Genomic DNA, 127,839 nt, shown 5'->3' with positions numbered 1-127,839 from the left:
CAGGGATCAGTGCTGTCTTTCGTGTCTATTCGTGAGAAGCCCCTCATGGAGGCCGTGGAGGAACACCTCTCAGGCGGCGTCAAAGATAAAAAAGTTCTACAGTGAGTATTATTCCGCATTATTAAGTCTGCATTTATAATGAAAGCAAACCTGTAAATTGTGTGTTGTTTTGATTTGATTACAATGTTAAAGAACAAAATATAGAAAAATATGATAAAGCATTGAGTTACATTACAGTTAATAAGATTTAAAATTTAATTGATCTATAAATATTTAGATTTTCTAGTTTATACAAGTTATAGTTTACACAATACGCGTATTTATTCATTCATTATCTTTATGATATGATTGTGTAAATTAGTCTTAAAATCTAGATATGTAAAGTTTGACCAGAAATATATGACTGTTGTCAAGAGCGCGGTGTTATTTTTATTCTTATGTATCGTGACAGTTCCGTATAGTATGGAGAAAATAATTCTGGTCGGGCTTATGGTTTATTTAGTTTTTCTTATATGTACTTAAGTAAATTTGTACAAGTTTTAAAATGTTTACATAATGTTCATTTTGGCAGGGTTAACCTATCGGAAATGAAGTTATGGCAGTGTTTTCCAATCGTCAGTAAGCTAACCAACACTCTCTTTACAGAAAATACGAGTTCGCCTTGGAGGAGGTGGAGGGGTTCCGCTACCGCTCCAGAGACGCGTGGCGCGCCGTCACGCGCATCGCCGTACGTGAAGCGAGGCTGAAGGAGATCAAGCAAGAGCTCATCAACTGCAAGAAGCTGCAGGTCAGACTCTATACAGTAAAACAGTTTATTGAGAATTCTTATATCCGCAATGAAACCTTCGTAAGGTGAAGACTTGCCATCAGCTACAAGCTTCGTCTAAAACCGAAACAAGTAGAAGTCAATTTGTGACTTGCCTTAAGAGAATGAGTTGTGGAACGCCAACACGATAATACTCTTTATTGTACTGTGACGCCACTTTTGCTCTCATTTATTTATTTATTTATTCCCAGTTTACAATTGTACCTTAACAGCTAAGGCCACAGCGGCACAGATTGGTATCGATAATACTTATACATCATGTATAAAAGTATATTTTACAAAATGAGCTTAATTAATAGTGATACTACTTACAGGCATCTCTCTCTCAATCACCTTCTTTCATTCAATCATCGATCGTCCTCATGCAAAAGTATGACTGTGTTGATGTATTTATGTAGAACGTAAAAAAAAAATACAGAGTATGACATACAGGTTTTATTTTATATAAATGTAGCGACATATCTTCGCTATAAATCACAGGATGACACCTATAACAACATAATCAATTTGATGAATGACTAATCTTCTCTCTGACTCCCCACCCCCTTACCCCCCACAAACAAATATCCCACATCCACTAACGTTCCTTATGTCACAGGGTTACTTCGCGGACAACCCGAACGAGCTGGCAGCCCTGAAGCGCGACCGGGCTCTACACACCGTGCGACAACAGCCACAACTAGCGCATGTACCAGATTACTTACTGCCGGCGGCACTGCGGCCCGAGCCTGAAGCAGAGGCCGACCAGGCTGACAAAGAGACAGCAGCTCCGCCCGCCAAGAAGAAGAGGAACTTTGGCAGCGCCAAGAGGCTTAAACACCAGGTGAGGACTTTATATTAGACTAGCGGCTCATTGGCTGTGGCTCATGTACTGATGAGCTGGCAACCCTGAACCGGGTTCTACATACCGTGCGACAACAACCACAACTGGCGCATATACCAGATTACTTACTGCGGGCGACACAGCGGCCTGCGCCTGAAGCGGAGGCCGACCAGGCTGATAGAAAAGCGGCGCGGAGCCCGCCAAGAAGAGGTACTTTGGCAAGAGACTCTTGGCGCCAAAGCACATCTCGGACACTGGTGATCAAATATATGAAAGAGGCGCGTTCCTAGCACACATTATAAGCTCGTTTAGGTGAACGCGTACCATGCTTGTATAAGTGAGATATGACAGATCGACTGGTCGCGTTTTTGACAGGTGGTAACTGTGAGGTAACCGAGAGGGGGTGGGCGGCACTTTCAGCGGGTAGCGGGAGTAGCCATACTTTACCATAGTACTCTTTATTATACTGTGCCAAGAGACTTAAACACGAGGTGATAATTTACTAGCGGCCCAGCTGGCTCACGTCACCATATTTAAGGTTTTATGGATACACGTATTTGAATTAGAAAAAAACTTAACATTTTTTTTAAATTAAATTAAACTAATTAAATTAAAAGCAATTTTCTAGACAAAATTTCATTTTACGAATACTGTATTGTCCACAGGCCCGCCAAAGCAACCCCCTCCGCAGCTTCGCCGTCAAGAACATGAAGAGAACTCCCGCCGCCGGCGACACGTAACGCTACTCGCATAGCTCAGTGTCTACCTACTGTATTGTAATGTTTAAGTGTAATGTGAGGCCTGGAGGACGCTCGGCCCGGCGCGTTCTGCGGGGCAGGCGAGCGTGCATACTCTCTACCGGCTCAGCCACGACATTAGTCTAAGCGCGACAGCGTTGAGCGGCGGCCATACATTGGAGCGAGACAAAGCGATGGGACTTTTCATTCGCACGTATGGCTGCCGCTCACCGCTGTCGCGCTTAGACCAATGTCGTGGCTGAGCCGTACGCAGCGTTGACTCAGGACACTTGTATGAGCTTCTACTGTTGGATATGCGCGCCGCACGCCCCGCCCACAACGCCCAATATGAGCGTGCACGACAGCCATACTAAGGCTGATAATCCACTATTATACGTTTATCATAGAAATATCATCATAGGCAACATGACGTCCTTTTTCTTCACGTTGAAGAAAAAGGGAGGCATACAGACCTATGGTCATATTTCTATGATAAACATATGATAGTGTAGTTTCGGCCTAAGATTACTATTTTAAATACGTTGTACCGTGATGAAAGAATGTGTTTCTGTGAGCTGTTAGTTTTGACAAAGATTAAATACGTTAAGTTGCATTACGTGGTTTTATTTCATAATTGGAACAAGCTACCAGAGGAAGTCGGCTGCCCTATGCAGTAATCAAGTATCTGCTTTTTGCCAAATTTTACAGTAGAGCGAAAAAACGATTTTGTTTTATTTTTCCTGATTATATGCTTATTAATAAATTGATAGCCTTTTAAACAGACGAACTTTATTATACTAGATATCATTAATAGTGTACTATAATTTTTTCTTCAAAATGATTAGCACAATTGTGATGTTCTGCCTGCGCAGGACTCACATATCCTCCGTGCCTGATGGGCCTGGGAGGTTTTACCGAGCTAGTCTCAGATGTGGGAGAAAGGGGGTGCAAGGCGAATAGAGAGAAACACCGGTTTCACTTAACTAATCGGGCTTTTATGCCGTTTATTCACACACACAAAATAACCTTAATACTATCGCGGTAACGCGGCTTATCCTATGCTATATCTAACCTTCCCCGGCCGGCCGGGGTTAAACGGAATCAATCTAGGGTGCGCCGGAAGGGCCTACAACTACAGGGACCTATCGAGGGTCAGGAGGTAGGAAACCGTAACCCGGCCTAGGCGCGAAATGGTCACCCCGGCCCTGATCACGGGGGAGATAAAATAAGGTAGGAGGGTTTCAGAGGGTAGGAATCGTAACCCGGCCTAGGCGCGAAATGGTCACCCCGGCCCTGATCACGGGAGAGGTAGGATATATAGGTAACCCGGCCTAGGCGCGAAATGGTCACCCCGGCCCTGGTTTGGGAATTCGCTGGTAATCGGATATCAACCCGGCCTAGGCGCGAAATGGTCACCCCGGCCTTGGTTGTTGGAGGATAAGTGGATGGGAGCGTCGCCGTGAAGCGACGGGGACGGAAAAGGCTGCTGCACTGGCTGCGCGCACTTAAATATGGTCGGCCGGCGATCCCCTCCACTGCGCCGTGCGCTGCCGGTGGGCTCGATTCCGCGCGGGGCGCGCCGCTGTGATGACATGGCGCGCTGGTGACATAGCTATGTCACACAATCATTTTAAAATACAAAAAAAGCTTTCTGCGTAGAATGCGATAAGAAAATTTTAAAGCTTTTCTACAAGAAAGCAAGTATCTTGAACTGTTTTCATTTAGCTTTGGTAGGCTTGTTATTTTTAACTGTATCTAAAACAAAAACTACAGAACGGATCTTCATGCGGTTTTCACCAATAAATAAAATGATTCTGCGGAAAGGTTTTGGTATATAATTTGTTGAGATCTTGTTTGAATTGGTTGAAATGTGTCAATTTTTGCTAATCAAGTCGGACAAAATTCTGCTGGCTGAGAGCTTTAATCGAAAACGCTGCCCAAACTGTTTGAGCTGTATCAAAACAATGTATTGCGAAATTGTGTATCTTTCATAGACATACAAAAAAGTCAGTAATAGCATATGTCTATCTTTTAAGGATAAATTACTATAACCATTTTTATGATAGCCCCGTGCAGCCGGGGCGGTCCGCTAGTAGATAGGTATATGTCATAGAGGAATAAGTAAGGGAAGAGTTGTAACTCCATACATCAGTAAATGCGAGTTATTTGTAGTGACATCTATCGTCATTCACTCGTCAATCACGCGCCAACTAGCGTAAATTATCAGTACTGCTACTTGTCAATAGACGTCACGACGAACAAAAAATCTATTGCTCAACAATTTTTAGCTAATATTACAATAGTATTAATCAGTACTTTGCTTTCAATTACTTCAGCTTAAAATATAAGGTGTAAACTGTTTTAATATTACATTTTTGGCAGACGCAATAGTGTCGGCACCTAGTGTCGAGTAGCCGTACTGATAATTTACGCTAGTTGGCGCGTGATTGACGAGTGAATGACGATAGATGTCACTACAAATAACTCGCATTTACTGATGTATGGAGTTACAACTCTTCCCTTACTTATTCCTCTATGGTATATGTATACAATGTATACATTTTAGATAGATGCCTTTAATGTAGTGTATGTCATGCTTGTGTAAATTAGGTTTTAATATAAATGCAATATTGGAGTAATATACGGAAAAGAAGCTCTGGTTGTGTTTGAATGCAAGTTGTCTTAAGATTATAGGTTTAAGAGGTTTATCTGTCACGAAGAGTTCAAAAATACTCCTGAAACTTAATCAAGTACTTACGTTGTAGGAGACTATTTAAATAATAAAAAAAACCTCGAAAGCGATTTCCCGTGGAACGCACAATATTAATCAAGTACAGTAGGTAGGTGCCTAAATACTCGAAGACAGAAAAAAATAATGAAAGTTATAGTCTTCCTTAATTATAATAACAGGGAACTTGACTGTAGTTAAAATAAAATATTTTATACCATGCACAAAATAAAGCATCAGAATTATGAGATAAACATGGACATCAGTTATTATTAAATCCAATTTCTATTTAATAAGCCAGGTAGAAATATATGTATAAAGTTACTGAGGTGACCGTGACGTCACTCAATTCAATGTAATATAAATTCCATATTAGCAAGTCTTTCAAATTCGTTTTGACAGTTCTTAAAAAGAAGCTGATTTGACTACGAGGCTAGTAACCTATTTATCAACTAACCAACATGCAATAATTATGTAAACGTATGTTCGTTATATGTATTTTCGTATTTTGTATAAAAGAAGTTACATATTAAATAAGACAAGTTCCTTATGCTTTTACTGTTAACATCTGGTTGTTTTTTAATACTAAGACAATTTCTACCCGAAACCCAAATTAATACATGTATTAGTAATTACAAGATTTTGACATAACAAAATGATAGACGCCGAAGTCAAGTAACTTCGCAATGAATATCAATAGTTCTACGCTGAAGTCAAGTAACTTCGCAATAAATATCAATATTTCAACTCTGGTCAAGTAACTTAGCCATCTAATATGAATTGCAAGTATCTTTCGCAAGATACTCGATTTCAAGATAGAAATAGGGTAGATACTTGACTTTAGCGTAGAATACCCCGTTAAAAAAAGATACTTGAATTTTTTAAAGTTCTGTATTTTGAAAAATATACATTATAAAAATTAAAAAAAAAAAACTAAAATATGTATTTTGAAAAAATGAATCGAATGATGTAAAAAACCATTTTTTGGAAAATTTTGAGATACTTGATTTCTGCGTAGGGCAGCCGAAGTAGTCTCAGCACCCAACATCAACAGTTTTTAGAACAAATTAGACAAACATAATAATACGAGATAAACCTAGAAGAAGATATCAGGATACAGGCGATATCAGGGTACGTAGCTGAATGGCACAAACGCTCACGAAACGAAACGCTCGTAGATATCTATCCCTATCGCTCTTGCGTATTGGCGCTACAGAGCCAGACTAAATACCTTTCGCGGCGTTTCGTTTTCGTTTCGCGTCGCAGAAATGCCATTCGGCTACGGCACCAGTTATTTTCAACTGCCTGTCTGAATTAGATCAATAAATAATTATTTATCCATAAAAACTAGTCATATCATAGGTGAAATAATGAGAGAAGCAGTATTTCGTACAAATTATATTCAGATATATACACTTGGTGTTATGGTGCAACGCAAGGGCGATAGGCTGGTTTTAGTGTCACGCGGAGCGACCGCACGGAGCGATCCGCACGACTTGTTTGTATGAAATTTAACTCTAAAACACTTCCTGAATTTAATACATTTTAGTCCGGTGCGGATCGCCCCGCGCGGTCGTTCCGCGTGACCGGCGTGACATTGAATCTTACCATAGTCAGGTGCATAAATATGTGATGATTTCTATACCTTGTCGCATTAACGTCTTCAGGGAGAATAGAGGTAGTCTTGTTTGAAATGCCATACGAAATTGTCAAACTTTTAAAACCGACTAGGTACAGAAACCATCACTTATTTATGCCGGTGACTGTACTGATACTCTTTGTTGTGCTTGCTTATGCTAAGTTGGTAATTGTAGGGTCCATCGTGTGAGCAGGGTTGTAATATTCATATAGATTTGGAGTGCTTGGTCGAATGGTCGTGTCGTATTGCTGAGTAAGCAGCGGCACGGAGCAGGCTCGGCTATAGAAGCTATTCTTGTGCTGCCCTTTAGAATTCTTGTATGTAATAGGAGGAGAGGAGGTACACTCAAAGGTTATGACAGATGGCGCCACCTTATTAGTCCATTGCACAGATAAAGAATTTCATACGTGAGAGCGAGAAGATGATATGTTTTCTCTCTGTCTCACATATGAATGACAGAGACATGCCTAGACACTTGCACAGGCGCCGCCTGGCGGGATAACATGTCAGTGTGCCTCCTCATTGATGGTTCTACCATGAGAGTAGCGTCTTGTAAAAGTCAATTCACAAAAGCTGGCACGAATGATTGAATGAAAATATGCATGTGAGTGACAGATTAACCAATAAAAGTTCTTGAAGTAATGCATGAAATCAACGTTTTGTTCATTCCATTCGTATTATCTTTCTTGAACCGATCTGGATGCCGATTTTTGAATGTCGACCATTTCGTGAATTTCATTGAGTAATATCTCCACTACTAGCGATTTAAATTCTACTTACAAAATCGAAATAAGTGGACATTACCACTAGATTGAAAATTAATTGCCGTCCTTTTTCTAAAATAACATGACGTCGTTTTCCACAGACTTTCGAACGGCGAATTCGTGCGTGCGAAATTCAAAAATCGGTCCCCTGTACACAGTATATTCGCATGGACTTGGGCTTGGTTATGATCATGATAGCAGCGCGGAAAAGACTCGGCGCGGCGTGAGGGCCCGGGAGGCTACCGCTGCACGGCTGCAAGTACTATAAACCCGTGATTGTGCAGCCCTTAAGCAGCTAATTGAAGGGTCCATTAAAATAGTAACAGTGTTGTAATATTTAGATAGACTTGGAGTGCTTGGTGGAGTCGTGTGGGCGCGCCAGCAGCGGCGCGGAGAAGGCGCGGCGCGGGGGCCGGGGCGCCGGCGGCGGCGGCGCGGCGGGCGGCGGCCGCTGCAGGTAGTAGCCGTGCGGGCCCAGCTCGCGGCGTTGCCATGGCGACGTCGTGATCCTGGTGGACGACTATTTGTTAGATAGAAATCAAAGACATATGTACCTCGCCGTATAGACGGATGAAGTCTAAGAAAAAAACGTACCTCAAAGCCCTAGAGAAAAAGATATCGTGGCCTAGATGGCGTTACACCTTTGGGGAACGCTCGGCTAGATGGCGCTAATATTAATATTTGACATTTTAACACATACACGTTAAACTTCCGTGATGTCTCACGGATTATTCAAATAATTAATCACTCTACACAACAACTACAGCAGCAGACTGCTCTGCGCCCCCCTCCCCCGTCCTATCAGCGCGCGCGCAGCGGGCGGAACGGCGAGCGGCGCGTTCAGTTTGCGGAGTCTAGCCGTCGCGTGAACTCCTATACGCCTGAAGAGGGGCCTCCGAATTGGCCCGAAACATGTCGCAGCAATAGCGATATAATAACGTGAGTACAACCGTATCTCAATTAATTATTTTAACACATATCAAGCTAACAATATGGGCCAAATTGTCAAAACATTGAGGCACTCTGTTCGGTCCTTGTTTGTTTATTTTCTTTCTGCCTCTTGGAGACCTTATACATCTCCAAGGAATAAAGTAGATTAAGTATATATATATGTTTTTTTTTTCTTTAGAGTCTTTTACAACTCTAAAGTTATTTTAGTTATCTTTTATTTGTATCAGTTTTTTTTTTCTATTAGCTTTGTACTTTATATAATTTCTTGAAATTAATTTCCATAGAGTGTTAATTGATATTTTAATGAATATTTTTGCTTATTAAATTGTATCTTGGTTTTTAATGCATGTTCATTATAAGATGTAATGTTTTGAAAAGAAGTGGCCCGCCGAGTTTCTTGACGGTCCCATAGTGGATACCCCCCTCCAACTGAGGGGGGACTGAAATCTTCTCGAGGCTGAGGCGTAGGGTTAGAGCCGGCGTAGTTTTATTTGACGTTCATAAGCGCATTGTAATATGCCTACTTGGAAAATAAATATTTCATATTTCAAAACTGAGGTTTAAAAGTTTTAAGCTTGTGTCGAGAGATGGCAGTCTATGCACTGTGTTTACACATTTTACTTTGACAGTAACACTCTATAATATAATACTCGATCTTCTTTGATAGAAAATCCATCATAGGCCACGTCTTTGGTTAGTCTGTGGCCAAGAGTACCTAAGCACATTTGTAACAAGAGATCATGAGTGGCGGCGGGCGCGGGCGGCGGCGGCCGCGCACGCAGGCAGCGAGCGGCACCGCACTCACGCACCACACGGCGCACTGCTTTACTACCGTGTATACACACACACACACAGACGCACCAGATCATGAGCGGCGGCGGGCGCGGGCGGCGGCGGCCGCGCACGCAGGCGGCGAGCGGCACCGCGCTCACGCACTACACGGCGCACTGCTCTACTACCGTGTACACACACACACACGCACCAGATCATGAGCGGCGGCGGGCGCGGGCGGCGGCGGCCGCGCACGCAGGCGGCGAGCGGCACCGCACTCACGCACCACACGGCGCACTGCTCCAGCATGTACTTGTTACGGGGGCACTGGAGGTGCTCCGGCTCATACAGAGCTGTCAACGTCTGGAAATAATAGTAGGGTCAATTCGCGGCAAGAGTAACATGGTCACGATTTTATGGCATGTTCCATTTATTCAAGATGCAAGGTCAAGTGATAATCTATCTCTAAAGAAGTGTTACTTTCCAGATATATGCATAGATTCTTTCATTTGCAGCTGTAGTTCAAATAAACATTCCGGGAAGTCGTGACTCACGTAACTGCTACGTGGATTTACTCAGTATATAGATTGTGTTAGCAGTATGTGTCACATGGTAGCAAAATTATATCCACCTTGAGCGTTAACACTTGAATCCCTCACTACGGTCTGGATTCTATTTCCGAATCCCTGTTACGTCAGGATTCAATTATAGAATCTTTCGCTTCGTTCAGGATTCAATTTACGCTGTAAATATGATTTTTTCCCTTGTTAGAGCGTTTTGACATTATCCGATCCGATATCCGATGTCGGACCCTAATCCCATATATTTTTTCATTTGAAATCCTTCCTACATCCAATATCATAAATCGTATAATGTGAAAACGCACGTACACATACTGCTTTTCATATCAGCTATGAGAATATCCCAACATTAATTATCGCTCTTGTAAAAATATTACGCTCTTAATCGCCACAATTATTTTATAGATTATATTAAGTATGTGAAAACTCTTTTCGTTGAGTTATTGTTTAAAACCGGCAAAATAAATTCCTCGAACAGAAAATTGCCGTTTTGCTTCCTCCTAAACAGGGATTCTTCCCTGTCCGAATGGGTTGTGTGACACGAAAACATCAACAGCTTACCTCATCGTAAGCCACGTCCACCAACAGCTTGAGCAGCCGCACCAGCACCACCCAGAAGTGCACGCTGTAGATCACCATCCACACAAACAGCAGGTGCTGAAACAACAGCATTTTACTGGAACCGTCATGTCTAAAGGGCATACTTGAATGCTTAACGTGCGGAGATGAGACCGGACCGGAGTCGCGTCGTAGCTTGGGAGGGTATGGTAAAACACGACGAGCTTCGTTTGGACCAACTCAAGAAAAAGCGTCTCCGTAGAGCTGCTGGACCACCCCAGGAGTCAAGGTACATTTGTGATCGATGCGGCAGGAAATGCCGATCCGCCATTGGCTTGTATAACCATCACAACCGATGTAGGCTGTAGACTACCTACTCTGAATTCCTATCTCTTTACTTAGTCGTTGCAAGTGCTGCAATTACGAGTATCAACTGGAAAAATGATGTGGCCAATGATCGACTTTAATGCTACGGCTCACACCGAAGCCGAATATTCGCGAGCACTTCGCCCGAAGATGAAGCCCCTTCGTCTCGCTGTCGGTAATTTGCGCACATCAAAAGCGCATCTGAGTGCCCTGCTCTGCGGCATTACAGTGTGGCTCATGCACATTTGCTGTAGGCCAAAGACAAGATTTAAGTTTTAAGTATCATGATTATTTTATTGCGATGTGTGTAACCGTAGCACGGTTGGGAAATCGTTTACAATAGCTACCTAGTCCGGAGGGGAGCTACCCAACAATAGATTTTTCCCCTCACTAGCTCGGAAACACGTGTTTTGTCCTTTAATACCAGCGGGTAAAAACGCATTTTATCCACTAGTGGGTAAAGTAATTTGACCTTGAATAAAGTCAAATTAACTGCTTTAAAATTGATAAAAGTAGGTGAATCTAGTAATAAAGATGATTTACCACCTGTGGAACTACTGGAAGTAGTGATAAACGCATTTTTTGCGTTGTAGTTTCCTCGCTATAGTGAGGGGAAAAGTTTTGTGTTACACTCGGGTGCAAATGTATTTTACTTCTCGTGTGTTAAAAAACTCGCAAGTTCAGGATTCTATTCTCGAACCACTCGCTTCGCTCGTGGTTCAACTATAGAATCCTTTTACTTGCTCGTTTTTCAATTCCACGCTCGGCGTTAAAATACAACTTTGCCCCCTTGTATAACAAATAACTATAAGTTTATTTTAGTGCATTCCGTAAATAAACAATGTTTCGCTTGATTAGACTCGCTTGACTAGGAGTTAATGGCATGAATTTCAGCCATACCGTTTACAAGGCTCCAGTTCATTCAATTGTTAACTGACGATTCGTCGGAATAGGAGCAGCACAAACCGCCGAGACGGGGCCGCAGCACCCACCATCCACGGCACGGTGGGCAGCCATGTCAGCACAAACCTACAGCGCCAGCTCCCAGTACGGCGCGCGGCGGAACATGCTACGTCGGAACAACACCAGCAGCAGCCGCCGGGACAGCGCCGTAGCCCTCACAGCACGCTGGAGCTGTGTCACACGCACCTGCAGCGCCAGCTCCCAGTACGGCGCGCGGCGGAACATGCTACGTCGGAACAGCACGAGCAGCAGCCGCCGGGACAGCGCCGCAGCCCCCACAGCACGCTGGAGCTGTGTCACACGCACCTGAAGCGCCAGCTCCCAGTACGGCGCGCGGCGGAACATGCTACGCCGAAACAACACCAGCAGCAACCGCCGGGACAGCGCCGCAGCCCCCACCGCCCACAGGAGAGTGGGGAACGCTGACACCGTGTCCGAGCCGCACTTGCACCAATCCAGCAACTGCAGACACATGAGTTGAGAAATCTTAATTCAGAGACGTTGTGTGGAGCTAGCATTATATTATTATTTTTATGATCTTTAGGAAGATAGATTTTTGTAGCTGTGTCACCTACAAGCCGATATACCTACATTCTTCGAATCTTCGCTTTCCGCACAGAGTCTATGCTAAAGTAATCATGATCTGTACGGGCGCTTTTTAAGAATTTCAGGTGCCGTAGCCGAATGGCTTTTCTGCGACGCGAAACGAAAACGAAACGCCGCGAAAGGTACTCTGTCGCGCCAATACGCACGAGCGATACAGATAGATATCTACGAGCGTTTCGTTTCGTGAGCGTTTGTGCCATTCGGCTACGTACGCTGAGGTATATCCTGCGTCAGGTCAGGGTGGCTAGCCGAATGGCACAATCGCTCACGAAACGCTCACGAAACGAAGCGCTAGTAGATATCTATCTCTATCGCGCTTGCGTATTGGCGCGACAGAGCCAGCGGCGTATCGCTTTCGTTTGGCGTCGGAGAAATGCCATTCGGCTACGGGGCCTGGGCGGGCGTTAGTTATTGTTTCCCAACGAAAATGGAACTCTCATTCTTCAGTTGCAAGATTCTTTACCATTCTGCACCGCACCTTCAGCGTATCACAAGCGTCGTACAAAATAGTGCCCTCTCAACCGTCACTCTCGGTTTAAAATGTGCAGTTTTGCTTTTTCAGGGATAGTACCTACTATGAATGGTTAAACAACAACTTAGCTTCTTGTATATTTAATGTATAGAGGTACCTAACTATTTCTGTAGCTTTCTATTGCTTTAGGCGAAGAAAGAAAAAGAAGTAGTACAAGTTATAAATTTTACTTTACTTGCTTTATTGAAAACACTCAGAACAGTCAGTGACTGAATACTTACCTCGTCTATAATCATTTTTGATGCACTCACACAGGCTTTTTAGAAACTTTACAGAGTCTGAGAGATACCATACTTGTTTGTCATCTATTATCATTTATATTTACTGATGTACACTCATTTTTGTTAATAATTAAAAGATACAAATATTTCCTTTTATGTCACCATTTTTGGCGTTTGGATGACATCGACATGTAAATGACCTGACATAAGTATGTCGGAGGTTTCATGAAAAAAGCTTATTACTATGGATTTATATCTACTTCCGATACGTTAAGCTACTCTTTATCATACCCTACATTTCAGTAATAACAGCGAATCCTAGTTTAGAACCCCTTTAAAATTTGGTTAAAATATTTCTCTGACAATTCCCACTGTATCAAATACGAATTTTAAAACTTTTACTTTTCAAAAACGAACTCCTAAATTGCCCGCTAGATGTCACTGTACCTGAAATTAAATGGCGCTGTTAAGATTTTTTCGCGATCATATATAAGGGCTGGCGGAGCTGCGACGCCATACTAACCTTGCGCAGGGTGTACCGTGATCAAGAAGGCGGTTGCCCCAGGTCGGGGCCGGCCATTGCACTGCGGCGGGAAGAGCTCGGCCTGTGACTATCCCTCGTGGGTATGTCGTGCGTGTAATTTTTGGTAGTTGGACTCGCGCGATGCGCAGTCCTTGAACTTTGGGAAAAAAATGGGAATAATAGTAAAATGTCATCATGCTGGACGACGAACCAACTGACCTGATGCAGGAAGTACTTTAGCAATTCTTAAAAAGTTTGTACATTAGGAAGACGTCTTCGATATTGATAAAAAATTGATAGGCTGGTAGAGTACATACGTAGTAGATATCCCATAATATCCCAGGAAGTTTGTATGAAATTTTGCTGTATTGTTACCAGATTCTATACATTTTCGGAAACGCCATTGTATCAGGAGAAATACTAGGGACGGGATTAATTATTAAAACTAGGTCTGTTATGAAAATAACGGCGCGTATTAGGCGTAGCGATAGCTAATCTCGGCAACGCTCATGTGATACCTACACAAGCGATCCAAGGCTACGGTGACTTCTTACCATCAAACGGATTGCATGCCTCGTTTGCCGAGAATTAAAACCATAAACATACTTTACTAACCTACATAAACGACGAACCAACTAGATCGACGTTGACATAACCTCAACAGCCTGTCAAGTGTCACATAGTTAAAATGTCAAAATTGTAAAAACATGGAAATATTGGGAAATGGTAAATTGTGAGTGATGTCGAGTGTCCAGCACCGCCGGCTCAGCGGCTGACGCATGGCGAAGTCTGTCAGCTTCAATGCCAACTGTGTGAGTATCTTCTGCTACTGTTGTACGCTTTATTTGACGGCCGGTATAGCGGTCTGGGTATGTATCCAGCCGGCGTATCATGCTGCCAATTTTATCACTTATCCACGTGGATAAAGCATCCGTCACGCTTTAGCAAGTATGTCAGTGTGAGAGTGACAGATGTCTTATCCACGTGGATAAGTGATAAAATTGGCAGCATGATACGCCGGCTGGCTACGTAGCCGAATGGCACAAACGCTCACGAAACGAAACGCTCGTAGATAAGTATCTATCTCTATCGCTCTTATATATCTGTAATTATTATTATGTAAATTATTATGAATCAATAGTTTAACTTTAATGAATGGTATAAATATGTAATATAATGTAAATAGCTTTAATTAATAACATTTGCATGCCTACTAGTATAAGGTATTGACATTATCTGGACATAACACTAATGATATTACCAACTTATCTGTACATAATGTTAAGCAAATAAATGCATTTCATTTCATTTCATTTCTTGCGTATTGGCGCTACAGAGCCAGACTACCTTGCGCGTCGCAGAAATGCCATTCGGCTACGGCACCTGGTCACCCCTGCCTGTCTGGTTTGGTGTAGTCGGTAGTGACCCTGCCTGGTAAGGTGGTAAGCCGACGGTCCAGGGTTCGAACCCCGGTAAGGGCATTTATTTGTGTGATGAACACTGATATTTTATTTCTGAATCATGGGTGTCTTATATGTATTCGTGCTTTTCCACCAGAGGTGTGCTACTTGGATGTGTTTGGTAACTTTGGTAGTTTGGTACTACTTAGCTTAATTGAACCCGTTCTCACCTGTGACGAAGTATGTGGACAAATAATATCAAAACTTCCACAGTTCACATTTCTGGCGAAACGGTAGGCGATAAGAGTGATATGTTCTATTATATGATTCAGGATCCCCCTATGATTTCCCTTTACGTCCATATCAGGTGCCGTAGCCGAATGGCATTTCTCCGACGCGAAACGAAAACGAAACGCCGCGAAAGGAAGTCTGGCTCGTCGCGCCAATACGCAAGCACGATAGAGATAGATATACCTACGAGCGTTTCGTTTCGTGAGCGTTTGTGCCATTCGGTTACGTACCCTGAAACTTTTAACTATCGTACCGATCGTACGTCTATTGTCTACACACTGTCACGAAAACAATTCTTTTATCTGGGGAGATAATTATAACCGTCATCATTTTACATGATTAAATAGCTAGGGGTATGTAAAGTGATGATATTTCCGTGACCCGTGACTCCCTAATGGTGTGGTTACTCACGTGTTATGTCAAAATGCTCGACGTATTTCGATCCATTTCCTAGATCTTTTTCAAGGAGTAGCAACCCCGACTTCACTCGTCGAATGTACGCACCGCGCATTAATACGTGATTAACTTACCTGTTAAATACGACTTAAGGAGATTTTAAACTGGACCACATATTTCATAGTAATGCAAATTGTCAACAAGTATCTCATGATTGACACAGTCAAACGCCTTACTCAGATCCCAGAAAATCCCAGCGCGTTTATGATTTTGATTCAAACCATTCATTATTTCTGTGAAAGTCAGAAACTTTCGTAACATAATTAAATATGATGGCGGTTATCGCAGAACTTGAGTGATTCGTACTTGGAAGAGGCCGCCAAATGGCTGAGTTGCAACGGCGAGGTGTGGGGCGTGGGGCCCACGCTGCTGTTCGCGGCGGCCGCCGCGCTGTTCCTGCATCAGGAGCTGCAGGCCTCGCTCTTCGGCCCTGGCGACCACCCCAATGTCACCATGCTGGAGCATATCCTCGTGGTGAGCAGTCTACATGCTGTAGGAGCTGAATGGTAAGGTGTGGAGCTGTTTCTGCATCAGGAGCTGCAGGCCTCACTCTTCGGCCCTGGGGACCACCCCAATGTCACCATGCTGGAGCATATCCTCGTGGTGAGCTGTCTACATGCTGTAGGAGCTAAGAGGTGAGGTGTGGAGCTGTTCCTGCATCAAGAGCTGCAGGCCTCGCTCTTCGGCCCTGGCGACCACCCCAATGTCACTATGCTGGAGCATATCCTCGTGGTGAGCTCTCTTGTTGTTTTTAAGGTGATTGCGTTACAAAGGTCTGAATGGCGTTCGAGCAGCGGTTGGAAACCTTGGATGCTAAGCGCCATATCCGAAAGACGCGACCTAAGCCCTCCGACACGTAACCCGCAACTCGTATCTTAGACAGCTCCACTGTGTGACCTGTGATCGCATCTTAAAGAATTTTGGCATTCCATTATCCGGACAATAATTATTGATGGAGTAATCTTTGTCGGATACGACAAGTAAGGAGTACTTAGTAGTAGTAGATGGCGAAGGGCCTGAGTGGTAAGGCGTGAAGCTGTTCCTGCACCAAAAGCTGCAGGCCTGGCTCAGCGATGCTGGAACACGTCCTCGTGGTGAGCTGTATTGGAGCACATATTGTTTCGTCTCCAATATATAATGAATTATAATGCTTTTTGGAGAAAATATGGCCCTCCAAAACTGATTAATAATTTCTCTGGCATCAGGGACGAATTATTTAACTACATGGTGCTGTCAACCATCTTGCACCAACTTGCTTGACATATGTAAAGGGTTTCATGGTGATGTCAACTATCTTCAGGCACTGATCCCACCAAAACCGAGTAAGCTATGACCTATCATGGGCAATGGTAACGAACAAAAGAGAGTCGCCTCCGTGTAAATAAAAGATACACAATGATAGTCGTCGCCGAGCAATGAACCTGACCCTTGCTGATGTCCTTTTTGCTGTGTACTTAACACAGCAAAAGGGAATGTACAAGTTTCTAATGGGGTGGCAACGCGCATGTGACACTGTTTGAGTTGCAGGCGTCCATAGGTTACGGTGACCGCTTTACATCAGGCGGGCCGTATACTTGTTTGCCACCGACGTAGTATAAAAAAAATAAAAATGAACTATCTAATCCTTCGCTCTCTCTTTTATTTAGATGGGAGTGAGTATAGTTTGTTCCTCTCTATCGCCGATAGCTCATAGCTTCCTCGTTTTTGGCAGTACCAGTGCCTCATCTATACACTAAGCTGCTTATTCTGTCTACAGACTGCCATGATAGTGGGGACGCTTGCGCTGATGGTGCACATCTGGGTGTGTCTGATGCGGTTCTTCCAGTACTACCTCGACACCCTCATCAGAGATGTGAGTACAATCCCTGAATATTTAGATGCTCAAAAAATCTCAGACTTTTGACCAACGCGAGACAACAATTTCTACGACGTGACACTGCGATGTTGACAAGTTACTATTGATCCACCTGAGGTTATGATTTTCATGCACCGGCAGCAAGGATACACGTAAATAAATACTTATATAAAGACGGTTGCACCAATGCAACATGGAGATTTCTCCTTACAAAAAAATACATGTACGTCCGCTATGTCTTGTATGTTTCAGAGCCTGAACGTCCTCCTGGAAATGACCATGAAAACTGGCATTTTTGCAGCAATGGCAGCCTTAGACTCAACCATGTCATTCTTTCAGAGCCCGAACGTCCTACTAGAGATGACGACAGCTGGTCTCCTTGGCTCATCCCAGAAAGAGCTGGCTGCTCTCGGGCCACTCACCCGATTCCTCCGGCAGCAGCAGCCACAGATCCACATCACGCTGTGCTGGCTGCTGGCGCTGTGCTACGCCGACTATATCAGGAAACACTACTGCACCAGATTCAACCTGCCGTATTTGGAACAGTGGTTGGTGTGCATCTCTCCTGGATTTGTAATCAGTCTCGGTTTATTCTCTTATGATTTTTTTATAGAAATTACTACTTTAGTGAGTCATAGGCTCTTAGATACGTACTAGTATTAATAACAATACCTATACAATAATTGAAAAAACCACTCGTCCACTCTTTTGACTAAACTGTTTTTATGAGTCCAGCTGATGCATTGCCCTTAATCTTTTTGAAGCTACAAATTGTCATAGTTGTATTCTAAACCATAATAACGGCTTATGTAGCCACAATGATTATTCATGGACTAATAATGTCAGTAAGACCCGAGAAATTAGTTATTTTTTTATTATTATAAATCGGCTTGTGAGCTCGCCCAGAAGATGCCTGTTAACTGTTACCTAGCTAGATATTGTCAGGAATTCTTTCATTAATTTCTTCGTCATAAGGAGAAGTGTGTCTGGTCTTCACAATAGGCCTGTTTAAAAAATGATCAGAGTTAATTGAGTGTTCAATTCATTTACCACTGATCGTGAGCAATTAGCAAAAAATATCTGGGCAACCGAGCTTCGCTCGGTTCTGTTTCGTATCCTTGACATGTGTCGCCATCTAGTTCAAAAATGAATAGTACCTACATCGAGCGAAAGAATTCTCAGCCTTAACAACACAACTACTCCACACGAGATGGCGCGCATTTCGCCACAAAAACTCAAATAGTGTATTTTCTATTCGTTTTAGCCTTGACCTGTGTCGCCATCTAGTGTTTGCAATAAATAGTACTTACATCGACCGAAAGAATTCTGTCTTAACAGTACAACTACTGCACACGAGATGGCGCGCGAAGAAAAACGCATGAAAACTCGAAAATTCGCGTTTTCCGGGACCTAAGGATAAGTTAGACCGATTTTTCACCCCCAAAAACCCCCACATAACAAATTTCTGCGAAATCGTTAGAGCGGTTTCCGAGATCGTCAGTGTAAATAAATATATATATAAATAAATAAATATACAAGAATTGCTCGTTTAAAAGTATAAGATATGAACTCGCAAAACCCTCTGTGACAATGAACGGCCATATGTAAAGTTCAGACACTCTTCGCCTTATGATAGATTTACTCGTATATTGACCTTAGTTGAATGGTTTGAAGGCAAGAGGAGCTTCACGCGATGGCGGGACGGCGCGCTCACGACGCTCTGTCGGCAGCGCACAGTTTCGCAGCGGTAGTGCGATCACGCCTCCGCAGCCTTGCCCCGCAGCCGCCGACTAACGAGGCTCATACGTAAGGACCACCCCTCAGTACTAGGGAATAGGCTAGTTTAGTTTCCTATACTTAAAATAAAATATTTTATGCAGTGCACGAAATAAAGCACCACATAATTAGAAGAATAATATGTACAGTAGTTATTTTGAAACATAATTTCTATTTAATAAGTCAAAGAGAAAGATATAAAGTAAATTAATTGATCGCAACGTCACTCCTCAGTACTTCATAGTAATTCCATATTAGCAAATCATTCTGACAGTTCATAAAAAGAAGCCGATTTCATGATTTGACTAGTAGGAAATTAGCCTATTAGGTTAAGGCTGAGTTTCGATGAAATGGACATGACTTTGTAACTTCACCGAAGGATTAAGCTACGAATGTTACAAGTATGTCAGGGTTTAAATGCTCTGCTATAGGCGTTACGTTTTCTACTAGAGTGTCACGGACAAGGGCTCCCGGACTGCCCTCAGCGGCTGCAGCTCGACGCTGGCGGGCCGCTGCCGAGCCAGCGAGGTGGAGATGTGCGTGCATGACGCCAGGGCAGTCTTCGCCGGTGACGAATTGCAGAAGCTTCGAGCGTACATCAAGGTACTTGCACAGTATAACAAAGAGTACTATCGTACAGTATGGCCAAATGAGCCTACTTGGGAAGACCGAATGGACGCCGTCCTGCTGGTCACCCAAAATATCGTTGGGCGGGTAGAGTGGAGGTTGACCTCCGTGAGCTCGGCGTCGGCGAAAGCTGGCGCGATACCGCTCAAGACCGAGCAAAGTGGCGTGTTGGAGGCCAAAACTCATTTTGGGTCATCGCGCCAGCCAAGTAAGTAAGTAAGTACAGTATGGCCACTCCCGCTCCCCGCTGAATGTGCCGTCCACCCGCTCTGTTACCTCAAAGTTACCGCCTATCGAGAACGCGACCAGTCGATCTGTCATATCGTCACTACTTTTAAAAAACATCGTATCTCACGCTGTTCCTCAACGTTAAAACGCAGTAACTCTATATGCATTCCATACATACTTACTACAATTTTCTTTTCATTGACAGACGAAGATACAAGTTTTTTTTAAAGTAGTGACGATATCTCACTCTTACAAGCATGGCACGCGTTCGCCTACACGAGCTTAGACTGTGTGCGTAGGAACGCGCTTCTTTCATATATTTGATCGCCATTGTCCGAAGTGTGGTACTCGTCGGGAAGCCGCTGCCGAGCCAGCAAGGCAGAATGTAGTTCACGAACACGGGGACTTGCAGAAACTTAATGCGTTTTCACATTATCCGATCCGATATCGGATGTCGGAAGGATTTTAATAGAAAAAATCCAAGATGGCGCCTGTAATGTATGGGATATCGGTACTACATCCGATATCGGATCGGATAATGTGAAAACGCACTTACGGTGTATATCAAGTAGATACAGGATGAATATCAAATACTTGAGATCGTAGCAAGACAGATCTGTCCTTTGATAAGTCGCCAAGTTTCGGACAAGGAAATCTTAACTTTTATAGAAGCTTACTTTCCGCTAGAAATTATACTTAATCTGTAGTAGTCGTACTTACATAGTTAATTCTTTTATTTGCCTGGTACATAAGTAAAGATCTGGAACGGTGAGTAACGTAGACAATAGGGTCAAGATAGGATTTGATACGTGCATTAGAAAGTGTAAGCAATTTTTGCAATCGAAACTGAACACACACAGATCGGCTTTAGGCTCTCTATCACAACTCGCATTCTCGCGTAACGAACTCGCGTGTGAGAGCTCAAGTTGTGCTAAGACAGCAAATGTGGTCATGTAAAAACATATACTGTTCGAGCCGTCTGTTACACAAATTTCCTAAGAGATGTCGCTGTCCCAGACGCAAACTGGATAACGATATGTTTATGTAAAACCTATGTATGAAACTGTCATATCGTCACTACTTTTAAAAAATCTCGTATCTCTCGCTGTTCCTCAAAGTTAAAACGCAGTAAGTCTATATGCATTCCATACATACTTACAACAATTTTCTTTTCATTGACGAAGATACAAGTTTTTTTAAAAGTAGTGACGATATGCAAGAAATTTGCTTTTGGTGTTGTATGGATCAAACGTATATCTTTTAATGTGGTCCTTCGAACCGGATATCTTATAAACATAGGACCTGCTTGTTTGCAGGCGACGCGTTGTTCGTGCGCCGGCGCCGTTAGCAGCACTCGATGCTCTGTCACTCCGGTGCCCACGCCACCCGGGGCCGCGTCCGAAACGCAGTCGTGCACAGGTGTACGGTCCGCCACAACTATCTCCTTCGCAGAAGAGTCTCTTATACGTAGGCGGAGCAACACGTGGTAACATGCACGCCAGAACGAAAGTATATGAACATAATCAACCACGCCGGTGCTTACATAACTTACGTTCTGACGTTTGTTACATGGAACAAAAGTCTCTCAAGCAGCGACGGAACAACATAATTATAATAACAAAAGTGTGTCCGATATACTTGCAGCCACGCCGTTTCTGCAGTATATACAGGACAGAAATAGTGGCAAGGGTATATCAAGGATTTACTGGTGAAACCCGATAAATCGAGATAATTAAATTTTTCTTTGAAATAAGAAAACATTGTGGAAATTGCACTTAGTTCCAATTTCAAAAACCTGTTTGCTCAACTTATCGGGTTTCACCAATAAACTCTCGATATACAGGACAGAAATTCGTACCTAATGAACTGCCAACATTTTCATTGCAAAGCAGCTCTTGTAAATTAACCTATAAGAATAGTAGACTATTACAATGGTCTACATTGCTGCTAATGTTACAGAATGAAAGGATTTTGTTTTTCTGGAGCCAGGGATGAATAATTTGGACTTTACACAAGAATTTAATGATTAAATTTTGTAGGGCATCTTATAAATAGTAATTCTTTGCAGTCATAAAACCATTAAAAAGTTACTCCCACGGCAACATAATCAATAATATCGTAATCAATCTCGTAATAAGAAGTGTATTTTAGTAGTTTGATAGAGATCAATCTGTGTTTGGGAATAACTATTAAATTAATAAATGATTGTACAGGATATCACAGATTTTTTTAATCTATAGAATAACGATCTACCTACGTTGAGTCAGTTGCCGGATTTTGCACCGTCAGCAACGTCAGCATCTCCGAGGATACCTCGTAGAGAGGCGAAACACGTCGAGTTTTGTACTTTTAACCTTTTGCGTGGGGACGCAAAAACGACGGAGTGTTATAAGTTTGACGTGTCTGTCTATCTGTCTGTCTGTATGTGTTTGTGTCTGTCTGTGGCATCGCAGCTCCCGAACAGATAAACCGATTTAGATTTAGTTTTTTTGTTTGAAAGCTGAGTTAGTCGGGAGTGTTCTTAGCCATGTTTCATGAAAATCGGTCCACTATCGCGGTCGGGGTTTTTTTTCAAATTTTTAATTTTTTTGTGGTTAGGTTATTGGTGGTGGGTTGTTAGGTATATTTATTTGCGTACCTATTTATTTGTATATGAACATTAATTGCATGTACAAAATACGCAAGTAAGTATAACAGGTTAGCTGACTGACCTTATTATTATAGATGAACTGATTGACTAGCACGTTATCTATTCTTTTCGAATTTTCTAGATTTTGATGAGCATACACTTGCCAGTCTTTTATTCTGATATGACAGTTGACTAGCTGTAATTATTATTCCCCTGGCGACTTATTCCCGGTCTGTTATTGGCGATAATGGCCGCGAGGGGTGAATTATTCAATTAATTTTCAATTGGCGATGGTCACCTTATGTATGTACCTCGTTGAACAGTGAACCATCATCTTACTAATGCTGACTAACATGATAACTACTTTTGAAATATCCTGATTAAATTATTAACCTGTTATTTTTATTCACCCGACAGTTGTTAAGAGGATACGGTAGCGAAAATGCTAAAATGGAAAGGAGCCCCCCCTTTCAACTTGGGAATTTTAGTTAAATATACAAGTGTTATTAAACTAGATTTATCAAAAAAAAATTGTCCATTAAGAACAACTCAGTCAAAAGATATTTAAATGCTATTTGCGCTCAGTGCAATGTTGGCGGTTTCTTGTTTTGGTTATAATATGTATAATTAATAGAATACCTACATAATTATATGATTGTTGTATTGTATAACATCTACCGCGGAATGGAATAGGTATCGAGACAAACCTTATTGGTTTAACGATACTATGTAAACTAATTAGAGATTTATGTTTGTAATTACCTAAATAAATAAAAATAAAAAAAATTCTAAAAAAAAACTAAAATCGAGGTTCCGCTCTCGACTCTTTCCTCCTTCAAAACTTACTTAATCAATCGGAACGAAATTTGAGAATCTGAATAACAATGAAATAATCTATGTCGGACCGTTTAGCTTTTTTGGTTAATTGTTACCAAACTTGAGTATCACATCTTTTTTTGCGGCACAATGAAAAAGGCCGTTTTTGGAAATTTTTGATTGATTCTAGTCTTTAAAAAGCAGAATATCAAAACGGTCCGACACAGATAAAAATAATAACAATCTGTGTTGAAATAATCATTGCTTTATCTTCAAAAACCAGGGGGGAAATAGTCGAGATCGTTTGTATGGAGAATTGACCCCTACCTTATCGTCTTAAACAATAAGCCAAGTTGACTAAAAGCAAAGTAGGTTACTTCTGGTCAGCCGACCTAGCCGAATGGCAATCGTCGACAGAAATTCAGTCTAGCTCTGTCGCGCCAATACGTAAGAGCGATAGAGATAGATAGCTACGAAACAGATACTATCGTGAAAGTTTATGCATTTGGTTACGTACCCAGGCTTTATTTAATTTAGGTAGGTACTCATTGATATCGCTATACACTACGACGTGCTACGTCGTAGAACAGTTACGCGCCTCAGCGGTACTTAATACCTATAGCTTACTAAGAGCATTTCTATACGGAGTTACATGTCTTTGATACTACATATACTTAACTGTCACCACACCACATCATATATTTCTGGTCAGGATTTATACGGGTTCGAATAAGGAACAAAATAAAACACAATATTTTAGAACAAATGTCAGACTAGCTTGCAATGGCTGATGCAAGACGAGTCTACGCATTTGCGTGTATTACCTACCACGACACGACACGCGACACGACAACGAGACGAACTATGAACACACTACTATACTTATCCAACACTTATAACAAAACATACAAATAATCCTCAAAATATACTCCGTGGGTATATGAACATTTTCATATTTTTTTATAAAAACACTTAACACATCTATAACTACTCTATGTATATTTGTTATTACTTGTGAACACGCTACGTCATTCGATACTATATTATATTTATATATGAAATCACAACGCTACCGATATTAAGTACTTGAAATGTAAGAGATAATTCTATGTTTACATCAAAATGGAACGATTCACCTAACAAGCAAAGATACTATCAACAATATATATGTCAAGTATTCATTAGGCTATATATCTACTTCATAAAGTTTATGTATATGAGTATGTATTCATCGTTATATGTAACTATAGAAGGTTTCATAAGAAGCTTTTGAGCGCTATTTTCTATTTTAAAAATTTATGTTTTCCATTAAAAAGTTAAATATAATTTAACATTGCTATAGTCATATTTAAACTAGTTTATTAAAAAGTTATGTTATATTACTAAAATCTTAAACGTTGTCTGGCACACGACTATGTTGACTAGACTTGTTAGCTATGTTTGTGATCCCATTACACTTGTCGTCATTATTACACATGTAACATATAATCTACACACATACATCCATTATTTGGTCTACATTACACTACGCTACAGCATCTCCATATTCATTGCCCTAGAATACAGAAATGCACGTAGATATATTATTACATTATATATTTTATGTATAGGTATGTACAAGGGGTTTGCTTATTATATGTCGCGTAAAGCATTCTTCAAAGATAATATTGCACAATTCAGTTATAGTCTTCCCAGCATAATATGATATTTACACAACATACATTTTATTATCCTACGCTTACATCTACCAAATGTTATACATTTTTGTGACATCTTTGAAAAAGATTATTATACGGCTATGACATATTTGTTTTTAAAACACTTGCTAAGTATATACAGACGTCCCGTCAGATGAGTAAAATGTTTATAAAATAATAATTCTTTACCTTATTCCCTTGTGTCAATAAAGTCAGAAGCGAGTAAACATCAACTCGCTGATTATCTTACAGCTATGTTTGGCTTTCCTTAAATTCGACTTTTTCTAAAGAAAGCAATACATTTTTACAAAGTTATTTTAAATACTTATTATCTTTGGTTCGTTATATGTATAGTTGCTAACAATGTTAATATTATATCTAGAGATTAACGTCTTAAAACTTGTCAAATTAAGATCTAAATCTGAGATCGTTCAATAAGTCAATTTAAAAAGCTAAATGTGAATAGGAAGTAAAAATCGATCATCTCGATAATTCCAAACCAGCCATGCTAAAAGTTAAACAAATAACAGTTTTTGAAGAACTTTTAGTGAACTTTTACAGGCATCTTCTGGGCGAGCTCACTCCATCGTAGGCCACGTCTTTGCCTTTGGCTAGTCTGTGGTCAAGAGTAAGCCCATTTTTAATAATAATAAAAAAAAATGTTTATTTGCTTTTATATTAGTAAGAATACATTCCGTAACAAACATAAGTACTATAGTTAAATAATGTTGGCCATCAGCTAAAAAAAATTGTTCTTTAGCTATTAACTGCCACGTTGTAAAGCAGCAGGTGTGTGCGCCTCACTTTGAGAAAGAGTTTAGCTGGTTTGGCATCCATCGAGATAAAAAAAGTGGTGGCAGCATCCAGCTAAAAAGGTTGTTTCAGTAACTGCCACGTTGTGAACCAGCAATGGTTGTTAGTGTGGCTCAGACCAGCCACTCTGTGGGCGGCTTGGCGTAAAGCGGCGGCGCCGGGGCTGGTCACAGGCTGCAGAGAGACGCGTCTGCTGGGGGTATTGTCGTCACCTCTGGGTTCATGATCGTCTTGATGCGCTGTCAATAAGACATGATGTTGAAGACTTTACGGAAAGATTGAAGAGACTGATCTTTGCTTTTTCTTTTATTGTGAAAAGTGAATTAGAGAACTGAAACCAATACTGCTGATGTGCTGATACAGACGGGTCTATTGAGCTACTGAACTAAACTGAACTAGTGAACTAAAAGAGTGAAGTATTTCACACGAAGTGCTTTGCTTCTTCTTTTTTATGCGCACCGCCAAAGAGTGGAATTCCTTGCCGGCGTCTATATTTCCTAGGTCGTATAACCCAGGAACTTTCAAGTCAAGGGTGAACAGGCACCTTCTGGGTGAGTTCGCTCCACCGTAGGCCACGTCTTTGTCTCAGCCAGTTTCTGGCCATTATGCCGTAAGTAAAGGATCGTAGAAGGATGGAAGGATGGCTGCCGTGCCCCCGATAATTAAAAAAAAACACGTGAACCAATCGTATCATTAGGTTTTATCAATCCAGGTGGTTACTTTATTTTTTGCAGCAGTCTAAGATGCACAAAAACGTTGGACTGGACCAAAAAAAGCACCTTGCTACCAGGAGTAACCAGCCAGGATCTCTTAATGCTGCAGGGAATGGACCAGGTGTACAGGAGGATGGCGGAGATGGTCGTCCCGGTCAGCAACCATCCCGGATGAACCAGCCCTGGTACCCCTGGGTATGCAGAGTACTCACGTTGTAGAAGTTGCCCGGGGTGATGAGGAACTTGTAGACGATGTAGAGGGGGATGGCGGAGACGGTTGTCCCGGTCAGCAGCCAGCCCACCTGGATGGACCAGGCGGGGTACACGTACTCGCCGCCCAGCATTTCCTCGTGCGCCAGGAGCGAGAACACGAACAGCACTAGCAGGAACACGGGACTAGGAACACAGAGAAAAAAAATCGAAATGTGACAAAGTTTGATATAGGGATAAACGCTATAACGTCTATATGTAAGTGCAATAGGGACCGCTTTGATAAAGTTTATCCAACTAGTGTGTTACGCCCGCAAGATCCTCAGCATTGAAGGAACGACTAAAGAAGAAGCACACACCTGATGTAGGACCAGCAGGCGCGCCAGAACCAGCCCGGTTCGTGGCCCAGCATAGTCTTGACGTCCTGCGAGAAGCGATCAACGCCGTATACCCAGCAGACGCCGGCCGCCTCTGCAAACACCACGAACAGGATGGCCAGCCCCGGCCCGTACACGTTCAGCAGGTCCACTAGGTACACGCCGCCCTGCACACACAAACACAAAGTTAAAAGAATTTTCTTAAAAAAAAATTTGAAGAACTTTCTAAGAAGTATTTTGAGAACTTAATTATAACAAGATTTGTGTAAGGCCAGCGAGGCAGGGTCGCCCGCGTCCTCCCTATCACAGTATAAGAAAGAGTATTATCGTACAGTATGGACACTCCCGCTCCCCGTTGAAAGTGCCACCCACCCCCTCTCGGTTACCTCACAGTTACCGCCTGTCAAAAACGCGAACAGTCTACCTGTCATATCTCACTCATACAAGCATGGTACGCGTTCACTTACACGAGCTTAGAATGTGCTAGGAGCGCGCCTCTTTCATATATTTGATCGCCAGTGTCCGAGATGTGTCCCTATGGAGCGTCGACTCAGGACACTTGTATGAGTTTCAATTGTTTGATATGCACAATATGAGTATGCACTCAGGCCTTACACTGTGTAGTGAACAGATCTAGAGTTTTAATTTACCAGTATGGAAATGTTATGGCCCCCCAATTTTTAATGTTCACTCCAGGCGCATAAGCATGGTCGCGTGATAAATGATAAAACACCTGGGGCCCGTTTCTCGAAAGGTACAAGCCTTGTATTACGAGTGTGTTTCTATGACAACCCATACGATTTGACAGTTCGCGCACTTGTAATACAAGCCTTGTACCTTTCGAGAAACGGGCCACTGGCCGTCCCTGTCGCACTTACAAATAGTGCGATAGGGACGGCCTGATGTTTTATCATTTATCGCGCGACCATGCTTGCCTGCCAGATTGTGTTTTGAGACGTCTCCCGGAACTTTCAATTTGATAAACTATGTAAGGAAGTAAAAATGGTGCTAATAAAAATATGAATAAACATTGTTGGAAAATTCTGGAATAGCTTAACCAAATTAACAATTTAGCAGTAGCAGTTAGTACCTGTGGTACCTAATCAACTAAGGTACAGCGGGGCAAATCTCGACTAGGGGCAAAATAAATGTAACTGGTCCATTTGTTCCATTTTTTTACAATGTTTGCATTATTAAATAGAACCACTGGTTATATAGGGTAGGCGTGCTCAGTGGATACATGTAGAACTCAACATCATTGTGTAATAATGGAGAAAATGGATCAGTTACAATCTTACAATTGCCCCCCAGTCGAGATTTGCCCCGCTGTACCTTAATGCATAAAGATGCGAAACTGTTAAATTTAGAGTGCATTTTTTGTAATAGAATCGAAATCAAGCACGCTAAACACAAGAGTAAGGTAAACACCGCATTCATAAACGCCACTCCGCCTAATAGAAACCCCAGGATTCGTGAAACAGCGTCTCATCCATCTCCTCACTTGCTATCAGCGCATTACAATAACTAAATAATTCATTTGGCCGCGGCCGCGATTGTGGCCGGTGGCCTGCGAGCTGATAAATTACTGGGAAGACCCGGAGGAGCCTAAACTGTGCGCATTGGTTTGCTAATATCAAAGAAGGATAGAGTATTATAGAGATAGTTACTGTCAAAGTAAAATCAGTAATCACAGTGCATAGACTGCCATCTTTCCACACAGGCTTGAAACTTTTAAACTTCAGTTTTGACAATTTGGCCCATATTTTTAGCTTGATAAGTGTTAAAATGTCAAATATTAATATTAGCGCCATCTAGCCGAGCGTTCCCCAAAGGTGTAACGCCATCTAGGCCACCGTACCTTTTTCTCTAGGGCTTTGAGGTACGTTTTTTTCTTAGACTTTATCCGTCTATACGAAGTTACATAATGTCTTTGCTGATATATATTTTCTGTAATCATCTGTAAAAGTTTTGAGCTGGTAGCCTAGCGGTAAGTACGTGCGACTTTCGTTCCGGAGGTCGCGGGTTCGAACCCCGGCTCGCACCAATGAGTTTTTCGGAATTTATGTGCGAAAATGTTATTTGATATTTGCCAGTCGTTTCGGTGAAGGAAATCATCGTGAGGAAACCGGATTTATTCAAATAAGGTCTAGTTTACTCTTCGGGTTGGAAGGTCAGATGGCAGTCGCTTTCGTAAAAACTAGTGCCTACGCCAAATCTTGGAATTCGTTGTCAAAGCAAGCCGTGGCAAACGCCAGGATAACGCAAGGAAGATGATCTGTAAAAGGCTAAATGGGGGGGGGGGGGGGGGGGGAGTAGTGGCGACGACGGACTAAACAGTTTAGACCTACCGTTTAAAACTAAAGGTTCTGTTTTTATAGCGCTTTCATCAAATAAAATAGTATTTATTTCCAACAAAAATCCATAATTTGTTAGGAACATATTAATGCTAAGATCTAGATATTCTAGGGTTAGGGCCGTTGTATAATTTTTATACAAATTGTCACTACCAGTGAGTTCCTGTAATTGGCTTCCTGTGTCTACTGTGTTTTATATACTTATGTCATAGCTGTTGGATCTCCAAATAAATAAATATAAATAACGAGAGCCGCCGATGGATTAAAAGGCACAGGGAACCCACTTGTTTAGAACTCAAGCCATCTATTCCGATGCAACGATTTGTGGGCGTGAAATATGACCCCGGGATTCGCGGGTCAGCTTCCTGACCCCATGTGTGGTTATTGAATGTAACAAATTGTGTGAAATATGAATCCGCACATCTGACTAGAGATATAGCCAAGCCTAGATGTATAGCCAAGTTCACACCAAAATAAAAAGCCCAGCAGGCCTCAGCGAAGCATTTGCCGTGGAGGTAGGGGTGCACCAAGGCTCTGCACTTAGTCCGCTTCTATTCAACTTGGTGATGGATTTGATCACGAAAGGAATCCAAGCTCCACTTCCCATGAATCTCCTGTATGCGGACGACATAGTGCTGATTGCTACACAGCAACTGAACTGCAAGGTTCCTTACATCGCTGGGTCAATGCTTTGGAAGAATCGGGCCTCAAAGTCAGTCGATCCAAAACGGAATACCTGCATTGTAGATTCAGCAAGAACAGCCAGCCATCCACTATTTGCTACTCTGACTTGAAACCAGTACCAAAGGTGAGGCAGTTTAAATATCTGGGATCACTTATCTCTGAGGATGGGAATATAGAAAAGGATGTAGCACATAGAGTAAATGTGGGTTGGCAAAAGTGGCGATCGTTGACCGGAGTCCTATGCGACGCTCACATGCCGGTTCGTACCAAAGGAAAAGTCTACAGGATGGCGGTAAGACCAGCGCTACTCTACGGATCGGAATGTTGGCCTGTGAACGTAGATAACGTGCAAAAACTTCACACGACGGAGATGAAGATGCTTAGATGGTCGGGAGGAGTCACGCGTCTAGACAGAGTCCGAAACGAGTACGTTCGTGGCAGCTTTAAGGTGGCTCCAATACCCGAAAAGCTTACAGAAAACCGTCTAAGGTGGTTTGGGCACGTGATGCGTAGGGATGATGAGTATGTCGTCAAAAGAGCTCTCGACCTGCCGGAGAAAAAGAGAGGCAGAGGACGCCCTCCGTCAACATGGTGGACCAGCATGGCCAAGTTCCTTAAAACCAATAATTTACCTGACCCGACAACCCTCGACAGAATGTCGTGGCGCACAGTAATTAGGAGAGCCGACCCCACTTAAAGTGGGAAAGAGCAAGGAAGAAGAAGAAGACATCTGACTAGAGATCCAAAATGGGGTCATTAATTGATGGACAGAAGGACAGAAAAAGATACCCTAAATAGTAGCTGCACGTGTCGTTAAAATGTGGATAACGTTTACCAAAAAATTCTAAAATTACCATCCTTAACTCATTAATCAGGACCTTATATTAAAATATCCAATCCCAATATAATGAATTAAAAGCAGAAAAAAGTGTGTTTTTAAAAGGGCTTATTTGTCAACGAAATCCATACAGAAATATGTCTTTTTAACTGACAGAGCTCAGTTAATGAGAAATGAGAGTTCATTAAATCGGTGCGGAGGTGAAGCACTCATCTTGTCATCTTACGCGGTTTCGATATTACGAAGCGGAAAAGAAACGTAGAAGGAAACGCAGGTGACTTTCACAATGTCGTATATATTTCCGAACCGAACACTCCGTGACTCAAATTAACTTTGTACCCACTTGAATAGAACAAATCTCCGTGCACGGAGTCTAGCCGCCGCGAGCACTCATGTCTGATGACGGGTTTCCAAATGACTCGAAACATGTCGGCGTTTCGAAAGTCATATTTTTGTAGAACTTTAATGTTCTTATTGAAACTGTCCAGCGTGCGTAGCCGAATGCACAAACGCTCAAGAAACGCTCACGAAATGAAATCGCTCTATCTATCTAATCTATCGCTCTCGCGTATTGGCGCGAGATAGCTATACTACCTTTCGCGGCGTTTCGTTTACGTTTCGCGTCGTAGTAATGCCATTCAGCTACGGGGCCAGTCTTTAATGCTTACAAGTGCATTCCAAGCTAGATTTGATGATTTGACATTGCAAATTAACAATAGGCACTGTACCTACAACGTGTATTGTAGGTAGGTACTAAACGTTTTTCCGTACGTATGGCGCTTTGAAGTTTCGACTTAGGCACATAAATCACTACTTTGCACGCTACTGCGATACTACTTAATAAATAAAATAACGCCGTATGTGTCATACCGTTGTTTCACAGTCACGGCTCACTAGCAAGTTAGTATTATTTTTCAAATAGTTGGAATAAATCAGAGAAACAATAAGTATCATGTTTCCATAGAGGGGACGAAAAAACGCAAAATGCGCAAAAACAAATTGGAACCATAATGCGACGTTGGTTTTCATGCGTAGCGTGTGCCCTCTAATATTAGGATGATAACGTTTATTCATGCTTGACAGAGTTATTTCTTCATTGGGGTGGGCTGCCTTCAATAATAAAGGTAAAATAATAATATGCATATGAAGTCATGCATGATATATTATTGTTGATATTTAATCAGCTCAGCAATCAGAATTAATAAAAAAATATCGAAAGATTTCAGTTCATGAGCAAATTAAATTATAAATCCGTTTTCTTCCTAAAACGGTATTTCCAATTTTTTTTTAATGGGATATGAGGCAAACGAGCAGACAGGTCGCCTGATGGTAAGCGATCACCGCCGCCTATGGACACCCGAAACACCAGAGGTGTTGGATGTACGCTCTTTTCTTGAACATTTGAAGGTCGTATCGGTCCGGAAATACCGCAGGCGACAATTCATTCCACAGTTTAGTTTAGTTATTTCCGAACAATCCGAACGCTCTTATATTATATGTACATACGTTGATTACAGTATCTTCTCAGTTAAAGTACCTAAATTTAATTTCTTGCTTCAAGTTAGATTCTACTGAAAGTCAGATAAAGAGGCTCAGAGAGTCCGCTCGCACTGGAGAGGCTGTGCACATAGGCTTACGAAATTCGTTTTTAAAATTCCCAGACTTTTCCTTGGTTAACTGTAGACTGCAAGGGCTAGTTCATATACATTTCTATTAAATTATTAGACAATTATAAACTGTAATAGATACCATTACACGAAAGAAAAAGCGACCAAGCCCACTGGTGGCGAGTGGCGAAGCTGGGAATCGAACTTGGGTCTCCAGCTATCGGGGCTGACGTTACACCACCCCGACCGCCGTGGTAAATACCCGTCGAAAATTCTATAATGTATGTTATCTTATCTTTGAAGGCGAGGCGCCTTTCACCAACTCGCGAGCATTGTGTGCTTGCCCCTCGTATATGACTATTTTGCAGGATTACGTTATAGCGAGAGAGATGGTGCTGCCATGGACACATCATACAGAGTTAGTACAAAGCTAGTGGGATACTTACGAAGGTGGTAGTGGGCAGCGCGCAGATGTAAATGAGGCTCAGCAGGACAGCCACGAAGATCTCCCTGTGTCGGCCCAACGCTCGCGGATACTCGTCGCAGAGGGCCGTCGTCACCGCCTCCAAACCTGCACAGGACACAGAAACTCTTCAATATCTCCCTCAGGATAATAGAAGTACGAGCTTATTCCACCGTCCCCATTCTACCATCGGACTTTTAGACGCACGGTCGGTTTCCACCTTCATTTGATAGATATTCCACTAATTCGCACGAAGCGCTTTACTTCTTCTTTCCACTGTCAAGGAGTGGAACTCCTTGCCAGCGTCTACATACATTTCCCAGCTCATATAACCCAGTAACCTCCAATAGGGTGAACAGGCACCTTCTGGGATCCATCGTAGGCCACATCTTCTCTTGGGCTAGTCTGTGGCCATGAGTATGCCATTTTATTATTTAAAATAAAATTGAGTGCATATCATGGTGGGCATACTAAAAAGGGGATGGTGGGATGACCTGGACGCAGTCTACCCAAAATGGTGGAAAAACGCTGACAACAGGGTCGACTGGAAAAAACGAGGGCCTTTGCCCAGCAGTGGAAACATAAATGATGGTTGCAATAGCCAAGGTTCACCTCGTCTTGTAGTTACCTCCGAAGGTGCTGTCCAGACCCAGCGTGATCAGCATCAGGAAGAAGATGATGGCCCAGAAGACGGAGCCGGTCATGGTAGCAATGGCCTCGGGGTATACTATGAACACCAGCCCCGGGCCTTCCAGCCCCACCTCCTCTATGCTCTTGTTTTGCACGTGAGCCATATACCTGCACAGAAAAAAAATTAGGTGAACATCGGTGCACCATGGTAGAAATTCATATATACCATAGATCAAGCAAACGTATCTACTTAGCGTGTCAAATGAACTCAGTGAAATCCACTGAGTTGTCCGTCTTTACTCGCAGCTTGCAGCTTTCGGGCGTCAATTTTTGTACCTTGAAGTCAACCAAAACATAAAAAATGCCTCGTTACGTGATATTCAATTGCAACAACACAAAAATTATGAACAATCAAGAGCCTGAGACATATTTAAAATTACAGGCAAGAATCAACTTCAGTACAAAATTTGACACGCTCGGCCCCTGTACAAATATATGAATTTGTTTCTTCTATCTGTAGAAATAAAGGATGTGTTTTCTAGGTAGATGATCAATTAAGCTTTATCTTACCTATGATCTTACTGTTATTCAGCTGGCTTTGGACATATATATTCCTTTAGCGCGAAAATGCTGCACCAAAATTGCTGGAAATGTTACGATGTCTTCTGATCACTATGTTGGATGAGTTACGCGGAACTTCGAAAAACCTTGCATGCATCATTGCATTTTATATTTACGATTTTATATTTTTACTGTGTACTTCTTCTATCTCTGTTTAATAACATCTGCAATGAGTCAATGACTCACAAACTGCAATAAAATTTTGTTTTGGTACCTACCGAAACCTTGTGGTCTTTACGGAAACAGTTGAAAGTTTTAAAGAAAAACCCTTACCCTAGAACGGAGAATATGACAAATCCCGCGAGGAAGCTGGTGAGACAGTTGATGGAGGAGGTGACAAGCGCATCGCGATAGCAGTTGTTGTTGAATTTGTTGTAGGAGGACAGCGCCAGCAGCGTGCCGAACCCCGGACCCAGGGAGAAGAAGATCTGCGATGCTGCGTCGATCCACACCTGAGAACACAATCGTTGATGCTTAAAGGGAAGAGTCGTAGAATGCAGCAATTTAGAATAGAATAGAAATGGTTTATTAGCACAATAAAAGAAAACACAAGCAACAAGACACAATCAAAAGCAGAAGGTGCCACGAAATGGTATTGCTGACAACTCAACGAGGGTGCGGTGTGCTGGTGACGGAAGGATCTACATAACTAATTTGTTCTGTCTACTGTCCTTTGAGTCGTCGGCAACCGGAACCCTCCTTAGAAGAGTCGAGTCCTCCTGTGTTAAGTACACAGCAAAAGAGTGTACAAGTTTCTAATGGGTTGCCAACGCGCGTGTGACACTCCTTGAGTTGCAATTGTCCATAAGTACGGTAACCGCTTTCCATCAGGCGGACCGTATGCTTGTTTACCACCGACGTAGTATAAAAACATCCAGCGCTGATCTTCCGATTAGACCATTCGGTGAAAAACGACATAAACACATACTTCTTTTCGCACATACTCTTTATAAGGTGAAATAAGTTTTTTTGCAAAAGTTTCGTTTTTGGCACAAGCTTTTATCGCCGACTGTACCTTTCTTTCAACAGTCATCTACTGCTCTCCGAGACGTTTCTAAAAACCCCTTACTCGATGGGGATACGACGTGTCATAACAGAGTTCATATGACCACCTTTCTGCTCCATCACCAGATCAGCTCCATGATACCATAATATTGCATAGTCACGGGAAGTGGGTCTTTAGCTTCTACGTTTTGACGCACACTAACATACTAACAAGGCAAGTTGAAAAAAGCTTGTAAGAAAAAGGTATGAAGTACCTACCTTAGAGTTCTTTAGCTTGTGCCACTCGGGAGTGAGATAGTAGCGGATGCCCTCGGTGGCGCCGGGCAGGGTCACGCCCCGCGCCAGCAGGATCAGCAGCACTACGTACGGGGCCAGCGCTGTCACCCACACCACCTGACAAGACATTCCAATTATAATCTTACCACAAAAATAAACTTGAAAAAATGCCCTGGCTGAAAAAGCTGGATTCAAACCGGCGCCTACAGGACCCGTTTACCGGACGGATGCCTAAACCGCTCGGCCATCGGGTCACGAAGGCTAGGGTTGAAAATTCCAAGTACATATATGACAATTTCCGAAGGCTCGAGGCGCCTTCTGCCATGCCTGAGGTAGAATAGTATGTTCTTAGAGTACCACAAAAATGTTAAAACGAATAATTCCTTTTAACATTCGTTTTTGGAAAAATTAAAATGATAGAATGTCTTGGGATTGAAAGATGATTATGGTGTTGGGACAGGCAAATTTAGAGATCATTTTTTAATTCATAGCTGATTAAGGAAGCCTACCTTGCCAGCACTGCGCACTCCTTTCCAAAGCGAGAAGTAGACGAGCACAAAGACGCCAAACACGCAAAGAGCCAGCGATGGTTTGATGGGGCCCATGTCGTCCAGCCCGTTGGATCGCTGCTGCTCCAGCACGTTGCGTCTGCGCACAATGTAATTAACAGCATAATCATCAATAACTGTTGTTAGGTCTAGAAGAAGAAGATTCAAACGTTTATCTTCTATCTTGCAATCGAGTTTCTCATTCCAGGTAGATCTAGAAATATCTAGAGAATCATGAAAGCAGATATAGCATATAAAGCAGTTTTTGGGTAGTCTGCTGCGCGAAGAGAGTGTCAAGGGCTTACTTAGCAGGTCTAGGATATTTTGGAATTGGTAAAAGTACTCACTCGATGAACTCCTTGGCAGGGGTTGGTCTGTTGCGCGGTGATGGGCGAGCAGAGTGGGATGTTTCAGGGGTTGTCACAGCTAGTCCAAGACAGTTCGGAGTTGATGGAAGCCAGGGGATACTCACTCGAAAAACTCCTTGGCAGGGGTGGAAGCGTTGGGGTTGGTTTGTTGCGCGGTGACAGGCGAGCAGAGGGGTGTGTTCCAAGGGTTGTCACAGCTAGTCCAAGACAGTTCGGAGTTAATGGAAGCCAGGGGATACTCACTCGAAAAACTCCTTGGCAGGGGTGGAAGCGTTGGGGTTGGTCTGTTGCGCGGTGACAGGCGAGCAGAGGGGGGTGTTCCAAGGGTTGTCACAGCTGGTCCAAGGCAGTTCGGAGTTGATGGAAGCCAGGGAAGCCACCAGATAGTAGACCGCCCAGCCGATGATGGTGTTATAGTACATGCCCATGTAGATGTCGATCATGCAGATGGCGTAACCGACTCCTGATAGCATGAACAGAAATATTATTTTTGTAAATTTATTTGTACTTAAGTGAACATGCAACAAAATGATTATAGATGTGATACATCAGAACCAATGAGAATAGAGTCTATAACGAAGTTATATGTATAGGTCTTTGGCCAGAACCCTTTTGGTCAAAGAGGATCGAGTATTATAGAGAGTCACTGTCAAAGTAAAATGTGTAATCACAGTGCATAGACAGCCATCTCTCGACACAAGCTTAAAACTTTTGAACCTCAGTTTTGACAATTTGGCCAATATTGTTAGCTTGATATGTGTTAAAATGTCAACTATTAATAGTAGCGCCATCTAGCCGAGCGTTCCCCAAAGGTGTAACGCCATCTAGGTCACTTATGTATGGTACTTACGTATGTTGGATTAAGATTTTGAAAGTTTTACGATCAAGAACGTAGTTAAGTATAGATGTAGTGTGAGAAGTATTTCCGTCGTATTATTATGAAAACTCAACGCTATTTCAGTCAGGCTCAGTAGTCTCAGTACAGTCGAGTTCATATGTATATGAGAAAATCCAAGGCATCAAAAATAAAAAAATAAAAAAAATATATTTTACAAGAGGTAGTAGTCACGTTAACGGAGCGCGACAAATACGGCTGTATCCGAGAAAATACGAAGGAAAACTATTATGCACTATTTCAATAGACAGTATGATATGAATAACACACCCAACACATGCTACCAAAATAGTAGCTACTCCTTGTCCTAGGAGTAGGTAATTTTAGGGGACATAATATCATCTAGACACAGTAGGATTAATAGATTCAGAGTACAGTGGTTGGCAGCTACGCCCGAAGCCCGCACAAAGACGCACAAAAAGCAGGCGACGAGTGCCTTTGAATGGCTTGTCGTGGCTTCATACATTTTTATTACCTACCCATTCTGTAATGCAACAAACTAATGGAAGAAATTATACATTTTTCGGACATCCGATGACTCCGATGAGTGATATTTGAAGTTAATGAGGAGGCACACTCAAAGGTTATGACAGATGGCGCCACCCTATTAGTCCATTGCACAGATAAAGAATTTCATACGTGAGAGCGAGATGATATGTGTTTTCTCTCTCTCACATATGAATGACAGTGACATGCCTAGGCACTTGCACAGGCGCCGCCTGGCGGGATAATATGTCAGTGTGCCTCCTTATTTGAAACTAAGGAAATTAAATAATAAACACGATATACTACAGCGCACCGGAATCGAAATAAGTATACAAATAAGTATGAGGTTTTTCATTCTATATTTCTATTTAGAAAAAAAAATCCGATTCGACGTTTTGCAATAGATTTACTAGTATCTTGCCAATTTAGATACTTTCCTAATCATCTTCTTCTTCTTCTCAGCATATTTGCGTCCACTGCTGAACCTCTATCATGGATTTCCATTCTGTTCCTAATCATATTCAAATCTAATACACTAATACCATAGATAAAACGTTGTCCTTATTCCGTATATCCCCGCTGCCTGCTGTCGTTGTAAAATAGAAATATGGCTCAGCAATCAAACGAGTTAAACCGACAAGACACTAAATTGTCACAAATCCGATCATCGCTCACAAAACGAATTCAACGGCGCAACTAATAACAAATCCACACCGATTCAATTAGGGCGCGCAAACTTGGCGGCAACTTGCGACGCCATCTTGGATTCAGCGCCATCTGTCGGCAATCAAATGATGCAGCCGGTAATTAGTTTATGAGTGCGATAACAGATCGGGAAATCTAATAATGTCGCTACGAGTGTGAGATTCAATTTGCTTACCCTAGTAAGATTCAGGCCGATTTTTCTGACTTCGGATTTGAAATTTTCTTTTTTTTTCTGTAGTTCAAAACTCGAATATAATTTGTACTTGTACAAGTACACCGGGACTTACGGGGTTAGGTATACGGTGGTTTACATGCGATGTCAGATACTTTTGATGGCTTATTTCATCACACCATTGTTATACTACACAGCTTGCAAAATACAAAATAAATACATATCATTTATTTAGCAAATATGGCACAGGGGTACTTTTACACGTCAACAGCGTACAATATTAGATTGAAAATAGATATGAAATTAATTACCGTGAAAATGACAATTGATATTGTTAATAATTGTAACTTAAGGTTTGTAAACTAATCCAAATTCAACTCAAATTCAATCTCTTTAATGTGAAACCTTAAATTCTTATACAGTAAAGAAAATATAAAATCAGTTATCACATAGAATGTGTTGATTTCAGGGAGTTAGGAAAGCATCAGTCAGCGCTGATTGTGCATCGATAGGCGGCGCGCCGATAGCGTTTACGACCGCTTTTTATGATGATCGTGTTCCAACTGCTACTGAACAGTGTAGGTGCGTATTTTCTTATTTCTATGTACCCGCAATCGCGAACCCTCATAATTTTAGGTCACTCAATATGTAATAATTAAAAAAAACCTGAACCACCCTGAACTACTAAATAACTAATATGGCTCTGCGATCCAAAGAGAATCCTGGCCTCCAAAACAAGAGCACGCCACTTATCCCGATCCTGCGCAGCTTCCTGCTAGTTATCGGCTTGTAGCTACACAGCCATCACATTGTCTTCCCAGCGGTATCTGGGCCGACCCGCCGGGCGGCCACCCTGAACGGTGGTTCAAAATGGTCACCCACACCAAACCACGACCCACAGAACACCGTAGAGGGTGCAGGCCGGGGTTCAGGCAAACCGAAAAAGAGATGGCGGGATGACTTGGACTCATTCTACCCGGGATGGCAGGGTTACATAAATAACAGGGTTGAGTGGAAGAAGCGAGATGAGGCCCTTGCCCAGCAGTGGGATACTAAACCAGGTTGGCAAAAAAATCATTCATACAGTTCTGATATAACATGAAATTGACATCAACACATATCAAATTAAATAATATATCAATGTGGTACTAACATTTTTTGATGCTAGAAAATGTAATTCAAGGAAATTACTTAGGAAATATCCCAAAAAAATAATGAACATCAATTTTATCATCTCAGATAGGCCCTGTTATACTGGATCCCCTAATAACAAACGGGAGCACAGAGAACTTATCGAAGGCATCGCAGGAATTTATAGGCTTTCGGGGACCACCGAATATGGACCGGCTAATGTATGGTGATCTGTAATTTGCAGAAAATGTATGTTGAAACTGTTGAAAGTGAAATAATACTGTGTTAAGTGTAAACAAACTTATGTTTTATCTTGCAGAAACGTTTGAGAGCGATACTACATGCGAAATGAATTTTCTTCGTATTTTGACGGAAACGTACGACCATGTCATGCTATTTCAGTCAATCTCAATACGAGACGTACGAACACTGTCTGAACACTCTGAGCTAGCATGACAAATACGAACGTTTCCGGAAAAATACGAAGGAAAAGCTTTTCACACTACATCAGCACGGGAAGCATGGTCGCGCGATAGACGATAAAATATCAGGCCGTCCCTATCGCACTTACAAATAGTGCGATAGGGACGGCCTGCTATTTTATCGTCTATCGCGCGACCATGCTTCCCGTGCTGTACTTACATATTTTTTTTCCCCTCACTAGCTCGGAAACACGTGTTTTGTCCTTTAATACCAGCGGGTAAAAACGCATTTTATCCACTAGTGGGTAAAGTAATTTGACCTTGAATAAAGTCAAATTAACTGCTTTAAAATTGATAAAAGTAGGTGAATCTAGTAATAAAGATAATTTACCACCTGTGGAACTACTGGAAGCAGTGGTAATAGTTATTTGTTATACAAGGGGGCAAAGTTGTATTTTAACGCCGAGTGTGGAATTGAAAAACGAGCAAGTGCAAGGATTCTATAGTTGAACCACGAGCGAAGCGAGTGGTTCGAGAATAGAATCCTGAACTTGCGAGTTTTTTAACACACGAGAAGTAAAATACATTTGCACCCGAGTGTAACACAAAACTTTTCCCCTCACTATAGCGAGGAAAGTATAACGCAAAAAATGCGTTTATCATTGCTTCCAATAGTTCCACAGATAGGTAAATCATCTATATTACAGATTCACCTACTTTTATCAATTTTAAAGCAGTTAATTTGACTTTATTCAAGGTCAAATTACTTTACCCACTAGTGGATAAAATGCGTTTTTACCCGCTGGTATTAAAGGACAAAACACGTGTTTCCGGGCTAGTGAGGGGAAAACGCATTTTTTGCGTTGTAGTTTCCTCGCTATAGTGAGGGGAAAAGTTTTGTGTTACACTCGGGTGCAAATGTATTTTACTTCTCGTGTGTTAAAAAACTCGCAAGTTCAGGATTCTATTCTCAACCACTCGCTTCGCTCGTGGTTCAACTATAGAATCCTTTCACTTGCTCGTTTTTCAATTCCACACTCGGCGTTAAAATACAACTTTGCCCCCTTGTATAACAAATAACTATTAAAGGCTCACCTATGGTGGAAAAACATGGGCCACATGGCACATGCCGGGGTAAAGATGATGATGATGGTTGAAAAATCACACCTTCTGCATTGCCGGTGCAGCCGCTATGACTAACATGCTCATTTCTCAAAACTGAAAGTTACAAGTTACAAGCGGAAGTCTCTTTCCAACTTGTCATATTAGACATTGATTACCACTTGTAAATTGTAACTTGTAGCTTCAAGAAATGGGTCCCTGGCCTCCGTGGCTACAAATGATAGTTTCTCTCAACTCAATGAATGGGCTAAACCAAAAAGATTAGTCAAGTGAAGGGTCTTCTAAACGAATTAAATAGAATAAAATTATCGCTCTGATTGACATAATCCATACTTCCATACTAATATTATAAATGGGAAAGTGTGTGTGTCTGTTTGTTTGTCCGTCTTTCACAGCAAAACGGAACGACGAATTGACGTGATTTTTTAAATGGAGATAGTTGAAGGGATGGAAAGTGACATAGCTTACATTTTGTCTCTTTCTAACGCGAGTGAAGCCGCGGGCAAAAGCTAGTTATAGTTTAGTATATATAATTTCGCATGAAAATTCTTTTAAAAGCTGTAACAAAGGCTAAAGAAATGTTTCGTATTAGAAAAGAAGTTTCCCAGCTAGGGAAGGAACCTGTGATTGGTCAAATTACGAGGTCGGTCGCCGACGACGCCCCTTGGCCCCCACGGCCGCCGGCCTAGCCAAAATGACAATCGCTGACGCTGTAGTCCGTTCTAGGGTTCCGTACCAAAAAGATACAGTCAACCAATTGGAACCCTAGGCCACTGTAGAACTATGTCATAGTGACGTTATAAATCAGATTGTACGAATTCTCTTACTCTTACTGGTTCTAATTGGTTGACTGTACAAAAGGAACTCTTATGGCGTCCCTCTGTCCGTCTCTCTGTTTGACCGCCTGCCATATTACTAAATATCTCTTATAAAGATTGTGAACCTCTACAAATTGATAGTATTTTTTTTAAGATAGAGTAATAATGGTCAATTTTACATAAGTTTCATTAATATTTCAGCCATTTCTAGAAAATATAAATAAGATGACTGGGAAATAAGTTCGTCATGTTATGGTTAAAAAATACCAGTCAAATATGTTATATGATAGTTTTTAAATTATTTTCATAAAAATAACACGACTTTTCAAATCCTAAAAAACAGATTAGGTACTTATAGACGCCGATAAAAACGCAGTCTGGCTCTATCGCGCCAATACGGAAGAGCGATAGAGATAGCTAGTCACGAAAACGATATTATCGTAAGCTTTGTGCATTTGGCTACGTACCCTGTGTTCTCGGGGTTCCGAGACACCGCTAATAGAGCACGGTGATTCTATTCTTATACACTTCTTACTTTTGTAAGTTTTCGGGATGATTTTTGTATAGAGACTCGATTTTAATAGTCTGAATTTAGGAAAAAACACGTAGGTATTGTCAAAGATGTTGTTTATTTTTCTTACAGGTCTGGTGACAAGACTGACATGCCAAAGCCCATAGCACAGTATAATAAAGAGTACTATCGTACAGTATGGCCACTCCAGCTCCCTGCTGAAAGTGCCGCCCACCCGCTCTCGGTTACCTCACAGTTACCGCCTGTCAAAAACGCGAACAGTCGATCTGTCATATCTCACTCATACAAGCATGATACGCGTTCACCTACACGAGCTTAGAATGTGTGCTAGGAACGCACCTCTTTCATATATTTGATCGCCGGTGTCCGAGATGTGCCCATAGTATTACTTACACAATTAAATAAAAAATAATAAAAAAAAAAACAATTACAACAACTAGAGGGAGTGTTTAAAATCGACACGAGTTACGAATTCCCTCTTCACTCGTGTATCGTAACCCTTTGAAGTTTCGACCACAAGAAATGTACTAGGGTGCATTGGGGTAGTTTCGAAAGTCGTCTAAATTCGAAAGTCACTTAAAAATCATAATTATTTGCATCATATCAAGATTCCCCTTTCGAAATTATCTGAGCATTTCTGTGCTTCGAAATTACCCCAATACATGCTTTGCGAACTAGTGAGCGAAAAAAACATCATTATGTACTGAAACTACTGAAATAGTTATTTGTTATACAAGGGGGTAAACTTGTATTTTAACGCCGAGTGTGGAATTGAAAAACGAGCAAGTGAAAGGATTAGAATCGAGAATAGAATCCTGAACTTAGCGAGTTTTTCAATATACGAGAAGTAAAATACATGTGCACCTATGTGTAACACAAAACTTTACTTCTCACTATAGCGAGGAAACTACAACGCAAAAAATGTGTTTATCACTGCTATCAGTAATTCCACGGGTGGTAAATCATCTTCATTACTAGATTCACCTACTTTTATAAATTTTAAAGCAGTTAATTTGACTATATTCAAGGTCAAATTACTTTACCCATTAGTGGATAAAATGCGTTTTTACCCGCTGGTATTAAAGGACAAAACACGTGTTTCCGAGCTAGTGAGGGGAAAAATATTTCTCAAGCATGCATTGTCGTACTCGTAGATGAGGTCCGCAGCCTTAGGAGTGCGTGCAGTCTGGAGCGGCCTGCTAATATTTGCGCGCCGGATCGAGGAATGTCGAGGGCGGCGTATATAGTAACACATCCCTATAATATATGTAGCCTATTTTACAAAAATATACTTCTGGGACCCATTTCTGAAAACTGAAAGTTACAAGTTACAAGCGGAAGTCTCTTTCCAACTTGTCATATTAGACATTGACAACCACTTGTAAATTGTAACTTGTAGCTTCGAGAAATGGGCCGCAGGTAGCTAGGAATATAAAAAAAAAACAAATAAGGTACAGCGTGGCAAATCTCGACTGGGGGGCCAATGTAACTGGTCCATTATTTCCATGTTTTACAATGTTTGCATTGTTAAATAGAGTGTCCATCGGTTATATATGGTAGGCGTGTTCAGTGGATACATGTAGAACTCAAGATCATAGTGTAATAATGGAAAAAATGTATTAATTAGTTACAATTGTCCCCCAGTCGAGTTTTGTCCCGCTGTACCTTATGGAGTTTTAAATTCTCGCTTTTTGTATTCATTTATAAGTTACTTCCGGGTGGAACGCGATAAAATTACATTATACTTCCGACTTTTCGGTCAGGTTGCACTGGTCGTGGTCGCGGAAACGGGAAAACAGACTTCCAAAAATAAAAATGTTGCAGTACTTGAATGTTTTTTTGGATTTACAACAAAATTTAAATTTTGAAAAAACCCCCGACCGCGACATAGTAGACAGATTTTTTTCGAACACTCCCGACTTACTCAGCTTTCAGACAAAAAAAACTAAATCCAAATCGGTTCATCCGTTCGGGAACTACGATGCCACAGACAGACACACACACAGACAGACAGACAAACAGACAGACAGACAGACACACACATAGACAGACACGTCAAACTTATAACACCCCGTCGTTCTTGTGTCAGGGATTAACAAAATAATCTAACACGTTTTTTAAAATCCCAACTATGCATAACTATCAGGCAGTATGTTTGTTTTCTAGTGTGTCAACTTAGGATTCTAAATGTTTTCGTATTCTTGTAAGGTACAGCGGGGCAAATCTCTATTGGGGGACAATAATAGTAACTAATCCATTTTTTTCCATTATTACACTATGATGTTGAGTTCTACATGTATCCACTGAACATGCCTACCATATATAAACCGGTGGACACTCTATTTTATAATGCAAACATTGTAAAACATGGAAAAAATGGACCACTTACATTTGTCCCCCAGACGAGATTTGCCCCGCTGTAGCTTATACTCTCTTATTCGCAAATCTGCAGTCTACATGCCATAGCACTAGTGAAATGGACACTCGGACAAGACAAAGCCGATTGCTCGTAAAGGCCCCCTATAAATATACAGCAGGCAATGCTTTTAACGCGCTGCTTAAAATGTATGAACGCCGACAGCGGTCACATTTGTTTGGCGAGAACTTAGCGCGGAGGGGCGAGGACCACTAGCGAAAGTAGCTAAGATATTGGGACTTACAAGTGCTTATTCCAAGTTTACAGTACCTATTTTATAGTTGGTAGTTTATATTTGTCTGAAGCGAAGCGACCATGTTATAACTCGAGCAAAAGCCCAAACCCTCCTACATTTACAACTCTTCTGGTCAGCTCTACTGTGTTCTGTGCTGTGGGAATTTCAAAACCAAATTCGGATTTGCAAGTCACGCTCGTGCTCATGCATGTAACAATTTAGTTTCATAAATCTAAATATATAAAAGAAGAAACTGACTGACTGACTGACTGACATATCAACGCACAGCCGAAACCGCTGGTCCTAGAGATTTCAAATTTGGCACGTAAAGAAAGAAAGAACATACATTTATTGCCACAACACCGAGTGAGTACAAAGAAAACATTAAACAAGTTACCTACTTAACCTATAAACTTAATACCTATTACTTAATCTAAATCTTAGACTACTGTAACTTAACATCTAAACATTTGTTGTTGTGACAAATGGTTTGAGCGTCAGCATGATGCTGAACAGCGTCGACACAACGTGAGTGACACTGCAGCGCTGTTTTTCAGCCCAGACCATAATAAAAACTAAATTTTCGAGTTAAATACGTAGGTTCCTCATAAGGTGTCGAGGAGCACTAACAAAGGATTTTTCAAAATTCACCTCCTAAGGGGGTGAAATGGAGGTCCAAAGTTCGCATGGAAAAACAAAATTACGTACGTGGGCGAAGCCGCGGGAAAAAACTAGTAGTTATTATTTGTTTGAAGCGAAGCGAGGGCTACGTTATAACTCAAGCAATTAGCTTTTGCACTTAGCTTAAAGTTATTATTTTGGATATGACGAAGCCTGCTCCGGATATCATCATTGGTTTGTTTGACGAAGCATGTTGTTGATTTGGATTTGTGGCCACCTGACGAAGCATGCGTTGCGGATGAATTTTCAAATGGGAATAGTGTTAAGTACTGTTTTTTTTTTCATAACTCTTTATTTACATGAACATATTTACATAATTATATAAGAAACTAAGACTAAACTTAAAAGCTAGCTGATGTCTAAAATAGGCCTTTGAGGCATTGTACCAAGGATACTGGCGACATTTCCTCGCTGTATTGCAATGCTGATACGTTGTGCGAGGAAGTCGCCAGCTCTTCGGTCACCAGTTACCCCAACCAGACGCTGTACTGTTTTTATTTTTTATTTTTTTAATGTTAGAATTGTAATTTTTGTACATTGTTATTTAGGTGTCCGTGCCTTCGCTTGAACCACTAATGAGATTAACACCTTCATAACTCGGCCCTAATCGAGTGAATTCCTCGACTAGTAGCGCCATCTGGCGCGCCAGTCAAGTACTAGTGTCGCCCTGTTACCAGCGCTCGGCTGCTTTTTCCTCAGTACGCTTTTGTAACTCGGCCGAGCAACACGTTTACAAAAGCAAGTCTTAAAAAGTTCGAAAAATTTAAAACATCGAAAAGATTATGATTACTTCTAACTTCGTGATATTCCGCTCGGTGCCTTTGGCCCAGCGACGAGACGCAGTGACCTCCTGTAGGCACCGTCATAAATACGCGGATACATATGACTCACTCACGTGAGACTGACAAGGCGTCGTCCCGTGAGACGACAGACGTCGTCGCGTGAGACGACAGACGTCGTCCTGTGAGACGACAGACGTCGTCCCATGAGACGACAGACGTCGTCCTGTGAGACGACAGACGTCGTCCCGTGAGACGAAAGATGTCGTCCCGTAAGACGATAGACGTTGTCCTGTGAGACGACAGACGTCATCCTGTGAGACGACAGATGTCGTCCCGTGAGACAACAGATGTCGTCCCGTGAGACGAAAGACGTCGTCCCGTGAGACGACAGGCGTCGTCCCGTGAGACGACATGACGTCGTCCAGTGAGATGACATAGCGTAGTCCCGTGAGACGACAGATGTCGTCCTGTTAGACGACATGGCGTCGTGCGGTGACATGACAGGCGTCGTCCAATGAGACGACATTGCATTGTCCCACAAGACGACAGGGTTGTTCCTGTGTGGTGGCATGGAGACGATGAAGAAAATTGACAGCGATGGGACGCAGTGTAATCCTATGCACCGTCATAAAGAATATAAGGGACAAATGCCACGCTCACGTAAGACGAGACAGAGCGACGTCCCGTGAGACGACATAGGTTCGTCCCTTGAAAAGTCATAGCTTCGCCTCGTGAGGTGACAGGACACAAGAGATGTTTTGAAACGACAGATGAGGTCCCATTAGACAACCTGGCCTATGAAAAGATAGGGCCCACGATCCGGTAGGGTATCGCCTCGTGATATGACAAAGGAGATCATTCATTGTGCAGACATGATTCGTCATTAGAGACAACATGAGTAAAGTTGTGCTGTGCGAAAAAGTACACTGTCATATAAATTGACAAGCGTCGCCCCGTAAAAGATTAAACTTTGCAGCGACTTGAAATTTGGATTTCGTTGCCCTATGCGATGATTTACGACATCCTGTGAGAACCCATTGGGTTATTACATGCTATGCACTAATTCACCTTTCGTGTCATGAGACGAGCGTTATGATCGCGAGGCAAAATGTTGTATTTGTACTCGAATCTCAATGAGATTATGTCGCTTTAACATCTACTTTGCGGTAATTAGCACAACTCTTAACTAAACATACTTTGTATAAGGTATTTCTAAACATATGTTCTTCGTAGAAGGTCTTTCGAATCAGAACCACAGCGTACGTGTTAACCTGAGACATACACAATTACACAGTTTAGTCATTGTCTTATTAGACAATAATCATCACGTGATGGGTTCTCATAAGTGGGGTCGTTTTATACAGGTAAAGTGAACGACATCGGCGTCGTCTCAATTGCCTAATTAGCTAATACATAATCAGCGTGGTCACCTGACCAACAGATGAATGATTGTGAGGAATGTCCAAATTTATCTCACTCGTGAATATCTGAACGGCCATAATGATGACGAATGTGTGATCCAATTACTGTAAAGCAACGCCGTTATTGCCAACCTAATTTGTCATGTCAACTTTTAGAATGCTCGTCATGATAGAGGTTTATTAGCAGGTTTGACGTTGTGAAAATCCACTTCCACATCTAAAAACGTGTGGGTGGAGCTTCGGTAGCAATTAACTAGCACTTTGTTGTCAGATACTAAGCGAATTAAGAAATATACATAATAGTGATGCTAAACAGAATGAAAAACCACTTTATATTACAAAGCCCTTCTTGCCCAATCAGAAAGGGAGAGGGGGCGGCGAAGAGATACCAATGGGAAAAAGAAAATCCATTAATTTATGCCACTGTTTTACGCTATTCCTAGAGTGCAGATTCTTTTAAATGAATGATTAGAGCTCTAGTCTCATCAACTCACGGGCGTCAATAATTGACGCATGGTCTTGGGTCTTGATACGGACTTTAGAAATGCAGAAGAACCACTCAGGTACTTAGCAAATGTTGACTATTAGCTACAAAATAACTTACCGCAAAGGAAAATTCTTGTACTAGGCTCATTACTCTGTGAAACCTGGATATTCGTCTGTATTTCAGCAAACTTATAGCTGTCCGGCTGAAACATCCAGTCGGACTAATGGCGGATAATGTTCCAGTATATGTTGTTCAGTATACCGAACTGACAAACGTATTACTTCTGTAACAATCGACCCAGTAGAGACTTCTGAACCAATTCATTTAGAAATAAAAAGCTACAGCTCGGAAAGTTTTCTAAGTACGATATATACATATATGTACTACAAATTGACCTCAAACTGCCGTTAATCGACCAACGGTTAGAATACTCAATCATGCATTATTACTAACGTTATCTAGACCAAGGTTACAGACAATCCTTGAAGAGGTTAATTACAAAGACAACAAACTCGTACCGGAAATCTGACTCCCAAATATATACGATATTTTGTGGATAGTTTGGCAAAATGACTTAAAGGATATGTTATTTAGTACAATAGCATTTTAGTATGCCTTATTGCATTGTTACTCAGGACGGACTCTCGTCGTAAAAGGATCTGTCGGTTGCCCAGTTCGATGGCGTAATGTTACGAATCCTATGTTTCTATAAATAACTAACGAATTAGATTAAAGAGACGACCGAACAATATTCTCAAACTACTTACAGCGAAGAACTATGGCTTACATCTCTTGACCGAAGTAAATGAAGTTGGTCCTAAACTTAAACAACTACACAAAACAAAGCAAGAAACCGTGTAGGTAAATTGTATTCAAAGTGCTTATTTGTTGTATGAGTATGATATATCGAAAACACTTTAAGCTCATTAAAACCAATAGGGCAATACATTTTCCGAGAGCAGCCGATTTTCACAATTTGCTAAGGCACTCTTATGGATAAAATGTTGAAAGGTAGTCACTGAATGTGGACGCCTGTTTCTGAAATAATAAATTAAACGGAAATTGAAGGATGAATCTCTTTCGATTTTAGAACACAGTTTCCTCTTACAAATAAAGAGGCGCTCGCATCCTAAAATTATCGCCCGCTACTGCAGTATTACTAACAGAAAGTTCCCGTTTATTTCATTTGACAAATATTTTCTGAATAGGTTTCTGGGGCCTAGAGAGATTAACAGAAGTTGTATATTTACAATTAACTTTTGGAACTCCATTAGCGCGTTGTAGGATCGATACACATTTCCGCAGTTGCTTACTAAACGCCATTTATTAGAATTTTGCGGCGCGACTATTTGTCAGTAACAGAGTAGACGCCACAACTTATTCAAAAACGGTTCGTAAGGTCAGAGGACGAGTCCCAGTCCCAATTGAATTTAGTGTAAGGAACTAGAAATATGATATTTATAACATTACTGTGCTTATGACTTAATTTAGAAGACTTCGGACTCCTAATATACCTGACATACAAGAATTTGTTAGGACACTCATAAAAGGTAGCGCAGATTCTAGGCAAAATGGGTTTCTAGTGGTAACAAAAAACTTAAAATTATTGCCGTTTAAATAGATATTGATGAACTATATTTATCAGAAGTAAGAAAGCGCTTAAGGTACGCAGTACTTATAGCTACGATATTTTGACCTATTGGTCTCGGATGACAGGCAAGTGTAAATACCATTGTCATCGTCCGTGGCGCTATATGCTACAGCCGTGCGCACATACGACTTTTAAGAAAAATTCTAATTATATGCCATATGATAAATAAATAATTGTCATCTCGATATAATTGTAGAATCAGGTATTACCCTACATAACAGTTGCATCTTGTTTGTGGGAAGTCCCGCTGCATATGGATTTTGGGAAATAAGCAAGAATACAGTAAATATTAACCCGTATGTTTATGTGTATACATCAGTTTATAAAGAACGTGAGACATTTATATTATTCGCACAAAAGAGCAATATAGAATATATTGCTTTGCAATTTGGTGATAAATTACGAAAGTTCTGAAAAGAAAACTATGTATTTACTATCTTAAGCTGATGACTGAATTTTCATTATAAATGGGTAATCGTACATCATTAACCCTTATTTGAAGAGTTATCTGTCGTCTTACATTCTTATTAGAATATCGAAATGGACTTAAGAGCTATAAGTCTTAATGTTTTAGAATTACTAGCTCACGAATCGTACAATTTTGCCTTTATAATTTCGGCTAGTCAGCACATAAGTCATAAAAATGATAAGCCTAAAAATATATGCATCACATATTCATAATTATTCAAACACAAATTAAATATCGAAAAAAGCATACTAGCTAGACATAGTAAAAGACTAAATAAAGTTGACACGTACAGTGTAGAGAGGATTCCCGCATTAACATTCATGTATATTCATGGAAGTATCAAAGTCAATTTAATTAGAAATAATTGCCTTCATTTGATCTTCGCCTAAGTATGTGTGAATCATTAGATCATTGATTCGTTTCAATCGCTTGTATCCCAAAGTTTTTTTGCTCAGTTGACCCATTTTAATTTAATAGGAAAAATTTGCATAGTTTCCGTTCTCGTAAAGACTTTGAGTAGGAGCTTACCTTTTATTATATGGATCCTTAGCTAACCATGGCCATGGTATTGTCAATTCAGTCAGAAGCCGAAAATGTATTATCATCTTATTTGCAGTTTTGCTACTAGTCCAGCAGTAACGCATACATTATCGTGATGTGGGTATACATTACAAATTAACATATGATAGCGTGCAATTTCTTCCAACTCAAGCGTTCATTTCAATTGTTTTGGCAAATGTATATTTCATATACAGAATTCATAACACATTATGCTATGGGAAATGTTGACATTTGGCAGTGGGCTATGTAAGACAATGTTTAAGCTATGTCAATATTGCTTATTACTCAGTATACTAACAATAATATGTGCATATTCGGAGATACATATAGGCGCATTACTTATGGTACAGTAATCAATTTACATGAAAAATAAAAATTTAAACATAATGTCATAATGCTCATGGCAGTGCTATGATATAATTGTTTATTATAGTTACATGATATAATTATAGTTATCTTAAGCAGAAGAAGACTAGTATTTTGGTGAATTTATAAGACAAAAAACATGTATATGATCTTGTTCTGACTAGGGACTGTTGTAAGGGAAACGCGAGACAAATTTAGCCGACGTTGATGTAACACCCATTGATTAAGGGGAAGCTTTTCAGAGTTTGGGTTGCTACAGATATTTTCTCACAAAAATGTTATTGAAATAACAGGTTTTATTTCCGTAAATATTGTAATACCGATCTATTAACTACTGGCTTCCTGTCGGTTTCATGTTATGCATAAATTAAGTGATTCACCACCATCATAGAGTCATAATGGATAACTGTGCTGTGCTGTGTTGAGTCAGTTTCAACTCATGAAACCTTAGTGGCTAAATTTTGAAACATCCCTTTGTATACCTTCCTATTTCTTATTATGACATTTCTGTATAAATAAAGTATATCAGTCACAGTACGCCCTAACCAGCGCCGGCAGAGGTTTAAACACGTCTCATTAGTGGTTCAAGCGAAGGCACGGACACCTAAATAGAACCGTTTTTCCCCCGAAGGGTAAAAACGGATATTTAGGTTCCTGCCGAAGCTTGAACCACCCTTAAGGGCCTTGCCGGCTAAAGGTACTGAGGAAAAAGCAGCCGAGCGCTGGTAACAGGGCGACACTAGTACTTGACTGGCGCGCCAGATGGCGCTACTAGTCGAGGAATTCACTCGATTAGGGCCGAGTTATGAAGGTGTTAATCTCATTAGTGGTTCAAGCTTCGGCAGGAACCTAAATATCCGTTTTTTACCCTTCGGGGGAAAAACGGTTCTATTCAATAAATAAATACAGCATTATTTGCTTTTGTATGTCCGGATGTTCTTCTCTACAGGTCGCAATTCTCAACCGATTCTCGTGAAATTTTGTGACCAGATTCTATGACTCAATATTTTTTTATGGATCCAGAGTTAAGATGCGGATGAGTTGGATGCGGAGTTAAGCAGGGTTGCGTACTTGCACCAACTCTGTTTGCACTTTATTTCTCATTCGTAGTTCGAGAGGCTATGAAAAGCTTGTCAGAAGGCATAGGCATTCGCTTCCACATGGATGGGGGACTCTTTAATATCTCAAGGTTTGGATCCCGTACCAAAGTGTCATATGATGTCATGACGGAAATCATGTACGCGGATGATCTTTGTTTTGTGTCTAATTCTGCGGAAGGCCTGCAAAGACTTATTTCAAGCCTTAATGATGCTTGCACCACATTTGGACTAAAAATTAATGTCAAAAAGACCGAAGTCATGGACGTTATGGACGCCCCAGACAACCCGACAAATTCGTGTGTAGGCATCGGTGACGACTTGCTAAAGCGGGTGGAGAGGTTTAGATATCTTGGTAGCATGATAACATCAAAGTGCGACCTAGATGTTGAGATTAACTCTAGAATCAGTGCTGCAGCGGCCGCCTACGGGAAACTACGGGCCAAGGTATTTCGCTGTCATGACTTAAAGCTCTCCACTAAAATTGGTGTATACATGGCAGCAGTGCTACCAAACTTGCTCTACTCATCCGAGACGTGGGTCCTTTACCGGAAGCATATCCGCACACTCGACAGATTTCACCTCAAATGCCTCCGAGATATTATGAACATCAAATGGTCGGACCGAGTCAGAAATACAAATGTTCTGAGGCGCGCAAACGTCGGGGGCATTGAGGCTTATCTAATGAGGCGGCAGCTACGGTGGTGTGGGCACGTTTCTCGGATGTCAGAAAGCAGAGTGGCGAAGCGCATCTTCTTTTCAGAACTCCAGAGCGGTAAGCGTAAGAGCGGTGGCCAGTACTTAAGATATAAGGATGTTCTGAAAAGACACATGAAGAGGTGCAAACTTGAGCCCTCTGACTGGGAGCAGAAGGCAGCGCAGCGGCCCGAATGGCGACGTCTCGTTCATGATAGAGTAAAGGAATTTGAAACTGAACGCCTCGTTGAACTCGACCGGAAACGAGATGAGCTTAAAGCCCGCCCGCCATCCTCAATGACCTACAATTATATAGGTGGTGTGCTGACGTGCCCAAAATGTGCTCGAAAATTTAGCCATAAGATAGGGTACGCGAGCCACGTAAAGGCACACCAGAGAGTGGAACAGCTACACTCTGTTTCTTGAAATTGTCTGTTCCAGAACACGCAGTCGCTGTGGCCGAAATCGGCCATGACAGCATCATCATCATCATCATGGATCCATATTTTGGAAATTGTTCAAAATGACAGTCATGCGGCCTCGCGCTTAACCCATGTTACAGGACGCACTTTTTATGTGTGATTGGCGATTTCCCAGCCTCAACAACGGTTGGTCGTAGTTCTTTAGTGGTGCTCAGTAGGCAATGTGAAGCGACTTTGATGTGTTTGTCAAAACCTGAATGCCGCCCGAGGGGCCCTTTCAACATACGATATCTTATCATCGGTCTGAACCACTTTCATAAATAAGCTATTGATCAAGGGTTTTATTTACATAAAGGTAATTTCATTTAATTTCATTTATTTCATTTATTTATTTGAATCAAGCAACATGGCTCATACAATGGGTGACAAAATAACTAAGGACCTATACAATTTAGAGATTAAAATAAACATCAAATAACGCACATTAACAATAAAGCATTAATTAAATTATGGGAAACATGTCAAAAATTATAAAAAATAAGTACTTAATAACAAAATAAAATAAAATAAAATAAAAAGAAGTTGAAATTAAATATTAGAAGCTACTGGCAATGTCCAAATTAGGTTACATGTCTCTTTTCATCGGTTTAGATTTTTTTAATTGATGTCGCTTTTCATCTGTTTAGATATGTTACGAAAGCAGCTAAAAAAAATGTCCGATTTAGGTGTTATTTTTACGTCATAGCAAAAGTATTTTAAGTACATATATAGTATTTTAAGTATGTGTGTAGTATGTTAAACATAGTTGCAATTGTTTTTAGACAATTTAAATCAAAATAGTTATAATAAACTAAATTTTACCAAGTATTTTTAATACATTTTAGAAAATGACTTTTATTTGTTGAGAATTTGTACGCCTTGGGCCAAGAAGATGTATTAGATTTAACTGGGGGCTAAGCTGGGATGTATATTGATATTATTAATATACCTAGACACATGCAACGTTATTTCGTAGTTATTTCCATGTTCTAAAATGAACAAACTGCACAGCATGTGTCCTAAAGTTGTTAATAACAACCAATACCAAAATTAAATAAGATAAATCTTCAACAAAAATATGTATTTCACTTGTTGATATTTTATAATCTGTCTACTTTTAGGGAATAGCGACGGGAACAATGCGAGACCCCCGGGACACAATCACTTAGCGCTCGTCTTCGCGCAAACGGGACCAGTGGGACCTGTGGGACAAGCGGGACGGGACAATCGGGGCAATTGGCAGGCGCCGAGAATGCCGAGACGTTAATACGGTATTATAAACTGTGGTGGTGTAAAAATTGCGCTCTTTCGAGTCTTTCGAGTTTCGACTTTATCTGTCGGTTATAATTTGTATAGTGAATGATGCTGGGATAAATATACGTTTGGCCAAGTGTAGGTAAACACGTTCGTAAGTTGTTAGGAAGAGAGTTCATATAATACACCTCTACATCACTAACTAAATATATGTAAGCGTTAATAGCTTGAATCCGGTTTCTATAGGGTAAACTCGCCTCATTCGGTGACACGCCTAATTCGGTGATACAAGCTTTGAAGCACTATTCCGAAAGACGATTTTTGGTTGTTTCACCGAATGAGGCGAGTTTACCCTAGTGCTACCTGTTGCGTCGCTGCGTCAGACGTCAGATTTGTACTCAGGGGTCACGTGGTCAATGTGTGTGCCCAACCCAGGCACGGGTTGCGCACCAGCTCACGAGGACTAGATTCTGGAGCTGCTGGGGTCACTGACCTTTGAGGGCGGGGCAGATGCGTTTCCAGAGCGTCAGGCAGCCGCAGCGGTGGTACTGGCCCAGCGCCAGCTCCATGAAGAAGAGCGGCAGCCCGCCGAACAGCAGCATCACGCAGTACGGGATCAGGAATGCCCCTGCATCATCAGTACTTATTTACTTTAGTACTTTCAGAAACACAGTTCATATTGATTGCCAATTTTAACGAAAAACAAAAATGCTTAAGATCGTACGTGTTAGTAGCAGAGGATAAAAAAGTAAAATATTCAGATAGAGCATCACTTCCGAATGTAAACAAAAAGAAATGTATTTGATGGTATTCGACGGTTACAGAGAGACAATTGCCTACGTGGAACACTAAACTTAATTATTTTATCATCGTGCAGATTGTCTACGAGCGATACTACATATTTTAAATTAAAGGAGAAATAGAAAATTCTCCTACCTCGGGTAGGACTCGAACCTGCGACCCACTCTCGGAGGACTCCAAGGGGGTCATAGAGACAACATTGACAATGTTAAGGATTGCAAATTCGAGTTCTGCCAGAGGTGTGAGTTTTCCATTTTTCCTTTAATTTGAAGATAGTGGAACACTGTTTGACGTACCTCCACCGTTCTGGTAGCAGATGTAAGGGAAGCGCCAGACGTTGCCCAAGTCGACGGCGAAGCCCACGACTGCCAGCAGGAACTCCGCCTTCTTGGCCCACGTCTCGCGCTGCCGCGCCGGCGTCAGCGACACCACCACCGAGCGGGCCTTGGGCGCCGGCTGCGAGAAAATAGGGGCTTTAGGGTGAGTACAACACACACAGGAGCTACACAAGCTACAGCTGCCTTCTTGGCCCACGTCTCCGACCGGGCCTTGGGCAACGGCTGAGGGAGTAATAGGGGCTTTAGAGGGAGTACAACACAAGTAGGAACAGCACCAGCTACAGCAGCCTCTAAGCCTGTCAGTCGACACCACTATCAAGCGGGCCTTGGGCGCCGGCTGCGAGTAAACTGAGGCATTAGAGTGAGTTCAGTGAGTACAACACACAGGAGCTACACAAGCTACAGCTGCCTTCTTGGCCCACGTCACACGCTGCCGCGCCTGCCTTAGTGTCATCACCACCCACCGGGCGTTGGGCGCCGGCTGCGAGTAAACTGAGGCATTAGAGTGAGTACAACACACAGGAGCTACACAAGCTACAGCTGCCTTCTTGGCCCACGTCTCACGCTGCCGCGCCTGCCTCAGTGTCATCACCACCGACCGGGCTTTGGGCGCCGCGCCGGCTGCGAGAAAACAGGGGTTTTAGAGAGTTTAGAGTGTACAACACAACTAACACAAGTAGGATCAACGGTCCAATACATTCCACGACTCTTCTCTTTCCGAACCGACTCTAGCGTTGTGGGACATCCCTACTCCTGAGCATTGGTGGCTGTCAGAGAGTAGCTCGCGTCTCGCGGTCCACAGAGCAGAGACTTTCCTAAGGGCGGGAATTACGTGGTGACCTGGTGTGTTTGCTCTACCAACAAGCTATAGGTAGCAGTCTCTAATGTCGTCGAGGTATATCTGAGGCTTTACGAGTACAAGATCCGGCGGGATGTGGTCCGGCTTCACGACGCTCCGGCGCCGGTCACGGACGACTCTTACCGGGGTGGTGGCGTCGTTGGGGGTGGTGGCGGGCGGGGGATCCGGCGGCATCTCGTCCGGCTCCTCGCCGGCGCAGCGCCGCTCCGGTGCCGGACTGTCCCCCTGTCGCAACAACCAAATGTTCCATTCAATGTACAATAAGTGTAAGGCCTGAGTGCACATTTCATTTCATTTCATTTCAACGTCTACTCAGATGTATTATGTTAATTGTTATTTGTTATACAAGGGTGCAAAGTTGTATTTTAACGCCGAGTGTGGAATTTTAAAACGAGCAAGTAAAAGGATTCTATAGTTGAACCACGAACGAAGCGAGTGGTTCGAAAATAGAATCCTGAACTTGGCGAGTTTTTCAACACACGAGAAATGAAATACATTAGCACCCGTGTAACACAAAACTTTTCCCCTCACTATAGCGAGGAAAGCACAACGCAATAAACGCGTTTATCACTGCTTCCAGTAGTTCCACAGGTGGGAAATCATCGTCATCACTAGATTCACTCACTCACTTTTACTCAATTTTAAAGCAGAAAAAATGACTATATTCAAGGTCAATTACTTTATCCACTAGTGGATAAAATGCGTTTTTACCCGCTGGTATTGAAGGATTTAAAACACGTGTTTCCGAGTTAGTGAGGGGAAAAAAATAATACATATGAGTAGACGTTGCTCGCTCTTGCGAGTGAAAATATTCGATCGCTAGCATTGTAGCGACTAGTACCTACATAGCGCTTGCCTCGTTGAGGTAACCAAACAGAGGCAAGTACATTTCGTAGTAGAGAGATAACAAACAGCGAAGCGTGGGTAGTTAGCAGTAGATTTTTATCAAGTTTATAAGTTTCTGCTTCAGTTCAAGCATACTATAAATCGTTAAGAACCGTTCAGAAAACCATTACATTCGTGGGACCAATCTCCAAGCCTCCTTGTTTGTGACTGTCAACACAGCCGCGGGTACTCCAGCCCACACATTCACACTTCTACTTCTTTCTTATCCAGTACTTGTTGACCTCTAGGTGTTAAGTAAATGTCCGTAAACTGTGGTCAGAAGTATACTGGACTTGTAACAGCGGGGTAAGCTTGGTGAGTAGCAGGTTACAGTCAACACGTGGCCGTGTTTGACAAACAGACCGACAGATTGCAGAATAAATAAAAATAATGAACAGTGACCCGAGCGGCCACAGCGCGCGCATACAGAGATTACAGAGGGACCGCTAGATCCACCATGTAGGTTACAATTGACATGTGGAAAAATGCCGAACGATTTGTCGACCGGTCTGGCCTTGTCGATAGTAACCCTGCCTGCTAAGCCGCGGGATTCGAATCCCGGTAAGGGCATTTATTTGTGTGATGAGCACAGGTAGGCATTTGTTCCTGAGTCATGGATGTTTTCTATATATATCAGTATGTATTTATCTATTTAAGTACATATGGATATCGTCGCCTAGTAGCTATTGTACAAGTTTTGCTGCTTAGTTTGGGGCTGGATTCGTCTGTGTTAAGGTGTCCTTCAATATTTATTTATTTCGTAGGGCAAATGAAAGTAAGATACTTACAAATAAGCATACAACCTAGTGATGTGCAAGTTGCGGAAACTTTCCAAAAAAAAACTTAAATTTCATAAAAAATTCACGAAAGTTTCACGAAAAATAAAGGGAATTTAAAATTATGAAATGGAAAGTTTCCATCCATACATTTGTCCATACAAATAATGGAAAGTTTCCGAAGTTTTCCTATGTGAAAATTTCAGAAATTTGGAAACCTTCCGTCGGCTCATCAGTAATACAACCTACACAAAGTAGTCCCATGAAAATTAACTGTAACTTGTTTTGCGGTTGACGGATGCGAATAATTTTGCAGTAAGTATTTATAAGTAGGCATCCTACCGACTGCGCCATAAAATAGTATTTTAATGTTTTAGTCAAACATTTTTTGAAGTCGAAAATAAAGAAACTTGCATGTGCATTGTGCATAGATAGAATATAAATAATTTAATACCCTAATATTGGGCTGTTGTTCCATAACCATAGGTTAAGACCTCGACACATGTTCCATTTCTACTTTTTTAATGATGATATCGTGAATTTTTTTGGCTCAAACCGCGCGATCAGATATATACTAGTTTGATCTTCGCCGCTTCGATTTACGAAATATAATGTACATGTCACTTCATGTAAAATATGTTGAGTTCACAACCGTAAAATTATTAAGTACTAGCTTTTGCCCGCGGCTTCGCTCGCGTTAGAAAGAGACAAAGAGTAGCCTATGTCACTCTCCATCCCTTTAACTATCTCCACTTTAAAAATTACGTCAATTCGACGTAATGTGACGCCGTAAAAGACGGACAAACGAACAGACACACACACTTTCCCATTTATAATATTAGTATGGATATACATATTATTATAGATGTACTTGTACATAATACTCGTATCTATACTTGTGGTTACTAAAGCTTTTGACAGTTAAAAATCGAAATGTGTTATGTTTAGGGGACAATCTGGGCAGTGTAATCTGTTACAGGTTTAGAGCAGCTTGCTTGGTGCTCCGAGGAAATGGCGGGGAACGGGCAGCTGGTGCCGACTGTACCGTGACTGTGAACGGCAGATGGTGTCGCCGACTGTACAATGTTAGTAAAATGGTCTGTGACAGTTTCAGTAGAATGGATTGGTGGTCGCCAAATCTTCAGGTTTACTAATATTTGTTACTTGTTCTTCTATATATTTTTGAGTAAGGTACAGCGGGCAAACCTCGACTTTGGCAATTGTAACAGTAACAGATCCATTTTTTCCATTATTACACTATAATGTTAAGTTCCACTGAAAACGCCTACGATATATAACCGGTGGACACTCTATTTAATATTATAAACATTTTAAAACATGCAGAAAATGGACCAGTTACATTTTTCCCTTAGTCGAGATTTGACCCGCTGTACCTTATAGTTTATTTATTATTTCAAACGTTACATTAGACACCCATTTTAAGGTTTTTTCGTGGTTTTATTTACTGATAACCGAATCAAAATAAATCATTAAAATAATACACCGAGTTGTCGGGTCTCAAAATTATAGTTACTGAAATAAACTCATTCCGCACAGAGTTGCCGGTGAGCAAAAAGCAAGCGACGGTAAAGTTGCTCGATCATTGTGCGTTTCAATCGGAACTACACTTTAACTTGTTTTTGTGCCCTTGAAGCGTAAATGTGGACGTTGTAATTAAACTAGGTCGAGTAGAGTTTTGAATTAAGAGTTATGAAACGCATTAAAAATGAAATAAATAACAGATATGAAAGAAAAATTGACCAAAGCCTCCAGAGCCTGATGCTGGAAACGAATCAGCGTACTCTGGAATCGCGGCAAATGCCTGAATCCTCTAGGCCACCCAGGTCACAGTTGATAAGGTCGAATTTATTTCCCACTAGCTTTTGCCCGCGGCTTCGCTCGCGTTAGAAAGAGACAAAAAGTAGCCTATGTCACTCTCCATCCCTTCAACTATCTCCACCTAAAAAATCACGTCAATTCGTCACTCCGTTTAGCCGTGAAAGACGGACAAACGAACAGACACACACACTTTCCCATTTATAATATTAGTATGGAACTATGGATAAGGAGCCCCCTCCCATTAAGGCCGCCCCCCCACATCTAGCGTCTCGCGAGCGCAGCATGGACCAACTGTATGGGAAAGCCTGACGGCTCTAAGCGTCTCACGAGCGTCGGCGTCGGGCCAACTGTACGGCGCATTCGACGTCGCACCGACGCGGCATCAGGCTTTGCCATACTGTTGGTCCGAGGAACATTCCTCATGAAAATTTTCGGTAACTTCTGAGAATGTTCTCGAGAACGAGAATTTATCAGAATACTTAGTGACTTCGTAGTTTATACCATAATTTCGTCGAACTCAAGACGTAGTCCCGTGGTAGCGCGCTGGCTTCGTATGCCGATGTTCTCAGGTTTGATCCTGACAGCGATCTTTTTGTTTTTATTTTGTTTTTTTATTGTATATATGTACATATATTGGCATGACCAAAAACAGGCATCAAGAAATAATAGTTCGGTACCTAATTTAAAAAAGTCAGGACTAAAACTGTGAAGTCTGAAAGTCGAAATGTTCCCTGAAGTACAGTGAGAATTTAAGCAACTTATAGTGAGAATTTCTTATCAACAAAATAGCTAACTGTAATAGACAATATTATACCTATAATAACATATAGTTTTATATTAATCCCATTTAAACATTCTTTCAGGTATATTCTCTTGTTTAAATAATAAATTGCATGTTGCGGGAATGTTCTGCGAACATTCTCAAGAATGTTTCCGCCTTTTGGGAATGTTCTGCAATTTCTACATTACTAGTCCGAGGCCGACGCTTGCGAGACACTTAATGAAAGGGGGCCCTAAAGCCGCGAATACATATTTTTGGAACTGTGTCCGCATCTATATTTAATGCCTAGATAGTACACATTTGTAGTTGCGTAGTATCTTTTCCCCACGTGCCCATCTTCATTACGTTTTCTTCAGTTAATGGCCTCACCAGATCAATTACCGCTAATCCGACACTGAATCGTCTGAAACTAAACGATCGCTTTATGAACGTATAAAATAAACGCTTGTGAATCACTCGAGCAATGGATTTAATTAATTCAAAGTCACCCCCATGTAGGTATGTAGAACTAAATATAAGCGAGATAATCAAAGACATCATCATCATCCTCCTTGCGTTATCTTGGCATTTGCATCGGCTCATGGAAGCCTGGAACATTGACAACTAACCCTAAGATTTGGCGTGGGCACTAGTTTTATGAAAGCGACTGCCATCTGACCTTCCAATCCGAAGGGTAACTATAGGAGAGAAAGAAGAATACTATAGGTGAGAAGATAAACATAATTTTGACATGTAGCAAATTTATAGTGTAATTTTTATCATGAAATAAAGAAATCTAATCTAATCTAATCTAATCTAATCTAGGTCATGGGATTAGTCTAGTTTCTTTACGATGACTTCGCCTTCACCGAAAAGCGACTGGCAAATATCAAATTACATTTCGCACATAATAAGTAAAACTCTTTGGTACGAGCCGGGGTATAGGAATGCAGAGGCGCTTAGTCTTGTTTTTTTCACAAATATTCTTCAAAATCGTGATGTAAATTTTCAGTTTTATGAAACGTAATTTTCCAGCAATGTTATGAGCGCACTTGGGTTTCAAAAGATCGTATTACGTGGTCAACTTTATGGGCACTCGTCCTACGTAAGTCAGTCAAGTGTTTGCAACAAGTGCAGTTTGGGCACTTTTAACCTCCTAAGGGAACGTACCCAAACTACGTGACACGTTTAGGAGGGGGGAGGGGGTCGTCAAAATACTACGCTTGGTCACAGAGGGGGAGGGGGGGTCTAACTTCTTGTCACGTAACCTGTGGAATATTGGCCCAGCCGTGGTCAGCAGAGGAACGTTTATATAAGCTGGTGATGATGAAAGTGATGGGATGAAAATCATTGTTAAAAAAAAAGGCCGGAAAAAAAGATGATAAACACACGTCATTAAACAAATACATATTAAATTTGATATAGGCACACGAATAACAACTTTCTGCAAAAATTGATCTAAAACTTCATTTATAAATACTACGTGAAAACTACAGGGGGAGGGGGGGATCTTGGCATATACTACGCTTGGTCACGCAGGGGGGGAAGGGGGCAAAAAACGGCACAAATATGGTCACGTAGTTTGGGTACGTTCCCTAAGTCCCCACAGTCAACCAATTGGAACCCTAGACCACTGTAGAACTATGTCATAGTGACGTTGTAAATCAGATTGTAAGAAATCTCTTACTCCTTGTCATTTTGACATGGTTGCAGAGTGGCCTAGGGTTCCAATTGGTTGTTACAAGTACAAATTAAATTCGAGTTTTGAACTCTTATAGAAATAAAAGAAAGTACCAAATTCAAAATGGGAAAAATGGGCCTGGGACTTATTTACGAGGACTTTGTTTTCGAGGATTTCGAGGATAAAAAGTAGCCTATGTCACTCTCCATCCCTTCAACTTCGTCGCTCCGTGTTGCCGTGAAAGACGGACAAACAAACAGACACATACACATTCCCATTTATACCTCTAATATTAGTAGGGATATTTGTGCTGTTTTTTCATTCTACTTATTTTAATAGTTTCGGGACGTTATGTACCTAGAATAATACACGTGTAATTATGATCCCACATACCTCGGCCTGCCGCGATTCCCCCTCCCGCGTCCACAAGCCCTTACGCAGTGGTCCCACCAAAAGTTTACTACTATACAGTCGCTTCCGTGTAAACAAAAGAGATATGAGTACGATCATAGCGCGAGCGAGTTTTAGCACAGAATATATAATAGTACAAGTACAGAGGGCTCACTCCTTTAAAAATAAAATAAACTAAAATATCATTTATTTCAGACCTTGAGCCCATATTAAAATGCAACACATAACACAAATTAAATTAAAATGAAAAGTAAAATTAAATTAAATTAGATGTAAAATTAAATAAATTAAAATGTCTACTGAATCACAGTTATATTTACATTTATGCTATTTGGCCCATATATGGGAGACTGGTACATGTACTGACAACCAGTGTCCCATAAATGGACCGTCAATCCTGTCAGCGATGACTGCCAGCCTTTGATGTTCACAAAATGCCGCCATTCTAAATTCTTACCTACATTAACAAACGGTCCGCACGCGAGCAGCCGACATTGAAATCTATTGCGCCTCGTGAAGGTCGTGTGAACCAAGCCAGAACACCAGTGAACGGGCCGCGAACTCGCGGCCGCCGGCATGTACTTGTAGCGCGGCGATAGAATCGCGGAGTGAGCCGCCCCTGGTTTTAGTTCGTCGCCGGGTGATGAGCTATAAATCGCTCGCTCTCTCTTTTTAACCCCCGGCGCAAAAACGACGGGGTGTTATAAGTTTGACGTGTCTGTCTATCTGTCACATCATAGCTCCCGAACGGGTGAACCTATTTAAGACTTCTTCTTGAAGAGATTCTTAAGACTTCTTAGACATGTTTGATGGACATCCGTCCACTAAAGTCGGGGGTTTTTTTCAAAATTTTATTTTTGTGGTTAGGTTATATTTCGTCACTACTTTGAAAAAATCTTGTATCTCATGCTGCTCCTCAAAGTTAAAACGCAGTAAGTCCATATGCATTCCATACATACTTACTGCAATTTTCTTTTCATTGACAGACGAAGATATGTTTTTTTTTAAAGTAGTGTCGATTTGCATGCATTATATCCTTAATGTGGTGGACACCGTACATAGGAGCGACCTATCTTTTGTTCATTTTTATCGCCGATATCTCATCGCTCACTCGCTTTTGGTGTGACAGTGCCTTACGCCGCGCAACAAAGATTCAGATTAAACGTTAAATGCAAAACATTTAGAGGTCTTTTGTGCCCTTTACGGCCCGAGTTATAGACGATAAAGACGGCCGTTCCTCATTTATTGCCAGCCCTGAGCTTGCACGTTTTAAAAAGTTTGAGAAGGAGTAGGGTAAACTCGCCTCATTCGGTGAAACAACCAAAAATCATCTTTAGGAATAGTCGTCGGAATAGTGCTTCAATTCAAAGCTTGTATCACCGAATTAGGCGTGTCACCGAATGAGGCGAGTTTACCCTAGAAAGAGTTCCACTCAGTGGCACTTTGACAACTTTGATGCAGTTCGCCTTTGTACTTCACATCTCAATGTATGTTATTTTTAATGTGTTTTTGTACAATTAAGATCTACTACTACTACTGCTACTATAATTGATATAAAAATCGCAATTCAGATGCTTCTGATTGAATGAACTGCTTTCAAAAGGCTTAAAAACAATACACGATTGGTCTGGCCTAATAGAGCGTAGTGACCCTGTTTGCTGAGCCGCAGTCCTCGTTCTTGAGTCATGGGTATTTTCTATGTACTATCAGCCGCAAAAGTGCATGGCGAATTTATCAATGAATTCATTCATAATTTCTGCATGCATATCTGACAGTGCAGTCGCCGGCATAAATAAGTGATGATTTATATACCTTGTCACATTAAGGTCTTGTCTGAAATGTCATATGATTAAAAGCGATATGGTACAGAAATCATCACTTATTTATGACGGTGACTGTATACATGTATTTGTATATTATGTATATGTCTTAGTATCTACAACACAAGCCTTCTTTAGCTTACTGTGGGACTCAATCAATTTGTGTAAGGACGCCCTATTCTATCATATCATATTTATTTATTTAATACCATTTCATAACAACAGCAGTTATGTACGAAAACATATCTAAGATAACAATACACCGTGTTTTTTTTGTTTTCCGTTAAATTCGACACGTTGTTAGGTTCATTATCAGGAACCACCCTGTATATCCTGTCATATCACTTTTAGTTCAATTCGCAAACAAATTTTTTTTATCGTTTTTATACGTAATAAATGAATTAATCAGTGTGAGAGACCCTTAAGGATAACATTCAAGTTAGTGCCAAATAATTGACGTCATATGTCAAAACAAATAACATTAGGAAGTGGTGAAGGCTGTCACACACGTGTTCAGTAATTGTTTTTATTTTTTTAATAACTCGGTAACCGTAAGAGTTAAGACGCTAGTTTCTTAGAGAAATTAACTGTATTTGGTCTAAAGAATCTTCCCTTAAAGTTAACGGAATTAAATAAAAACAGGGTGTATATGTATACAGGATGTAACATTAATGCTGGTGATCCATTTAAGAGCATAACCGGTATCGAATAGCGGTTACGAATACCACTTCCTTTTTTTAAAATAAACACCATGAAAATTAAAGGTACTATAGAAGGTAATGTATAAGCCGTAGGATTTATCTTCGGCAATTATGTTACATAGTGTATGTATGTTGGCCGAGGAAGGTCCGAATCTTATCTCGGTTAACGGTTAACGGGTTTGGAACCGCAAAGATAAGCCAGATAGAGTCTAGGCCGTCTAGCCAAGCGTGCATACGTTAACGCTCCATCGATTCGTATTTTCCTCTCTATACCGCCAGGAAACTGTTGCTGCTGCCAAAACTGCTGTTACTGTTACAGTTAAAACATTTGCCGGCGGAAAGTTTCCAAAATTCTGAAATACATAGGAAAACTTCGGAAACTTTCCATACTTTGTATGGACTATTGTATGGATGGAAACTTTCTATTTCATTAATTTAAATTCCCTTTATTTTTCGTGAAAGTTTCGTGAATTTTTCAAGAAATTAAAATTCTTTTGGAAATTTTCCGCAACTTGCACATCACTAGTTACGGTATCGTGCGATAGCGGGCAGGCTTGATAGTGGCTATATGCAACACTGGTCGAACCTGCATCTCTCCCTAGCTAATTTTGTCGTAATTAGGTACTAAGGCAACTAATATAGTAAGTACTAGAATTTAGGTGCAATTTAATTAACTCTACTCATAGCGTTGTGTTCCTGCCGGTGAGTAAAGCTGCCAGAGCTCAACGAGGGTGCGATGTGCTGATGACGGGAGGACTTACGGAACTAACTTGTTCCGTCTATTGTCCTTTGAGTCGTCGGCAACCCGAACCCTCCTTAGAGCTTTTACACTCCTTTTTGCTGTGTGTTAACACAGCAAAAGGGAATGTACAAGTTTCTAATGGGATGGCAACGCGCATGTGACACTGTTTGAGTTGCAGGCGTCCATAGGTTACGGTGACCGCTTTATATCAGGCGGGCCGTATACTTGTTTTCCACCGACGTAGTATTAAAAAAAAAACTTGTATGGATTTTGTGGTCCGAAATAAATTATTTTTATTTTTAACATGTTCCTGGTTGAGGTTTTAAATTGAGGAAAATTGAATAATTATTGCCTAAATACTTAATCCATCTTATTACTGTGATTACATTAATATACACAATTAACATAAATAAATAAATAAATCAATTCAATATCTTGAAGTGTAATTAAGACCGATGGGAAAACTCTTTAAATTAATAGAATTAAGACGATACGGTAGGGGTCAATTTTCCATACAAACGCTCTCGACTATTTCCTCCCTGGTTTTTGAAGATAGAGCAATGATTTTTTCAACACAGATTGTTATTATTTTTATCTGTGTCGGACCGTTTTGATTTTTTTGATATTCTGCTTTTTAAAGATTCTAGAGCCAATCAAAAAATTCCAAAAACGGCCTTTTTCATTGAAAAAAAAGGTGTGATACTCAAGATTGGTAACAATTAACCAAAAAAGCGAAACGGTCCGACATAGATTATTTCATTGTTATTCAGATTCTCAAATTTCGTTCCGATTGATTAAGTTTTGAAGGAGGAAAGAGTCGAGAGCGGAACCTCGATTTTAAAGATTTTTTGAAATATCTTTTGACTGAGTTGTTCTTAGTGGACAATTTTTTTTCGATAAATCTAGTTAATAACACTTGTATATTTAACTAAAATTCCCGAGTTGAAAAGGGGGCTCCTTTCCATTTTAGCATTTTCGCTACCGTATCGTCTTAAACAAACCAAACAAACAGACCACCGATGACTTGTTAATTTAAGTGTTGTTTAACTTCTGCAATCGGTTTAAATAAATTAATTCGTGTTTGACTTTTAGAGATTGAAAGTGTTTCTGATTTTAGATGAATAATTTATTCGTTATAAAATATTTATAAAAAAAGAATTTACTTATTCATTGCCTAAAAATAATATTTATGAATTCAAAATTCATGGTAAGATTCTGTATTAAATATTATCAAGGTAGTTCTAGTCAGTTTCTCTTACTCTTTCAGTGTCCGTGGACATGAATATGAATATGGACATATGTGAGTGCCTAGAAAAAAAAAACATTTTTATACAAATATACATAAAGGTGTAATTTTTATAACAGGCAATATTTCAGGAGTGTAGTGAGCCAAATCACTAAGTATACCTTCAGTTTACGCAAAATTCTCCTAAACTTCCGTAAATTATGAACAAAAATCGTCAGAATTGGCCGATCAACTCGCCCCACGCATGACGTTACCACTGTGTTCTTTTTTGAGTTTTTCCTTTATTTGATACTTGATACATGTAACGTTTGCCTGGGTCTCTCCTATTTCTTATTAGGTCAATTCTCCTTTAAATTGTTGTTAGTTTTATAATAAAAATGTAGGTACTTAGTACTACTTAGTTATCATACATTTAGTAAAGCATCTTGCCCGAATTACACGTAATGTAGTCTCAGACAGCGGTCGAAATTGCCCGCGTGCCTCCGTCGCGAGCCTGCCGTACACAAATTACCGCCGACCACTGTTGACAGTGTTGACTGCCAGTTTGGCCGAAATGACAATTAATCGTTGCCGCTAGACGCCGATCGAAGATTTCAATATTGAACCGCGAGCGCAGCGAGTGTGGTTCAAAAAGTGGAATCTTGAACGTTGCGAGGGTTTCAAGGCACGAAGGTTAAACAAACTTTGCCACCGAGTGAAACACAAAGTTTTTCACCACACCAATACCAATACGAACAATTGAATATAAAACATCAAACTAAATCAAATCCATCAATCTATTCAATATTTATGATTCAAAATCATCATTTATAGTATTGTCTTCGGTTACCGCGATAGTTACCATAGTTCCCTTAGTATCCGTTTCCATAGTTTTATTTCATCATTTATAGGTAAATTCTACCAACCAGCTTAAGACATCAAGTTAAAATTTGTATGAAATTACTTTGCACTCTTGTGGATAAAATGCAATTTTGCAATCTGTTTTCGAATAGCAAAGTAAGCCTTTACCAGTTGGTGTGCTGAAAATGTATTGCCCGTGTAACAGCACCGTAATAAGACTCTAAATGATAATACTTGGCATTTCGATCTTTATTTAAAATTTGATGATTGTATACTACGCAGGGCCCTCCGTCTACAACCGTTTACCTGATACGGTAAGAAATGCAGCTTCCGTTGCGCTATTTAAACTAAAATTGAAGGAATGGCTCCAGGAGAACAATTTTTATGATTACGGCAATTTCTTTAATCTGCCCCCCACATTGTAAAAAAAAAAATAATAATATATGTACCTATTAAGTGTATATCTATGATAATATTTGATACTTTCTTTGCGACCTATAACATTATGTTACTAATAAAATATTTCATTTCATTTCATTTCATTTCATTTCATTTCATTTCATTTCATTTCATTTCATTTCATTTCATTTCATTTCATTTCATTTCATTTCATTTCATTTCATTTCATTTCATTTCATTTCATTTCATTTGAGATTTTTATCAAAAATATTCTGTGTATATTAAGAGTATCTTTATCACGAGTCGGAAGGAAGTATTTTTGTTCACAAAAAGAGTTCCGGTCTTTTCTGGTATCCTGAGCAAAGAATTTCGCGGCATTCTTTGAAAAAGTTTACCTTGACCTTGGTCTGTTATTATTTAACACTAGCTATGTTAAATTCGAAAATTGGAGAATGCTCCATACAACCCCCCCCTCCCGGCTAAAATGTCTGGGTTGATAAGTAACATTGCTGCTCAGCGTCAATATTTCCTTGTTGAAGAGGTAATGAACGGCGAAGTGCCACTGTCGGGCGACAGGTTATAGATATATTGGTATGTAACTATGTACAGTCAACCAATTAGAATCATAGGCAACTTAGAACCCTGTCGTATTGACACCGAGCTTCAAGTATTTGCTTCTATAGCAAATACTCTCCTGAATCCTAGGCCACTGTAGTATCTACGTAGATTCTACAGTGGCCTAGGATTCAGGAGAATGATGATCAGTGCGATCACATTTAACCCGCAGATATATTCAGTGAGAAATCAATATCGTAAACTGAATCAACGAGTTCCATTATCAGATTATGGCGGATAAACTAGCGTTAATGTAATAATAATAATACACAATGCACTGGTGCTGTGCATACAATACCAAGTAATTATTAAGTAATACGTGCTGTTTGTTAAAACGTATGGTCTTTGTATTATTTATTTAATTGTCTGGTAGTAAGAAGATAATTATTATATTTTATCTAGCGTAATCCAGACCTAATTTGCGAGGGTTCAAATAACAACGAATCACTTCAAGAAAAGGTTGCGCTTCGCTTGGTTCGTCTTGGCGGGGGCACTACCTTGCCCCCAGATTTAGAATGTCCATTGCACCAAAGGAAAACGTCATTTACGTATATGTAGATATTTACGGAGCGTATTTTAAACTTAATTTGATGTATTTTTTGACATAAGTAGTTTAGTCGAGAGGTTAATGACAAAGACAAATTCCAAAGACCTTGCTCATTTTCTCAAGGATGAAACTTTAGAGTTCGTAGATGAAATCGACGTTTAATGTCTGCATATTACATAGTTCGTACCGTCGGCCATATTTTTGCTATAAGGTTTTTTTCTAACTTTCCTTAAATTCTCAAGGCTGATTTTTACACATGTGTTAGAAAATACTGTTAGGAATTGATAATCATCATTTCTAACCATTTGTGCCGGTAATATGCAGATAGGCGTATTAAATACACTGAGTTTTTTTTGTTTTCCGTTAAATTCGATACGCAGTTAGGTTTATCATCAGGAACCACCCTGTAGTATTTGACATAATAAACTTTGCCCACTACTACTACTACTACTACTACTGCTACTACTACAAACCAATGTTTATAAATTTTGGGTATTACAAAAAAAAAACCCTGTATAAATCACCCGAAATGTCCGATCTGACCAATAGTAATCACAGATATAGTGATTACTACATATGTAGCCGCGTTGCTGTTGCTACCTGTGGCGGTGTGGGGACAAGCGTCGGTTCCCGGCATGTTTGCCCGGAGCTCGTTACCGAAGTTGCGAGCACATCTAACTTGCCCGGCCGTTGCAATACTGCCGCTGACCGAATAAGTTACAGCAGCGACACCTTAGGACGGTACACTCGAGTCGACAGATTTCTTAAATACCATAGATCAAGCACACGCATCAACTTAGTGCGTTTTCACATTATCCGATCCGATATTGGAAGTCGGAAGGATTTTAAAGGCAAAAATCAAAGATGGCGGCTTAAATGTATGGGATACCGCTCCGACATCCGATATCGGATCGGTATATGTGAAAACGCACTTAGGGTGCCAAACGAACTTGGTCAAAACGACTTCTTCGTCGAAATCTCATGACTGAGGGTCGTGACCACCATAGGTCGTTGTACGTTACAGTGCTCTCCACTCAGGCCGATCTTTTGCCTTCCTAAAGGATCCCTGGAGCCCAACGCCAAAACGACTAGGTTGTCCCGGTTGCACTGAAGTGAAGACGGAAAGTTTCCAAATTTTCTGAAATTTTCACATAGGAAAACTTCGGAAACTTTGCATGGAAAATTGAATGGGTGAGAGAGAATTGTGAAAGTTTAGTGAATTTGTCAAGAAATTTAACTTTTTTTTTGGAAAGTTTCCGCAATTAGCACATCACTACCCGGTTGTCCGTGTTTTTCAAGTTTTGTAAGTTCTATGCTCATGTGATACATATTATTTATTTAAAGCCGTCATTTATATTGTGACGATTTTAATTAAAATCCTTGAATACAGAATTTTTCGGCTACCAGCGTTACCATAAGCACATAAAGGGAGAAAAATAATAAATTAGTCTGAAAGCAGTGCTTGTCTTTGATTGAAGTTCCTTGTGACCTTACATAGTACTAAACTTTATTTATTTCTTGCCCCCCCTCCCCCACATCTAGCGTCTCGCGAGCGTAGCGTAGTGTCGTGCCAACTGTACACGCTAAAAGGACACGCGTCAGGCCCTTAAACATGGCGCAGTCGATAGGATTTGTCAGTATGGTTTGTATATCATTATTATCATATCTGCCCTATCATCCACTGCTGAACATAGGGCTCTCTTCTAGTACGCCACTTCTCCCGGTCCTGAGCTAGTCTTATATGTGATCCGTAAGTTTTCAACCTTTTCAAAGCGAGTGCTCAGTTACTCACATTCTATATATATTACTTGTGTTACTCACATTCTATTACGTAGGTATGAAATAACGTGACCCATTTGAATTATAGGATATGAATCTATTATTTATGCGCTTTATCAAAGACAGAAGTCAAGATTTTGATTAAAATCATTAAAATGCCCCAGCAGTAGCCATGACATGTTAATAATTATAAATTATTGGTATTAATTTATTCAAAGGGATCGAGTATTATAGAGAATTACTGTCAAAGTAAAATTTAATGTGTAGTCACAGGGCACAGACTGCTATCTCTCGACACAGGCCTAATATATGCATATGTCCTTGACTTATTTAATACTAGCTTTTGCCCGCGGCTTCGCTCGCGTTAGAAAGAGACAAAAAGTAGCCTATGTCACTGTCCATCCCTTTAACTGTCTACACTTAAAAAATACGTTTTGCCGTGAAAGACGGACAAACAAACAGACACACACTTTCCCATTTATAATATTAGTATGGATATACTTCAGTTTATTTCATAATGGTAAGTGAGCATTTTTTTTCTTGTCACTTTTATGAAATGTGATATTTTTGAAAAAAAAAATGCTATTTCTACTCAGAATCACTATTTTCAATCCTAGTAGTTAAAACAATTGTCTTATACGATTTTTTCTTATTTTGTTACCATTTTCCGTACATGTTGTATGGGGTAACAAAAGAGGAAAGTAACAAAAATGTATGGAAATTCTGGGACACTTTGTCTCTCAGTGAGATTGAAAGTACTCATGATTCTGAGTACCTAAAATTCCCTAAAAAAATCAAAATAAAAAATGGCAAAAAAAAGAGAAATGCTCAAGTACAGTATAAATTATTCTACGTTAACCTATATGAATTTACTATCAGCTGCAAAATTGCATGGAGAGTTCATGAATGAATTCATTCATAAATTCGCCATATACTTTTGCAGCTGGTAGTACATTATGGTTTGGTATTTGTATGAATAAGAATAAAATGACAGTTTATTTCTTGAAATGATCCTAATAAGTATTGTGTGAATTGTGTCACCAACTTAGTACGCAAGTATTTTTAAACTATTGTTCGGTTCTTGACCCGAACTAGCCCTAAATAGATTAGATACTCTGCGAGATTGGATGTGTGAAGGCTCCGTACGCCATCGGGAGTAGCAAAGATTATCCTATATGTGCGTACCCTAGCTTTGGCCACAAGTTGAAACGATGAACCATATCGTCACTACTTTGAAAAAATCTCGTATCTCACGCTGCTCCTCAAAGTTAAAACGCAGTAAGTCTATATGCATTCCATACATACTTACTACAAGTTTTCTTTTCATTGACAGACGAAGATACAAGTTTTTTAGGGTTCCGTAGTCAACTAGGAACCCTTATAGTTTCGCCATGTCTGTCTGTCCGTCCGTCCGTCCGTCCGTCCGTCCGCGGATAATCTCAGTAACCGTTAGCACTAGAAACCTGAAATTTGGTACCAATATGTATATCAATCACGCCAACAAAGTGCAAAAATAAAAAATGTAAAAAATGTTTTATTAGGGTACCCCCCCCTACATGTAAAGTGGGGGCTGATATTTTTTTTCATTCCTACCCCTACGTGTGATATATTGTTGTTATTATATTGTTGTGATATATCGTGTGATGTATTTAAAAATGAATAAGGGTTTACTAAGATCGTTTTTTGATAATATTAATATTTTCGGAAATAATCGCTCCTAAAGGAAAAAAAAAGTGCGCCCCCCCTCTAACTTTTGAACCATATGTTTAAAAAATATGAAAAAAATCACAAAAGTAGAACTTTATAAAGACTTTCTAGGAAAATTGTTTTGAACTTGATAGGTTCAGTATTTTTTGAGAAAAATAGGGAAAACTACGGAACCCTACACTGAGCGTGGCCCGACACGCTCTTGGCCGGGTTTTTTTATTAAAAGTATCGTTCATTACTGACGTTTGATGTATATGTTATGGACCAAGTGATAAATCGGGCACTATACATAATGCCCGGGCATTATGAATAATGCCCATTGTGAGTGGGCAGTTTGATAATAACTATTCAAATAATTAAATTGCCCGGGCATTATACATAATGCCCATCCTCTGTTGGGCAAAGTAATAATAACACATCGAATAGCTGAATTTTGCCCGGGCATTATACATAATGCCCATCCTCTGTTGGGCAAAGTGATAATAACATATCGAATAGCTGAATTTTGCCCGGGCATTATACATAATGCCCATCCTCTGTTGGGCAAAGTAATAATACCACACCGAATAGCTGAATTTTGCCCGGGCATTATACATAATGCCCATCCTCTGTTGGGCAAAGTGATAATAACGTACCGAATAGCTGAATTTTGCCCGGGCATTATACATAGTGCCCATCCTCTGTTGGGCAAAGTAATAATAACACACCAAATAACTGAATTTTGCCCAAGAATAGAGATTTTTTATTTTATTTACACAAAGAAAATTACACAGTATGAGAATCCATACTAATATTATTAAATGGGAAAGTGTCATAACGTCGGCGGCCTGCTGAACGGATCACCGGAATCTGGCTACCGCAGTCTCACCTCTCGACAACCTTTCAGCCACTCTTTAAGTGTTGCACTGTTGTCGCACCGTGTGTGCGGCCGTTTTGCAGGGCCCACTCAATGAGTTGGCAAGTCACCGCCTGTCTTTTACAATTGTGAGACTTATTGTCAGGTGCCCGATAGTTTCCTCCCATAGCCCTCTATCCAGTTCATCCAACTTATAAAACAATAACCCATGACTTTAGCTCCCATTGTAGCACAAAAGTGCTGAACTGCAATAGTCTTTGCACCTGGCGGGGACCATCTACGGTTGTATCATATCATATTGTGCGCTCGGGGTGGTATCCGCCACGTGTATCCCTTGCCTTTAGATTAAAATGTCTTAAAAGGCCTCTGTGCTGTTGGCTTTGGCCCCACGCATGCCTCCCAAAGGTCCACGCATGTCCACGATCCAGAGATATGCAAAAGACACACCGAATAGCTGAATTTTGCCCGGGCATTATACATAATGCCGATCCTCTGTTGGGCAAAGTTATAAAAACATACCGAATAGCTCAATTTCGCCCGGGAATTATACATAATGCCCGTCCTCTGTTGGGCAGAGTAATAATAAAACATGTAGCAAAGCTAATAGATGGATTGGCGCAGCTTCAGCAGACTTTCGTGCCGATCTGTTCAAGAGACTGTATGCAGTTTCATATCAAACTACAAAGGACACCGTCGCGAGCCGCCTGCAATGCCGTAGGACCTCTCGATGTCAAGGATGGCTAAGATAGGACTTATAATCAATGATTTAGAGTTAAACGACAAGTCCGACATAGGCCGCAGATCAGAGCTCGCTTCGAGCCTTAGTGAGACATAGATGATGTCGGGGGAGGGCGAGAGCCATAAGGCAGAGCTACTGGTAAAAGCTATCATAAAAGTGTCCTTTCACGCATGGCAAAGATAGTGAAACGCCTAGTTTGTTTAGTAGGTATGACCAAGTGTCCCTTTTTCGCTAGGAGAGGGATAAATAGCACTTTAGGTGTCAAAAAGCAATTGTTAATAAACTTAGATGATGAACTAGCTCTGCAGAATGCGTACGTAAATGCATGCTGTTCCTTTAAAAACATAAAAATCACTATATGTATGCCTTTCAGATTTGAGGAGTTCCCTCGATTTCTCCAGGATCCATCATCAGAACTGGGTTCTAATAAAAATGAGACCAATCTGTATGCCTGTATATAAAAAAAAAGTCTAAATCGGTCCAGTAACGGCGGAGATATCGTGGAACAAATATAAAAAAAAACAAACAAGTTGAGAACCACCTTCCTTGAGATTTAAGGGCGGCGGTTAAAAAGTATGCTTATTCAAGCGCAATTTACATTTCATTATTTGTTAGGAAACACCCAGTATACTTATTAAACTTATTATCAAATTGCCCAACAATCACGTAGCAGTACCATAATGTCCGGGCAATGTGATAAAAATGGCGTTCATGCAAACTAGTTAAAACTTATTATCAAATTGCCCAACAATCACGTAGCAGTATCATAATGCCCGGGCAATGTGATAAAAAATGGCGTTCAGAAAAACCTGTTAAACTTATTATCAAATTGCCCAACGATTACGTAGCAGTATCATAATGCCCGGGCAATGTGATAAAAAATGGCGTTCATGTAAACTTGTTAAACTTATTATCAGTTTGCCCAACGATCACGTAGCATTATCATAATGACCGGGCAATGTGATAAAAAATGGCGTCTAGACAATGATTAATCACTTTGCCCAATACAGCTAGGCATTATTCATAATGCCCGGGCATTATACATAATGCCCTTATTAATCACTTGGTCCATAACATATATACAAAAAAAAGATGGAAACTTCTCGACCGTGCATTGCTATGTGTGTCTAATCATACATAGAAAAAATACTGAATAACCTAACCTCAAAATTGAAATTTTGAAAGAAACCTCGACATAATGGTCCGATTTCCATCAAACATGGCTATGAACACTCCCGACTAATTCAGCTTTTAAGTAAAAAAAAAACAAAATCTGAATCGGTTCATCTGTTCGGGAGCTACGATGCCACAGACAGACACATACACACAGAGACAGACACACACGTCAAACTTATGACACCCGTCGTTTTTGCTTCGGGGGTTAAAAGCTGAAATGTGTCACAGTTAATATCACTTTAAATATCTATCAGAACGCAAGCGTTATTTTGACTTAATTAACACGTGAGTAGGTAACCCGCTTAAAATATTTTAAATCTGCGAATATTGAAATTAAGTTTATTTTGGCTAAGAATTATAATTAATTTGGAGAGTGTTAACAATTAAAACAGGTAACAAAACGGGAAAGATGTCCCTTTGAGCTCACCGGGACGGCGGGTATAGGGAACAGGGTTGGATGCCTCGCATACTTGCCGACTTCACTTGTTTCTTTACCGAATGAAATGGCGGGCCGGGACTTCAAAGTTGTGTTTTTGCTGTACAGTCAGCAGCAGAAGTTCCGTAGCGGGCAAGGTGTTCAAAATGAGCTTGACACGATCTTCTTTTTAAGACAATATGAGAGCGTGTTAGGATCATTGTGAACACCTTGTTCTCCAAAAGTTTGTACAAAAATTAAGGAAAAAGTTAAATTTGTTTTTATTATTCCTTTTTTGTTACCGAGATTTATTTCATGAATTGAGATTTTATTAAGTTTTATTTGTTCATTAAGGTTCTCTAGAATCTATATTTCCTTAATGAAAAATGAAAATGAAATATTTATTTTTCAAGTAGGCATATTACAATGCGCATATGAACGTCAAATAAAGATCAGATCTATACAGAGATCTATAAAGGTCAGATATATACAGGATAATTATAACAATTATACTGTATATACGAGTATCTTACGAAAGTCGACTTATATCACTAAATGTTGGTAACAAAATAGAATCAATTAAAATTTTGCTGACGTGGCTATGTACAAAGTATTCGGGAACTGCTCGTATACGTTTTTTTGATCTCAGTGGGGTAAATATTCAGAGATCATAGCTAATTTGATGTAGCTATTATAATCAAGAAAGCCGTCAAACTTTTAGTTTTGGATTTTCTTTTTAAATAATTCATTGAAATCGTACATTCAGCCTTGCCTCAAACGAGGTATCACGATACCTGGTGCCGTAGCCGAATGGCACTTTTGCGACGCGAAACGAAAACGAAACGCTGCGAAAGGTGTTCTTGCTCTGTCGCGCCAATATGCAAGAGCGACAGAGAGAGATATCTACGAGCGTTTCGTTTCATGAGCATTCGGCTACGAACCCTGACGATTAGGGTTATTTCGAAAGTCGTATTAAAACCACCATTATTTCCATCACATCAAGATTCCGAAATTACCCGAGCATTTCTGTGATTCGAAATTACCCTAATGCACCTTAGTTCTAATTGGTGAACGTCACGTCACGACGACCGGTCTGGCTCAGTCGGTAGTGACACTGCCTGCTAAGCCGCGGTCCAGGGTTCGAATCCCGGTAACGGCATTTATTTGTGTGATGAGCACAGATATTTGTTACTGAGTCATGGATGTTTTCTATGTATATAAGTATGTATTTATCTATCTAAGTATTATATCGTCGCTTAGCACCCATAGTACAAGCTTTACTTAGTTTGGGGCTAAGTTGATCTGTGTAAGGTGTCCCCAATGTTTATTTATTTATTTATTTTACATATTGTTGGATATGAACAAGTAAAGTCACATCAAAATTTTCCACCTCGAAACCTTATGAGGTCATTGTGAAATACTTGAAAATGTACAGTCAAGTGTAAAAATATGGATGCGTACAACTTATCAAAAATATGTCCCATAGCACTTTATGTCGGCGGAATAAGGTCTCGGTACATATTTTTGAGCGGATAAAATCGATACGTATTTTTGCACTTGACTGTACCTATTAAATTTTTCAGTGTTTGTAATTTTTTTAACAAAGATGGCGCGGCAAAATGCACAATTCATAATTCATATAAATGAGACTGATTTAGTCTTGGCAAGCCAAGCTGTCCTGACGTTTTGGGTTTAAGTATTTAGTACAAAAAATGCAAGCGCAACTTGTACTGGATTATTTTTACAACGTCCTACTCCAATTATATCAACTATAACTATGTAGGTATAGCAATAGATATTTGTGAGTGTGCACGGTAAAATGTCCCACTTTGTCGAATGCTATAATTTAAATAGAATACGAACTGGCCACGGTCGCTGTGCCTTATATAGATATCGTTGTGGCTGGGTGGACTCTCCTGCCTGTCACTGTGGTGCCGAGGAACAAAGTATACAACACATTCTCCTAGAGTGCCCATCTACTCGATACACTGGAGGCCCCCCGGAAGACCTGATAGAACTTAAAGACGAAGCTATAAAGTGGATTAATTCTCTGGAGTTAGATTTATGAATTCTCTGTATTTGAATATTTATTGCCATACGATTAAATAAATATAAAGATAAAAGTAAATCTCGCCTTAATGTATTTTTTTTTAGTTGAATACCTATGCACATGATATCAAATAATTTCCCTGTTTTAGTTTGTAAGTTATATTTCTGCCTGAGATACAGGATCTCCCTAGTTCAGGCACGGACATGTTGAAGCCTATTTTGTGTTTATATAATTTATGGCCTATTTATAACTGCTATTTTTGGTACAACAATAAATGATTTTTTTTTAATGGTAACCGACAAAGTGGGACCTTTTACTAAACATACTCACATATATGTATTTTATAAGTATACCTAAATTATTTTAATGGCATAACAACAGTAAACGCGGTATTTCACGGTCAAACGGGCAATTTTCTCGTGTGTCCATTATGTGACTGCGATTAAGGCGCGACTTCACACCTCACTGCCATTAGAGGTATTTCAATTATCTACCTACTACACATGTTACTATTTGGCCTTCATTTCATTTTCGACTTTTGATAGTCACAGTTAAAATTCAGAAAAACAAACAAAACAAAACATAGTAGTATGCAATAATATACAGGATGTAAACCTAATACGGGCGAACCTCTTAACGGTGGTGAGTATAGGACATAAAAAATGGAATTAGATAACTTTTACTTAAAATTGAAATATTTTTTTATCCATACAAATTTCGGCCCGCAACGTAATGCAAACACACTCGCGTTTAACGCTCGTTGACAGTTGTCATTGAATGTCATCGCAACCACGTTTACAGTAATGTACTGCTGCTGGGAATTTTTTCAAAAATTCATTATGGGGTGAAAATTAAGAGTAACTCAAAAACACCTCTTAATTAATGATAACAATATTGAATTATATGCCTGGTTTCATTTATCGCCCTTATTAGGATTACGCGCTGTATGTTAGATAAGTGAGTATCTGAGTGACGTGATTTACGCAAATTGGGACCTATACACTGTGTTTTTATTGAATTCCGTTAACTTCGGCAAATCTTTTTATTTATTTTTTATTTTATTATTCAAATAAGTGACACAGTATAACAGTAAAAACTAAGGCACTGTGAAACTAAAAAAAACCGGCCAAGAGCGTGTCGGGCCACGCTCAGTGTAGGGTTCCGTAATTTTCCGTATTTTTCTCAAAAACTACTGAAACCTATCAATTTCCCTAGAAATTCTTTATATAGTTCTACTTTTGTGATTTTTTTGTCTATTTTTGAAACATATGGTTCAAAACTCTTATATGGTTCAAAAGTTAAAGGGGGGGAGGCACACTTTTTTCATTTAGGAGCGATTATTTCCAAAAATAATTATAATTATTATCAAAAAACGATTTTAGTAAACCCTTATTCATTTTTACATACCTATCCAGTTGAGGTTGGAATGAAAAAAAAAATCAGTCCCCACTTTACACGTAGGGAGGGTACCCTAGCAAAACATTTTTTTTCCACTTTTTCTTTTACCACTTTGTCGGCGTGATTGATATACACATTGGTACCAAATTTCAGCTTTCTAGTGCTAACGGTTACTTAGATTATCCACGGACGGACGGACGGACGGACGGACGGACGGACGGACGGACTGATAGACATGGTGAAAACTATAACTACCTAGTTGACTACGGAACCCTAAAAAAGAACAATATAGTACTTATTAACAAATACAAAACAGAGAGAGAAAAAAATACAATATTCTATTTATTATATAGTTAGGTCCATTGTAGGAAAAAGAATGGCATACTTAGTTTTCTTAAATTCGTATTTTTTTTTCTAAAAAACCATACACCTGCGATAGATGTTAACTTCAGTTGCTGCTGAGGTAACGCTTTACAGTTAACTCACGCTAAGTAAGTGTCAAAACTATGACATGTCAATCGCATATCGAACACACAAAGCCTGTTTCTGAACAGCAATCGATGTAACATCTATCGCAGGTGTATGGTGTTTTTCAGAAAAAAGTTACGAATCGAAAAAAAACTAACTATGCTATTCTGTGTCCTATAATGTACCTAACTAAATGCCGAAGTTAACGGAATTCAATAAAAACATGGTGTATAATCAGTCACGTCACATCAATTTACCACACGACCGAAGGGAGTGTTTTGAATCGACACGAGTTACGAATAGGGATGACGACTACATAAAATAATGGCACTCTGTTTAGTCCGTCAGTTAGATCGTCCAAATGTACTGAACACATATATTCGCTTTTTCTAATAAATGAAAAAATACAAACATATAGAGCATCAAAGTTCCGGAATGGGGGCTTGTGACGTCACTTCTAAGTAAAAATTGTACCTAGGCGTGACGTCACGCCAAACTTCAACGCACTGTATCGTGTAATAAAAAATACGTGTCTAAAATTCTTTGATAATCTAAGTGACGGACTAATTAGTTTTTTTTAGTCGTCTCGCCTATTCCCTCTTCGTACGTGTATCGCATTTTTCAGTAGGTACAGTGTATGACATTCTGAAGTTTCGACCTAAAAGTAAATATTCTACTTTGCAAATTAATGCGGAAAATACACCATATATACTGAAAAATAGCTATTACATCTCCCAACTTGCAATAAGAAATGCTGCTACGGGTTTCGGGGGCTACGGGCTACGACGGCGTAGCAACCGTAGCAACACAACGACATATGTGAGTGTGTTTACTAAAACGTCCCACTTTGTCGGTTACCATTAAGGCGAGATTTACTTGTATTTTTATATGACAAAGCGGCTGTATAACAATAGTAAATATGTCGAACCTGAGCACCTGCGATATGTCGGCGTGTCGCGTGATCGCCCGCGGCGGAACCGGCCCGGTCCTTTACAGTACATAACGGCCAAATTGTTCACATAGTTGCGTAATGGAGCTCAATGCCTAACAGTGCAACAAATACACAATTCTCACAGAAAATTTCGAAAAAGTCGATAAAAGTTTAGAAAACTTAAAAAGTGTTTACACATTTGCGTACCTAAATTGTTTATCAGCTTTTTAAGACATTATTTCCCAAGTGTCACATGAAGTAAATTAACTGTGTGTAAGTGTTGATCTTTGCCTTGAACATCCGTCAGAGATCATTTCATTTCATTGAAAGTTAAAAAAAAACTATAGGCGATTAAATAAAAAAGAAAACTGACGGGAAATTTCGACATTTAGTTCTAAAAGTTTTTGCAAACTTGCGTAAATTTTTGAACACATTTATAGTATTTAACTGTGTGCAAGAGTAAAACGTGTACTTACCTTCGCCTTGAGCAGCCGTCAGCGCTCCGGTGACAGCAGGCGCATGTCGAACCTCAGCAGCTGCGACATGTCGGCGTGTTGCGGCGTGATCGTCCGCGGCGGGACTGGCCCGGCGGCGCGTGCTTCGCCCCGCCCACCGGCCAGCGGCCCCGCCCACTAGTTGGCAGCTTTTGTTTTTTCTTCTAAAGCGGGGTGCACAAATGAGGATTTTTTTTGGTTTAAAACAGGTATTTTGTGGTAAAAAATCAGAAATATTTATTGTTTAAAATGTGTAAGTACAGTAACACTAGTGAAAAATGGGTATGGGTATTAAGCACACATCGTAACTTTTCCAGCAATTTGACAACCGGTCTGGCTCAGTCGGTAGTGACCCTGCCTGCTGAGCCGCGGTCCTGGGTTCGAACCCCGGTAAGGGCATTTATTTGTGTGATGAACACAGATATTTGTTCCTGAGTCATGGATGTTTTCTACGTATATAAGTATGTATTTATCTATTTAAGTATGTATATCGTCGCTTAGCACCCATAGTACAAGCTTTGCTTAGTTTGGGGCTAAGTTGATCTGTGTAAGGTGTCCCCAATATTTATTTATTTATTTAATTTTTGGTGCAGCATGTCACGTTAAAGGAATTTATATGTCCGAACCCAGCTGGATTAGTTAATTAAGATTAATAACAGTAAAATGAACCTTAATTGATCATCTATCTAGAAAACACATTTCAATTTATTTATTCACAAATAAGCTTACAGTTAACACCAAGCGCTTAAAAGTTAGGTTATTACATAATAATATATACAAATAAGTCACTTTATACAATACTAAATTACATGTCAAAACATTAGAAACATACAACAATTAAACATTATAAACAAACAAGCAAATAAAAAATCAATAATAAGTAATGTCAATAAAAAAAAACTATTCATACTAATCCATAAAGTGAACTAAAACTAATATATAGGTACATTACATTCTATTCAAAAATTCATTCATACATTTCATAATTTGGTAAGGTGGATCAAAAAAAAATATCGGCATCGGGTAGCTGCAGATGCATGTCATTTAAAAGAGCAATAGCTCTTGCAGAGGAGCGTTTGCGGCTGGGCGCGTGCGCGTCGACGGGCACGCGAACAGGCGCCGGCGCCGCCGCGACACCACCGCCCCGCCCTCCCCTTCCACTCCGAGCCGGCTAGGGGGCGGCACAGACAAACCTATCCGTGCTAGCGCAGTCGGGTTAGATACTTGGTTGCACAGTAGCTTATAAAAATGCCCCAGGAGCAACATTTTCCTCCGCAACTCTAGTGTATCCAACCCGACCATGCCGCTGACGAACAAAGAAGGATAGAGATAAGGGTAAAACCCAAACTTCCTCTTGTAAAGGAAACGAGCAAATTTCCTCTGGATTTTCTCTATCATGAGGGTATACTTGCTCTCGTGTGGGTCCCAGACACAAGCCCCAAATTCGAGTTTGCTGCGAACGTATGCACTGTACAGTAACAGCGAAACATGAGTGTCACTGAACTGGCTTGATACCCTCATGATAAATCCGAGGACCCTATATTCGCCTTTTTAGGGTTCCGTAGCCAAAATGGCAAAAACGGAACCCTTATAGTTTCGTCATGTCCGTCTGTCCGTCTGTCCGTCTGTCCGTCTGTCCGTCTGTCACAGCCGATTTACTCGGAAACTATAAGTACTACAGTGATGAAATTTGATGGGAATATGTGTTGTATGAACCGCTACAAAATTATGACACTAAATAGTAAAAAAAAGAATTGGGGGTGGGGCCCCCCATACATGTAACTGAGGGATGAAAATTTTTTTTTCGATGTACATACCCGTGTGGGGTATCAATGGAAAGGTCTTTTAAAATGATATAAAGTTTTCTAAAAAACATTTTTCTTAAAGTGAACGGTTTTTGAGATATCAGCTCTCAAAGTCGTAAAAAGTATGTCCCCCCCCCTCTATTTTTATAACTACGGGGTATAAAATTCTAAAAAAAATAGAGGTGATGCATGCTAATTAACTCTTTCAACGATTTTTGGTTTGATCAAAGTATCTCTTATAGTTTTTGAGATAGGTTGATTTAACTGTAATTTTTATTTGCTGCTACGGAACCCTTTGTGCGCGAGCCCGACTCGCACTTGGCCGGTTTTTACATATATTGGTGACATGCGTTCTGAAGTTGAGTCTCGTGTCCAAGGTCAGTCCCAGGTCAGTTATTTCCTCAACACGATCCAACACGGTCTCTTTAATGTTATATTGTTTGACAAGAGGTAGCCGACTTCTAGAGAACACATGTATTCCTTTCCTTTATTTCTACTATACTGCGCCGAAATTGGTAGAAATGTTACGATCATTGGTAACATGATATTATATAAGTTCAGCATCATACAACTCGCTAGGTTTCTCAGCAATAGTCATGTACCAGATCATCCTGTGTGCCAAACGACGTCATTTTTACGTCATCCGCATAAAATGTTCCAGTTCTGTTTACCTACATCAAACATTCAAATGTTCCCAAAACAGAAAATAGAATATCTTTTCTCACTTTTTTTGCAAACAAAATAGTTCCCCTGTCATGCACCGTGCACTATGCGCTCCCGCCCGCTGTGCTCTCGGCAGATTTGACCAATCACTCCCCCCCTTCCCCACCTGTTGCGGGACTAACTATGCTCCGTCGAGGCTGCAGGAAGAATAAGAATAATTTATTTACCAAGAAAAGGAATAGCTACAATTTTATCATTTACTGTGACTTCCACACTAGGCAAAGCCTGTTTCGCGGAAGTCCGGTTACTTAAGATAGTTTAACAAAAATGATTCGGCTATTGACATACATTAAAAAGGAAAATCAAAAATGAAATGCTAAATGTAACAAAATCTAACAATTTGGGACTATATATACAATTTTATAAAAGCTAATTAATACATTTATGTACGATTTTTAGACTTTAGGCTACAATCTCTAAGCATGCATTACCTATAATAATAAATGAGTGTTGATTTTGTGTAAATGTGCAGTGTATAAGTGTGAGTGTAAAAAATAAATAAATAAATAACAGAAACAACAGAAACAGAAGGATACTAGGTCATCCATTTTAAGACCTCTTCAGCCTGATCATAGTTCATGGATAATAGGAGCTCTCGTAATAGGGTTTTAGCCATAGTAATCTTGTGGAGTTTTATGTCACATATTTTTAATATATTATTATAAACATGAGGAAGAATAAATAGCTTAAAACGTTTAGCAAATGCAGTTTTTACAGAAGGGATGGGAACTTTAAACACTCGTTTCTTTAGCAGGTCAGGGTAAGATGAGTGTTGTAATACATTTTGATGCATACGAATGGAAGCACGGAACAGAAATAATCTTCGGACGCTCAGGACATTCGCCTGCTTATAAAGGTCTATAGTAGGATAGCGTCGGTGTTTACGAAGAGCAACCTTTAGCACCGCTCTTTGAGCTCTTTCCAGAGGCATGAGAATCGATTTTGCACAGCCACCCCATGCCAAGATGCAATAATTTATGATTGATTGGCATAGGGCAAAATAAACCAGTCTCAACAGATTCTCGTTTGCACAATTTCTTAAAAACTTCATTGTGTAAATGAATTTACGCACTCGGTTTGATGTAGCTGTAATGTGCATTTTAAAATTTAGATTTTCGTCCAGTACAACGCCCAAGTACTTGAGAGAACTAACCCTACGAATGCTATCGCACGAACACTCCGAGACAGTCGTCATAGATGAGGGCATACAACTTGATTCGTGTATTTTAAGGCATTTAATTTGGGTCGGTGGGCGAGATGAAGCGGTCTTATGAAAGCAGAGGAACTGAGTTTTAGCTGAGTTTATAGTTAAAAGATTTTGGTTTAGCCAGTTTGTAACTTTTTGCAGACCTGAAGTAGCCGCATCGCATGCCTCTTGCCAAGAGCCGCCATAGAACAGCAGTGCGGTGTCATCGGCGTAACACAGGGCTTTACTTTTATCTATTTTGAGTGACATAATGTCATTCATGTAAACAATGAACAGTGTAGGACCTAGGATACTTCCCTGTGGTACGCCAAATGACACGGGTCTCAAGTTGCTACATGCATTTCCAATTTTGACGAGCTGGCTCCTACGCGATAGGTAGCTGGTAAACCAGTCTAGGGCAACACCGCGAATACCAAAGGATTCCAACTTTTTGAGAAGCAAGGGAATGGAAACAGTGTCGAATGCTTTGGCTAAATCCAAGAACACTCCGATGCAGTGTCGACCCTCATCCAGATGAGATACAGCTGTATCTATCAACATAGTTACCGCATCCTCAGTTGACTTTCCTTTTCGGAAACCGAACTGGTACTCGGAAAGAAGTCTGTTCTGCTCTAGGTAATCGATCAGCCTTTTGTTTACGACACGTTCGAGCAATTTAGAAAAAGTACCCAAAAGCGAAATAGGCCTAAAATTATTTGGAACAAGAGAAGATCCACCTTTATGTATTGGGATGACTGTAGCAATTTTCCAGTTTTGGGGGAAACATCCTGAGGTGATGCTGAGGTTAAAAATGGCTGCAAGAGGTACTACAATTACGTCACCCACCTCCCTAAGAAGTCTATTGTTTAAAGAACTAGAGTCAGTTGCCCTATGGGCGTCAAGAGTTTTTATAATGCTTAGTATCTCCTGAGGAGTGACGGGGCTAATATAAAATGAGTGTGGAATAGCGCTCTTGCAGACAACTTTCCTGGTTAGAGACTCTTGCGTTTCGTTTATTTTTTTCAGAATAGAGCTAGCAAGGTTGGAACCGACTGTCGAGTAGTATTCATTACATTTGTTTAGAGCCTCCTCAGGAGAGCTTCCAGAATTCAAAAGATCAGTTGTGCACGATGGTTTAGATGTTTTGTGTATAATACGATTTATCGATTTCCAAAGCTTCCGGGGCATATCTTTATTTTGTATCAGATCATTTTTATCATACTCTGCTTTTAACTTTCGCAACAAAGAGATGTAAAAATTCCTATATCGCGTATATACTAATTTTTTAAATTCATTTTTTGGATCTTTACGAAACTCTTTATGCAATTTGTCCCTGTGTCTCGAACATCTTAACAGGCCAGGAGTCATCCATGGCTGGATAGTGTACATGGAGCGGCTAAGCTTCACAGTTTTTGAACATTTAGAAACCGCATCCTCAATCAGGTCAGAGAAGAGATCCGTGGCAGTTTCGAGATTAGTGCTGCACAAGATGGGCGACCAGTCTGTGGATCCTAACTCTGCCCTGAGAGAAGCATAATCAGTAATAATTTTTACACGCTCTGCTTTGCTTGGCTTCTCGAGAGAAAGAGAAATTCCCACCATAGTAATATCATGATCCGTGACATCAGCTGTACAGATAATTGACTCCGCTTGGCTTTGTGCTGGGACAAAGATGTGATCCAGACAAGACTTATGGTGTGTGACACCGTTTATGCAAGGGACTAAACCATTTTCCGCCAAGGAACAAAGATACTCTGAGGATTGAGCATAGGTAGATGATGAGTCTAGGATATCGATATTGAGGTCACCCGCGAGAACAAGGCAGGGGGAAGAATCGATAGATTTCAAAGCTTCGTCAAGCGAGCAAGTAAAAGCGTCCACGTTATGAAAACTCGGTGATCTATATATACCTACAACACAGAAGGCGTTGGGCACTTTTACCAGCACACAGTTTGCATCGATTACATTTAACTCTGAAAAAATCGGGGACCACTTTTTATTAACATAAACAGTTACTCCCCCGGACTTATTTATAAACTTTTTGGAGCTGTAAGAAACATAGTTATTTAGTTGGCAAATCGTCGAGTTTTCATTGATCCAGCATTCACTAAACAAAATTACATCGAACTCTATATTTAGCCTTTCATGCAGCACCAGAAAGCTATCGAAATTTTTATTTATGCTCCTAATGTTCAGGCTTAGGATTTTCAAAGGATACTTAGATATTATTTGGGCACAGTTTTCTGGATTTGAAATAGAGTGGCATTTTATCTCAAAAGATTTGTCTATGTCATCTAATAGATTTAGGGTATCCAGGGTAAGATAAAAAATGAGTAAGACAATGGTAACGTGAACTTTTTAAATGCCATATACTGAGATTTGTACTTGTGCCCAAGAGGGTGTATCCTTCTGTTATAATTATAGGTAGGTGCGTTAATGGAAGTGTGTAAGTGTGTCAGTGTAAGCGTATGTTTGTACTGTGTTTCAAATGTTACAATAGTAAAAGTGGACAACTTAATCAGAGAACAGAGTGAAGTACAATAAAACAGAAATAGAAAGAGCGAAAAATCAGGACGGCGAGTCGTTGCCTTCCGAGCAGCGCTGGTCCGCCGTGGGCTTGCACTGGGCATTTGATAGTTTGAGGAGATCGTTGTCCGATTTAATACGAATCGCAGGGCTTCCGGATTTGGCGTCCTGTTTCCTGACAAAAATCGCGCCATTGTGCACCCAGCAGTATTTGTATCTATGTTCGGTGGCGAAGGCTCTGGAACTGCGAAATAACCGGCGGTTGGAGCTGGTGAGTCGTTCGTTTACATATAGTAGTGAGTCAGGTCCATTTGATCCGACTATGTCATTACTCTTTATACTACGGCGAGCTCTAGCCTTTTTCAGAAACTCATCTCTTTTGGCTTTATTGACAAAAGCCACGGCCAAGGGCCTCTGAATGCGGCGTGCGGAGTCCTCGTCGCCGCTTGAACTGCCCTGGCGCTTGGGGCCAACTCGGGACACATGTGCCAAGTCAGAGTTCCTAAGCTCGACTCCAAGCTTTGTCGCCGTGCTCAGCACCAGGTGATAGGGGCTTTCATTGGGCAGCTCTTCAACACCCAGTATATCGATCTCATTCCTTAAACATGCCTGAGCCTGTGATTCGAGCTGGTTTTCCAGCTCAGAGATTTTAGCGGTCAATATAATATTCTCACTCTCTAGCTTTTCTAGAGATTTCACTCTAGAGTCAAGTGTCTCAATTTTTTCACATAATTGGTCAAGGCGAAGTTTGAAAGAGTCCAACATTTCATTTGCGCTCGCACGCAGGAGTCTCATTTCTGAGACTAGTGACTGTGTCTGCGGTACGACATCGGCGCTAGCGGCAGCTGCGTCGCCAGCATTTGAAACGTGGGGGTCCACTGGGAATGATTGTTGTAGTGTCTGAAGTGTCTTCTTGCGCATAGTTACATTCTCTGTATAGTTACGAACCGGCGTAGACGAGTTATCGCCTCCCTTCTTCGCTTTAGCAGAGCAGTCGGGGCAGATCCAGGTAATTACTTCACTTTGTGTCAAGCGTACCGTATTTATACAGACAGTGCAGAAAGTTTGTTTGCATCCTTTTGAGGTACACTCGATCACCTCATCGCCCTGTCCCAGTTTTTCTTGACACCCGAAGCAGATCATGTTTCCTGTACCAAGTAACGATTCGACAACTAAGCGACAGCGCGTTTCCAAACGAGAGTATCGTGGTACGAGGGCAGCTTGCCCGTCGAGCAAGTGTTATCGCTTATCGCGGAGCGGCCGGCCGGCGACCGTCACTACGCGAAAAATAATAAATACTGTTTCGTAACTGTTTATTAACACTGTGAATGAATCCAAACCACTTGATCTATAATGCGAAAAATATTACACTTGTGTTGCACAGAGTCTAAGCTTCGTTTTGAAATAATTTTAAAGTCCAGATACGCGAATTAACCCATAGTAAACGTTTATAAAAGGGGAGTTAACAAATAATACGTGTTGTGTTGTCAGCCGCGCGCGGGGAATCGTGTGGAGTAGTTGTGTTGTTAAGGCTGAGAATTCTTTCGCTCGATGTAGGTACTATTCATTTTTGAACTAGATGGCGACACATGTCAAGGATACGAAACAGAACCGAGCGAAGCTCGGTTGCCCAGATATTAGACGGAGAGCTGGCAGGATTTTGGAGTAGGTCCTTGAGGCAACCTGGAAAGGTGCTCAGATGCTTCTCTGATCATAGCCAACATCAGGTCTGCAAGTCTGGCAGCTGGGGAGCGGGGCTTTATCGAGCTATGAATTTTTGAAGATTTAATTTTTTGAGGCCCAAAAAAGGTGTTTGAGGCAACCTGGAATTATTAAAAAGTGAAAATAGAGTTCCTCAGAAGTCGCCTAGTATTTATGGCAGATCATTTGGCCGGGTCCTTCACCGTGCCAGAACGGTACAAAGTGGTAAAAAAAAAAATTCCAAAAAAGGTTCTTGAGGCAGTCTGTCATTTTTACCAGTGAAAGATGAGGGTCTAAATAGCCATGGAAAAATAATGCCATGACATGAGGTGGGGTCCGTACCCTGCCATTCGATCTTGAAAGTCAATTTTTTAGTTTTTCGTAAATAACTCGTAAACGGTGGCCCGCAGCAAAAAAATATGTTAAACAGAAAATATCTACATAAAATTTCCTACAAGAAAGGTTATGTACGTTTTTTCGATAGGATCAATATATAAATGGATAATTTAGTAAGAAAGTTTTTTTTAATCGATTACATGCTCCGTTTTTCGTCAATACCTCGTAAACGGTGGCCCACAGCAAAAAATTATGTTAAACAGAAAATATCTACATAAAATTTCCTATAAGAAAGGTTATATAAGTTTTTTCGCTAGGGTCAATTTTTTAGTTGGAAAGTATTTTTAAATAGATTTTTGGGCCGTTTTTTGTTGATAACTCAAAAACGGTGGCTCACAGCCAAAAATAATGTTAGACAGAATTAATCTACATAAAATTTCCTACAAGAAAGGTTCTATAAGATTTTTCGCTAGGATCAATATTTTAGTTGGAAAGTATTTTTAAATAGATTTCATGGGCAGTTTTTTGTTGATAACTCGAAATCGGTGGATCACAGCCAAAAATAATGTTATACAGAATTAATCTACATAATATTTCCCACAAGAAAGGTTCTATAACATTTTTCGCTAGAATCAATATTTTAGTTAGAAAGTATTTTTAAATAGATTACATGGGCCGTTCTTTATTAATAACTCGAAATCGGTGGCTCACAGCCAAAACTAATGTTACACAGAATTTATCTACATAATATTTCCTACAAGAAAGGTTATATAACATTTTTCGCTAGAATCAATATTTTAGTTGGAAATTATTTTTAAATAGATTTCATGGGCCGTTTTTTGTTAATAACTCGAAATCGGTGGCTCACAGCCAAAACTAATGTTACACAGAATTAATCTTCATAATATTTCCTACAAGAAAGGTTCTATAATATTTTTCGCTAGGATCAATATTTTAGTTGGAAAGTATATTTAAATAGATTTCATGGGTCGTTTTTTGTAAATACCTCGTAAACGGTGGCCTACAACTAAATAAAAAATTGACGAGAAAAAATCTACATAAGATTCCCTACAAGAAAAGTTCTATACGTTTTTTCGCTAGAATCAATATTTTAGTTGGAAAGTATTTTTAAATGGGCCGCTTTTTGTTGATAACTCAAAAACGGTGGCTCGCAGCAAAAAGTAATGTTATACAGAATTAATCGTCATAATATTTCCTACAAGAAAGGTTATATAAGATTTTTCGTTAGGATCAATATTTTAGTTGGAAAATATTTTTAAATAGATTTCATGGGCCGTTTTTTGTAAATGCCTCGTAAACGGTGGCCCACAGCTAAATAAAATGTTCACGAGAATAAAATCTACATAAAATTTCCTATAAGAAAGGTTGTACATATACGTTTTTTCGCTAGGATCAGAAATTATTTCCAGAAATAATATTAAACAGAAATTATCTATATAATATTTGCTACAAGAAACGTTATGTAAGATTTTTCGTTAGGATCAATATTTTAGTAGGACAGTATTTTAAATAGATTACACGAGCCGTTTTTTGCAAACAACTCGAAAACGGTGGTCCACAGCTAAATCAATCTTCAACGGGAATAACAAACATAAAATTTGCTACAATAAAAGTTTTGTACGTTTTTTCGCTAGGATCAATAATATTTAAATAGATTTATTTATTTATTTACTCAAAGAAAATTACACAGTATGACAGTATACAAAACTAAAGCACCGTGAATTTTAAATAAACATTACAACAAGTAACACAAAATTAAATATTAAATAAACAGCAAAATCAAAACATTACATACCAAAACATAAGTAATAAATAACAGATGCCTTCATTCCTCCAATCCCACACAAAACCTCATGCATTCGTCACGTATAAACGCCCATCTGCTCGCAAGAATATCAACATCAAGTCACCGCTAGTTCGTGCACTGCAAATAGTGAATGAGTTTTTAGACGTGGCGCCTACGTCTAAAAACTCATTCACTATTTGCAGTGCACGAACTAGCGGTGACTTGCGGCAAAACACGGTTCGAGCGGCCGGCACCACCAGTAGGGGCAGTAGGGGGTGCCTACATTCACGAAAAGCATATGGGTCTCTATTGGTTCCCATAATTTTTTAAGTCCGATTTTTACTATCCATAACGTTTTCCGTCATAATTTTTCTTAGTCATATTATCACCAGTCATAAAATTAAACGTCAGAAATTGTAGTGCCGATTTTTGAAAGTCATAATTATTGTTAGTCATAAAATTTATTAGCCATAATAATCAAAGTCCATAGTTGTACAAATCCATAATGTTGAAGCAAATAAACTTATTCGGAATAATTGTTCTAAGGATTTTATCACAAGTCATAATGATTAATAAGCATGTGTTTCTTCGCTAATAGCATTCAATGGGATCTCTTTTTGTTTCCCATAAAAAATGTTGCAATGTTTTTTCGTCTGCATTTTCGTAAGTTGTAATTTGGCTTACACTTTCCTCTTTTGTTACCCTATACAACATGTACGGAAAATGGTAACAAAATAAGAAAAAAATGTATGGGACAATTTTTTTAACTACTAGGATTGAAAAAGCTAGTAATTCTGATTAGAAATAGCATATTTTTAAAAAAAATATCATACTACATAAAAGTGGCAAAAAAAAGAAATGCTCACGCCATGGCTTTCGGGGGCGACGGTCGCGCGATGGTCGCGCGACGGAGATGCGACGCATACGAAATCAAACCTTATCGATATGGAAGTAGACGATGCGATGAGACGCGACGGCGACGGCCGCGACGGTCGCCCCTCGCAAAACGGTTTACATAGACTGTGGCGCCCCTAATAATACTTTCTAATTTCTACTCTTTTTTGCCAAACTATTAATGCGGTAAATGTCACCGGTTAAAACTTTGCCTCAAAAAGATTTCAAAAAAAGTTTAAGCGCAGAAATTTAAAAAATTATACCTATATTTGCTCGGATTTATCAAATACCTATGCGTTTCAAATTTCAAAATGAGTTCAGACAAAAGTGATGTGGATGTGGATTTAAACTGTAGTAACCTATAACTGCAGTAACCTTTTCTTATAGGAAATTTTGTGTAGATTTTTTCTCGTGGACATTTTATTTAGCTGTGGGCCACCGTTTACGAGGTATTTACAAACACGGCCCATGAAATCTATTTAAAAATAATTTCCACCTATAATATTGCTCCTAGCGAAAAATCTTATAGAACCTTTCTTGTAGGAAATATTATGTAGATTAATTCTGTATAACATTATTTTTGGCTGTAAGCCACCGTTTTTGAGTTATCAGCAAAAAGCGGCCCATGTAATTTATTTAAAAATACTTTCCAACTAAAATATTGATTCTAGCGAAAAAACGTATTTCGTCTTTCTTGTAGGAAATCTTATGTAGATTTTTTCTCGTGAACATTTTATTTAGCTGTGGGCCACCGTTTACTAGGTATTTACAAAAAACGGCCCATGAAATCTATTTAAAAATACTTTCCAACTAGTAGATTAATTCTGTATAACATTATTTTTGGCTGTAAGCCACCGTTTTTGAGTTATCAGCAAAAAGCGGCCCATGTAATTTATTAAAAAATACTTTCCAACTAAAATATTGATTCTAGCGAAAAAACGTATAGAACCTTTCTTGTAGGAAATCTTATGTAGATTTTTTCTCGTGAACATTTTATTTAGCTGTGGGCCACCGTTTACGAGGTATTTACAAAAAACGGCCCATGAAATCTATTTAAAAATACTTTCCAACTAAAATATTGATCCTAGCGTAAAATCTTATAGTACCTTTCTTGTCGAAAATTTTATGTAGATTAATTCTGTCTAACATTATTTTCAGCTGTGAGCCACCGTTTTTGAGTTATCAACAAAAAACAGCCCAAATATCTATTTAAAAATACTTTCCAACTAAAATATTGATTCTAGCGAAAAAACTTATATCTTATACCTTTCTTATAGGAAATTTTATGTAGATATTTTCTGTTTAACATAATTTTTTGCTGTGGTCCACCGTTTACGAGGTATTGACGAAAAACGGAGCATGTAATCGATTAAAAAAAACTTTCTTACTAAATTATCGATTTATATATTGATCCTATCGAAAAAACGTACATAACCTTTCTTGTAGGAAATATTATGAAGATTAATTCTGTGTAACATTAGTTTTGGCTGTGAGCCACCGATTTCGAGTTATTAACAAAAAACGGCCCATGAAATCTATTTAAAAATAATTTCCAACTAAAATATTGATTCTAGCGAAAAATGTTATAGAACATTTCTTGTAGGAAATACATACATACATACATACAATCACGCCTGTATCCCATAAAGGGGTAGGCAGAGCACATGAAACTACTAAAGCTTCAGTGCCACTCTTGGCAAGTAAGGGGTTGAAAGAAAATGAAATATATGTAGGAAATATTATGTAGATAAATTCTGTGTGACATTAGTTTTGGCTGTGAGCCACCGATTTCGAGTTATTAACAAAGAACGGCCCATGTAATCTATTTAAAAATACTTTCTAACTAAAATATTGATTCTAGCGAAAAATGTTATAGAACCTTTCTTGTGGGAAATATTATGTAGATTAATTCTGTATAACATTATTTTTGGCTGTGATCCACCGATTTCGAGTTATCAACAAAAAACTGCCCATGAAATCTATTTAAAAATACTTTCCAACTAAAATATTGATCCTAGCGAAAAATCTTATAGAACCTTTCTTGTAGGAAATTTTATGTAGATTAATTCTGTCTAACATTATTTTTGGCTGTGAGCCACCGTTTTTGAGGTATCAACAAAAAACGGCCCAAAAATCTATTTAAAAATACTTTCCAACTAAAAAATTGACCCTAGCGAAAAAACTTATATAACCTTTCTTATAGGAAATTTTATGTAGATATTTTCTGTTTAACATAATTTTTTGCTGTGGGCCACCGTTTACGAGGTATTGACGAAAAACGGAGCATGTAATCGATTAAAAAAAACTTTCTTACTAAATTATCCATTTATATATTGATCCTATCGAAAAAACGTACATAACCTTTCTTGTAGGAAATTTTATGTAGATATTTTCTGTTTAACATATTTTTTTGCTGCGGGCCACCGTTTACGAGTTATTTACGAAAAACTAAAAAATTGACTTTCAAGATCGAATGGCAGGGTACGGACCCCACCTCATGTCATGGCATTATTTTTCCATGGCTATTTAGACCCTCATCTTTCACTGGTAAAAATGACAGACTGCCTCAAGAACCTTTTTTGGAATTTTTTTTTTTACCACTTTGTACCGTTCTGGCACGGTGAAGGACCCGGCCAAATGATCTGCCATAAATACTAGGCGACTTCTGAGGAACTCTATTTTCACTTTTTAATAATTCCAGGTTGCCTCAAACACCTTTTTTGGGCCTCAAAAAATTAAATCTTCAAAAATTCATAGCTCGATAAAGCCCCGCTCCCCAGCTGCCAGACTTGCAGACCTGATGTTGGCTATGATCAGAGAAGCATCTGAGCACCTTTCCAGGTTGCCTCAAGGACCTACTCCAAAATCCTGCCAGCTCTTGGACCATATTGCCTTTTATGTGAGTCACATAAATGACGTTCGTTCGAGTGCAGCATTTGCAGCAGCTTGCTCGTTGCTGCACCTGTTGTAACAAATATATCGTACGACTTCCTAGTCTGTATATTTATGAAATGTGTATTTTTGTCAAATGTAACTCTCATTTATTCTTAAGCTTTAAAAGTATACGACTACAAGGAAAAATATTGCATTCAGCTGTACCCAAGACAATGCTATTCCAAAAAGATGTAGTCGGAATGGCCCCAAGAATATTCAACAAAATACCACAACATATTCAATTATTACCAATTCTCCACTACATTCAATTGTTGTTAGCTCAAAAGAGTTACTACTTTATAAAAGAATCCTTAGATGATAAAGACTTGTGAATATTTAGAATATAATTATGTAGGTAATTATTAATTTATAGTTTGACATGCATGCTCTGTTTTTTGTATGCTGTAAGGCGCCACATAGTGAAACTGAACTGAAATGTAATGTAACAACTTATGTACACCTATGTTGGACAAATAAATGATTCTGTATTCTGTATTCTGTACATTTTTCAGTACCTAATGGCCCTTGGAAGTTTCGACACGACAAGTAATGAACTACTTTTCGCACAAGTGCGGGAAAAAAGTAGCATACCTATGTACCGAAAATTACTATTTTTAACCCCCGACGCAAAAACGATGGGGTGTTATAAGTTTGATGTGTCTGTCTGTGTGTGTGTCTGTCTGTTTGTCTGTCTGTCTGTGTGTGTGTGTCTGTCTGTGGCATCGTAGCTCCCGAACGGATGAACCGATTTCGATTTAGTTGTTTTTGTTTGAAAGCTGAGTTAGTCGGGAGTGTTCTTAGCCATGTTTCATGAAAATCGATCCACTATGTCGCGGTCGGGGGTTTTTTTCAAAATTTTAATTTTTACCTGCATCAATCACTACTATATACTTGGTTATCAAATTCATATCCTCCCGGTAGTGTAATGTAATATGAGTAGGAAAGGGTAACAATCATGGCGTGGGCGAGAAGGCCAAGGGCACACAAAACCCGCTGTTATTATTACGAGTGTCTACTCCGCTGGGACACCCCCTGCTTTTTAATTCAGTTCACTTTGAGTGATACTGGGCATTTCCTACATTAACTATCTACCTACCTACATATTTATATACATAAGTACCTGAGGTTTTTTATACATACTGTTACATTTTCAAAAATAAGTAAGGTACAGCGGGGCAAATCCCGACTGGGGGACAAATGTAACTGGTCCATTTATTCCATGTTTTACAATGTTTGCACTATTAAATAGAGTATCCACTGGTAGGCGTGTTCAGTGGATACATGTGGAACTCGACTTGATAGTGTTACAATGGAAACAATTTATGAGTTACAATTGTCCCCCAGTCGAGATTTGCCCCGCTGTACTTTATGGGCAAAGACATATAACTTCGTATAGACAGATAAAGTCTAAGAAAGGAACCTCGGAACCATCAAGAGAAAAAATGTACGGTCGCCTAGATGGCGACCTTTGGTTGATTCTCGGGTAGATATTTGACTATATTTGAGGAGTGTCTTTTCAAAAGGACTTATTTCTATAAGTCGACAGAGGTTATTTTCATCTATGTCTTCCTAGAGAAATAACCTCTGTTGACTTATAGAAATAAGTCCTTTTGAAAAGACACTCCTCATTTGATATTAACACAAATCTATGTAGTTAAGAATATGGGCCAAACTGTTAAAACTGAGTTTCAAAAGTTTTAAGCCTGTGTCGAGAGACGGCAATCTATGCACTGTGACTAGACTTTTTACTTTTACAGTAATCCATACTAATATTATAAATGGGAAGTGAGTTTGTCTGTTTGTTTGTCCGTCTTTCACGTCAAAACCGAGCGACGAATTGACGTGATTTTTAAGTGGAGATAGTTGAAGGGATGAAGAGTGACATAGGCTACTTTTTGTCTTTTTCTAACGCGAGCGAAGCCGTGGGCAAAAGCTAATTCTCTACAGTGTTTCCGGTATCACTCAAAACCTCAGACACCCCAACTGATTTTTATTTTTTTAAACTTATCTAGAGTATACATCTTTTAATCTGATGTTTACTTTTTCTGTACAGCTCTACTCGACTTTTAACTCTACACTCAATAAAATAATTGCTAGCTACCATCATAAACCTTAAAACTATTTATTTGTGTACGTTACTGCAACGACATAAGGTTTACCAATAGAAGCTATGATGTCGTTGTAAAACACTTTAAAGCTTTGTCACAGTAAACTTCAAATTAGACAGGTAATCACAGTAAGCTAATTTAAACCCAACATTCAAAATAACAAGGTTGTAATTAGGTACGAGTTCCATTTGTTATGACTTATGATAAACATTAAGATTAAACTGACAAACAACGTCAAACTCGTAGCGGAAAAAATAATCGTCCAAGTAACCAGTGATTATTAATACCCCTAAATACTGAAAAAGGTATACAACCTCTAACAATGCGATATATGTTGTATTACGAATACAATAGGATGGGCACGTAAAAAATAACAAATAATACGAATTAAAAAAAAAATTACCCCCATCAAGATATAGCTCAATCGATTCTACTCTCGATTCTGAACAAACTGTTTTCAGATTTTTAGTGTTAAGTGAAACACGGTGTATATACTCGATCCTCTTTGGTTTAGGTATGAAAACAAAAATCCGCGTTAAAAAAATGCCTGAAACCTATTCGTGGCTTACGGAACGAAACGCCTTTGTTAAGTCTAATCCACATCGATCTGGTTTCCAATCCAGCGCGTTTAATAACACGGAGACGTTTACATTTAACGTACGCGTAAAAATGTGCAAGAAACTCGAATGTACTGTAAGAGAGACGGCCTATTTACTGGGGACGCTATTGCTATGTCTTGTATGGGAACCCTGCATTTTATGATTAAGCACTGAGACTTGGCACAGTTGTTCATTGGGTGGCCCTGAGTAGATAAAGATCGGGAGGCATCGAGAGCCCCCCTTAATTTAGGAGGGAGGAGGGGGGGAAGGCTGGCGCCTCCGCGCTTCCTTTGAAACCATATTTCTCTAAAACTATACAAAATAGGGCATGCGATATATCATTTTCGGATAAATGAAGGACGAGGAATTCATTTTTGGAACAAAAAAAATGTATTTTAGAACAAAAATACAAAATAAAATGGGAAAATTTAAAAACGAGTTTTTTTTTTATACATATTATTGCACATTTTATGAAAACTGTAATGGTTTTTTTTTTATAAAAATTATTATTTAATAGCTACATTTATCTAGTTTTAGAAAATGTATAATTTGCTTTAGAAATATATTATAGGACGAGTGATAAAAAATAATTTACATCGCCGGGTAGGGTGATTGGAATGCTCATTTTAATAAGTTTTGTCAATGATTTCAGGTATAATCACTATTTTTAATACACGAAAGCCGTAATCATTGTAGTTTATGGCTATTTTAGTGATTAATGTACTTAAAATAATAAAAAATACAAAAATAAAAAAAAATATGAAAATGTGATAACTTTTTTATAACATTATCCTATTTTGTTCTTTCTATACAATATAATAATATATCTAAAAGCAATAATATCAATGAAAAGCCATATTTATGTAGTTTATAAAAATATATAGTTTGTTATATAAATATATTACGAAACGCGAGATAAAAAATAATGAAAGTGACGTGGCAGGGCGATCGTGATGTACGGTAAGGGTCAGCTTGTATGATTCGATGAGGTGAGGTAAAGGCACTCAAAGCTCTCAAAAAGTGTAGTTATTTAGAGTACTTCAAATTAAACAACATACTCCTATATAGTCTGAATTTAACTATTGATATCACATGAAATGATCGATTGATATGATAGGTCAGATATATACATCTGATCCTAATACATCTTGTGAAATAGTAGATATCTATATGATTTGCATAATTTATGGATAATTCTTACTTGACATATTTATTATTCCAGATCTGCGTCCTGTACTTTGGTTAACGAGTGCCGAAAATAGTTATTACCCAAAAAAGACCGCCAAATTAACAGCATTTCACCGACAAAAGCTGCCTTACACCAATTTTGTAAGGGTTATAGGTATATCAAGGTGTCCATGTATGGGGTCAACAGTTGACCTTTAGTTACTAAACACAATTCAAAATTTGCCATTATTTGCCACTTGTGGCTGGACGAAAGTCTGTAACAATTGGGATTTGGGAGCCTACTTGCCCGCAACGTTGCCTGTTGCTGCAGAAACATGCCTCGAAATTGTCGGATGCAGGTGTAAAAAACAGTGCCGCGTAAGGTGCAACCGTAAAAAAAGACTTTTAAATTAAATGTTCGTAGCTGATGTGCTTATGCAGTGGGTGTTGTGATATATACATAATTAAATTCAGACTATTCATGTTGTTTTATTTGAATAACTCAAAATAGCTACACTTTTTGAGAGCCTTGAGTACTAGCCCCGATACACATGTTTTCGTATAGTCAGACCATTTTTTGAGGTTCTCCTGTGTACAAAAGCAATGTCTTAGTTCAAAAATCATTAATGTTTAATGCTAATACGAATCTAGTTTATTTTTTATGGCACTATTGCGCAATAACTAACTATCATTGATACTGAGGAAGAATATGACGATTTTTATTTTATCTTTTATGGATGGGTAAAACCGATTTAAGGGGGCCCAAAGGAAGTAACTAAGTTCTGCTAGTAAACTAAAAAATCTTCAAGCCTATGCATGCAGAACTGCTTTAGGAGAGGAGAACGTGATTAAGACAATTTTTCTTTTACATTATAAGTCACATGCAATTTTATTTTACAATCAAAATAAACTATATTATAGGACTTTTACAATTTTCTGTACTGGGTCGTGATATACCTACATGTGTAAACGTTATTAGAATAAGTATATTTCTTTATTACTAGACGAACTCCACTGCACAGCGGGTAGTCCCTTTACCTCACCTCATCGAATAATGCAAGCTGACCCGTACATTAAAATTTTCATTTTCATTATTTTTTATCTCACGTTTCGTAATATATTTATATAACAAACTATATATTTTTATAAACTGCATAAATGTGGCTTTTTATTGATATTTATTGCTTTTAGATATATATTGTGTAGAAAGAACAAAATAGGATAATGTTAAAAAAAATTATCACATTTTTAATATTTTTTAAATTTTTGTACTTTTTTTAATTTTAAGTACATTAATTACTAAAATAGCCATAAACTACAATGATTACTGCTTTCGTGTGTTAGAAATAGTGATTATACCTGAAACCATTGACAAAACTTATTGAAATGAGCATTCAAATCACCCTATCGGGCGATGTAAATTATTTTTTATCACTCGTCCTATAATATATTTCTAAAACAAATTTTACATTTTCTAAAACTAGATAAATGTAGCTATTAAATAGTATTTTTTATTTTAAAATAACTATTACGGTTTTTATAAAACGTGCAGTAATATGTATAAAAAAAAAATCTCGTTTTAAGATTTTCCCATTTTTTTTGTATTTTTGTTCTGAAGTACATTTGTTTTGTTCCAAAAATGAATTCCTCGTCCTTCATTTATCCGAAAATGATATATCGCATGCCCTATTTTGTATAGTTTTAGAGAAATATGGTTTCAAAGGAAGCGCGGAGGCGCCAGCCTTCCCCCCCTCCTCCCTCCTAAATTAAGGGGGGCTCTCGATGCCTCCCGATCTTTATCTACTCAGGGCCACCCAAGGAACAACCTGTGCCAAGTCTCAGTGCTTAATCATAAAATGCAGGGTGTTGTGCAATAGCGTCCCAGCTAATTGGTGAAGGACATCAAATACTATATATGATATTACTTAGAATTGGTGTGGTGAAAAATTAAAAACACTTATGATAAGCTTCTATTCGCTATCTGTTATGGTGGCGACACATGAGGCAAACGCTGCGATGATAGTGCCCGCATGGTCGCCGCTTATAATGTTACTTTACGTCACGAGTTTTTTTTAAGCGAAATCCGCGTGTGGAATGGCTAATAATGCTTAGTTAAATAGATATCATGAATAAAATAAATACCATAGGACATTTTTACACAGATCTACTATTGATTAAGGCCCCGAAAAGATTCAATAAGGCTTGTGATATTGGAACTTAAACAAAAATTTATAAATACTATATATTTATACCTAGAAAGTACCCAAGACTTGAATAAATTAGTATAACATTTTATCTGAGTATTAAATCGTTTTAATCCGTAGGCAACCCTATCGCCGGGCGTCGCGCACGTGCGGTTCGTTTCTTTGTTAGAATTTTGTAGGCATTTAAAAAGGCGGCATGTCGTGAACATCAAAGCAGTGGGCCTTCTGTACTTGTACTATTATATATTCTGTGGCTCCCCGCTGAAAGTGCCGCCCACCCCCACCTGCCCACCACCACCACCGCCTGTCAAAACCGCGAACAGTCGACCTGTCATATGTCACTCATACTAGCATAGTACGCGTTCACCTACACGAGCTTAGACTGTGTGCTAGGAACGCGCCTCTTTCATATATTTGATGCCTCTTTCATATAGGTTTAATCACTAAAAGTATAATAAAATTTTCATCGCATTCTATTTTCCTTTCTGAACCAGTTAAATTATAACCTAACGACAAAAGTAAAATTTAAAAAAAAAAACCCCGACCGCGACATAGTGGACCGATTTTCATGATGGCTTAGAGCACTCCCGACTGATTCAGCTTTCAAACAAAAAAAACTAAATCTAAATCGGTTCATCCGTTCGGGAGCTACGATGCCACAGACAGACACACACAAACAGACATACAGACAGATAGACACATCAAACTTATAACACCCCGTCGTTTTTGCGAGAGTGTTCTTAGTTATGTTTCATTAAAATCGGTCCACTGTCAGGACTTTTTTCAAAATTGTAATTTTGTGGTTAGGTTAGATTATTTATGTTGGCAGGCGGGAACATTCATTGCATGCAAAAATACGCTAGTTCGGTAGTTAATACTGATAAGTTGATAACAGGTTAGCACTGATTGACTAGCACGAGTAGCACGTTATCTGTTCGCGGATAAGCCAAGTCATTTTCTAGATTTCGATTTTTTAACATTAGTAAAATCAAAATAAAACATAGGTATAACTTAAAGATAATAATTACAGACATTGTATATATATGCGGAACCCTACAAGAGTAATAATTAAATCAATCATCAGTAAACACTAGAGTTTGGCGGCCGTGTTTATATTAGCGGCCATTATTAGAGGGTCCGAAAGCAAGCCGGTGATTAGACCGTCTCATAATGTGTGTGATTGATGCGCGCACTGCTATTATATTATACCACCTATTAAAGAACGGAAGCTCATCGCCAACCTTTGCACCCGGTGACTAATCTTTATTTATACTTCTTTACAAGTAGATGTGGCAGTATAAATTTCATAACATTTACTTTACGTTTTGACCATAGATTAAATATAAATAGATCATACCATCCCATACATTAAAATGCGACCGCCTAAGAACGCGCATACACTACACCACACATAAATGGCGCCACAAAAAAAATGTCTTGTAGCTTTCGATTATACTTGTAGATGGCGTTGAGTGTCACTTTTGACATAGGTTTATGGCTCGAAAGTGACACTTAACGCCAATCTACAAGTACCTAATCGATGGCAACAAGGCATTTTTTTGTTGCGCCATCTATGTGTGGTGTAGTGTATGCGCGTTCTTAGGCTGTCGCATTTTAATGTATGGGATGGTATGATCTTCTTATATTCAATCTATGATATAACAAAAACAAATGAGATACCTATACACAATAAAGATTAATCTTCTAACATTTATTCTACCGAAAGCTACACGACACGCGGCCACGCGCTCATAAAAATAACGTAAAACATAATTATGATATTAAACTTGACCTTGAAAATCTCCAGCCTCATTTCAAGACGCCTGAGTACTCTGAGGTCAAATCTTACAATGATTTTATGGCTCATAAAAACATTTGTGAACGTTGCGCGCCCCTGAAATCTGTCGCGACTTATTATGAAGACATACATTTACCTGTATTTCATTTTCGGATTGAACCCGTGGTCTCCTCACTACGGATTTAGAAAACGTAGAAAAATTGCAAATTAGATATATCAAACTATTAGTAAGTAATAACGGTGATGAGTATATAATAGGACATCAGAAATGTAATTAGATAAGAGTTAAGAGTTACTTTTATTTAAAATTGAAATAAGAGTTTCATCCATAATATTTCGGCCCGTAATGCAACACTGACATTGCAAGTATTTCAACCATGATATTTATTATGTGCAAGTTGCGGAAACTTTCCAAAAAAACTTAAATTTCTTGAAAAATTCACGAAACTTTTACGAAAAATAAAGGGAATATAAATTTATGAAATGGAAAGTTTCCATCCATACAATTGTCCATAAAAAGTGTGGAAAGTTTCCGAAGTTTTCCTATGTGAAAAATGCAGAATTTTGGAAACTTTCCGTCGGCACATCCGTAACCATGATTAGTGATTACAGTACATTGCTGCTGAGAACATTTTCAAAACATGATTTCAACTTCTTCTTCTTCTCAGCATATTCGCGTCCACTGCTGAACATATGCCTCTTTCATGGATTTCCATTCCGTTCTATATGCGGCGGTTCTGTGCCAGGTCGGCCCTGCCGTCTTTTTGATGTCGTCCGACCATCTGGCTCGTGTTTTCCCGTCACCTCGGCTTCCCAGTCTAGGTCTCCACAGCAATACTAGCCGGCCCCATCGATCGTCATCCCTGCGACAAATATGACCGGCCCATTCCCACTTGATAACACTAATTCATTATATGTCTGGCTTAATTTATTGCCCGTATAATGCTCTAAGGCTTACACAAAGTAGACGTCAGCAATTCCCGTCAACTTTGTACAATGCCACGTCAGCAAATTTTAATTGATCCTATTTTGTTACCAACATTTAGTAATATAATTCGACTTTCGTAAGATATATACAGGATAATTGTTATAATTAAGAAAATATAGATACTAGAGAACCTTAATGACGAAATAAAACTTAATAAAATCTCAATTCATCAACAAAATCTTGGTAACAAAATAGGAATTAATAAAAACAAATTTAACTTTTCCCGTAATTTTTGTACAAAGTTGACGGGAATTGCTGACTAATGGATCCCACAGTCAAAATAGTTTTGTTTGGGGGACGATGGCGTATAGCGACATCTACCGACAGAAAAAATATTAATTCATTCACAGAGGATGGGTGTAGTGGAGAAGAACGTGTGTGTGTCTGTGTGCGTGTCCCTCACGGCGCTCAAGCTGTTCGGGTTCTGGGCGCCGGCGGGGCTCACGGGGACACAGAGGGCATTGTACAACTGCTACGGGTTTCTCTCCTTCATGTTTATATTAGGTAAGGTTTTATGTCTCAATTGCTGATGTATACGGGTATATAAAGGGTAACGTGTAATTGAATGTTTACGAGCAAATTATATGGCCAACAAGTATTTGCCTTTCACTCTTCTTCTTCTTCTTATTTAAGTACTACTCGTATATGTAGCTCTCGTCGGTGGAATATGCGCCATATTTTTGTCTTTAACAATTTAATTTTCACCACACCAACTGGTAAAGGCTTTTTTGATACTTCAATAATGAATGAAAAACTTAGGTACCAAACTCTGCGTAATTAGTAAATCAACTGCAAAGATTTTGCGTGCTAAATTAAAATTATAATACTAGTAGTACCTATTGTACGCACATTGCATCATAAGTAGCGTTGTTAGTACATCACCACATTCACAGAATACCGTGTATCGCAGGAACGTACCTGATCATCCAGGTGGTGGACATGTTCCTGATCTGGGGCGACGTGGCGCTGATGACGGGCACGGCCTTCGTGCTGTTCACGAACCTGGCGCACACGGCCAAGATCGCGGCGGTGGTGGCGCGCCAGGACACGCTGCGACACCTGGTGGACGATGCGGATGAGCTGCTGGCCGCTGAGACCGGCCCGGGCAAGGAGATCGTGGACAGGTGATTACCAGGTGGTGGGTGATAACCTGGCGCAGGCGGGCAAGATCGCGACGGTGGTGGCGCGCCAAGACACGCTGCGACACCTGGTGGACGATGCGGATGAGCTGCTGGCCGCTGAGAGTGGCCCAGCCAAGGAGATTGTAAAGAGGTGATTTCTAGATGGTGGCTTATTACACCGGGCACAGAGCCAGTTAGTACTACTGGGCCCTGTTCTAACACAGTGTGCCCTCTGGTAGCTACCGCTAAAAAGCTGCTGGCTGCTGAGACCGGTCCAGGCAAGGAGATCGTGGAGAGGTGATTACCTGGGGGGTGGCTGTAGCTTTGGGTGGTGGCTGTCCTTGCACACTGCGCCTCCTGGCGGCTGTCGCTAATAACCTGATAACGAGTGGACCGGCTGTGAATCCTGTTCCTACACACAGGTAGCCTTTAGCTCTCTAGAACTTTTCGGATGGCCTTCTGGCTATCTTAAGATGACTGTAGTGTCCAATAATGCAATTTTAATAATTGACTAAGTACCTACTTGACAATGTGTTGCAGTTGCAACCGAGAGACGTGGCAACAGCAGCTACTCTACTGCTGCCTGACGACGGTGACGGTGGCGGGCTGGGCCACCAGCGCGGAGAAGAACCAACTGCCACTGCGCGCTTGGTTAGTATCCACACTTACTACTAAATCTAAGTGAGGCTCATATTGGTCATGCATGGCTCATATTGGTCGTGCGGCGTGCATGTCAAAAAATTGAAGCTTATACAAGTGTCCTGAGTCGACGCTGCATTGGGTGGACGTAGGTTCGATCGCCTCGCTGCACGCCCCGACGAATCGAAGGCTCCGAGCGTCTACTCATGCTTTACACCTTGGCTTAAGTGATGCTCGGAGCTTACACTGAGAGTTAAACTATAGTGTATTGGTTTGACTTGTAGATACTATATCAGATAGTTAACTGAACTGCTGACATAAAGAACTAAATCATGTCGAGCCGAACTAGTGAGATATTTACATCTTCTTTTCATCAATCACCTACTTCTATTACATCTCTATCCTTTGCTTCTTCTTCTCAGCATATTCGCGTCCACTGCTGAACATATGCATCTTTCACGGATTTCCATTCTGTTCTATGTGCGGCGGTTCTGTGCCAGGTTGGCCCTGCCGTCTTTTTGATGTCGTCCGACCGTCTGACTCGTGGTTTCCTGTCACCTCGGCTTCCTAGTCTAGGTCTCCACGGCAATACTAGCAGGCCTCATCGACCGTCATCTCGGCGACAAAAATGCGTTCAAAAATCCTTTTAGCGATGTCGGTAACTTTCGTGCGTTGGCGAATATCCTCATTTCGAAGTGTCTCGCAATCAAATCGAATGTCTCTATTATATCTATTAGATATGTATTAATTCATCTTGCGGCAGGTACCCGTACGACACGTCGGTGTCCCCGGCGTACGAGCTGACGTACCTGCACCAGGTGGGCGCGCTGTTCGTGGCCGCGTACCTCAACGTGGGCAAAGACACGCTGGTGGCGTCGCTCATTGCGCAGGCGCGCTGCCGGCTGCGACTCGCCGCGCTCAACCTCGCTAGTCTTACCGACGGCCTCACGCCCAACGCTCAGGTTTACAACCAACTAGCCTGAAGGCACGCTCATATTGGACGTGGTGGGGCGTGAGGCGTGCATGTTCAACAATGAAGCTCATACTCGTAGAATTCCTGAGTACCGTTCCCGCTGCACGCCCCACCGAACTGAACGCTCCAAGCGTCCACTCAGACACACAGGCTGAACACACTTGGCACACATAACTATTTACACTTGGGCTGAATATTTAAATATACGGATGTACTCAAATTATTTTATCGCGATTGGAGACATGTTTCGAGTCATAATTGGAGGCTCGTCATCAGGCATGCATGCAAAAAAAAAGTTGGAATCTTATCTGGTGGACAGGCAATTTCAAGTCGTAGTGAATTAAAAATCCTTGTCTTATAGCATAACGTCAGGCGGCCCGCAAGGATAGCACTTAGGTCCTATCCTTTTCAATATGTTTATAAATGACCTACTAAACATTATTCATTCGACAATTTATGGTTACAACCAGGGTACTCTGAGTGCGGAGCAAGAGGCTGCGGCGTGGTCTCGGCTGGCGGCGGCGTCGCGACGGCACCAGGCGGCGCTGGCGGCGGCGGCGGTGCTGCAGGCCTGCTTCTCCGCGCCGGTCTTCGCGCAGTTCGGGGTCTCCATGATCATCATCTGCGTCACCGCCTTCCAGCTCACCGCCGTACGTCACAGTCTGACCAGACCTATATATGAGAATGATGGTCGTTACAGCCAGGGTACTCTGAGTGAGGAGTCAGAATAGCAAGATGCAGAGGCGTGGTCGCGGCTGGCGACGGCGGCGCGGCGCTACAAGCCCATTTCTTGAAGCTACACGTTACAATTTACAAGTGGTTGTCAATGTCTAATATGACAAGTTGGAAAGAGACTTCCGCTTGTAACTTGTAACTTTTAGTTTTGAGAAATGGGCCCCAGGAGGCGCCGTTATATATATGTATCTTAATAAACATTAATATCAAAACATTCTGGTCATAATTAACGTTTACCGGAGAAACGACAAATTATTTTTATTTCGGTTTTTACAACCCCGCACCACACAGGCCTTTCCTTTTGGAATAATGTACATACAAATAATTATCATATTGAGTTATTGAGTTTAAGTCAATACAAATATAAGAAAACGTTGTGAATTGTTTGGTGAGAATTCCTAATATTCCTATACATCACAACAAATCGACGACATGGCAACGCGGCGCATTAGATCGTCTACAAACTTCGAAATACTTTGGTAAACGTCATCTTTATGTTAAGTAGGTTAGGTTTGTTTTATGGCATAAATATAGCGAACATCAGCCACACAAGAAAAGACCGGAGAAAGTGCCATCTCAACATGTGCTGGCGATTTCCAGCGCTGACCTTCCGATAAGGCCATCCGGTGAAACTAATAGTAGATACCTCACCATCCTCCTTGCGTTATCCCGGCATTTGCCACGACTCATGGGAGCCTGGGGTCCGCTTTGACAACTAATCCCAAGATTTGGCGTAGGCACTAATTTTACGAAAGCGACTGCCATCTGACCTTACAACCCGAAGGGTAACTAGGCCTTATTGGAATTAGTCCGGTCTCCTCACGATTTTTTTCTTCAACGAAAAGCGACTGGCAAATATCAAATGAGTTCGAATGAGTTCAGAAAATCTCATTGGTACGAGCCGGGTTCGAACCCGCGACCTCCGGATCGAACGTCGCACGCTCTTACTGCTAGGCCACCAGCCTTTCAAAAAAAACAAAAATAGTAGATACCTATGTGTACAATCATTCAGAGCAAGTTTTTTTTTCAGCAAACTGGAAACCTGGTCCGCCTGGCGTCAATGGGTACCTATCTACTGAACATGATGTTCCAAGTCTTCATCTACTGTTATCAAGGAAATCAGCTTTCAGAAGAGGTGATACATTAAATAGTAATTTGTCACTTTTACAAAACAAAGCCCCTCATTGAAATAAATTGAAGAAGCCGACCACTGCAAGATATTACGGCGATTGACAATATTGAGGCTATACTCAGAATACCTATCTCCTTACTAAGTCGCTGTGCTGCAACTATCATCTGGAAAGATGCTGTGGCCAATGATGATGATGAAGAAGTAAGTAAAAGACGCTGAATAAAGCACTGGTTCCACCAAAAGCAAGTAACCGATGACCTTTCGGCAATAGAAAACAAAAAAAATATAATCGCTCCCGTGTAAATATAACCTAAGCAGAATTTTTTTTAAACTGTGTAAACCGTTGATAGTGTAGACCGATGTTCATGAAACATGGCTAAGAACACTCCCGACTAAATCAGCTTTCAGACAAAAAAAACTAAATCTAAATCGGTTCATCCGTTCGGGAGCTACGATGACACAGACAGACACACACACAGACAGACAAACAAACAGACAGACAGACAGACAGATAGATAGATAGACAGACAGACAGATATACAGACAGGCAGACACGTCAAACTGATAACACCCCGTCGTTTTTGCGTCGGGGGTTAAAAAAGAGACACGATGGTAGCGAGCGAGCGAGTTATATTTCGTCGTAAATCGTTCTCTCTCTCTTTTCTTCACACGGCAGCGACTATCTTTTGTTCATTACTATCGCCGATATATTATCATCGTTTACTCGCGTTTGGTGTAACCAATGCCTAAGGTCATCGAAATAAATTCTCCCGGCGCAGTTAGGCAAACAGATACAAATAAAACTGTTTTTGGATAAAAGTATTGAAGAATTGAAGTAAAAGAGATTGTGTAGAGCATGGAGATCGCGACGGCGGCGTACTCGTGCGGCTGGACTGCGTGCAGCGCGCGGCTGCGGCGCGGGCTGCTCCTGGTGATGGTGCGCACGCGGCGCGCCGCGCGGCTCTCCGCCGGCGGGTTCGCCACGCTGTCGCTCGCGTCCTTCATGGCGGTGAGTACACTCGTGCGGCTGGACTGCGTGCGGCGCGCGGCTGTGGCGCGGACTGCTACTCGTTGTTCGCCATTCGCCACGCGCTGTCTCTCGCGTCCTTCATGGCTAGACAAATACATTAGTGGCTCTGGGAGCTGTAGACCTTCGCGACATGCTTAGTCAGTATTAAGCACCTTATACATAGTCTATCGGCGCATAAGACCTTTATGGCAATGTCCGCATTTTACAGAATTTCCAAAAACTAGATCGACATTAAAAAATAATAAAAATATATTCATAGAATCGGGTACAAAATGTCAAGAGAATCAGTTGAGAATTGCAGCATGGCAGCTTTACGATGCTCTGAAACCTATATACCTACTTGCTTTGCCATTGTTAGATGATTCGTCGTTGTGGGTAATATCGTTTGATTTGACCGCGATATTCTGCCGCGATAATCTGAATTGCGCCACTCTGTTGCAGATCGTGAAGACTTCCTATTCGCTGTTCACTGTCCTGCAGCAGGCCGACGAGCAGAAATAACTCGCAGAAAAAGCGAGCCACTTGTTGAAGTCCTTAGGGTCACTTGCACCACCGAAAATGGTGGGTTAACCTCGGGTTCGGATTTAATACGGAATTTGACAGTTGACAGCCCACTAACCTTTTAGCGGGTGGTGCAAGCGGCCCTCAGTATGTTTAGTTTGTCCAAATTACCTAAAAGATGCCGCTGTCCTAGAGGGAAACTGGGTAAGGGTCTCCTCAAACCTATCGACACAGAATCGACTTGCGCCGACAAAAATCGATCGCTCGCTAGTATATTCATTCATATTCATGCGTACGCATTAGAGTTGTGCCTCCTCGTTCACTGAAAAGATCGCTTCCAACTTCCAACTATGATGAGTATGATTTCCGTAGGTTAATTCTTAGCACAAGGGCCATTTTTTTCAAAGTTGTGCACCCCACTTTTTTTGTAACATGGGTATTTTTTACGCGATTCATACTCAGAAGTGCGAGGTCTTTCGATCCTGATGGGAGAAAAAATTTGTCCCAAGATTTCCATACATTTTTCAAACCTTCCATTCCGTTACCGCCATACAAAATGTTTGAAAAAATGGTAACGGAATTGGAAAAAAACTTCTCCTATTAGGATTGAAAGAGCTCGCGTTTCTGAGTGGAAACCACATAATAAAAAATTCTAAATCCAAAAAGTGGGGTGGACAACTTTGAAAAAAATGGCCCAGAATACACAGAGAGAGCGAGAGACAAACTGAGCATATGTCGTACAGTAACGCTCGCACGTACTAGCCGAGAGGTGATCGGTCCGAGTCAATTGGTTCTACTGTCCGCGCACGAGTTCCGTGCATTCGGGGGCTGAGGTAAAGGGAGGGTGTACCCCGCGCCCATGCGTCGCATCACACCCCACGCTCGCCCGAAAACGGTGTTGGGGACGAATTGAATGCAAATTTATCGAATCTTGTCGCTGTGTACTCTCCCAAACTTAGTTTATTTTTGAGGTAAAAACCACATATTTTTTACTTAAGTACCTAATTCTCTAGTCGTAAAGTTTATTGTTACGCACCATCTGCAATTCTGCACGTTTGTGTTATTGATGTTAGCGTCATATTATTATCGTTACGTGTTTATTACCTCTCTTTTTTGTTTTGTCTAATACCTTTTGTCGGGTCTTTATCGGCGTGAGAAAGCGATGCCATCTGCTTGCAGTATACAATTAAATAAAAAATATTTTTTTAAACACATACTAATCCGGTTACTGTCCGGTTATTATGATTAAATATATAACTATATTATAACTACACTAGTTTTATTTACTTCATTATATCAATTGTACGTACATATAGAATTAAAAGTGGATTATTAATTTTAATTTGATTAAAATAACTTAGTTCATAGTACCTAATCTGTCCTACGAAAATACGTTGCATATCATCGACAACTATATCGACAAATTCACAGCTCTCGGTCATGTCACCCAACATTCCTAACATTCCTTCCGCGTGCACGGAACTCGTGCGCGGACTGTAGTTCTATTGCGGCCGGATCACACGGATTGCTTTGCTGTCATTGTCACTCCTCGGAGTCTTCGACTCTTCGCTCCCATTCTGTTGCGCGTGTGTTGACATTTGGGAATAGTTCGGTTCTGTACTAGACAGTGGAGGGAATCGTGTCTTTTGTACTATTAGATTACATGTACTGCACAAGCCTTGTACGCATGCGTCCAGCTACGATGACGCGTAAGCGTCTTTTACTAGCCAGCGATTTTTGGTAGACTAGAACCGATTCTGCATCGATAGGTTTAAGGAAACCCTAATGGTAGTTTTTAGTACATAATTATTATTATGTAAGAAACTGTGTAAATTATTATGAGAATAAAATTAAATGTTTAGTATCGTTACAGTATAATAAAGAGTACTATCGTACAGTATGGCCACTCCCGCTCCCCGAAGTGCCGCCCACCCTTCGGTTACCTCACAGTTACCGCCTGTCAAAAACGTCTATTTTACTAATACAAGCATAGTACGCGTTCACCTACACGAGCTTAGACGGTGTGCTAGGAACGCGCCGTATCGTAGCAACTATCGGCGTGTTTCTTTCAATCACTACTAGTTAACTCCATAAATGATATTAATAAAGCTACGTAGATAGTGACTAATATTTTAATGATCCCTTTATCGGTCCTTGTGCAGCAATAAATGAGGAAATGAAGTGATTATTGTGAATTTGATAATCATGGATTACTTAGCACTATCAGCAGTATCGGATGCTATCAAGCGCGTGTTAGGTATTCGTAGTTAGTATGTACGATTAATATTAGAATTAGAGCCCTAACACATTATCCGTTTTTTCGTCCTTTTAATATTATATTGTTTAAAAATGACCCCAAAACAAAGTGTAGGTAATCTTAATATTACATACCACTAGATGTCTTTTATTATTTATTTATTTATTTAACCTTTATTGCACAACATAAAGTACAAATGGCGAACTTAATGCCTTAAGACATTCTCTACCAGTCAACCATTGGACCAAACAGAAACTTACAATTGGTGCGGAAAATAAAACAGAAATTTAAACAGATATAAGTCACTATCTAAATACTATATGCATCATCAATATACATACATAAATAAGTACAATCATATCCATACATAAACTAACTAAAAATATATAAAAAAATTAAATTGATGTTGCAATTGTATAACGTTAAATTTATGTTGCAATTGTTAAGTTGTTTTGTGTTAAATTGTAGATTTGTATATTCATATTCATTTCCAAATTCTAATTTTATGCTTGAATACTTCATAATCATGCATGTAAAACTTGCTTGTTAAAATCAACTTTTTTTTAATTTTAATTGTATTATTTTTCGGAGCAAAGAATTCTGTAATAGCTATAAGTGGAAACTGTTTTGGTTTATGAGTTAACTATGTTTGTTTACCTTAATGTATTATAAATAATCTGTGGGCCTAGTGAAAAAGGGTATAACTCAAATTGACTCGGTGAAAAAGGGCACAAGTCCCACCTCGGACTTGACGTTTTTCACCGAGTCAATTTGAGTTATACCCTTTTTCACTAGGCCCACAGTATTATGTGCTGTATGTTTCCTAAATAAATAAAAATAAAAATTAAATTAAATTAAAATACATACATATACATATATAGTACCCATTTAACAATTACTGTCTAACAACGTTGGTGTACCTGCGAGAAGTGTTTACGTAATTGACGTTTAAAGGAAAACTTGCTCTTTCTCAAATGGGCTACCCAACATCCGACACCGGACTTCAAATTTCCTAAATAATTACATCTCAGAGTAATCGAACCCACCACGATCAATTTATGTCTGTTTTATTGACAGTGCATCATTATACTTAATACTTATTCTGTGGTGTAGCCTAGCAGGCATATCGAGCAATATGAATATATTTGGATGGATGGTCCCTTATATTATTGTCACGGATTTTATATAGGTATGTAAAATGTGACACGCCCGTCGCTCGGTCACAATACAAAAAGATTACCTAACTTATTCTTTCTATCTAACTATGGTTCTACATTAGGATCATAGATCCGATGTCGGATCGGACATTGTGAAGACTCTGTAAGAGTTTAAGCCCCAATGGCTGAAACTGTGAGCACCACGTGCGCACGAGTGGCGCGCGTGGGCGGGGCGCCGCGTCAGCGTCACACCGCTACCGTGTGACTGATTACTTACCGTGTCGCACTTATTTATTACTGTAGGTACTTGAGGCTACGAGTATTTCGTGTATCAATTTGATATGCAATGCACCAAAGAAAAGGCGATCAAGTCCACTGGTGGCGGAGCTGGGAATCGAACTCGTCTTCAGCTTACGAGGCAGGCTTACCACCCCGATCGCCGTGGTATCCGTAGAAAAAACTCCGGTGTATGCTAAGGGCGAGCAATGTGTGCTTGCATCTCTTATACAAATCCTTAACAGGATTACAATATAGCTTCACTATTGTCTTGCAGAAACTTTTTCCCCATATATTTGATTTGTATAATAAATAGTTCTTGGCAGATGTCATGTTTGGCAGAAGCACCTTACGCAGAATATACTTTGGCATAAATTATTTCGCAGATTTTTAGAATACCGAATCATACTTTGGCATAATGTTGATGAGCATAATAGTCTTCTAGTCGAATAGTACTTTCGCAGATAATATTTAGGTGGCATAAAGTTGCAATTTGCTTTTTCATAGCGAGTCGAATGTTTTGTGGATGCAAGATACCTAACACTCCTCCTCGCTTCGCTCGTCGTCGTACCTGACGGGGCCTCTGGGGCTTCCTTTTCGATAGCGTGTCATAATTCTGCTCTTGTAATAGTATGCTATACGATTATTATGGTACATAAAATTATGTTAAATCAAAGACGACCAAATTAATGTTCTGTAAAACATTACTCTGTTAAATGTGTCGTATGCGTGGTAGTAATAATGGGAACTAAGTTTTCTGCAAAATTACAATTCGACCGAAAGTGTTTCTGCGAAACATGTTATGCGAAGTGTGTTTCTGACTAACATTATTCTGCTAGATGAGGGTAACCCTAAGCGAATGAAAATCCTTCACCTTAATGAAAATGTCGTGGTTTTTTAGATTAATGAAGATATGAACTTAATACACCCGGGGCCCATTTCTCGAAGCTACGAGTTACAATTTACAAGTGCTTGTCAATGTCTAATATGACAAGTTGAAAAGAGACTTCCGCTTGTAACTTGTAACTTTCCGTCTTAGGTAGTCTTCGGCTTCTTGAATTTTTTCATTCCTAAATTGAACTGTGGTGTGCTTTGCTGACATCGGTATTTTATCCTTCGAACAACAGTCTAGCTAGAACCAACGATCAAGTAACAGTGACTTCACTCGACTTATCTTGATGTGTGATGATCGAATGCTATATCTGTCATGCACCCTCATTGGGGTAATTTTGAATCACAGAAATTCTAGGGTAATTTCGAAAGGGGAATCTTGATATGATGGAAATAATGGTGATTTTTATGTGACATCCGAAACTAGACGACTTACGAAATTACCCCAATGCACCCTATGTAAATGTAACGTGTATTAGTCTTCGATTTGTCAGGCTGACTTTCAACATTATCGACACTATTTCGCAACGACGTAGATCACTCGTCTTTTTCTAATTGTATAAATGACATAACTTCCGTTTCGCTGCCACCAAGTGTTGGAACGATTTGCCACCGCCAACACACATTTTTAAAACTGTCCAGTTTTAAAATTCATCTTCTTAAATTAAAATTGGCTAAGCAAAAATGTAACACTTAGGCTACCGTGCAGATAGAATTATAAGATTTTTTTATTTTTATTTAATTTTACATTAACTTCGGATTTGTACATAGTCTCTTTATTCTACCTAGTCCATCTCCTGGACCTTCCTGAAAACCAGCATCACGGAGTGTGCCATGTGTGGATCATACTGGACTAGGAGCCCAAAGCCAGACCTTCCTCATTTTCTCAAGGATGAATATTTGGGATAATGTAGAGTTCTTATCGACGTTTAATGTCCTGCATATTACCTAGTTCGGCCCATCGGCCACTTTTTTGCTATAAGGTTTTCTTTTAAACACTAACCTTCCTTAAAAAAATGGCCGACGGGCCGAACTGGGTAATATCCAGACATTTAACGTTGACACAAACTCTACATTATCCCAAAGTTTCACCCTTGAGAAAATGAGGAAGGTCTGGCGGCTCTGGGCTCTTAGTCCATACCGTGTCCGTGACACCAAGCTGAGTAAGGACCATTTAGTGCAATTCATAATTCAAGGATTATTTATACAATACATATAAGTTGAATTTGCAGCTTGTTGAATCCTAAAATGTTGAATTTGCAGAAAGTTGACTTTGCGTGAGCGTCAGGACCCCTGGACCACTACAGATATTTGATATTTAGTACATACTGACAATTCTATTTTATTTACACAAAATATACATTTAAATAATAAAAATAAATTAAAACTAAACTAAACCTAACTTAACCTAGGGGGACTACATTGTATCTACAAATGTCTCCCAAGTCGCTGCCAGTACCACCTAGTGTGCCCATAAGGCTGGCCGCGTTTCCTCGCTGGATAGCGATGCCAATGCGCTGAGCGAGGAACGAGCCAGCCCTACGGTCACCAGTTGACTTGATCAGGAGATATTTCAGCCTTTGGAATAATTTTAAGGCCTCCGGCCCCCATGGACCTAAAGTTTCCACAGCGAAGGCTGCAAAAACGTAACCGTCGCCAAGACATGCGTATTTTCGACGTTTTGCAGCCTCCGCTGTAGCGGCAGCACTGCCTGCCTTCACTGACGTCGTGCCGAGGTGGGACGGCGCGAGGGTGTCTACGCAGGTTGCATCCCATATGAGAGGCCGTCCCTGTTCCCACGGCACGAGGGTCAACCCGTCGGGCCTCTTGCCGTCGTCGCGAGCCAAGCCGTTAGGTTCTAATGTAGCTGGCATGTTGACGCTGACTAAGGCCCGACGGATTATATCATTGAGGCAGGCATGTCGAGACAGGCGACCGGCACTTCTGGCGCATGAGAGGCCGTGGTGACCCAGACGATCAACCGTAGCTCCACAGACGCACAAGTGCGGTTCGACGAGCTTGGCCCCCAGTCTCAGACCGACTGCTAGGCGGAAACTGTTCGGGTCTAGTAGATTTCCAAAATTGGTTGAAGGGAATGCGTGTAACCAATGGCTGGACTCTCTCGCGGATATAGCTAGAAGGCGAGCCCTTTCTGAACTTGATGGGCTATTTTCTAGAAGGCCATCACGGACCATCCGGCAGATAGGTTCGTCCCAATCTTTTTGTATATTTGGGTTAGAAGGCAGATCTTGGCCGGGGCAGGCCGTTCTCCAGGCGTCCCTGGCCTGAGGCAAGCACGCAATCTCACAATCACCAAGTGAGGGTTGAAGGATATTACCTGTGAGAACAAGCGTGCTATATACCGAGGACAAGAACGCCGGAAGGGCAACGCTCCCGATCGGTCTAAGACCTAGACCGCCATATCTTATTGGAAGGGAAGCTATTAAAAACATCCTAGTATCAATTTTAATATTAATAATTTTTTCAATTTGTGTCCAAAGTATGTTATCCAGTTTTTCGCAAAAATTTGGAAATTTCCAGAAGGGGCTGCAGCGCATTGCATAGGTAAATTTAGGAACAAAGTGACAGTGTCTTAAAATAAATATAGCCATATGAGGATTAATATGAAGCAGGCGATCCGAAAAACTGTGAAAACAGTCGATGTTTTTGTCGATAAAGTCTGGAATAGCGTCATCAAAGACAGGTGCGCCTAAGAGGTAGAGAGAATTTTGATCTATGATTCGGATCCCAGGGCAACAGTTTTCGAACGTTTTTATAATTTCGTTTTTATTGACGTTGTTTGAGTCTATATAAAGTTCACACTTGTTAGGGTTGAGTTGTAACCCAATGGAATCGAATTGGGAGCTAACGGTGATGAAATCTTTTAAGACTGAAGTAGGTTCACCTCCCAATGTGCCGTCGTCTAAATACCAGATATTAAAAGCCGAGATGAGGTCTTTGATATGTGGTTGTATGGCGAGGCTGAAGATAGCCGGTCCCAGGGGATCGCGTTGTTGGCAGCCAGTGGATGACAGTATGGTGTGGTTCCTATATTTAAGGTGCGTGGGAGAACTGTAACACTGCCATATGTAAGGGTAGATATTTGGAGTATTTTTGGAAACTTCTGAAAGGATAGCTTGTCTATTTACTGAATTAAAAGCATTCTTTACGTCTAATTTTAGCAGAACAGAATCGGGAGAATGATTTAAAAAGGTGCGGCAAGCGTGGACTGCTGCTTCGCAGCCACCTTTGCTACCAAACCCTAATTGCGTGGGTTTTAATGTGGATTCGAGGGCTGGGCGAATATATCTGCAGCATACTTTGGAAGCTAGTCGCCTAAGTGTTGAGCCTATAGCGATAGGGCGTACGCTACCATCTTTTTTAGGGTACCGTAGTCAACTAGGAACCCTTATAGTTTCGCCATGTCTGTCTGTCCGTCCGTCCGTCCGTCCGTCCGTCCGTCCGCGGATAATCTCAGTAACCGTAAGCACTAGAAAGCTGAAATTTGGTACCAATACGTATTTCAATCACGCCAATAAAGTGCAAAAATAAAAAATGGAAAAAAATGTTTTATTAGGGTACCCCCCCTACATGTAAAGTGGGGGCTGATATTTTTTTTCATTTCAACTCCAACGTGTGATATATTGTTGGATAGGTATTTAAAAATGAATAAGGGTTTACTAAGACTGTTTTTTGATAATATTAATATTTTCGGAAATAATCGCTCCTAAAGGAAAAAAAAGTGCGTCCCCCCCCTCTAACTTTTGAACCATATGTTTAAAAAATATGAAAAAAATCACAAAAGTAGAACTTTATAAATACTTTCTAGGAAAATTGTTTTGAACTTGATAGGTTCAGTAGTTTTTGAGAAAAATACGAAAAACTACGGAACCCTACACTGAGCGTGGCCCGACACGCTCTTGGCCGGTTTTTTTATTAGAGCGCATAGGTTAGCACCATACAAAGTTTGGCAAACACTTTCATTCACTTTACCACTAAGCATTAAGTTTACTAACCGTGTTAGACTGGTTAGCAGTTCGCCAGTGTTGTTGTTGGCGAGCAGCTCCTTCAAGTGTTGGGGAGTAATCCCGTCCAAGCCACCAGCCGAGCCGCTGTTGAACGACATGACCGCGGCGTAGACGGCATCTTCGGAAGCCACAAGACCGGGCAATGCGGTGTCTGGGGGATCTGGGAAGTTACAGATTGATGGGGCAGGAGGATGTTTACTTTCGAGGGCTGATAAAGTGTCCTGTGAATCTGGGGCTGCCGAGTCATTTGAGAAAAGTATGCGGGCAGCACCACGGAGGTCCCCGTCATTTACTTTAGATTCGATCTTTTTATATAGATTATGTTGGGTGAAAGCTTGTAAGTTTGGAGTACAAGGTAGCGTCGAGGACTGGGAGCTGGAATTGTTTGTTTTTTTACAGTTTAACTTTATCTTTGCAGTTATCGATTTATTTTCTTCTTTACTGATATGTAAAATGTTATATGAAAAAGATAGCAGGTATTCCCAGCTCGGTAATGAATTATGATTAACGCAATCATCGATACCTTTGATTAGGTTATGTGTGACGGTATGTCGCGCGCCTCTTGGGATGTGTTTTATAACCGGTACAGAGTTTTTTAGTGTAATAGGTAGGATTTACATACTTCATACTAAAGGTGGTTTTCCACCGGCAGAGCGTGAATGGGCAGAGCGGAGAGGGAATGAAATCGCCCTGACCCTTTTCCACTAAAAATTGCCATTAATAGCCATCGCGGGCCTGCGCGAGCCTGCGCGTGCGTGCGCGTGCCTGCGCGTGCCTGCCGTAGATTGTAGGTTTCATACGATATTCTATGTCGAAAGCAATACGGTACATTTTTACAGTAACAAATATCTCAATTCAAGTCTCGCACATCTTCTTCAATCCGCGCCTCGCGATGTCTCGTCGCGCCCTGCCGGTAGAATACCACCTTCGAGTTAATTTATATACTAAGTAGGAAGCAATACGGTTAATTTTTACACTAACAAATATTTCAATTCACGTCCCGCACATCCACGTCAATCCACTCCTCTCCACGCTAAGCCACTTTTCATCTCGCCCTGCCGGTGGATAACTACCGTCAGAGTTAATTTATACTTTAAATCGGAAGCAATACAGTCCATTTTTACACGAATAAATATCTCAATTAAAGTCCCGCACATCCCAGTCAAACTTTACTGTTTCCACCAAAGATGCGCTGGGCGAGAATTGAAAATTTGCCATACAAATTTCAATTCCCTCCCCGCTCTGCCCATTCACGCCCTGCCGGTGGAAAACCACCTTAAGAATCGTCGTACCTCGATTTTTTAGCGCCACCTATTAAATACTATCATATCTACACTGATGATGCCTACAATTTTTTTTTTCAAAATGTGTATTGACGTGATATCATGATTTTTAAAATAAAGAAATATGTCATTGGTTCTCATACAAAAAAACAAAAAACAAAAACACGCAAAAATATTTGGGGAAAATTCATACTAATTAATATTATAAATGGGAAAGTGTGTGTGGCTGTTTGTTTGTCCGTCTTTCACGCCAAAACGTAGCGATGAATTGATTTTTTAAAGTGGAGATAGTTGAAGGGATGGAGACTGACATAGGTAGGCTACTTTTTGTCTCTTTCTGACCCCCCTCTTCCCTAAAATGGGGGGTGGAAGTTTGTATGGAGCATTCCGCAATTTTAGAATTTAACGCGGCGAAGCCGCGGGCAAAAGCTAGTATGATATAAGTATTATTTTGGCCACTTCCAGGCTGCGAACAGCGCCATCTAGTTTTAAGCCTAGGTCCATACATTTCAGAGGTACGCTTTTTTGTATGGGCTTTGTCAGTCTAGTATTAAATCGTTCTTGGTATGAGTATTTTGTGCTAATAAATAGTTTTTTTTTCTTTCTGTAAGGAGAACCATGTGACAGCGTGACAGCTAGCCCTCCAGCAGAGTGCACACGAGGGCGCAGCCTGGGTGTGTCCCCGCCGCCGCGCCATGTGACACTGATAACAGCGCCTTATCAGCGAGGGCTTGCAGTTTGGACAGTACTATCTAGCCATCTATCTATTCCATCTAATACCTACTTCTACTCACCTGTCTCCTGTCTGTCTGTTCTTGTTCTTCACGCGTTAAAGGATGCATTTAGAAATTGTAATTCCTGTAGTCTACCGGTTCTACTTAATAAGGCCTAAGGTTGTACAGTCACCGGCAAAAATACGTGATGATTTCTGTACCTTGTCGCTTTTAATCATTTAACAGCTTCGTGTGACATTTCAAACAAGATGTTAATGTGACAAGGTACAGAAACCATCACTTATTTATGTCGGTGACTGTATCAAGAGCTCAGGGTGTTAGGAATGGGGTAGGAGAAGGTTATTCAAGCTGCCAAAGACCGGAGTAAATGGAGAAATATGATTTGAGCCCAACTCTCCAGCATAGCAACAGGATTTGAAGAAGAGGAGAAGAAGGGTGTATTACAGTTTTATTCTGTTAGTTATTGGAAACAGGTAAAGCATTTAACTACATTTACATTACTTTCTTTCTATCATTCTCTTGCCCTTATTCGGGCATTTTCGCAAAAAACGATTCAAAAACTTTTGTCTAAAACAGGTTAATTTAATGTTTCTATTACTCAGAATCATGAACCCTTTCGATCCTACAAGGCAGAAAAAAGCGTCTCAAGTTTAATTTTTCCACTTTGTTACTTATTTCAAACAAAAAAATTGCAAATTAATAGCTAGATCATTTTGGGACCAGATTTTTGTCTCTTGTGTTTTGTCCTAGATCGAAAGGGCTCGTGATTCAGAGTAGGAAAAACATAAAATTTACCTACCTTAGAAAATGAAAATGAAAATGAAAATTAAAATGAAATATTTATTTTTCAAGTAGGCATATTACAATGCACATATGAACGTCAAATAAAGCTACGCCGGCTCTAACCCTACGCCTCAGCCTCGAGAAGATTTCAGTCCCCCCTCAGTTGGGAGAAAAAAAATGTTTGGTGATTGTTCTCCCGAAAATGCCCCTTCCAGACATTTTGGGGTCGGCGCAGCATGTCTTCCTCTTCCATACCTCTACATCATCCGTCTTCTCATCATTCACATGCTTTCATTTTATATCATCTCTCGAACAATCCATCCACATTTTTCTCGGTTTTCCTCTCCCATTACTTCCTTCCACATTCATTCGTTACTTGGGCCCATTTCTCGAAGCTACAAGTTACAATTTACAAGTGGTTGTCAATGTCTAATATGACAAGTTGGAAAGAGACTTCCGCTTGTAACTTGTAACTTTCAGTTTTGAGAAATGGGCCCGTCATTAACATATTACGTTGAGATTTTAAATACCAATTTGAACATAATTATAAAGAAACAACATAATCTCAAATAACACACATACATAAAATAGAAAAATATTACATACATACATACAATCACGCCTGTATCCCATAAAGGGGTAGGCAGAACACATGAAACTACTAAAGCTTCAGTGCCACTCTTGGCAAATAAGGGGTCGAAAGAAAACGAAACTGTGACATTGCAGTGAGAGGTTGCCAGCCTCTCGTCTACGCCACAATTTAACCCAATTTTATTTTATTTTTAAAATATTATAAATAAATAAATATTAAAGACGATCTTACACAGATTGACTGAGTCCCACGTTAAGCTCAAGAAGGCTTGTGTTGTGGGTACTCAAACAACGATATATATGTATAATATACAAATACTTATATACATAGAAAACATCCATGACAAATAGGAAGACACTAAGACATAAAAACGAGAAGGTGCTACGAAACGAAATGTTGCTGGCGACTTCCAGCACATTTTTCATAATGCAGCGAGTATTCAAAAATAAGTCGTAAATGGTTCACAATTTTGTGGTAAACTGTCAACAAAGTCGGGAGAATGAGACCAGCGTAAACAACACATTCGACATGAGTGTAACGAGCGTAACGGTGACTGTCCATTCTGTCCGAGTACTATCAGTATCACACTTCCTCGTAAGGCCGCGTACACACGATTCACCTAACATGTTTTGTATAGACAACTTTATAAAACACATGGCCTTGAACTGAGTAGTATGGAACTGAGTAATTTGCACTGTGCTTGACACTTAATGAATAAAAATTGTATCATGGTAATAATTAAGTCTGTATTTTCAAACGGGATAGGACGAGCACATGCACATGACATGCACATGCACATGAAATAATGTTTCATTGCCGCGCTTGGCAATAAAGGGGTTGAAAGTATACGAAATTGTGATATTGCAGTGACAGGTAAGACAGGTTGCCAGCCCATCGTCCACGTCACAATGGAACCCATATCCCAGAATCGACTTCTACGACACCCGTCATCGGAGGAAAGGGGGTGGTGAAATTCTTAACCCGTCACCACATGGGGTAATAGTTTCATTTTTAATTATGACCTTAGGTCATAATAGTGCAGTATACTGCACTTACGGTTACCTCGTGTAGGTATACTGAGTACACTGAAAGGCATTGAAAACACTTCATTAGACAGCCGCATTAAACCAATCAATTGTTATTCGAGGATGATACTTCAAACATGTTCAACAATTAATAATAATGAGGATATATTCTGTACACTCCCTTATTCACTGAAATACACGAATCAAGTATTTAATGTAATAATTTATTTCAGACAACTTTAGTCCATAGGTACACATATTCACAAATAAATTTAAATAAAGTGCCAAACGGCTACATAACAACAAGCTGATGGCGTCAGTAGCATTTTAGCAGCGAAGACAAGATTGCTTGGTTCGGAATTGTAAAACAGAGTTTTCGAAATAAGTATTAGTTTTTTTTTATTTATTTATCTAAATAATACTATTTTTTTACATTTGAACAGCAAGCGAAAACCGAAGCTAGATAAAGCTAACGAAGCTAGCGAAGTTAGATAAGACGAAAGCAGCACGGGAAGCATGGTCGCGCGATAGACGATAAAATATCAGGCCGTCCCTATCGCACTTACAAATAGTGCGATAGGGACGGCCTGCTATTTTATCGTCTATCGCGCGACCATGCTTCCCGTGCTGTTCAATTTCAATTTGTACATATTTAGGCAATTTGTACATCTCATTTGATCCTATTAAGAAAACACTTAAGTTTTTAATGCCTTTTATTGTGTAGCTGTCACATAAACTACGTGTTTTTAAATTATTTTCACCATTTATCATTTCGTGTGTAAAAACCTTTAATTCTAAATTTTCGCCAATTCAAGTAATCCTAAACTCGCCCGCTGATTAGCGCGATATCATCAGCTATATAAACCGCGGGCGCGCAAGCGTCGCCGTGCTTGGAACAATGATCTTGATCTTCCTCGGGCTAGTCGGAGTCCTGTGCGCGGGCGCAGGAGCGGGCGCGAGAGCGGGGGCGCGAGCGGGCGCGGACGAGAGCTGCTACTGGAACCGGCCCTGCCCCTACCTGCTGCACTCCACTAAGACCGCCTACGAGACCGTCCGCGGGGATATCAGGGACTATCCTGACCCTGAATGTGAGTACAGTCTGCACAGTTGGACATGGGCTTGATGCTCAAGTCCTATAAATAACCTACTGCTATGAATCTTATAACCAAGGGATAACACAGGTGAACAATTTTTTTCTGTTCTCATGCCTAAATTCTGATTCTAAATAAAACATTTGAATTTATATTTTTTTAGCTCTAAATTTGCTTTTGTAATAAAATAAATTATTATAATAAAAATAACTTGATCAGACAAAAGCAAACTCAAATATACCAACTGTCCTACCTAGATCAAACAAAAACAAGCTCTAAGAGCTAAAAATAGAAATAAATTCAAGTGTTTTTAACGCTTTATCAGAATTTATACACGATACAGATAAGTACAAAAAAATGACCCATGTAATTTTTGTACGATCCGAAAATACATACTTTAATACTCGTAATTTGTATAATTATGGTTTTCGATCTACTTAATCAGGTTGATACTTAGGTACGTCTTACTTGATCTTGCAGCATGTGAAGCAGTCAGCGTGTGGTCGCTGCACCGGCACGGAAACCGCAACCCCGGTTCTTCCTCCGTGGACATGAAGCGGCTCATCGACATCGTGCAGCCACAGATCCTCCAGGCATTCCAGGAAGGACGCAGCCAACTCTGTGCCCAGGTATCTACTGCACCTTTATGTGTTATCGTTGATCGCGCAGCAGTAAAGCCGTCAGCGTCTGCGGACATGAAGTGACTCATCGATATCGTATAGCCGCAGATTCTGCGAGCAAAGACGCAGCCAGCTCTGTGCCCAGGTATCTACCGCACCTTGTGGCATTCATATTCTTCTTCCGTCGTTCCCTTAATGCTGAGGATCGTGACATCATGTCATTATGAAGACTAGACCCTCCATAGGCATCTGTTCCTCGCCTAGCGCATGGTCTCGTGCAGTTGTGCACGGGTACAGTAATTTTATTTGAAGGCTGAGGTCTCGCGCCTTCAACTTTGCCCGTCACTTCAACTCTGGCACTCTGGTAAAGGCTCTCTGGATCATCCGAAGACGGATAAGAAAATCACATTTTATATAGGTACAAGAGTTCAAAGTCATTTCGTTCAAATTTTAACATGCCTTAAAACCCTCGTCCTCAAAATTCCACCTTTATCGCATTTTATCTACAAGAGTGTAAAGTAATTTCATGCAAATTTTAACATTGCAAAATTTGTTTAACGTTCTAACTAGTTGAAACCCTCGTCCTCAAGATTCCACATTTTGGACCACTTTGATCCCTTGTAAAACAAATTATTATTCCGCCAGGACATCGAAGCTTTCCGCAACTGGACATTCGATGCCACGATGATTGAGGAGCAAGCGTACCTGACGGAGACCGGCTACCAGGAGCTGTCCGACATTGGCAAGCGGCTGCGCGAGCGGTACCCCCACCTGGCACGCGGGACACCGCAAGAGTACTACCTGCGGCCCACCAACTCGCAGCGCACCATCGCCAGCGTCCAGGGCTTCCTGGAAGGGTTCACCGAGGGCACGAACCTCAATATCACCTACGACGGACCTTTCGAGAGGGACGACGTCATTAGGGTGAGGATTGCCAGAAACTAATTCTTTCATCATTTACTAAATAAATCAGCGTGAAGCGTCTTCGTTTAAGGTTGAACATTCTCGAATGTATGTCCAGTATTTTTGGCTTACGCTTATGCACATTGGATTGTAAACATATTACAGATATAGTCTATAATAGTTTTCCATCGTATTTTTCGGTCATTCACTCTCGTAAGTTTCCGTGAAAATACTAAGGAAAAACATTTCGCACTACATTTCTAATAAGAATTTTTTTGTCCGGCGCAA

At 40.2% G+C, this 127,839-nt stretch overlaps 6 protein-coding genes and 1 non-coding gene across 9 annotated transcripts in view; 5 read left to right on the top strand and 2 right to left on the bottom strand.

Moving 5' to 3' along the window:
- Window positions 1-2,613, top strand: part of LOC125230727 (probable ATP-dependent RNA helicase DDX56) — an 18,029-nt gene extending 15,416 nt beyond the window's left edge. Inside the window, exons 7-10 of the mRNA XM_048135986.1 lie at window positions 4-101; window positions 646-787; window positions 1,425-1,649; window positions 2,315-2,613. Of these exons, the coding sequence (XP_047991943.1) occupies window positions 4-101; window positions 646-787; window positions 1,425-1,649; window positions 2,315-2,389 (540 nt within the window). The 3' untranslated portion in view covers window positions 2,390-2,613. The remainder of the gene's footprint in view (window positions 1-3; window positions 102-645; window positions 788-1,424; window positions 1,650-2,314) is intronic.
- Window positions 2,614-6,376: 3,763 nt separating this feature from the next.
- Window positions 6,377-13,325, bottom strand: LOC125230636. The gene is made up of 5 exons (XM_048135862.1): window positions 13,067-13,325; window positions 12,014-12,169; window positions 10,382-10,477; window positions 9,451-9,602; window positions 6,377-8,026 (listed from the first exon to the last, which is right to left on the bottom strand). Exons 1-5 carry the CDS (start codon window positions 13,079-13,081, stop codon window positions 7,855-7,857), a joined length of 591 nt encoding a protein of 196 aa, XP_047991819.1. The 5' UTR covers window positions 13,082-13,325; the 3' UTR covers window positions 6,377-7,854.
- Window positions 13,326-13,581: 256 nt separating this feature from the next.
- LOC125230746 lies at window positions 13,582-13,743 on the top strand. Its single transcript, XR_007177553.1, has one exon. It is a non-coding gene; the product is annotated as a U1 spliceosomal RNA (small nuclear RNA).
- A 527-nt stretch (window positions 13,744-14,270) lies between these two features.
- LOC125230652 lies at window positions 14,271-22,431 on the top strand. 3 transcript variants are annotated; one of them, XM_048135882.1, is made up of 7 exons: window positions 14,271-14,401; window positions 16,025-16,210; window positions 17,493-17,588; window positions 17,931-18,139; window positions 19,266-19,397; window positions 19,820-19,970; window positions 21,539-21,828. In XM_048135882.1, exons 1-7 carry the CDS (start codon window positions 14,369-14,371, stop codon window positions 21,710-21,712), a joined length of 981 nt encoding a protein of 326 aa, XP_047991839.1. In that variant the 5' UTR covers window positions 14,271-14,368; the 3' UTR covers window positions 21,713-21,828. The 3 variants fall into 3 exon arrangements, with proteins under 3 accessions (XP_047991839.1, XP_047991837.1, XP_047991838.1); XM_048135880.1 differs by lacking the exons at window positions 14,271-14,401; window positions 16,025-16,210 and adding an exon at window positions 16,307-16,339 and having other exon boundaries at window positions 19,818-19,970; window positions 21,539-22,431; XM_048135881.1 differs by lacking the exons at window positions 14,271-14,401; window positions 16,025-16,210 and adding an exon at window positions 16,390-16,468 and having other exon boundaries at window positions 19,818-19,970; window positions 21,539-22,431.
- Window positions 22,432-24,421: 1,990 nt separating this feature from the next.
- LOC125230515 (sodium-dependent serotonin transporter) lies at window positions 24,422-83,062 on the bottom strand. The gene is made up of 13 exons (XM_048135693.1): window positions 82,987-83,062; window positions 57,853-57,954; window positions 56,829-56,988; window positions 56,225-56,359; window positions 37,115-37,334; window positions 36,465-36,603; window positions 35,938-36,072; window positions 34,948-35,126; window positions 34,052-34,221; window positions 33,407-33,531; window positions 27,460-27,644; window positions 27,103-27,286; window positions 24,422-26,416 (listed from the first exon to the last, which is right to left on the bottom strand). The coding sequence occupies exons 2-13, from the start codon at window positions 57,901-57,903 to the stop codon at window positions 26,345-26,347; spliced, it is 1,755 nt and encodes a 584-aa protein (XP_047991650.1). The 5' UTR covers window positions 57,904-57,954; window positions 82,987-83,062; the 3' UTR covers window positions 24,422-26,344.
- Window positions 83,063-106,133: 23,071 nt separating this feature from the next.
- Window positions 106,134-112,120, top strand: LOC125230276 (odorant receptor 46a-like). The gene is made up of 8 exons (XM_048135391.1): window positions 106,134-106,284; window positions 106,691-106,904; window positions 107,442-107,552; window positions 108,304-108,502; window positions 108,984-109,172; window positions 110,282-110,383; window positions 111,234-111,389; window positions 111,852-112,120. The coding sequence occupies exons 1-8, from the start codon at window positions 106,134-106,136 to the stop codon at window positions 111,909-111,911; spliced, it is 1,182 nt and encodes a 393-aa protein (XP_047991348.1). The 3' UTR covers window positions 111,912-112,120.
- A 13,695-nt stretch (window positions 112,121-125,815) lies between these two features.
- Window positions 125,816-127,839, top strand: part of LOC125230084 (multiple inositol polyphosphate phosphatase 1-like) — a 5,832-nt gene continuing 3,808 nt past the window's right edge. Inside the window, exons 1-3 of the mRNA XM_048135090.1 lie at window positions 125,816-126,025; window positions 126,509-126,657; window positions 127,294-127,572. Coding sequence (XP_047991047.1) covers window positions 125,836-126,025; window positions 126,509-126,657; window positions 127,294-127,572 — 618 coding nt within the window. The 5' untranslated portion in view covers window positions 125,816-125,835. The remainder of the gene's footprint in view (window positions 126,026-126,508; window positions 126,658-127,293; window positions 127,573-127,839) is intronic.

Source organism: Leguminivora glycinivorella, chromosome 10 (assembly GCF_023078275.1).
Source record: "Leguminivora glycinivorella isolate SPB_JAAS2020 chromosome 10, LegGlyc_1.1, whole genome shotgun sequence".
Classification (NCBI taxonomy): domain Eukaryota; kingdom Metazoa; phylum Arthropoda; class Insecta; order Lepidoptera; family Tortricidae; genus Leguminivora; species Leguminivora glycinivorella.
The sequence above is the reverse complement of the archived record's forward strand: the minus strand, read 5'-3'. Positions and strand labels throughout refer to the sequence as shown.

What these genes read in the sequence shown, in the direction of transcription:
- LOC125230636 (XM_048135862.1), bottom strand. An exon ending in TGGACGTGGCTTACGATGAG is followed by an intron (nt 9,603 to 10,381) that starts GTAAGCTGTTGA and finishes TATTATTTCCAG; the next exon opens with ACGTTGACAGCTCTGTATGA. An exon ending in CCGCCGCCGCTCATGATCTG is followed by an intron (nt 8,027 to 9,450) that starts GTGCGTGTGTGT and finishes GTCGTCCACCAG; the next exon opens with GATCACGACGTCGCCATGGC.
- LOC125230515 (XM_048135693.1), bottom strand. Translation starts at nt 57,903, where the DNA reads ATGCCGCCGGATCCCCCGCCCGCCACCACCCCCAACGACGCCACCACC. An exon ending in CCAACGACGCCACCACCCCG is followed by an intron (nt 56,989 to 57,852) that starts GTAAGAGTCGTC and finishes ATTTTCTCGCAG; the next exon opens with CCGGCGCCCAAGGCCCGCTC. An exon ending in ACAAGCTAAAGAACTCTAAG is followed by an intron (nt 35,127 to 35,937) that starts GTAGGTACTTCA and finishes TTGTGTTCTCAG; the next exon opens with GTGTGGATCGACGCAGCATC.
- LOC125230652 (XM_048135880.1), top strand. Translation starts at nt 16,319, where the DNA reads ATGCTGGAGCATATCCTCGTG. An exon ending in TGCTGGAGCATATCCTCGTG is followed by an intron (nt 16,340 to 17,492) that starts GTGAGCTGTCTA and finishes TTCTGTCTACAG; the next exon opens with ACTGCCATGATAGTGGGGAC. An exon ending in TCGACACCCTCATCAGAGAT is followed by an intron (nt 17,589 to 17,930) that starts GTGAGTACAATC and finishes TCATTCTTTCAG; the next exon opens with AGCCCGAACGTCCTACTAGA.
- LOC125230276 (XM_048135391.1), top strand. Translation starts at nt 106,134, where the DNA reads ATGGGTGTAGTGGAGAAGAACGTGTGTGTGTCTGTGTGCGTGTCCCTC. An exon ending in GCCTCACGCCCAACGCTCAG is followed by an intron (nt 108,503 to 108,983) that starts GTTTACAACCAA and finishes GGTTACAACCAG; the next exon opens with GGTACTCTGAGTGCGGAGCA. An exon ending in GAAATCAGCTTTCAGAAGAG is followed by an intron (nt 110,384 to 111,233) that starts GTGATACATTAA and finishes GAGATTGTGTAG; the next exon opens with AGCATGGAGATCGCGACGGC.